General features: G+C 42.3%; 1 pseudogene across 1 annotated transcript; it reads right to left on the bottom strand.

Annotated features, from left to right (window-relative positions):
* Nucleotides 1–4,289: 4,289 nt before the first annotated feature.
* Nucleotides 4,290–85,703, bottom strand: LOC307049563 (ubiquitin-conjugating enzyme E2 R1-like; annotated as a pseudogene). The gene is made up of 4 exons: nt 85,493–85,703; nt 83,568–83,619; nt 82,716–82,869; nt 4,290–5,075 (listed from the first exon to the last, which is right to left on the bottom strand). The product of its transcript is annotated as a ubiquitin-conjugating enzyme E2 R1-like (transcript).
* Between the last annotated feature and the right edge of the window lie 58,476 nt (nt 85,704–144,179).

Raw genomic sequence — 144,179 nt, forward strand, 5'->3', positions numbered from 1 at the left:
CAGGATATCCTCCTCTCTCATGGCTTAATAATATTCCATTTTATATATATCTCACATCATTTTTTTTTTTTTTTTTTTTTTTTTGCGGTACGCAGGCCTCTCACTGCTGTAGCCTCTCCCGTTGCGGAGCACAGGCTCCGGACGTGCAGGCTCAGCAGCCATGGCTCACAGGCCTAGCTGCTCTGTGGCATGTGGGATCTTCCCGGACCGGGGCACGAACCCGTGTCCCCTGCATCGGCAGGCGGACTCTCAACCACTGTGCCACCAGGGAAGCCCAGAAGTATCTCTCTCTAATCATTACAATGGCATTATGAGGTAGGCACTATTATAATATTATCTCCATTTCACAGATAAGGAAATTGAGGCTGAGAGAGCTTAACTGACTTGCCTCAAGCCATATAACTCCTAGGTGATGGAGTCAAGATTTGAACCTCAGATGACTAGCCTCTAATACAAGCTTATGAGAGCACTTTGTGAAGGCAGGTACAGCAGTGCTTTCCTTCACCACTGTCTTCTCTTCTCTCTGACTCTCCTCTGGACTATTTCTTTCACTCTAGCTGCTCCTCATTTCCTGATTCCTTTGCTGGCTCTTCTTTCTTCTTCTCCTCAAACAAGATTGTCTCCAAGGTCCTGCCCTCATCTTCCTCTCTCCAGCTAATCCCACTTCCCAGAAGAGTTTTGACTCTCACCCTATGGGTTCACCTTCCAGACATTTATTTCCACTTGCTTGATGGACGTTTCCACCTGGACATCTTGCTGGACCCCAAGGGCCAGTATTTCCCAAACCATATATATCATCTTTCTGTTCACAATCTGATTCTTCTCCTTCTTATCCTTTTCTGAGAATACTATCCCCAACCCCGTCATTCCTTAAGCTCAAAACCTTAGAGAAGTCTTTGATTCTTTTTTTTCTCCTTGGCTTCCAGTTTCTAATAAGGAAAAAATTCTGCTGTTTTGACTTCGACTGCCTTCATATAACTCAGTCCTGCATTAAATCTTGCCTGGGGAGTGCTCTTTTACCTGACCATCCCATTTCCAGTTTTGTTCCTCTCCTAACTAGCTAACTATCTGACAAATGATCTTCCTATAGTATGACACCCAAAAGACCTATGTGAGGAAAACTTTCAAATGCTAATGAGAGACACACACACATAAAAAGACTTCATCAAAAGGAAATAGCTGTCCTTGGGAGAAGGAGGATGACAACCCATGGGCACCTCAAAACCATATTCACAAGAGTCTGGATTTGGAAAGAAAAGGACAATGTAAAATTTTACCTTCCTTTCTCAACCTGGTAATGCAGAGATCTTGGAGAGCTGACCCTAAAACATAGGTGTAGAGAGACCTTCAAGATGGCAGAGGAGTAAGACGTGGAGATCACCTTCCTCCCCAAAATACATCAGAAATACATCTACACGTGGAACAACTCCTACAGAACACCTACTGAATGCTGGCAGAAGACTTCAGACTTCCCAAAAGATACATTTTTTTCCTTTTTCTCTTTTTGTGAGTGTGTATGTGTATGCTTCTTTGTGTGATTTTGTCTGTATAGCTTTGCTTTTACCATTTGTCCTAGGGTTCTGTCTGTCCATATTTTTTGTTTGTTTTTTGTTTTAGTATAGTTTTTAGTGCTTGTTATCATTGGTGGATTTATTTTTTGGTTTGGTTGCTCTCTTCTTTCTTTTTTTAATTAATTTTTAATAATCTTTTTTTATTTTAATAACTTTCTTTTCTTTCTCTCTCTCTCTCTCTCTCTCTCTTTCTCTCTTTCTTTCTCCCTTTTCCTCTGAGCTGTGCGGCTGACAGGGTCTTGGTGCTCCGCCCGGGTGTCAGGCCTGAGCCTCTGAGGTGGGAGAGCTGAGTTCAGGACATAGGTCCACCAGAGACCTCCCGGCTCCATGTAATATCAAATGGCAAAAATCTCCCAGAGATCTCCATCTCAATGCTAAGACCCAGCTCCACTCAACGACCAGCAAGCTACAGTGCTGGACACCCTATGCCAAACAACTAGCAAGACAGGAACACAACCCCACCCATCAGCAGAGAGGCTGCCTAAAATCATAATAAGGTCACAGGTACCCCAAAACATACCACTGGGCACGGCCCTGCCCACCAGAAAGACAAGGTCCAGCCTCATCCACCAGAACACAGACACCAGTCCCCTCTACCAGGAAGCCTACACAACCCACTGAAGCAACCTTATCCACTGGGGGCAGACACCAAAAACAACGGGAGCTATGCGCCTGCAGCCTTCGAAAAGGAGACCCCAAACACAGTAAGTTAAGCAAAATGAGAAGACAGAGAAACACACAGCAGATGAAGGAGCAAGATAAAAACCCACCAGACCAAACAAATGTAGAGGAAATAAGCAGTCTACCTGAAAAAGAGTTCAGAGTAATGATAGTAAAGATGATCCAAAATCTTGGAAATGGAATGGAGAAAATACAAGAAATGTTTGACAAGGACCTAGAAGAACTAAAGAGCAAACAAATAATGATGAAAACACAATAAATGAAATTAAAAATTCTCTAGAAAGAATAACTAGCAGAATAACTGAGGCAGAAGAACGGATAAGTGACCTGGAATATAAAATAGTGGAAATAACAGAATAGAATCAGAAATTGACCCCAATGCTTTTATAAGAATTTAGGATACGATCAAGTTGCATATTTTAATCAGTGAGAAAAATTTACAATTAAATAAGTGGTATTGGGACAATCGGGTAACCATCTGGCAAATAATAAATCTGTATTTCTCCCAAGTTTTATGCCAAAATAAGTGCCAGATGGACCACCAACATGAAAATTAAACTACCAAGGTTCTAGGGAAAAATGGAAAAAAAATTAATAATCTTGGAATAGAGAAGAACTAAGCATGATAAAATTCAGGAGACATAAAAAATATTGATAAGTTTGACTCTAAAGATCAAACATTTCTGCAAGGTAGGAAACTCTACAAATCAAGTCAAAATACAAATCATAAACAGGGAAAAATATTTTAACAAACTTGTCAGATGAAGGGCTACATTTGTTAAAATATGAACTACAAATCTATAAGAAAAAGATCAACACTCTAATAAAAAAAACTGGCAAACAACATGAACAAATCTATCACAAAAGGAAATACAAATGATTCTAAGATAGTGGAAAAGATACCTAGGTTCCCTCACAATAAACAAATATAAGCAAAAACTGTATTTTTCACTTAATATCCAAAGTTTCTTAAAATGTATTTTTGACAACCTATTTTTGACAAGGTTGTAGGAGAACAGACATTTATACATTTTTGAGGTATGTAAATTGATACAACCTCTAAAGAGGGCAATCTCAGAATATTTATCAACATTTAAAATGTGCATATCCTTCCACACATCAACTCCATGTTTAGGAATTTCTCCTACAATTACATTTAAGCTTGTGGCTGGAGAAATATATAAGTATATTCACTGCAGCACTGAGCATAATAGCGTATTTTACCATCTCAAAAAAGAAATTAAAAAATAGTAAAGCATGGAGCCTGCCATGTTTACCGTCTACTTTAATCCCGTCATTGTTTTCCATCAGCTATTGAGATTCTTGTGATCTGGCTGCAGCCTACCTTTTCTCTCTTGTATCTTGCTTCTCTCTACACCCCTTACACTGGGCCAAATGAGCAAGCACATTGTTTGCCCTGCACACTCCCATCTCCGAACCTCTCTTTGGGCTGATCCTGTTTTCTGTTGCTTGACATGCACTGTTCCCAGCCTCTCCTCTCTTCCTCACCTATGTGAATCCTAATTATCCTTTATAGCCCCACTCACGTGCTACCTTTTCCTGAAGATGTCCTTGGACCTTGGATCCTCTACAATACCCTATCCTTAGTTGAAAATTTCTACCTGCTCTGACTTTTTAATTTATTTGGCTTCTCATAAAATCGCTTTATTTAGATTCCAAACAAACCAAAGCAGAGAGAAGAGGTGACCTCAAGTTAATCCGTCCACTCGCGAGCTAGGTCCCCAAGTCTCCGGCTCCAGCCAGCGGGAGCTGCAGACAGGGCCGGGGTCCGTGCCCCCAGGCACCGCCTCCACGCCGCGCCTGCGCCCAGCACGCTATGGGCCCGCAGGATGCGACGGCGGGCGGGGCGGGGCTTCCCTCCAAAGCAGAGAAAACCCAGGGCGGGACCTGGGGACCGGCCCAGGGCCGGCAGCGCACGCCTACCGGAGGTAGTCGAGGCGGCAGAGGCGCCCGAGAGCCCATACGTTCCAGCCGGCTGAGGTAAAATTTTGTAAGCTTGTTGGTGGGGACGCGCTGTCAGGACTCCTCGTGGCCCGAGTCGTCCTCATAGTCCCCGCCCCAGCTGCGGGCCTCGGCCTGGGCCTCGCCGCCCTGTAGTCATGCTGGCAGAAGAGGTCCGAGCCCTGGTCAGGCACCGGGCCTGGGTCTTCCCACAGCACTGGGCCAGCGCGGTGGGACCTTCCCGCCGTCCCGCTCCGCGTCCGCCTTGGTCCCCAGGACCTGCCTCCGGTTCACGCCCGCGTGCTCCCGGCCCTGCCTTCGCTCTCTTCCCGCTTTGTGTGCATCACGGAAGCGTCCACGTTGGCAGGTGGAAACAGTGTTGGGTTCGCTGAGGAGGGAGGTGATGCTCAGGAGGATGGTCCTAGTTCTGGGTGGCCTCCGCCGCTCTGAGGGCAGCTCCCCGCTCAGGGGGTAGGAGGTAGTCGAGCCGGGGATGGAGGATGGAGATGCACACGTCCGCAGCCTCGTAGACGTTGGGGCCCTGCATCTTGGTCAGGAACAGAAAGGCCGGCGGGAAGTAAGGGTAGTCGATGGCGATCTTGAGACGTGCCTTCAAGTAGCTGTCCTTGGAGTAGGTGTTGGGGGGCCCGAAGATGGCCACCTCCCAGTTCAGGTCGCCCTTGTCCACCAGGGTCATCCGAAGCCCTCCACCGGCTCCCCCAGCAGCAGCGCCTTGGGCGAGCTGGGCGCCAGCGGCAGGGGGGAGGGGCCACCTTCCTCCTCTGCGCCCCTGGGTGCTTCCCTGCTCTGACTTTTGACATGTGACCCTTTTGTCACAGCAAGTTGGGACCGGCTCTGGAACTGGATTGACAGTGATATTTTGACGTCCTCCCTTTGATGCAACTGTTTTAATCTGGGGATACTTTGATACAACCTATGTAAGACAATGAATGTACATCCTCCCCCTCAAATGAAAACATTTTCTGTTTCTGATTATATAACATGCATGTACAGTTGACCCTTGAACAACGTGGTTTGAACTGCGTGGGTCCACTTATACATGGATTTCTTTTTCAATAGCAACTACTACAGTACCACAGGAGTTGCAGTTGGTTGAATCTGAGAAATCAGAACCATGCATAGAGAGGAACCCTGGATAATGGAGGAGCCACGTATACAGAGTGCCCTACTGGGTTCTCTGTGCAGCGGGTCGGCACCCTTAACCCCCCGAATTGTTCAAGGGTCAACTGTACTTAGAAATGTGGAAAACCTTAGGACTCACTCCTGTGTGTGTGTGCTGTACATGTGTATAATGGAATAAAAGAAAAATAAATTTCCCGAAATAAATTACTGAGGCAAAGAATATACATGTTTAAAATGTTAACATATGTTGTCAAACTGATCTCCAGAAAGATTCATGATTCAGTCAACATTTATTGAGATCCTAGTGTGTGCCAAGTATTGTGTACTCTTTAGGGTACAACAGTGAGCAACACCAGCTGTGGTCCCCACCAAGTGTGGTCCCTGCCCTTGTGTACTCTGTGTAAGTATTACTAGGAGAAGACACATATACTGTTAGAAAGTACAGTCACGTGAATTCCTTCTAGTTGGGGAGTTCGAGGATGACTTCCTGGGGGAAGTGACATTTCAGATAAGGCCTGAAGCTTAAGTAGGAGATAACTAGACTAATAGGGGAGATAAGAGCGTTTTGGCCTCAGCCTGTGCAAATGTGGCTGCTGGGGGAGTTGAAGAAGGCTTGTTTGGCTGGAGTGGAAAGAGAGGGGAAGCACCGGGCAAAATGAGGCTGGAAAAATGGGTAGGGAGCATGCCACAGGTGGCTTCACAGGTCTTGTTAAAGATTTTATTGTTATTCCAACAGCAAGGAGAGATAAAAGCAATGATTGGGGATCCTCTGTGTTTTAAAAAGATAACTTTGGCTGAGTAGAAAGAACTGGTGAACAGAGGCAAGAATGAACAGAGGTTGATAAGTTAGGGGGCTATTATGGTTGTCCAAGTGACAAGTGGTAACACCTTAAACTAGTTTGAAGTATAGATAATAATAAGAAATCAAGGCAGAAATATAGGAAAATGGATGCTTTTATGATTTTTTACCAGTTAATACCACTATTAGACTGAATATCATTGATCATTTTTGTCTTTGCCAATCCAAGGGGTGTGTGTAGAGTATAAATTATATATAATATGGATTGTGGATACAATTTATAATATGGATTATGTATACAACTTTCCTTTGGAAAGTAAGGTTGGACTTCTTTTCCTTTTTCATTGGCCATATTCATTTTTATTCATTTCTTTTTTGAGTTATCTGAACATATACTTTGTCCATTTTCTTCTCCTGTTCCAGGATCCAGTCGAGAATCCCACATTGCACTTAGTTATCATTTCCCCCTTGTTTCCTCTGGTCAATGACAGTTTCTCAGGTGTATATTTTTATTAATCATTTGAATAAACCATTGTTACACTGATGCAGGGCAGATCTTGGTAAGAATTTAAGTGCATAATCAAGGCAAACTTAAACCAACTTAAAAGAAAGCAGATGACAATCTGTGATATATGTTGCGAATATTTTTCCAGTTTTTTTTAACTTGGTTTGTGTGTTTGTGTATATGTCTGTTTATGTGTGAAATCATAGTCAAATCAATCAATCTTTTCCTTTATTATTTCTGCCTTTGGTATAATGCTTAAAAGTCCCTCCATCCCAACAGATAGAACTATTTCTGTGAGTTATCTTCTGTTACTTTTACAACCATACATTGTCAAGTTATATCAAATAAGATGCAAAACATACATCCTAACCCTATTCCTTATTCTCTCCAGCCTCAACTTCACTAGATGGGGCAATAAAAATCAGTACTTAGGTGGCATTTATGATATAAAATCAGCAATGTCAAAATGAAGATGTCATAATGTCTTGCTCTGCTCTGAATTTCTTTGTTGCACCTAACTTGGGTCCTGGCCAAAGCCTTACCCATGTCAATTCTATTCTTTAATTGTCTTACCAGTCCTACCAGATCATGAGTTCCTTGAGGGCAGGAACCACATTTATCTCATTTTGTGTAATACATCTGTGATTGGGCCCTCCTTAGCAGACTCTACCAACATAGCATTTTAGTGCATCTATTTCCATGAAGAAAACAGAAACTCGAAACACATTGATGAAAATGTAGATTTTCTCAACAGTTTTGTGAGGTATTTATTGGAAGTAAGGTCCATCATAAATCATACAGCAGGACAATCAAATTTCTACACCAGGCAGTATTTCTCTCCCCTTGCTCTACAACTTCTCTCTAGTGAGAGTAAAAAGTCTAGTCAGGGGGCTTCCCTGGTGGCGCAGTGGTTGAGAGTCCGCCTGCCGATGCAGGGGACACGGGTTCGTGCCCCGGTCTGGGAGGATCCCGCGTGCCGTGGAGCGGCCGGGCCCATGAGCCATGGCCGCTGGGCCTGCGCGTCTGGAGCCTGTGCTCCGCAGCGGGAGAGGCCACAACAGTGAGAGGCCCGCGTACCGCAAAAAAAAAAAAAAAAAAAAAAAAAGTCTAGTCAGCAAAATAAAGCTCTCCAAGTTAGCCTAATAAGCACCACATATTTAACCAAATCTCTTGGTGATAATCTGACCTCTAGAAAAGTCATTTTGTCTCTCTTAGCCTCATTTTTCTCATCTGAAAAATATAAGGAAAATAATGAAAGATAATGTGGGTAGAGCAACCAGTACAGTACTGGGCACCTAGTAGGTGCCCCTGTTGTTCGTCTTAGGAGAAGCTAAGGCTGTTTCCAGCTGTCAGGACACCTGAGGCTTCACATTCTCTTAGGCCATTGGAGGGGGATGCCTCGAGCAGCAGGGACAGCAGGAGCCTCGCTTTTCCTGATTCTTTGCTGCATCAAAGTTCTCAGCACTTAGATTTCTTGCCTATTTTGATGCCCATATGATGGCTCCCTGGTATCTCTTTGAACGCCTCAGCCCATGAGTTATAGCGTCTGCTGACCTCTCTGCAGGGTAGGACAATGGGCTAGCGACAGCTGCGGGAACCACGGTAAAGAGCCAGCAGAATCAAAGCTGCAGCTGGGTTAATGACACTGTGGCATTGGGGTAGCTGTCTTGAGGACTGTCAAAATAGGAAGAAAAGGAAGAAAAGAAATCCAAGCCCCAGAACAAAGACAGATGTTGTGACTTAGGAAAAGAGCATAAAGGGATAACAGTTTAGAAATTTGTTTTCCTAACAGCAAGTAGATACTTAATTGTGTTAAAATAAATCGAAAGACCTTTTATATTTACATTGAAATTAACCAAAAAAGGCAGATAAATGAAAATCTAGTTTTTTCTACTCCTCCATTTCCCCTTTTCTTTCTTCATTTTCCTCTCTTCCTCCAATACAATAAAACGTTCCTCCTCTTAATTATTCCACAGGGCTCAGGTAGGCTGGAATCAGTGCTATGGTAGATGTAATCCGTAAATGGGAATCTTGGAAATTTCACCTCCCCCCAACTTCTGCTGCTAAGTGTACTTGAATCTGACTGAGGTAGAAACCTCTATCAATATAAATGTGAGTTTAGTGCGCTAAACTCACAGTTAGGAGCCCATTCTGTGGACAAGTTGGGTTTAAAATCCAGTCTCTGCTCCCCTTGCCAAGACTCTGCCTGCCCAGAGAGGGTGAATTGCTGAGGCCTTGGTAATGGGCCTGAACAAAGGCCCTCCTGGAATTGGGGCAGAGATGAAGAAAAAGGGAGACATTTTTGAGAGACTGGGACCTGAAAGCCCCATGATGTGACCATGCTTGCAGAATGGTCAAGAGTGCCCAAAAGACAGGAGAAGTCTGCAGTAGGCAATACAGTCTAGGAGAGTAGAGAGGAGGCTGAGAGTCTAGTGGGGAGAGGAATCCAGGGAGAAATCTTCAGGAGGCCGGGGAGGAGCCCTTCTCTGAATGTCAGGGTGACTTGGAGCGCAGCCTGTCCTCAATGCAATGATAAGACACAGAGAAGCTAGACAGGGAGGATGGTGCATCCCACCAGCCACACAGTGATGACAGATATTATGTTTTGGCTGGGGTGGAGTGGAGGGCCAGGCTCTGGGGCTGGGGACAGGGAACAGGTGGAAAGAGGGTGGGGATAATAGTAGAACACGAGAATGAAACAGACTCCAAGCCTATGCTTTTAGGTCCTGGATAGCTGTGATTTATCTACTTTTATGTAGTTGAATAGAGTTTGTCCTTTGAGAGTCTACACCCTGTAGTAAAGTGGACTTGCTTTGTGCCTCACTGAGCCTGACTGCCTGGCCTCAGGTTGTACTGCAAGGTCCTAAGGTGGAGAGATGCTGAAGAGAAGTGATGGGGAAAGTGGAAGGCCCAAGGTGGTGTTCAGAATAAGAAAGACCTTCTACTTGGAATACCCTAGACCTGCTTTGTCTTAGAGGGTGAGATGGATTATGGTCTGCAAGACTAGGGCAGGAAACATGAAAAAAAAATTTTTTTTAAGTGACAGCAGAGAGTGAGGCTGCAAAGAGATGGGTAAATCCTAGACTGACTTAGGTGTCTTCAAAAGGGGAGTAACTACGTTCCTGGATGTCCAAAGAGAAGGTTGGGGGCAAAGTAAAAAAGAAAGAAAGAAAGAAAAGAAACTGTTTCCCCAAATACATCAGATGTGTAGGACCTGGGAAAAGTGGGAGAGATTCTGTTTGAAGAATCCAGGGCAGCAGATGGGTAACTTAGGGTGAAAATACCATGGAGATGAGGTTTTTGACGTGGGAGTGGGAAGGAACATTGTCTGTAACGTTGTCTGTGCTCAGAGCTCAGCCAGAAAGGCATGCTTTAGTCACATGGGACACAAGGAGCAGCCAGCGAAGTAGGGTCACTCTACAAACTGACCTCCACACCTGGCTGAGCCAAGCATGATGTGGGACTTGGTGAAGCCCCTGTGTGGCTGTCAGTCCAGAGCCTGCACCCTGGACTCTCCCAACATGTGCTAAGGAGGTTTTCACGTGAGCTCTGTGATCTGAGGGCCCACGTGGGGCTTAAATTATCTGAGAAGGATGTAGAGCTGGACAGTAATCCTGTTTTACCACCTGGTTTGGAGGCTGAGGAAGACAAGGAGAAAGATGCAAGGAGTTTTGTCATGGAGTGAAAACACACTGGGTTGGATGGATGAGTCAGATGGTGGCTAGCCCTTCCACAGGCAGCTGATCTTGTTTACTCAATGGGCCCCTTGGTTTTGAAGCTTCTTTTCAGTTCTCTGAGACTGAGGCAGACCTCACCCTCACTCCCCTTTACTTAATACCCTCAGCCCAGTCTTCTTGAAGTGCCAGAGGCTTGTCCATATTAATGTCATCCCAACAGAGGTGCCCCAGTCACCCTGCATGGAAAGCCAGTCTCCAGACTTCAGGGCCTGATGCGCCAACCCTGTGTGTCAGCTCTACACGCCACAGGATGCCCCTTTGTCATGGCCACTGCTATCAGTGTTAGCACACACTACCCAGAATCATTTTCTTATTTAGCAGATGAGAAGTTCAGAGTTCAGGAAAGGTCAGTGGCCTGCCCAAGGTCATAGAGCTGGGGGTCAAACCAGACTGTGTTTTTCCTACTCTACCTTATTCCCCCCAATTAAGTCCTCCACACTCACTCCTTAAGTTGTTCTCATTTCCTCAAACTCCCCAATTGTCATTTCACAAAACAGCATTCTGTTCCTTGTAGCTAACTCTAATACCTCCACAGAAATACTGGTCACTGGAACAGACACACTCACAGAAACTCACCCTTGGGAAACATTGTCAAATGCAGATTTAGGCCAGAAAAGAAAATCAGACTAAATTATATTCTTATGTTTCTTTAATTCTACCGTAAAACCAAAAACCTCCAATGAACCAGAAAATCTCTCCACAAAAATCATTAAGTTAAAAATAAACTTTAAAAATTAAATGGCAGTCAACAAGAATAATAGAAAATGTAAAACCTTCAGACTACAGCAGTAATTATCTTATTGATTTGAAGGCTAAATGGGAAGAAAGGGAACTTGGGGATAGGCTATGACTAATGATTGCTGCCCTTTGGCTGGAAACTTCAAGGCATGATGGGTGATTAAGTTTTAGGATCCCAGGTGGAGGCTACTGTCTCCCCACCTCCACCATGAAGAAGTTTATTCAACAGACTGTACCCCCGAGCAGTTTTGCGAGCAGTTCTAATGTGGCTATACAATCAAATAACAGGTCTTTGTAAACTGTGATAAGCATTACAAAGGCAGGTGGTACCTTATAAGGTCCTGTAGTACCTTGGATCTGGACCACTGTTATATCCTCAGAGGGCCTGGACTTCTTAAACATTTGCTGAACAAATGAGTCAAATAGTCTACAGATAATACCTTTCTGATATTACTCCTTCTGATTATACGCAAAGATTTGGATGTGGGGTGGGGACAGGGAAGATACTCATTTACCATCTATTTGCAACCTAAAAACTGCCCTAATCAACGACTGTGGATTCTTACCCTGCTTGGAAGGATCCTATAGAAAAGGAGTCCTTTTACTGAGAAGGAGGTTGGAGAAGATGGCATTGCCAAGATTGTAGAATGTGGACTCATCAGGGTTCTCCTTGTGACACCACGTGATTTGCCCTTTACCTTGCTCATTGCCACCCTCCTCTGTAGCCTGGCTGGGCTCTCTCAGGACGTTCATTTCAGCCCCTGGAAACTCTGACATCACTTGATTTCTATGATCCAGTCCTTGGAGTTTTCCTTTCCAAAACATAAATAAATCCACAGAAAGTACACTGAAGAAGTTTTTTAGGTTTCTCTTGAGGATAAACTCCATTCACTCATTTATTCAATAGATATTATTGATGACTTACCAGGTGCCAGGCCCACTGCTATTACTGAAGATCCAGCCCTGAACAATACATACTAGTGCCTCTTCTTAGGGATCTTGAATGTTAGTGACTGAGAGAAGGGCCCCAGTGAAGTGGGCTCTGCCGTGACTGGGCTCCACCTCCCATCCCATCCCAGGGCAGGTTTTGCAATAGGAAAGGGAACAGTAGCATGTCTGCTAACTTTGGATAAGTAACAGAGGTGACATCAACAACCTCACTCTCAGCAAAGTTAGGCTAGTTCACCTTGTTTTTATATGGTCTTTAGGATTCTTTACATTCTGATTAGCCAGAGGACTGGGCTGCAGGTGCAGGTGGCCATGTAGGGTAGAAGGAGCTGCTCCCAGCCATGACCGCCTCCCAGCCTGTTCCTGCACCACCCTTGCACCTTTTCCCTGTCTCTTGGTAGGAGCTGTGCAGCATAAGTTGAGTCTGATATTCACTGAAACTGTTTGGGTTGAGACTAAGGGACAACATTTGCTATCTTGTCCTCAAACTGTGCTCTGGTGTGAACCTTTTCTTCTCTCTGTGGAGCCGAGTAGTATAAAACCTATTAAGCTCCAGGTCTCAGCTGTGCACTTGGGACTCTTTTTTTTTTTTTTTTTGCGATATGCGGGCCTCTCACTGTTGTGGCCTCTCCCGCTGCAGAGCACAGGCTCCGGACGCCCAGGCTCAGCAGCCATGGCCCACGGGCCCAGCCGCTTCACGGCATATGGGATCTTCCCGGACCGGGGCACGAACCCGTGTCCCCTGCATCGGCAGGCGGACTCTCAACCACTGCGCCACCAGGGAAGCCCTGCACTTGGGACTCTTAAGGACTCCTTCTAGGGTCATGGTAGAGCAAGGCTTTACTCTGCTCCAGGAGCTCTGTGAGGATGCTCGGCCTCATGGAGCAGTGAGCTCTTGTTACCCCTGCCTTGGGCTCCTGCAAAGAGCTTCTGGGGAAGGTGGGGCACACCCCCGCCCCGCCACCAAGGCTCCTTGCCTTCTTGGGCTGTAGGAATGTGTATAGTGAGGTACTACCCAACCCTCCAAAAAGCTCTGATGAAAGGAGCTGACAAGTCAGTGTTTGGGTTTCCCTCAGGGGTCTGTGTGATGGAGTATTTCACCCAAACCCTGGGATGACTCCAGCTAAGTTGTCAGTTTCATTTTTGGGAGTCCTTGAACAGTTCTGACCTGGTCATTAGAGCCTGTCTGGGAAGGTAGCTCCATATCCTATCTATTCCCAGGGAGCTTGAGTCATTTGTTCAAAGATTTGGGATTGTTTCCTCAACTGTTAAAATAAATTAACCACAGGAACTTCTTGAAGCTACCTAAATCCATTCTTGAACAAGGTGAGGTTATAAATACAGAAAATAATCAAAATAAAGAATTGGTGGTTGGTGGTAGGGGACCATGGAGAGAATGAAAAATTTCCACAAGACATGCCTTTGCCGTAACAAGAATTTACCTTGTAGGGCTCTGTCCATTTCACCCTGTTCTGTTGCCTGATGATGTACACAGCTCCTTCTCAATAGCTTGAATTCTGCCTTCCTCTTTCCCTTTTCCCACCCCTACCTTGAAGTGGGGAAGCAAACAACCAAAACACAAAAGGAACAATGCCCCAAACTACAAAATATTAATGGAATATTCACTCCAAATGAAATTTTAAAGAGGCACTTTAAATGCAGCAAAGACCTAAGCACTAACATCAATGTTCCTGTAAGCAGAAAATAAAATCTACAAATAAAGTTTCAGTGGAAGGTGTATCATTTTATTTCATTAATATTCATATTCCAAACTCGTATACTCAGTGACAGAGAATTTCATGAGATAATTTTGCTCCTAGGAAACAAACAACAGCCTCAGACCAGCCTAATAAACATTTAAAACATCATCCACACCAGGCACAGGTGTTCTCCAATTGCCGCCTGTACTGATGTTTAGTGGGCTAGAGCTCTAAGCAGCATCATAACTGGTGCTCTGGTTTTGCATCCCACATGCTGCTGGAATGAGATGGGCTGATTTGTCCTCCCTCTTTGTTGGAGGGTACAGGGTCTCCAGGATCTTCCTAGTAATATATGTATTCTGGCTTTCCATATTTGTGGTCAGAATGACACTTCTCCCAGCCTCCCCTGACTGATCAAGGACAGGCTAACTCTGAAGAAAGGTGCTTTTGAGAGTCTTCTGGCCTCTGACTCACGGCCAAGCCCTGCTGAGGTCTTTAAATCTGGACTCCAGTGACCTGCTTTGTGCAGGTGCAAGGTGGTGAGATAATGTACACACCACACCCAGAACCAGGAGAGTTTGATTTTTTGATAAACTGACCTGGCCTTAGAGAGGATCTACTGGACTATAGGAAATGATGGTCTTTGCTGCTTATAAAGAAGGGATATACTCACTGCGTTATTCAGCCTTCACAGTAGTGTTCCTGTTTTGCCCCCGAGGAATCCAGAAGTGACTTTTCCACTTTACAGGCTCTGAACACTGGACTTTTGTTCCCAAGTTCAGTGTTGTTCTCCTCATGCCAAAGCTGCTCTAAAAATAAACTGAGGAGCATTATGAATTCCCAAGGGAATTTCATCCACATTTAAATTCCTTGCAGTCATGTGGGAAGGAAGGCCAACAGAAGAGAACATTCAGATTAGAGACACAGGGAAGAAACCTGAGGGAAAACCAAGGACTTAAGCAGAATGCATTTGAATGGGAAGGGATCCTAAAGACACTCGGGGCGGGGCGGTGGTGGGGGAACCACCCAAATTGCAGCCGAGAAAACTGGAGAAGTGTCTGACCCAGATAAGTAAGGTTTGGTTTAATCTCTAGATTCTGGTTGCTTAATTCCCAGACTGTTTGCTGTCAGGTCTGCACAATTAATTGGCCTACGGAGATAAGGAACCTGTTTAGATGAACATCGGAAAGAAAAAAATAGCACATTCTCTGGTGGAAGTGTCAGTTTTTCTTAGCTGACAGGCAGGGTAGGTAGGACAAAGAGGAAATGCCTGAGGGTTCCACCACATTCCACGTAACTGGACAGATCCCTCTGACTTCCCGGAGCCTGGGTCCACTCACCTCTCCCCACTGGGTTGAGTGAGAGTAAGGAGGAGGTGAACTGAGGTGAAGAGAGAGCGCCATGAACCCAGAAGGCACTGCAAGGGGAGGGCATAACTTCCTTATAGGTCAGGGGACTCATCTTCACCCTCAAGGAGCAGAATGACAGAGTGCTTCAGAGCACAGGCATCTGAGACAGATTTTCTGGGGTCACATCTGCTGCTGCTGCTCTAACTTGGGCAAAGGCCTTAACCTCTCTGTGCCTCAGTTTCCTTTCCTGTAAAATGGGAATAATAAAGCTGATGTGCACGTGATCAAATGAGTAACCTTTGTTTACAGCAGTGCTTGGCACATAGTCAGTGTCATAGTTATTATTATGATTACAGCTACTGCTATATTTTCTGTGACAGCCTCCAGCCAGGTTTCATTTATCCAGACTCTTCTGTTTCAATAGCTCCTTGCTGTTTATGGTTCCTGGACCCAACTGCCAATCTACAGAATCAGAATCTCAGTGGTAGGAGACTAGGAATCTGTATTTTAATCAATGTCCCAGGAAAGTCTGGAAAATACTGGTCTGCTGAGCAAATGGCTCATCTGGGCCCTGGAGCCAATTTAGGATCAAGCTTCCATCACTTAGGCCCACCTTGCCTCTCCTCAGCTACTCTGCCCACTGGCTGCGTCTTCCTCTGGGACCATGAAGCGTTCTATTTTCTCATCCTCGTGTGAGGAATTGCTATTCTCCTCCAAGTACACATGGACGTTCCTGCATCCTGGCTGTGCTCAGCTATCCCCACTGCCTGAAAAACTCCCATTGCCACTCCTATTGCCAAGCCTTCCCCAGTTGTCACTTGCCAGTGTTAAGCATTTTTTCTTCTCTGCCTCTTCCCCTGGTCCAGCAGAAGTCCTCGTGCAGCAGAGCCAGCGGTGGTTGTCTCCTCCAGAGACCTGTCTCCCAGCTCATCTACAATCCCTTCTAAGCTGGAAATTGGATCATGAGAAACTAAGGAGCCGTGACCCTGTGTTACCAGCTGCTGGCTCTTCACCCAGTGATGGTGGGGTGCAGGTGAGATTCTCTTCTTCTCTCAGGAGTCAGATCCTGCACTTATTCTTACACTCGCTGGTACTGGGCCTGCATCACATGGCAAACCCTTGGTCCCTCCACACCCTGTTTAAGCCCTTTTCCTTGTGTTTGGCCCAGTTTCCCAGAACTGCTCTGTTGCCACTTTGCTCTGTCCACCATCACTGCCCACACAGGATGTGGGTGCCCTCCCCACTGCCTTTGCTCAGCCCAGTGTAACCACCACCTCGGTCTGGCCTGCCCTGATCTGGACTGCTGAGTGCAGCCCTCCTGTCCAGGCACTGTGGCCTCGCTGCCAGTGGGAGAGAATTCTGAGTCCTGGATTGTGACGCCCACCATGATAAGGAGGTCAGAGAGAGGGCTTGGGACTGCAGCCCAGCCCCAAATGGCAGACCTCCCTGGAGATACAGGAGCTATAGCCAAGGGGCAGCCGAGGGGCAGGCATTCCTGGTGTGTCAGCTGCTGCCTTTGCCACTCTCTGGAGCTTATCACATGCTCTTTTAGGTCTGTTGTTTGACCTGCTTTGTTATCAGATCCTGTTCCCCTCCTCCCAGCCCTCCCTTTACTCTGTCCTCAGACACAAAGGGGTGAGAGTGGAGAACCTGGCAGTGGGGTGGGGAGAGATGCACTTTGGGGTGGGTCTTCAGTACCCCATCATGGTGTAGGGAAGCCCTCAAGGCTTGGAGCCACAGCTGGGAAAGGTTCTCTATCTTCCCACATTGTCATTTCTCTGAGGGCAGTGAGAAGGTGCCAGTGGTGGTGCTATATCCCAGGACTATGTATTAACTCCTTTTTGTACAGATTCTATTCCTCCTCCAATAGTCAAAGCTGACTGTTTGCAAGAACAGATACATGACTTACCCTTTAATTTATTCTTTCATTCAGCAGATATTCACTGAGAACTCACTGCCTGGGTCCTTGGGGTAGAGGTGTGGGAAGAAGGCTTGTGCAGTAGGTGAGACAAGCCTGTGGCTGACACAGCGCCTGGGGTTGAGTAGCCTCGGAGAATGGCACTTAGATGGAATCAGGCAACCCTGATGAAGGTGCTATGAATAAAATATGAAAGGATCAGAAGATCTTTCTCAGCTGCAGTGTCTGGGGGAGGTGTCATGGTAGAAGTAGCACTTGGATTGGACTTGAAAGACAGTGGGTATGTGTAACCAGACAGGTGAGGTGAACACCCCAGGTGGATGAATCTGCCTGAGGAGATATATGGAGATTGAAAGGTTCTGGTATGCTTGGGAAGTGAATAATGTTTAGCTTGGCAAAAAACCTCGGGTTTCTTAAGGGAAATAGTGAGTGAAAAGTCTAGAAAAGTTGGCCAAATCAAGCCTATGGAAGACCTTAGAGCCAAGAGTAGGGGTTCTGACTTGATTTGGTCAGATATTCTCTCAGAGATAAATGAATGACAGTGACAATAAATTAGGCTTTAAGAAGCCGAGTCTTGCCTTCTAGACCAGGAAGACCATCAGCAAAACAGCTTGGGAGGAAAAGGGTGATGGCAATGTGAATAGAAAGGAGAAGAGATACTGAGAGTGGTCCTAAGGGAGACTGAGCAAGATTTGGCGGGGATCAAAGAGAGCTGAGGGACCAGGAAACCATGTGCTTCTATATAGATTCCAGTTGGCCAGAAAGCTTCTGAGATGAATATTCACAAACATTTTCTAGTGCTTACCACGTGTCTTGTGTGAGAATAAGCAATATAGGAACAATGAAGGTGAACAAAACATAGTCCTTACTCCAATTGAAAAGAGGACTTAGAGGAGAGGCCAGGTTGGCCTATACTGTTCTCTTTGGAAAGAAAGTCAGAGATGATTGAATGTTTTCTTTAGTATCTTCTGTGAAGTGTGGATGAGGGAAAAGGGATCCAGGTCCACTACTTCCCTATATAGTTCAGTGATTTTGTTTGGCTGTGTTTCATTCAGTAGCTATGTCCTTTGACTCTAACATGGGATCTATATTGAGTCACAATGTTGAGAACTCCCCTAGGGTCTCCTAGTTTTAGAGGATGATCAGAGGAGCACAAACAGAACTACAGGGCTGGAGTAAGGAAGAAGACACAAGCGATTAGTATGGGATTGAAAGGCAGGTCTTATGCCTCAGTTAGGGAAAGGAGCTGAGGGGAATCTTTGTGGGAGAAATGACATTTAAGCCAGACTTAGGATGGAGTAGGAATTCAATAGGCAGACATAGGGGAAGTGAGAGTGGCTTTCCTGGTGAGAGACTCATGGAGAACAAGGGCAGGGAGACAGAGAACATGGGGCATGTTTGGGGAATGTTACATTGTCTTGTTCAAAAAGCTTATAGGCTGAGCATAGCTTTGTTTATACTAGGATTTTGTTTTGTTTTGTTCTGATAATGAAGTCAAGAATAACAGTTGGAGATCCAAGTAAGTGGTTTAGAAGTTGTGGTTTAGTTGTTTCCAGTTATACAACGTGCTGGGCTTCTTGTTGCCCTAGAAGACATCCTTGTTTGTTAGCCAGCTGTCAAGAGTTCTTTGATTAGGTGATTTCTCCATTCCAGCCCGGAGGTATGTCTGTGGAGCTTTTATTTTTGGAATTAATGTATCTTTGAGAAGGAGACTCTGATTACTCACTATCCAAGGGGTGGAAATCATGCTGCTTTCAAGTCTGTTTAGTGTGGGTAACAGGACATATATGGAAATCACCAAGTTGCGTAAACATATTCAGGGAAACTGAAATGCTCAAGGCCAGGACCAGGCTGAAATTGGTCTTTAATACTCTCTTATTTCATCATTCTGGATCTTCCTTCTCTCTCTGAGTTGTTGATTCATCAAAGAGCAACTAGAAATATTATGACAACGGTATCTTTCTCATTCTAAGTAAGAGGACAAGAAGGACCACCCAAGGGTAAGAGGCATAATTAACCAACTTAATAATCAGCAACAAATTGTCAATAATTCTTAACTATGTTCTTTTGGTAACATTATGTGCTAGTATGACTAAAGTAAACACAAGAGTAGATTTTTTGTCTTTTTGGCAGGGCCTGGTAGGGGGATGGTGTTTGGAGTTGGGGAGCTGCTTGCCAAAACAGAAAGGATTCTAATAAATCCATTAGAACCAAATCCTAGACATGTCTTCAAGCATGAAAAATTGAACCTGGTACCTGATTGTATTGCTTTCCTAGGGCAATGGGAAACAATACAATGTTTTGATGTACCCAAAACAACAGAAATACAATGTTTTGATGTACCCAAAACAACAACCTGGTACCTGATTGTATTGCTTTCCTAGGGCAATGGGAAACAATACAATGTTTTGATGTACCCAAAACAACAGAAATGAATATTCTCACAGTTTTGGAGATCAAAAGTTTGAAACCAAGGTGTTTCCAGGGCTGCATTCCCTCTGAAGTCTCTCAGGGAGCACCCTTCCTTGCCTCTTCCAGCTTCTGGTGGCTCCAGGTGTTGCATAGCTTGATGCTGCAAACTCTAATCTCTGCCTCCAGCTTCACATGGCTTTCTTCTCTGTATGTCTCTTTGTCTGAAATCTCACTCTGTGTTTCTCTTATAAGGCCATCTATCATTGGATTTGGGGCCCACCCTAAGTCTAGGATGATCTCTGAGATACTTAGCTTAATTCCACCTGCAAAGACCATTTCCCAAATAAGGCCGCATTCACAGGTTCCAGGGATTAAGAAATAGACATATCTCTTTGGGGGCCATCATTCATCCTATGACACTGAAAATGCATTCTCTGCTGGCACAAGAATGTGCCCCTGGATGTTCAACAAATCCTTGTTGATGGCTGTGGTTAGGACAGCCGAGCAGGGTTGGACTGGATTCAGTGCAAGAAGAATTGAAGTTGTAGCCAGTCTAAGTAAACTGCACTTGGAACAAAAGGAGTCATGTGATTTACGTATGGACAGATATTATAAATTCATTTTACTAACCGAGTGTATTCTGGAACCATATCAACTTTCCTGATAGACTCCAAGGCTGAGAATTAGAGATCTTCCAAAGAAAGTCATTTACATGGTACATTTTGTCATTCAGAAGATATTTTGTTGTTTCTTGATTTTTTCTTCTCTTTTAAAAATAGAAAACTTTGAGTTGATCCAGTTGGACATCTGAAACTCTGAGAGCTCTGAAACACTGAAATGTTATGGAATAAAAAAGTACATTTTAAAGAAAGTCTCCCTTAAATAAATGGAAGGCAGCCCAGTAATTGTACACATCTAAGAAATTTTCAAGTGTAATTAATGATACCCGATAAGGATCAGAGTTCCTTGTTTTTCGTATGGACGTACTAAGATGTAGAGAAGCCAGGGCCATAAATGCAAAGTCAGCTCCCTAAACAATAACTGCAAAGTTCCTTTTCTCTTCTACTAGCTGAGAAACATAACCACATACATATGCCTGCCACTGTCCCCCAGTGCTTTGCGAAGGTACTGGAAAATTGCTGGGAGAGCACTGACTCACTGGAAAGGTTCTCCTTTCTAAAGTAAACAGCAAGAATGAAATCATGTCAGCAACATTTACCAATTTAATTTTTAATTGGTTAATATGCCTTTGATCACTGAAGGGGAATAAGTGAATGAGGGCTAGCTTAAGCCTAAGGACCAGCAATATTGCCTTGTATGTTCCTTTAGATCATTTCCCACCATCCACCTGAGATGCAGTTATTTATTAGCATAATATGGATATGATCTATCCGCAGGGCTTAAAGATGGAAATTGAAACTCTGTGATGATTTAGCTGAAAGTTACTGGAGCATTCATAAAGCTGTCAGAATTACAAGAGAAACCACATTAAGAAAATGCCAGCAATAGTTGCTGCTATTAAATGGATATTCAGGGCCTCCCTGGTGGCGCAGTGGTTGGGAGTCCGCCTGCCGATGCAGGGGATACGGGTTCGTGCCCCGGTCTGGGAGGATCCCATATGCCGCGGAGCGGCTGGGCCCGTGAGCCATGGCTGCTGAGCCTGCGCATCCGGAGCCTGTGCTCCGCAGCGGGAGAGGCCACAACAGTGAGAGGCCCGCGTACCACAAAAAAAAAAAAAAAAAAAAAAAAAAATGGATATTCAAATATCATCAGCACTGTTAGCCATAGCGGGCTGGCCTAATTTATATTTATCTCCTGTACAAGGGGATAATGGTAGCTGCAGGTTCAAAGGAAAGTGGATCATAGGAATGATATAAGGCAGTGATAGCATATTTTAACACATAAATCGGGACATAGGACCAAAGACTTTTCCCTGATTTGTTAATTTATTTACATTTTTAAAAGGTATTCTCAGTAATAAATTACATTTATAGAAAACAATAAAATCAACTGAAAAGGCACAAACTCAACTTTTATTCATTCAGCAAATACTTATTGAGTGCCATTTGTATGCTGGGCACAGTTTTAGGTGCTGGATATGATGTAGACTAAACAGACAAAATACTGTATTCAGTCATTCTGTCCACAAACGTTTATTGAGTGGCTGCTGCATGCCAGGCATGTGCTACGGCTTATGTTCTGTCAATTCACAATCCTATACATTTGTGATCATATATACTTGGGAAATGAAGTGCTACTGATTCTCTGACCCTGAGAATTCCTGGGAGTACCTAGGTGTCTCCTGTGAGTCGGCTGAGTACTCTTGACCATTGCCTACTAGCCAAGCTAGAGCTCTGTGGACTTGGGCCTCAATGAACAGAGTAGCTGTTGTGAGCCGAAATTTTACTCCCATTTATGTGGCTGCCTTCATGTCTGTAGCCTCAGTCATGGTGGAGCTGGAAGTCTGGGTGTGATGTTGGTAGCCCTGGAAGAGAGCCATGTGCCCCGGTGATCTTGTCATGGCTGTGAATGTGCTCCTCTCCAGCACACTGAGCTCAGGTTGCTTGCGCCCCCATTGTTACCGTGTTTAGCCAGGCAGTTCTTTCAATGATCTTTCCCAAGCAGAGACTCCACTGCAATCTTGCATCCCACCTGTCACGTCTATACCCATTTCCTCAGCCCCATGGAAATCGAGGATGTTAGTGTCTCTATGGAGCATTGGAGGTACCTCCTCCACTCATTGTGAGCCCCTGAAACCTGGACCCCACCAGGCCAAGACATCCTGTTACACTCACATGCATCTTTGAAAACAAGGTGGCTGGAAAAAATCTTGGGCAGGTGGATTTAAGGAATAGAGAGCCACAAGGCCAAAACTGAATACCACAAAGTTCATGGTAGAAAAGCTAGTATTCTATGGAAATAAACAGTTAGGAAGATGAACCAGGAATCAATTACTAAGGCAGTAAACACATTTAGGTATGAGCCCCATACCCAGAATCGAGGTTGAAATTAGGGTGCAATAATTAGAAACATGGGAATTTGCACTTATGATTAAATTAAATTAGCAAAAACTTAATGAACTACACTTGGATCTTCACAAGGGGAAATTATTACTTACATTTATTCTGCCATTCAAGATATGGATACTGAGCTCTCCTCTGATGCAGACTCTGCACTAGGTGATGGGGAGTTAAGGATGAGTCCTTTCCTTGCCTTTAAGCAGCTTAGAGTCTAAGACAAGAGTCAGAAAAGTATGGCCCTTGGGACAAATCCAGTGAACTTCCTGTTTTTGTATAGCCTGCAAACTAACAATGGATTTACATTTTTATATGGTCAGGAAAAAAAATCAAAAGAGTAATATTCCTGACACATGAAAACTATAAGAATTCCAATTTCAATGTATATAAAGTGTTACTGGAACACAGTCATGCTCGCTTGTTCATGTATTGTCTGTGGCTGCTTTCCTGCTACAGCGGCAGAGTTGAGAACTTGCCACAGAGACCTTAGGAGTCATGAAGCCTGAAATATTTACCCACCCCTGATCTGACAGAGGGCGTTGCACAGACAAAAGTGCATGACTTAAGGGAGAGTATGGGGGTAAAGATGTATCCAAGGATACTCTTAGAGTCCTGAGGAGGGGATTAGAAAGAGGCACAATTTTCAGTTTCTTTAAGGTCACTAGAACAAATGTATACCCAATCAAAGAGAATTTTAGATTTTTTTTTCCTGGTACTTAAGGAGCCAAAGGAATAACAACAAAAAAAAATTATTATATTTCCAGCTTAACTATTCTTGTTTTTTACTTACTTTATTATTAGTAGTAACAATATTTCAGCTTTGTCTTAATACCAGTTTATACACACAGGTATAAATTTTGCTTTATTACCAGTTGTCTTATATGTATTATTAAAACATTATTTGTTCAAGACATGCTGCATAGAATGGAGTTTAAAAAATAAAGATTCTTGGGGCTTCCCTGGTGGCGCAGTGGTTGAGAGTCCGCCTGCCGATGCAGGGGACACGGGTTCGTGCCCCGGTCCGGGAAGATCCCACATGCCGTGGAGCGGCTGGGCCCGTGAGCCATGGCCGCTGAGCCTGCGCGTCTGGAGCCTGTGCTCCGCAACAGGAGAGGCCACAACAGTGAGAGGCCCGCGTACTGCAAAAAAAAAAAAAAAAGATTCTTTAATTTTTAAGTAGTCTGAAAGCAGTGGTCTGGAGCAGCTTGGCAGAGCTGGTTCTCTGCACAAGGTTCAAATGGCAAGTCTCCCAGTTCGGCCTGAGACAGGGGTGCCCTCTGAGTGATGCCTTTAGAATGGATTGGTCTTCCTAGGATTGGGAGGGGTGAACCTTCAAGCTAGCAGGACAGGGGTATGCCAACCGTGGCAGTTAGCATGGCTGCCTCAGAGGCATTTTTAAATAAGACCTTATCCATACTTGTCCCAGGAGAGCTGAGGAGAAAAAAAGAAGATCTGGGGCTTTTGATTCCCATTTTACTCTCTCACTTTTGGCTTCCTCTAGTGACAGTAGAAGCTCATGCTCTAATGGCAAGTGGTCAAGGACACAGGCCAATAGTCCACACTGCCTTATACTGAGGGGCAACATAGCACTGGTTGTGGGGTTTGGATGCCTGGATTTGAATCCTAGCTCTGCCATTTGGCAGCTTTGTGGCTTTGAGAAATTCACTTAGCTTCTATGCTTCAGTGCTTTCTAAATGAGGAAAATAATAGCAGCTATCTCCTAGGATTATTGAGGATTAAATAAACTCATCCATGAAAACCATTTAGAACAATGCCTAGCACATGGGTGAGTCCTTAACGTTTGCCATGATGATGATGATGATGATGATGATGATTACTATTACTTTACTCTCTTGGATATACCCATTCAGAGTTAACCCTTAACACTATTTTTGGCTCTGGAAATTTTTCCTGGCACTCCATCTTCACAGGGGGAATCTTTGTCTTTTTCTGTTGCTCTCCTTTTCTCCAGAGGTCCTCCCCCTGGATTCTGACCTCTTCCATTGTCTATTCTCTTTTTGTCTTACTTCAATCTTGTTAATCCTGACTATAGCAATCTAGCATATATGCCCAGGCACTAAATTTTATTATCCATGTGAGGGGGAGCCCAGTGGAGTGATAAAATACTCTAGAGCAATACCATTGATCATCCGTTTTCGGTTTTAAAGCATCAGTCATTTCCTTCGCAGCAGAGGTGACCAGTATATATTTGTTGGACCAAACTGAATTCTATTCTTGCTCTGACAGTGATGAAGATCCCATTCTCAAAAATTTATTGCTGCTTTAAATTAGCCTAGAGCTTGAGAACTGGACAGGTATCCATTTATTTACATTTAACTACCTGGTATCTTCTGCCTGAATGGTTTGCTCTGGAAAGCAGAGTTTGGAATCTCTGGCTCCTGATTTATTCAGGGTATGTGTTATGATCCTTTAGGCAGGCGATCCTTACCCACAATTTCCTGGGTGTCTTGCTTTAATTGTATGCTTACTAGGCTCCTTATCTGTTTCCAACTAGTTTGCTACTGAGTCAGCTTCCTCCCTTTCCTTGCACTTAGCTGCTCATCTCCGATTTTCAGAGATGCTTGCCAAGGGCTGATTTAAGATTGTAACAGAGGATGAGTGAGTGTTTTAGTTATCTATTTCTATGTAAAAAATTACCTCCAAACTTAGTAGCTTGAAACAACAAACATTTATTATCTCACAGTTTCAGTGGGCCAGGAAGCTAGGAGTGGCTTGGTTGGGTTTTATGGCTCAGGATCACTCATAATGCTGCAGTCAAGGTGTCAGCCAGGACCTGACTGGGTTGGAGGATCTACTTCCAAGATCATGAATGTGGCTACTGGCTGGGGGCTTCATTTCTTTGCCATGTTGTCCTCTCCACAAAGCTGCTCATACAGAATAAAAACTGGCTTCCTCCAGAGGAAGTGAGCCACATGAATGAGCAAAAGAATACCTCAGATAGAAGCCATGGCTTTTATAACCTAATATTGGAGGTGGCATATTAATTGTTTTCTGTTCAGCATTGCACATACAGATCAACGCTGGTATAATGTAGGAGGGTCTACACAAGAGTCTTAATAGCAGAACATGGGTTCCTTGGGGGCCATCGGAGAGGTTGACCACCATATTCTGAACCTCTGGCCCCTAATGATGCACATGATTCTCCCATGAATACATTCATTCCTGCACAAGGTCCCCCCATGTATCTCTTTAAAGCACCAGCTTGAAATCCAAAATCTTGTTATTGAAATCAGGTCCAGGAGAAGAAAAGTCTCCTCAGGTGTAGTTCCTTAAATGCAACTCCTCAAGTTCAGTTCCTCTTTTTTTTTTTTTTTTTAACATCTTTATTGGAGTATAATTGCTTTACAATCGTGTGTTAGTTTCTGCTTTATAACAAAGTGAATCAGTTATACATATACATATGTCCCCATATCTCTTCCCTCTTGCATCTCCCTCCCTCCCACCCTTCTAGGTGGTCACAGAGCACAGAGCTATGCTATAGGGAGCTATGCTCTCTATGCTATGCAGCTGCTTCCCACTAGCTATCTATTTTACATTTGGTAGTGTATATATGTCCATTCCACTCTCTCATTTTGTCCCAGCTTACCCTTCCCCCTCCCCGTATGCTCAAGTCCATTCTGTAGTAGGTCTGCATCTTTATTCCCATCTTGCCCCTAGGTTCTTCATGACCATTTTTTTTTCTTTTAGATTCCATATATATGTGTTAGCATACGGCATTTGTTTTTCTCTTTCTGACTTACTTTACTCTGTATGACAGACTCTAGGTCTATCCACCTCATTACAAATAGCTCAGTTTCGTTTCTTTTTATGGCTGAGTAATATTCCATTGTATATATGTGCCACATCTTCTTTATCCATTCATCTGATGATGGACACTTAGGTTGTTTCCAGCTCCGGGCTATTGTGAATAGAGCTGCAATGAACATTTTGGTACATGTCTCTTTTTGAATTATGGTTTTCTCAGGGTATATGCCTAGTAGTGGGATTGCTGGGTCATATGGTAGTTCTATTTTTAGTTTTTTAAGGAACCTCCATACTGTTCGCCATAGTGGCTGTACCAATTCACATTCCCACCAGCAGTGCAAGAGTGTTCCCTTTTCTCCACATCCTCTCCAGCATTTATTGTTTCTAGATTTTTTGATGATGGCCATTCTGACTGGTGTGAGATGATATCTCATTGTAGTTTTGATTTGCATTTCTCTAATGATTAATGATGTTGAGCATTCTTTCATGTGTTTGTTGGCAGTCTGTATATCTTCTTTGGAGAAATGCCTATTTAAGTCTTCTGCCCATTTTTTGGATTGGGTTGTTTGTTTTTTTGCTATTGAGCTGCATGAGCCGTTTATAAATTTTGGAGATTAATCCTTTGTCAGTTGCTTCATTTGCAAATATTTTCTCCCATTCTGAGGGTTGTCTTTTGGTCTTGTTTATGGTTTCCTTTGCTGTGCAAAAGCTTTGAAGTTTCATTAGGTCCCATTTGTTTATCTTTGTTTTTATTTCCATTTCTCTAGGAGGTGGGTCAAAAAGGATGTTGCTGTGATTTGTGTCATAGAGTGTTCTGCCTATGTTTTCCTCTAGTTCCGTAAAAAATGCCTTTGGTAATTTGATAGGGATTGCATTGAATCTGTAGATTGCTTTGGGTAGTATAGTCATTTTCACAATATTGATTCTTCCAATCCAAGAACATGGTATATCTCTCCATCTGTTTGTATCATCTTAATTTCTTTCATCAGTGTCTTATAGTTTTCTGCATACAGGTCTTTTGTCTCACTAGGTAGGTTTATTCCTAGGTATTTTATTCTTTTTGTTGCAGTGGTAAATGGGAGTGTTTCCATAATTTCTCTTTCAGATTTTTCATCGTTACTGTATAGGAATGCAAGAGATTTCTGTGCATTAATTTTGTATCTTGCAACTTTACCAAATTCATTGATTAGCTCTAGTAGTTTTCTCGTGGCATCTTTAGGATTCTCTATGTATAGTATCATGTCATCTGCAAACAGTGACAGTTTTACTTCTTCTTTTCCAATTTGTATTCCTTTTATTTCTTTTTCTTCTCTGATTGCCATGGCTAGGACTTCCAAAACTATCTTGAATAACAGAAGTAAGAGTGGACATCCTTGTCTTGTTCCTGATCTTAGAGGAAATGCTTTCAGTTTCTCACCATTGAGAATGATGTTTGTTATGGGCTTGTTGTATATGGCCTTTATTATGTTCAGGTAGGTTCCCTCTACCCACTTTCTGGAGAGTTTTTATCATAAATGGGTGTTGAATTTTGTCAAAAGCTTTTTCTGCATTTGTTAAGATGATCATATGGTTTTTATTCTTCAATTTGTTAATATGGTGTATCACATTGACTGATTTGCATATATTGAAGAATCCCTGCATCCCTGGGATAAATCCCACTTGATTGTGGTGTATGATCCTGTTAATGTGTTGTTGGATTCTATTTGCTAGTATTTTGTTGAGGATTTTTGCATCTATATTCATCAGTGATATTGGTTTGTAATTTTCTTTTTTGTAGTATCTTTGTCTGGTTTTGGTATCAGGGTGATGGTGGCCTCATAGAATGAGTTTGGGAGTGTTCCTTCCTCTGCAATTTTTTGGAAGAATTTGAGAAGGATAGGTGTTAGCCCTTCTCTAAATGTTTGATATAATTCACCTCTGAAGCCATCTGGTCCTGGACTTTTGTTTGTTGCAAGATTTTTAATCACAGTTCCAACTTCATTACTTGTGATTGGTCTGTTCCTATTTTCTGTTTCTTCCTGGTTCAGTCTTGGAAGGTTATACCTTTCTAAGAATTTGTCCATTTCTTCCAGTTTGTCCATTTTATTGGCATAGAGTTGCTTGTAGTAGTCTCTTAGGATTTGTTGTATTTCTGCGGTGTCTGTTGTAACTTTTCCTTTTTCATTTCTAATTTTATTGATTTGAGTCCTCTCCCTCTTTTTCTTGATGAGTCTGGCTAATGGTTTATCAATTTTGTTTATCTTCTCAAAGAACAAGCTTTTAGTTTTATTGATCTTTGCTATTGTTTTCTTTGTTTCTATTTCATTTATTTCTGATGTGATCTTTATGATTTCTTTCCTTCAGCTAACTTTGGGTTTTGTTTGTTCTTGTTTCTCTAGTTCCTTTAGGTATAAGTTTACATTGTTTATTTGAGATTTTTCTTGTTTCTTGAAGTAGGCTTGTATAGCTATAAACTTCCCTCTTAGAACTGCTTTTGCTGCATCCCGTAGGTTTTGGATCATTGTGTTTTCATTGTCATTTGTCTCTAGGTATTTTTTGATTTCCTCTTTGATTTCTTCAGTGATCTCTTGGTTATTTAATAACATATTGTTTACCCTCATGTGTTTGTGTTTTTTACGTTTTTTTCCCTGTAATTCATTTCTAATCTCATAGAGTTGTGGTCAGAAAAGATGCTTGATATGATTTCAATTTTCTTAAATTTACTGAGGCTTGATTTGTGACCCAAGATGTGGTCTATCCTGGAGAATGTTCCATGTGCACTTGAGAAGAAAGTGTAATGTGCTGTTTTTGGATGGAATGTCCTATAAATATCAATTAAATCAATCTGGTCTCTTGTGTTATTTAAAGCTCTGTTACCTTATTAATTTTCTGTTTGGATGATCTGTCCATTGGTGTAAGTGAGGTTTTGAAGTCCCCCACTATTATTGTGTTACTGTCAATTTCCTATTTTATAGCTGTTAGCAGTTGCCTTATGTATTGGGGTGCTCCTATGTTGGGTGCATATATATTTAAAATTGTTATGTCTTCTTTTTGGATTGATCCCTTGATCATTATGTAATGTCCTTCTTTGTCTCTTGTAAGAGTCTTTGTTTTAAAGTCTATTTTATCTGAGTATAGCTACTCCCGCTTTCTTTTGATTTCCATTTGCATGGAATATCTTTTTCCATCCCCTCACTTTCCATCTGTATGTGTCCCTAGGTCTGAAGTGGGTCTCTTGCAGACAGCATATATATGGGTCTTGTTTTTGTATCCATTCAACAAGCCTGAGTCTTGTGGTTGGAGCATTTAATCCATTCACGTTTAAGGTAATTATCAATATGTATGTTCCTATGACCATTTTTTAAATTGTTTTGGGTTTTTTTTTGTAGGTCCTTTTCTTCTCTTGTGTTTACCACTTAGAGAATTTCCTTTAGCATTTGCTGTAGAGCTGTTTTGGTGGTGCTGAATTCTCTTAGCTTTTGCTTGTCTGTAAAGCTTTTGATTTCTTCATCGAATCTGAATGAGATCCTTACTGGATAGAGTAATCTTGGTTGAAGTTCTTCCCTTTCATCACTTTAAGTATATCGTGCCACTCCTTTGTGGCTTGTAGAGTTTCTTCTGAGACATTAGATGTTAACCTTATGGGAGTTCCCTTGTATGTTATTTGTTATTTTTCCCTTGCTGCTTTCAATAATTTTTCTTTGTCTTTAATTTTTGCCAATTGATTACTATGTGTCTCGGCATGTTTCTTCATGGGTTTATCCTGTATGGGACTTGCTGCACTTCCTGGACTTGGGTGGCTATTTCCTTTCCCATGTTAGGGAAGTTTTCGACTATAATCTCTTCAAATATTTTCTCGGGTCCTTTCTCTCTCTCTTCTTCTGGGACCCCTATAATACGAATGTTGTTGCGTTTAATGTTGTCCCAGAGGTCTCTTAGGCTGTCTTCATTTCTTTTCATTCTTTATTTTTTAGTCTGTTCCACAGCAGTGAATTCCCCCATTCTGTCTTCCAGGTCACTTATCTGTTCTTCTGCCTCAGTTATTCTGCTATTGATTCCTTCTACTGTAGTTTTCATTTCCGTTATTGTATTGTTCATCTCTGTTTGTTTGTTCTTTAATTCTTGTAGGTCTTTGTTAAACATTTCTTGCATCTTCTCGATCTTTGCCTCCATTCTTTTTCCGAGGTCCTGGATCATCTTCATTATCATTATCCTGAATTCTTTTTCTGGAAGGTTGCCTATCTCCACTTCATGTAGTTGTTTTTCTGGGGTTTTATCTTGTTCCTTCATCTGGTATATAGCCCTCTGCCTTTTCATCTTGTCTATCTTTCTGTGAATGTTGTTTTTTTCCACAGGCTGCAGGATTGTAGTTCTTCTTGCTTCTGCTGTCTGCCCTTTTGTGGATGAGGCTATCTAAGAGGCTTGATGGGAGGGGCTGGTGGTGGGTAGAGCTGACTGTTGCTCTGGTGGGCAGAGCTCAGTAAAACTTTAATCCACTTGATTGTTGATGGGTAGGGCTGGGTTCCCTCCCTGTTGGTTGTTTGGCCTGAGGCAACCCAACACTGGAGCCTACCTGGGCTCTTTGGTGGGGCTAATGACAGGTTCTGGGAGGGCTCACACCAAGGAATACTTTCCAGAACTTCTGCTGCCAGTGTCCTTGTCCCCACAGTGAAACAGAGCCACACCCCGCCTCTGCAGGAGACCCTCCAACACTAGCAGGTGGGTCTGGTTCAGTCTCCCCTGGGGTCACTGCTCCTTCCCCTGGGTCCTGATGCACACACTACTTTGTGTGTTCCCTCCAAGAGTGGGGTCTCTGTTTCCCCCAGTGCTGTCGAAGTCCTGCAACCAATTCCCACTAGCCTTCAGAGTTTGATTCTTTAGGAATTCCTCCTCCCATTGCCAGACCCCCAGGTTGGGAAGCCTGACGAGGGGCTCAGAACCTTCACTCCAGTGGATGGACTTCTGTGGTATAAGTGTTCGCCAGTCTGTGAGTCACCCACCCACCAGTTATGGGATTTGATTTTACTGTGATTGCGCCCCTCCTACCATCTCAATGTGGCTTCAGCCTTTGTCTTTTCACATGGGGTATCTTTTTGGTGAGTTCCAGTGTCTTCCTGTTGATGATTGTCCAGCAGCTAGTTGTGATTCTGGTGTTCTTGCAAGAAGGAGTGAGAGCACGTCCTTCTACTCTGCTATCTTGGTTCCTCCTCCCCTGTAGATGTATTTCTGATGTATTTGTGGTGAGGAAAGTGATCTCCGCGTCTTAGTCTTCCACCATCTTGAAGCTCTCCTCCCCTCTTTTTTTTTTTTTCATTCATTGGTTTATTTGGCTGCGCCAGGTTTTAGTTGTGGCACGTGGGATCTTTAGGTGCATCATGCAGGATCTTTAGAGCCTGCATGCCGCAACTAAAAGATCCAGCATTCCGCAACTAAAGCCTCAACTGAAGTTCAGTTCCTCTTCGCTTATGAAACTAAAGAAACAAGTTGTCTGCTTCCCACAGCCAACATACAATGGGGAGACAGGCACAGGGTGACTGCTATGGATGTTCCTGCCCAAAAAGGGGGGAATTGGATGGCACAAAAAGTCACTGGTATTTCACAAATAGCAATTCTGGAATCCAGCTGGTCAAATGTCAGCTATTTCTTGATTCAGTATAAAGGCCTGGGAATAACTCTCCATGGCTCTTAGGTCTGCTGTCTGGGCTTTTAGGTTCCTTTTTTTTGAGTCATCCTTCCTTTTTTTTTTCTTTTTTTAAAATAAACTTTTAATTTTAGAATAGTTCCAGATTTACAGAAATTTGGGCCGGGTACTCATCCTCTCCAGGCCTCAGTTTCATTATCTTGCTTACTTCATTTGGAATGTCCTCTAATATTTTTCACCCACTTGCTTTTCCAAACTAGAAAACTCTTAATTAATTTTCCAGTCATTTTTTTCCAGGGCACATTCCTTGCTCAAATCATGCTCAGTGTGGAGTTACAGTCTCCTGCCACACGTTCCCTCAGCCTCCTGTCATCCAAATGAACACAGTGTATTGGAATTATTTATGTTCCAGTCTCTTGTCTGTTGTTTTTTAGCACCTTGAGGGCTGGAATCCAAATCAGTGTCTGAAAGAGAGAAGGCATTTAAATATTTCCTGAATAAATTGAATACATTAAAAATTAATTTTTAAATGAATATATGGTAAATGTATACACTCATGTAACTATCGTCATAATCAGGATCCAAAACAGTTTCACTATCCCATCAAATTTCTTTGTGCTAGCCCTTCCTCCACCCCCAAACCCTGGCAACCACCAATCTATTCTCTATCCCTACAGTTTTGCCTTTTCCTGATGTCATATAAGTGGGATGGTACACTGTGTGGCCTTTTGAGACTGATTTCTTTTGCTCAGTATAGTGCCTTTAAGATTCATCAGAATTACTGTGTACTTCAATAGTTCATGACATTTTATTGCTGAGTAATATTCCATTATATCGATATACCCCTGTTTGTTTATCCATTCACCCATTGGAAGGCACTGGGTTAATTTGTTGGAGGAGGTAATCGAGAGGATGTGACCACTAGTTAACCCAAGAGCTGGACCTGGGTAATCAGCAGCTCCTCACCCCCTCTCCTGTCCTTGGAATGTATGTTCTGCCAACCGTTCCCACAGTGGGAGCTGTTGAGACCATCTGGACAGTATGTGTGACTGAATCCAATTAAGGCCTCTATATAAAGTTTTAAGATGCTGGCAGGTGGGTGTGGAGATCTACTTGTCTTGTGGCCACCCAAGACAAGCCTTGTATTTGAGTTTCCTTGATTATTAGGCCTCTCACCTACCAATTTGGAGTGATCTGCCTCTTTCTTCGGTCTCTACCTGCCCTCTGTATATAAGGCCAGTTTGCAAACCAACATAAAACTACTTTTCAGTGATTATGAATAGAACTGTGATAAAAATTCATTTAAACAGGTTTTTGGGTGAGCATAAGTTTTCATTTCTGTAGGCTAAATACCTTAGAGTGGTATTTCTGCATTATATGGTATATATATGTTTAACTTTATAAAGAACAGCAAATTGTTTTCCAAAGTACCATATCATTTTATGTTCCCACAGTAATACATCAGAAGTTTAATTTCCTGTGAATTTTTTCCAACACTTGGTATTGTCAGTATTTTTTTGGAATCATTTTAATAGATGTGTAATGGTATCTCATATGGTTTTAATTTGTTTTTCCCTAATGGTTAATGATATTGAACATGTTTTCAATTGCTTATTTGTTTTCCATATGTTCTCTTTGTTGAAGTGTCTATTTATTTTATTTTTTGGCTGTGATGGGTCTTCCCTGCTGCATGCAGGCTTTCTCTAGTTGTAGTGAGCTGGGGCTACTCTTTGTTGCCATGTGTGGGCTTCTCATTGCGGTGGCTTCTCTTGTTGCAGAGCATGGGCTCTAGAGTGCAGGCTCAGTAGTTGTGGCATGTGGGATCTTTCTGGACCAGGGCTTGAACCCGTGTCCCCTGCATTGGCAGGCGGATTCTTAACAACTGTGCCACCAGGGAAGCCCTGCCCATTTTAAAATTGTGTTGTTTATATTATTACTCTTGAGTTTTGAGAGTTTTTTATTCATTCTGGGTACAAGTCCTTTGATGTTATATATTACAAATATTTCCTCCAGTCTACAACTTGTCTTTCCATTATCTTAACTGTGTCTTTTGTAGAGCAAAATTTTACAATTTTGATAAAGCCCAATTTATCTTTTTTTCCGAATGGATAGTGCTTTTGGAGTAATATCCATGAATTTTTTGCCTAAAGATTTTTTCCTATGTTTCCTTCTAAAGGCTATATAGTTTTACATTTGTATCTTTGATCTATTTTGAGTTATTTTTGTATAAGGTGTGAGGGATAGGTCAAAATCCAATTGTTCTGGCCTTTGAAGTCATACAAAATAAATGTAATTTCTTCTATAAGAGTGTCTGCAATTGCAAATTCATTTCCTACTACAAAGAAGAAAAAAATCTAAGTCTCACGAATATCAGTGGCAAATACAAAAAAACCATAGGAATAAACTTCAAAAGAAATTCCAAGACCTGTGTGAAGAAAACTTCAAACCATATTTTGAGAATATAAGAAAAATGGAAACAAATGGAGAAGTATACAATGAGAAGACAAGATTGTAAAAATGTTAATTCTGTCAAATTAATCATGAGATGTAATGTCATTCTCATTCAAACCCCAGTAATTTTACATTTCACAGGGGATGTTTTGCAGATTGGGCTTTCCAGGAAGCTGACTGAGCCTGAGGTTAGCATGCAGGGCATTTGTTTGGGAGTGCTTGTGGACTCTGGAAAGATGGGGGGGAGAAGCAGGGCTGGACAGGGGGAGAAGTTGGTCTGCAGAGCAGTCCCAAAGAAGGTTTCCCCTGTCGCCATGGGGAGCCCTGGCACTAGCTTGAATCCTCAGTTATACCAAGTTGGGACTAGGCGGCTGGTGTTTATAGTGCACTTCTCACCCCCAGTCAGTCAGTCATCAAATGCAGGCTACTTCTGGAAGGAGGCCTCATCAAAGGTGTGACAATTTTCTTCAGCTCAGGGCTCACAGCTGAGGGCCATCTTCTGGCAGCCCTCCCAGAAGCTGGAAGAATAAGTATTTCTGAAGGAGGATCTGGGTGGCTCGTTACAGCATCCACCACATGGAGGAAATTGGACAAAACTCCTGTCTGTAAAGTTTATCTGAAATAATAAATGTGATAGAAGACTTCATACAGTTTTAACAAAGAAGAGTTATGTGGGAAGTCTTGCCCCTTAAGATACAGTACACAGTACTATGAAGCAACCTACAATGGTGAAAAGAGCAAATTATTAGCATAGGCGTAGATAGATTAGTCAGTGGAACAAAAATACAAGACCAGAACCAGACCTTTTGTTCATAAAATGTGGCTTCTCGCTCTATTAGGAATGAATGATTACTCAGTAAATGGTATTGGGACAAAAATGAAGTTAGATTCCCTAACTCATACCTTACACTAAAGTTAATGTTAAATGGATTCAAGTCCATCTCAATGTGAAAAAGAAAACTTAATAGTACTAGAAAAAAATGTAATAGTGAAAGTGAAGAAGGACTTTCTAAGCATGATCTCAAAGGCAGAATCTATAAAAGAAAAATATGAACTCCAAATAAGATTAACATTTCATGGTAATAAACCTACTATAATTCACAAATCTAGTATTGACTGAAAGCTTATTATGTGCCAGTTACTGTTATCAGGACTTGATATGAATTGCCATCTAGCCCTATTATAGGGCACTATTATGTCCCCTGTTTTATAGATGAGGAAACTGAGAACTAGAAAAGTCAAGAAATGTACCCAAGTTCACAAAATGAGGACACAAAAAAGCCAAGATTTGAACCCAACCCAGTGTGTTCAAACTCGCTGTGCTATAAACAAATGTAAAAAACAATGACAACCTAGGAAAAACATCTGTGTCATCAAAGGCAAAAGGTGACTATCCCTACTTTAAAAAGGTTTGTTATGAATCAATATTGAATATGTGAATACTCCAATGGAACATTCAAGAGTCCAAGGTAAAGATGAAGAAGAATGACTAATAAACATATGAGAAGAGCTTCAACTTCACAATCTCACAAGTGAGGAAAAAACAGAATTCAAACAAGGAGAAAACATTTTTCTTTTTACCCTTAAGCCAAGAGTAAGAAGGCTGCTGTCCTGGAATGGTGAGAGTGAGGACATGGCCACTGTCATACAGCTAGTGAGAGGGTTGAGAAGCACAAATTTTTCAAGGTGCTATTTGGCAATATTTATCAAAAGCTTTGACCCAATAATGCTATTGATAGCAATTTATCTTTAGAAAACATGAAAAAAAAATGATATATATACTTTTTTACTCTGGTGCTGTAAGTATAATAAGAGTTTATAAAAATACATATATATATATATATATATATATATATATATATTTCAACTACTATACTATACTGTCATTAATGATGAAAATGCATATCTAAATTAGCCTAGAAAGTTGTTAAGGTTTTTTATTGAGTGAAAAAAGGTAAGTATAGTGTCACATTTTTGTAAATATAGCTATAGATATAATAATCTGGATAGATAAATCTAGAATGTTAGCAATACTTATTTTTAGGTGGTAGGATCATGGAAGTTTTTCTCTGTTTCTTTATCTTTATATTCTTATTTTTCTACTATAAATGTGTATGTCTTGTGTAATATAAATTTTGGTACTTGATGTCAAAGTTTTGAATAGATTTTCTTAAGTCTGAAGTCTTGAAAATAGAAAACAGCAGTCACATTCCTTGCTGGACATTTAAAATTCTATGTTTCAACTTGCTTCATTTTTTTGGTTTCAGTTTGGTTCATTTAAAAAATTTCAAGTTGGATCATTTTTTGCATGGGTCCTTTGTGTTTGTTTGCTCCCTGTACCTAGAAAACTTGCCCTTTCATTTGGTAAGTAAAGCAGTCAGAGAACAAAGTTACCAATGTAATTTGAGTAGGTGTGGATCAGAATGAATTAAGCTACAGGACATTGTTTGGGACTGTTTTTCAAAATCCTTACTTTTTTTTTTTTAGTCTTTTGTACTCAGAGAAGATTGAAAGCCTAAGTGGGAGAGGAAGGCTTTCAGGTTCTCAGGTTTTTTAAAATGCAGGTCTCGAAGGCCTGAGATTGAGTTTCCTCAGCATGACAGGAACAGAATTTGGTGGAAAAAGCAAGCAAATCACGTTGGCTGAGATATTATCCCTGTGGTCCCTCCATCTCCCCAAGTGTCCTGGGTTTTCTGTGCTCTTCTCTGTCAAACACCCCTCTGCCTTTTCTCTACTTCTTTTTCCTCCAAGCCCTCTAAACTGCCAGTGTCCTTGAATTTGAACATCTTCCCGAAGAAAGTAGAATTGCCTAGGGAAGTAAGGAGAGAAAATGAGAATTTATTTTCCAGTTTTCAGGGGCATTTTTAGTGAGACAGATAGCTCAAGGCCTGTGGCAAGTTTCTCTGTGTGTGTGTGTGTATATGTGGTGCTTTGTTTTGTTTTTGTGCATACATGCACTGCCCTGATGCCATATCTCTTTTATATTTGTCACCTACCACCCCACTGCCAAACTGGCTACACACTCTTCTCATCCTGAGAAGATTCCTAATTGGATAGCAGTCATAACAAAGAGGAGGGAAGAATGAGATACAGGCAGTAGTGCTGTCATGAACACTGGGTGCAAAAGAATATCTATGTTCTGTTGGGATGTCAAGATACCTATAGATATTCCTGTTCTCTTCTGATTCATTCATTCATTCTTTCTTTCATTTATTCATCCATTCCCTAAACATGAATGTAGTTCCTATATATGTCAGACACTCTACCAGGCCAATGGGATAGATGGATAAGCCTACTTCCAGCCCTCAAGTAATGCACAGTCTAGAGCCAAGATTCCCAAATCTGTATGCTCAAAATCACTTGAAGACTTTTGGAAGAATACAGATTTCTGGGCCCCATCTCAGACCTTCTGAATCTAACTTCCCAAGGGAAAGGTTCCGAAATTGGTGTTTTAACCAACTTTCCCAGATAATTCTGTTCTATTAGCACTGGCTTGAGGACCAAAGTTAGGAAACCACTAGTAAGGGTTCATTTCATTTTTCAAGAAAGAGAAAAAAATTAAGAACTGAATTGCAGTGTAATTGTCAGGCCAGCCAGTTCTTCCTCTATCCTCTCCTTCCTACCATTTCTCCTCCTGTGAGCATCCAAGTCAAGGATGGCTTTTTGGTTTTCTGTTGCTGTGTAACAAGCTGTCCCCCCAAACTTGGTGCCTTACAACAACAACAATTTCTTATTTTTCACAATTCTTTGGGTTGACTGAGATCAGCTGGGTGGTTCTTCTGTTCCACAGGGTGTAGCTGAGGTGACTCAGGGGGCTGCATTTAGCTGGGAGCTCCACTGAGGCCATAATGTCCAGGATGGTGTATCATCCTCTGAGAGTCCCTCTCCACATGCTCTCTCATGATTCAGTAATCTAGCCCAGGCCTCTTTACCACTTTTGCAGCTGACTTCCAAAAGAGAGAAGCTGATGCTGACAGTTCTTTGAAGGCCTGGGCTCAGAAGTTTCAGAGCATTACTTCTGCATCATTCCATGCATTCTACTGTCAAAGCAAGACACAGGGCCAGTGCAGGTTCAAGGAGAGAGAAGTAGACTCACCTTTCATTGAGAAGAGCAGGGGAAAATTTGTGGTCATCTTTCATCCACCATAGATTAAAAAAATCCATGGGAATTTTTATGCTGATTTATAAGGCCTATACGCCCATTGACTGCACAGATGACTTCAGGCTAGGTATTTCGGATGCAGTTTTAGAAATCAGTCAGCTTAGACCAAGACCTTGGCTAGTTGTACAGTGGCCATAAATGAATAATAACATTTAATAGGGACAGGCTATAAATACAAGATGGGTCACTCCATTGTGACTACATAAAAAAAAAAAAGAGCTAAAGATAAATAATGGACAAACAAGGGATGGGAATGTAATCTAACCAAATCTCTTTGTCAAAAAAGGCTAGCATGATATTGGGTATATCTAGAAATTCTAAAGCATGGTTAAACCTTGACTAGAATATCACCTTCAGTTTTGGCCCTTATGATGAAGAGTCGGAGTTGTTCAGGCTAGGAATAGAAATGATTCTTTTCTTTCTCCATCATGTCCTGGGGCCTGGACTTGATTAGGGAATCCAGGCTATCCTGTACTCTGGGCAATGAGAAGTTTGGATGAGAGGAGAAAGGGACAGTGGAGTGCCAGGCCATCAGCCACCATTGACACTGTGCATCCAGAACTTAGGATGTAAATTAGGCCATGTGCCTTCTCTGTTCCACCTTCCTTTGGCTACTCTGGTTATTCAGAGTAAAGCCAGAGTCCTTGCAAGAGCCTACAAGTTTCCTCCTAGTCTGGCCTCCACACCTGACTTCATCTTCTACAGATATTCTCCTTTCTCATTCCACTCCCATCAGAGTAGCCTTTGTGCTCTTTCTCGGAAATGCCGACACACACTCGCCTCTAGGCCTTTGCACTCAATCTTCCCTCTGCCTGGGACACCCCTCCTGCAGATCCCTGCATAGCTCATAGCCTCCCTTCTCTCAGGTCCTGCCTATATTTAGGCCATTACCCTGCATGAGGCAGCCAGTTCCCCCATCCCCTCCATACTCCCTATCCACGCTACCATGCTTTGCTTTCCTCCCTGTACTTATGGGCATATGACATGCATTTATTTCATTGTTTATATGTTTGTTGTCTTACTTCCCCCATTAGCATGTTAACTTCAGGAAAGCAGCAGCCCTGTTTTGTCTCCTGTGATATCTTCAGTGGCCCTAACATCTTCTAGCTACTCAGAAAGGGTTTTTTAAATAAATGAATGAATCTCCTTGTGAGCTTTAGGGAACTGAATGCAAGGCCTGGGTCATAGTGGCCCTTCCATGAACACTTATTGAATAGACTTGTTTGCCAGTTAAACCCAAGAGACCTAAGTTTAAGTCCTTGTTTTTCTTTGTGACTTTGGGCAAGTGTTTAGCCTCTTCATGTCTATATATCATCAGACATCTCCTCTATAAAACTCAAAATTTAAAAGAATCCTAGATGAGGAAGTGTTCTGTAAGGAAAATTACCAATGGTCCTGTATTATTCATTGAGGGTCTTGCCTGCTGCTCAAGGCAAGAGAATTGCAGCCACTCTCTCAATTCAATTCTTTGTGTCCTGCTGGTGGGAAGGGGTAATATCAACCCAGCTCATTGTTAATGCATGAGGAGGTAAGGGCAATGCTGGGATTCTCAGAGGGGAGGGAAAGATGGGTAAGTAGAGATGACAATGTCCCAGGCACAGGGAGATGTGGGTTTTATCACTGTCAGAGTGGGTTAAAACACAAGTCAGGAATTCTTGGGCAGGAGGGATTTATTAGGGTTTTGAATCTCTCTTCTGGTAGAAATGGTGGTTATTTTCTAAAATGCTCATGAATATAGCAGGAGCATGGGCTTAGGTGTCAAATTACCTAGGTTTGAATTTCATTTCACCACTTTTCACCACAGGCAAATCACTTAATCTTTTAAAATCCCAGTTTCACTTCTGTACTATCTGCTTTGCTGGGCCATTATGAAGAGTAGATGAAATATTTCAGGCAAAGTGGCTGGAACATATACATGTTTATTAGTATTGTCACATCAGGAATAGCAGTAGAATAGTAATAATATTCTCATATCTACCACTTGGTAACTTAAATCCTCTGAGTCTCATTTTCCATTCAATAAAATGGGATGGTAATCCACATTACATGGCTGTTATTGCACCTTCCTTTGGAAATCAGATGATGGTGTATGTCAAAGAAATTTGTAAATGTGTAAGCTTTATCCAGATGTTAGTTATTACTGAATGTTATGATTCATCTACTGTCACCAGCCCCAGGGACCCAGCTCCATCTCCCCTCCCCCATGGAACACATACGATGTTTCCTTAGACCTGGTTTTGGCCTCACAGTCTCCAGGCCTTCCAGTTGCAGTCAGATAATCCTCTGGACCTGAGAGGACCAAGAACCTCAGTCCCAGATGAAGGATAAATACAGGCCTTTCTCTTATCAAGTTTCCATGAGGGACCCTAGAGGCCATGATGGAGGGACATACTTTAAGAGCTACCACTGCAGACCTATCTGAGGGTTGTCAAAACTGTCAATAAAGAAGGTTGTCAAGATTCTCTCCCTGAGGTTTTTAAATATAAGAGTCATGCCTGAGGATGGAGTCTGAATTATATGACCTCTCAAGATCACATCTCATTAATATTCCATGTCACTTCCCAAGTTTGTATAGGCTCTCTTTTGGAAAGTAAGGCCCTTCAGTAATTAAACATCTGAAGGAACTGAGCATTCATTATCTGAGCATTAATTCTGAAGGCAGATCAGGGGATTCTGCAATTTCAAATCATTTTGGTAAATGGTCATTTGATTATTATCCAACTGATGGAATTATAAAGAAATCTTTGAACTCCATCTTTGTTTACATCCCTGTTCTTAGGGTTTCTGTGTATAAAGGTCTTTGATTAACTTGCTGTAAGGATGCTCTGTTGAATTTTCTTTGTAGACATGTCTGTTCCCCCTGTGATATAGAGAGCTCCTATAGGCTAGAAACCTGTCTTGTCCTTGTGTGTCTCTCACTGCCTGTCACTACACAGGGTATCAGTAGTACAAAGTAAATGTTTTGTTTTCTTTTTAATAAACAAATGAATAAAACTGCAGAGGAACTAGTGAATTGACTGTGGCCAAATTTGGGATTGCTACTAAAAAATTTCAACATACTTCTTGGATTTGCTTTGTGGTTATCTGTTATCTGAAAACAAAATAATTGACAAACATTTTCAAGCAGACTTTTCTTATCATTCTGAATTAATTTTAATGACATTAAGTACACTTCTGAAGTTTTCAGAAGTCATTTCAACATGTGGGTTTTATCCAAAGAGAATACACTAAGACTCTCTTTCCATACCATTCAGAAAATGGGACAGAAGAGGGTCCCTAGTCATGTTAGCAATGAAAGTACAGATAAATTCATGTTCCAGACCTATGACCTGTGCTTCTTCATCTGGTTAAAATGAACATATCTGGCAAAAAATTGACTCGATAAGTATAGTTCCAGTTTTCTTAGTTTCTTGAAAGGCGGTGGTAGATTGAAGTCACAAGATTTGAATTTTGATTCTGATTTTAATGCCGTGGACCTCAGTTTCTGTGTGGGTATAATTCGGGTGGAGTGGAGAGGAGAAGCTCTAATGTTTTATGACTCCGTGCCTGGTTTCTGGTAACCCACCCACCAGAGAGTGGAAATAGCAGGAACTTTATGGCTCTGACTGAATTCCTTGAGACCAGAGTGCCTCACAGCACCTAACGTGTGAGAAATGGCAAGGGGTGTTTATTGCTTCGTGGGTGCCTGGCTGAGAGTCATGGTGGTTCGGGCACTGACTTTGAGGACAGGCTGAACTGGGTTCTTTCCTCAGACCCGTTGCCCATTAGCCTTATCACTCTATGTATGTGAACAGTTCTAAGACATCGTAAAATCTTAATATTTTCGTTTCATTGAAAAATGGGAATAAAAATAGCGCCTCTGGTACAGGGTTGTTGAAAGGACTGAAATGATGAGGTATGTAAGATTATGTAAGAAGCACCTGACACACAGCAAGGGCTAAAAAGATAATAGTTGTTCATGTGGTGGTGATGGATGGAGATGATGACAACCGTGATGGTTAACTGAAAGAAACAGGGATGTCAGTTTCCTTATCGGCCTCTTAGACTGTGGAGAGGATTAAGTGAGTTAATGTGTGTGAAGGAGTTAGCAGAATACCTGGTACACTGTAATTGCTATTAAAGTGTTCATGTTTTTTTTTTTTCTTTTGCGTTACGCGGGCCTCTCACTGTTGTGGCCTCTCCCGTTGCGGAGCACAGGCTCCGGACGCGCAGGCCCAGAGGCCATGGCTCACGAGCCCAGCCGCTCCGTGGCATGTGGGATCCTCCCAGACCGGGGCACGAACCCGTGTCCCCTGCATCAGCAGGTGGACTCTCAACCACTGCGCCACCAGGGAAGCCCCAGTGTTCATGTTTTAAAGAGAAATACATAAGTTTCCCACACTCTCCAATACAGATCAAACTTCCACTGCGTGAAGCTGGCAGAGAAGGAAGGCGTTTGCTGCCATTGAGACATTTTCTGGGCAACGTTGTTCAGTTTCATGATTAAGAAGGAATGATTCATTCCCTCCTGGATGTGCTATTGCCTGTAAAGACAACAGGTGCTCTGCCAGAGTATCCCAAACACTTTTTTCTTCTCCTTTTTCCTCACGCTCCCCCCTCCTTTTGTGTTCTTTTTTTTCCTCTTTTTGGTTCATAGTCAAGTAACTTTCCGTCTGCTGTGATCTTCCCCCTCACATCTGCTCTTATCCCTCCTTTGCTGCTAAGCCACGTGAGTCATGAGGACTGCTCCGACAGAGGTGCAACTGTTCTTTGGCAATCAAAGGGCTTCTCATGCCCTGCTCCGAGTCACACGGCAATGCTGCAAATGCCAGCTCAAATGCTAGCGCAAAGCCGGACCCCCTTTCATCTCTCTCTTTTGAAGAGCTTCTTTGTGGGGGGTCTCCTCATGAATACTATCGTGAGATAGAGTGCATTTTCACCCATTTGTTTTGCTTTTCTTTCTCATTCCTTATGGAAGGAGTGGGAAGTTGGACTCTGAGAGAAAACTCCTGGTACAGCTGAGGGAGCCTCCCATGAAACTGCACCACTAAGTTGGGTTAGAAATGAGGTGATTTCCCTGAAGGGCAGGTTTGTCACACCCGTTGTCTTTTTCAGAAGACCTCATCTGTTCAGATTTCATTCGCACCTTATAGGTAACTCATGTGACCCCCCCTCAAAGATTATGGACTTGTCTTTAAAATCTATGGATTTTCTTATGTGATATTTGTGAATCTGAATTAGGTTTATCGCATCATATTTTTGTGTTTTAAATGTTTTAAACTGGCTTACTGTGAACCACAATAATACCCCAGGCTCAAACTTATTTAGAGAGCATGTTGGATTCTGGGAATAATCCCAGCAGCCAGTCCTTCTGTCAGAGCTTTTGTAAAGAGCTTTTTTTCCTCACATAGGTAAACATTGGAAAGTGAGATTAAGATTCCTTCTAAGCCCCAGCATTTAACTCATCATTTTTAGTTACTTGTTTATACTCAGTCTAAAAGGTCTAACATAAATGCAGTAATGTGGGAGAAATTAACTGTCTTCATTCCAGAACTGAGCTGATACCTTCTCAAGATGAGATGCTCTTGAAATGTTCTCAGGGTAAGTGGGAAGAGCCTGAAGGATGGTCAATTTGGCCTTTAGCGTATCCTAGTTATAACAAGCATCATTCCTTGTCCAGGTGCAGGTGTGTCAGCAACCATTGAAGGAGCAATAGACCATTTCTGCTTCTCTACATCTGACCCCTAACCTGGACTGAGAGCTGGTATTGAGCATCTACTGCATGTACGCACATAGCATACACTACCTCTAACCTTGCTGAGAATTCTGTGAAGTGTTACTATCCTGAGTTTGCAGGTAAAGAAACGGAGGCTCAAAAGAATCAAGTAACCTAACCAAGTACGGCAGATTGTAGTTTCAAAATATGGCTACAGCAGTATTTCCTTATCTAGAAATGGCCTGTCCAGAATCTTGCCACTCCCCAATCCAGAAAGGTCCATCTTCTCTCCCCTTTAAATTTTTAAGCCTTTGTGATTGCCTCAACAAGTAGAATGTTGTAGAAATGATGCTGCATGACTTCTTAGGTTCGGCCAACGCAAGGTGACATTTTTCTGTCTAGCTCTTTCTCTCTCTTTAGGAATAGTTACCATCGGAACCCAGCTATCATGTTGTGAGAAAGCTCAGGCCACATGGAGAGGCCACATGTAGATGTTCCAGCAAATAGCTTTGGCTAAGGTCCCAGCTGACAACCAGCACCAATTGCCAAGCCTTCTAATGATTCCAGCCCCCAGCCTCAAGCCATCCCAGCTTATGCCTAATGGAGCAGAGATAAGCTGACCCTGCCAAGTCCTGCCCCTATTGCAGACTCATAAGCAAAATAAACATTGTTGTACTAAGATACTAAGTTTCAGCAAGTGGCACTTCTAAATACACATTGCTTTGTCACAGCTACCTGTCTACCTCATTTTTTCTTCAAGCAAAAGAAACTGAACAGAAAGTTAATTGTGAAGATAGAAAATCTAAATCATTTTATCAGAACAATCTAAATTAATTAATGGACCCCAAAGTCAAATGTTCTTGGTGATCAAGGATACAAGGTGATCAAGCCACAGGTTCTTAAAGTCTATGCCAGTGGTACCATCTCAGAGCAACTGCTTTACCCTGGGACTTTACCTGTAAGTGAGGAGGTTGGACTAAAGATCCTCTGCAATTCTTCCTTGTGTAGTCACTGATGCTGTGTTAGCCTTACCCAATCCCGTCCAATTGTTTGTGTTTCTCTCTCGTCTGTTGTTAAGGCAGAAAGATTTCCCCAACCTCTTATGCTGTCTGTCCATTGGCTCCCCTGAGTCCTTATGGAGAGATACCCGAAATAAATTTTGGATCACACATCTATTCACACACATTACAAACAATTAACAGTGAAACCAAGAGTTCTCATTTGAGAGAACAGCTGATGTGGCTAAGATAAAAGCAAGGCTGAACCTTGGATTCCAAAGTCTGGCGAGTGTCAGAAATTTTAGGAAACATACAATTATCTAGTCTGTCTCATGGCTGAGGAGCCCTATTGGTGTGATGGCTAAATTAGTTTTATGATATTATTTCTGGCTTCAGTTCAGCTGAATCTAGGGACCCCAGGAGGCACACAAACTCTCTGCCATCTCTCTATTTTGGGGGCCTATCCTTGCTATGTGGAAACAAATGTAATATCAACATGAAATATAAATTGAAAAGCTTCCCTTGGCTCTTGGTGTACTGCCTGGCTTTTTAGATCAGTTACTTGATTTCTATCACTTGTCTGCCATGCTCTTGAAGTCTTTGCTGTCTCAGTGTGCTATTTAGATGCTTAATGTCTCCTCTGTTGAAGCCTGTTCCCTTGGAGCTGGTGTTAATGAGGTCCCAAGAAGTAGCACTACATTTTGCAGCACAATTTCAGTTGCCCAGAGAGATGAATGGTATGAAACAGGCAAAAGAGATCCCTCAAGTTGGCTTGGAGAACAGGACCACCAGGACCCCTGAGTGGAATTCAATCAGGTGGTGCTGTGGAGTAGGGGAGTGGAGAGTGATCCCTTCGACAGGAAAACAAATTGAAAGGGAAATAAAATCAGACAGATGCCACTTTTCAAAAGGGGAGCTGGGAATAGAGGGGCACTACCTTTGATCAAACTGAGGCTCCACACTGCAATGGTTTTTTAATATTCTGGAGGAGATTTCCTTCTGACTTTGGACAGTGCCCTGATTTTAAGGTATCTCCTGAGGAAAGAAAGTTCCCTCTGTAGATTTGGGTGCCAGGATTAATCTCAGTTCTTATGATAGCCCTATTTGGGTGGTTAAAAAAATGCATAGATAGCTGATGATTATGCCTCCTTCCCTCGCCTGTCAGCTTGCATTACACGGCAGCTCTTTGCAGATAAAATTTTGGGAATAGTATTTCACTGTGTGTGCATGCACGCATAAACACACACAAAGAGAAATCTGAGCACTGGAGGAAGTTTTAGATGAGGTGTCCTTAAAAGTAGAAATTGTACCATCTAAAAGACGCAGAGCACGTCTGAGGGCTCTTTGAAACATGTTGCCTCTCTGCCTCTGTGTTCTTTGTATTTCTAAGCAGAGACTTTAGGCAACTGTAGGAAAAAGGAAAACCTACCACAGCCTTTTAGGTTTTAGCCAGTGAAGTGACATTCTTCTCCTTGGGCAGTTCGGAAATCAGTGATTCCCCATTTGATTCAAGTACAGCCTAATGATTAAGGAATTTAGACAAACTGGTGTAAATTCTGGCTGCTGCATTTACTCAGCACTTGGGACCTTAGGTCTTTTTTTTTTTTTTTTATGTTGGGGATAGGAGTCTAGTAATTTATTTATTTTTGCTGTGTTGGGTCTTCGTTTCTGTGCGAGGGCTTTCTCTAGTTGTGGCAAGCGGGGGCCACTCTTCATCGCGGTGCGCGGGCCTCTCACTATGGCGGCCTCTCTTGTTGCGGAGCACAGGCTCCAGGCGCGCAGGCTCAGTAGCTGTGGCTCACGGGCCTAGTTGCTCCGTGGCATGTGGGATCTTCCCAGACCAGGGCTCGAACCCGTGTCCCCTGCATTAGCAGGCAGATTCTCAACCACTGTGCCACCAGGGAAGCCCCGACCTTAGGTCTTTTAATTAACATTTTGGAGGTTCAGTCTCTGCAACATTGAACATTGTTGTGATGGTGTTTTAAGGACTAATGAGATAACATATATAACTGTGTCGCATAGTGCTTGCCGGGTAACAAGTGCTCAATAATTTTTACCAATTTATAACAACAAAAACAACATCGACAGCCTGAAGTATTGGCCGTGGTGGCACACATGAGAAAGCAGTTTGGGAGATAAAACCTGGGATTATGTACTATTAGCAAGAAAAGGGCATTAAAGAATGAGCTTCACCCAAAGCAACTTGATTTGGAATATAAGGCTAAGTTCTTATGGAACAGTATTTCACAGATGGGTTTACATTAATGCACTTAACTTTTATAATATACAATGTAACCGATTGTATTCCATAACTTATCTTTTCAAAATGCCTATAAAGGGAAGGCGGACAGTGGATGGGGTGGGAATTATTGTTTCTTTATTGTAAATGAGGACCTGAGAGAGAGAAGGTACGTCCTGCACATGGCTCTTGGACCTGAAGCAGAACTGTGTGTACCAAAGTGGGGATGGCACAGTACACCCAGCCTCCCCTGCTATTGGCATCCCACACAGAGTGGTACATTTGTAACAACAGATATACCTACATTGACAACATCATTATCATCCAGAGTCCATAGTTTATCCTAGGGTTCACTGTCAGTATTTTGCATTCTAGGGGTTTGGGCATATGATGCCCAAATATGATGACATGGATCCACTTTCATAGAATCATGCAGAATAGTTTCACTGCCCTAATAATCTTCTGTGCTCTGTCTATTCATCCCTCCTTTCACCCTAACCCCTGGAAACCACTGATCTTTTTATAGTTTCTGTAGTTTTGCCTTTCCAGAAAGTTATATAGTTAGAATCGTACAGTATGTAACCCTTTCACATTGGCTTCTTTCACTTAGAAATATGCATTTAAGGTTCCTCCATGTCTTTTTATGTTTTGATAGCTCATTTCTTTTTAGCGCTGAATAATATCCCATTGTCTGGATGTACCACAGTTTATCCGTTTGAAGGACCTCTTGGTAGCTTCCAAATTTTGGCAATTATAAATAAAGCTGCTATGAACAATTGTGTGTAGGTTTTTGTGTGCACATAAGTTTTCAACTCATTTAGGTAAATACCAAGAAGCACGATTGCTGTATCATATGGTAAAAATATGCTTAGTTTTGTATGAAATTGCCAAACTGTCTTCCACAGTGGTTGTACCTTTTTGCCTTCCCATAAGCAATGAATGAGAGTTCCTGTTGGTCCACATCCTTGCCAGTATTTAGTGTCATCAGTGTTCTGGATTTTGGTGTGTAGTGGCATCTTGTTGTTGTTTTAATTTGCATTTCCCTGATGACATATGACATGGAACATCTTTTCATATGCTTATTTGCCATCTGTATATCTTCTTTGGGGAAGTGTCTATTCAGGACTTTAGCCTATTTTTAAATTGGATTGTTTGTTTTCTTATTGTTCAGTTTTAAGAGTTCTTTTTATTTTTTAGATAACAGTCCTTTATCAGATGTATCTTTTGCAAATATTTTCTCCCAATCTGTGGCTTGTCTTCTCATTCTCTTGACAGTGTCTGGTGCAGAGCAGAAGTTTTTAATTTTAATGAAGTCCAGCTTATCAATTATTTCTTTCACAGATTGTGCTTTTGGTGTTGTACCTAAAAAGTCATCACCATACCCAAGGTTGTCTAGATTTTTTCCTATGTCTTCTAGGAGTTTTACAGTTTTGCATTTTACATTTAGGTCTGTGGTCTGTTTTGAGTTAATTTTTGTGAATGATGTAAGGTCTGTGTCTAGATTCATTTTTTTTGCATGGATGTTTACATCTTACTTTTGGTATGAATATTTTTCATTAAAAAAGACAAATGTAGAGGTTTACGAAGGTTCTTCACTGTTTCATTTTGCAATGTTTACTTTTATTGCTTATCAAACCAACCAATAACCACACTTGTTTCAAACTACTGTAAAAATCTGAGGTTTGAAACCAGGTGGGTATTAGTTCTACACAGAAGCAATTTCTCCCCATCGAAGAGGCCAAATCACTGGATTGCCCAGCCCAAACCTTTGCTTTGTATAGATGAGTCTCTCTGATAGGAAAAAAAATCCTTTAATAAATATGCTTAACAATTTGCAGAATTCTTGAGAAACTTAAAGAAATGAAGAAGACAACAATTTTCTGCTTGGGAAGGAAAATCACATCCAAATATAGCTGTGCTTTCATCGATATTGAAATTGTATGGGGATGATTTTAATATGGTTATCAACACCCTAAATAGACAGTATGTGACTGGGAACAGAATGATAAGAGAAGGGGAAAAGCCTATTTCTCTGAGAGCCTCATAGCACACTCATTCGCACAGCTATCTCTAACCAGTGGTGAGTCCAGGGCTCAATGTCTCCTTGCATGTGAAAGATAAGGAGTGGCTCATAGTTGCTTTGACTCATCTCTCTGAGCCCGGGATGGGGGAAGGGAACCCACCTCTAATCCTTCATGCTCTCATGCCTTTGCTATTCAGCTGAAGGAAAAATCAATATCTAACCCAGAGAACAAATCTAGCAGAACCCAAGAGGCAGTGTTTCCCTCATGCCTGACTAAAGAAGATATCTCTTACAGGCTCTGGCTGAGAGCTGTAATGACTGCCACCAGCTTGTGGATTTTCTATGCAGAGGGGATTATTATTATTATTATTGTTATTTTTTGCGGTACGCAGGCCTCTCACTGCTGTGGCCTCTCCCGCTGCGGAGCACAGGCTCCGGACGCACAGGCTCAGCAGCCATGGCTCACGGGCCCAGCAGCTCCGTGGCATGTGGGATCTTCCCGGACCGGGGCACGACCCCGTGTCCCCTGCATCGGCAGGCGGACTCTCAACCACTGTGCCACCAGGGAAGCCCCAGAGGGGATTATTTTTGCAGTAGGGTCCATACTAGGTACTCCCTCTTTCCTCCTCCCCTCTTGTCATGCTCCCACCTTTTTCTTGAACCAGAACCCCTTCCCAGTGGATCACCTTAGAACTCATTCCAAATCAGCCTAGAGATCCAGGTTGAAGCCCAGAGTGGGGGCAGGCCTCCCATGTTTTAAAAGCCAACATTCCCTCTTGGCTCTCATGTTATGGTGAATCTAGGTCACAGACACCCAAGATAGGCTGCTCAAGGTGTGGTGGGAAGTGATATATTTTGTCTTGAGGTTTTAAGGCACTTATTTCTAACAGAAGCTTAGAAAGTTCTCTGAGCAAGAAAGCAGTGTGAAAGTTAGCAGGAGCTACAACGAGCAATAACCACCAAAAAAGCTGCTGCTTCCCCGGGCAACTACTCTTCTCTTTGCTGTGTTAATCAATGATTCCCTTTCCATTTAAAAAATTTTTTTAAAATGACTTTGAGCTTTCCATATTGATTAAAACATAATGTCACACATATACATTAAGTTTCAAACTTAACTAGGAAAGGAGGTTTCATAGCATTGCATAGTATTCAATGAAATGATCACTTTAAAGGATTTGTCAGTGAACGTTTAAGCACTTTTCCCCTTAGGACTAATAATAATGATAGTAATCAAAATCATACTAGGTATGGTATTAAAAACAACAATCATCACTTGTTGAGTATATTCTACATCTAGGTGCAGTGCTTAGTGCTTTATGCGCTTTTTATTATTTCATTCTTACAATTCTGAGTAAGAGTTTTCTACAGGTGTCAGAAAATACAAACAAAAAACAAAACAATAAGGCCTTAAATTTACCACGTGCTTTTGTTTTGTTTTTTAGCCATTTCCTTTATTAGAATGTGCTAGCCAATGCTTTTGGAACATGGCATAGGGTCTGTAGTTATGAAATCAACCTGAAGATGGTTTGCCTACTTAAAATGGCATTTGTAGGTTTTATTATAAAGGTTAATATTAACAAGAACTATAATAAATAACAAGAGGAACCTTCTATTGAGCACCTAAAGTTCACCAGGCACTGTTTTGACTGCATGGCATAGGTTAGTTCAGTTCAGCCCTTTGAGATGGACATTTTTGTGTCCATTTGTAGGTGAGGAAACTGAGGTTTAGAAAGGATAGATGGCTGGCTTGATTGAGGCAGGAGATAGATGGGCTCCAGGCTAGGCATTTACAACTGGCCTCCTGTTTACATTTCTTGGGGTGAGAAAAAGTGGGCTTCAGGCCAGACACTTAAAACTAGCCTACTGTTTGCATTTCCTGAGACAGGAGATAGGTGGGCTCCAGGTTAGGCATTTACAATCAGCCTCCTGTTTGTTCTCCAGAATGGAAGTAACAACAGAAACAGGGTAAATAGCCAGGCTTTGTCTCTTGTGGATGCCTTAAAATAACAGTCATGGCAGGAATGAAGAGGAGCTAAACCTTGTTTGAGTAAAGGATCAAGAGATCACATATCCCCCCTCTTGGGGCAAGGGAGGCACTACACATACACAGGAAGGCTCCTTGGGGGTCAAAAGTCAGGGGACACCAGGCCATAGTAAGTCTTGCTTCTTTCCTCCCAGATGCCTTTGCTTTGAAATCCATCTTGGCTGAGGGGTGCATGTGCACCTAGGGGAGGGTGCTGAGACAAATTAGCCAGGGGGACAAAACAAGATGATTGGCCAGAGGGAAGACAAAGACCCGGAAAACTGCCCCCTTATAAAGGAATTAAACTTCCCAAAGGCACGACTCTCAAGACTCTCTCGCAGAGTTCGCCCGAGTGTCTTTCCCCACGTACTCTGCTTTTCCAGTAAATGTTTTACTTTTCTCTTTACCTTCCGCCTCCTTGTCAGAATTCTTTCTTGTCAAGGCAGGGAAGGACTGGGGATTTAGGCCCTAGCCACTGGCCTGTGTGGTCTAACATTTGGGACTCCTGGTCAGGGAATGAAGGTCTTGCTTCCAGCTACTGTTCACGGCTGCTGCTTACTGCAAGCTACCGATCACTGCTGTGTGCGTCCGAAATCATGATGACCCTCAGCTGGTAAGTGATGAAACCAGTGTCAGAAGCAGATTGGGGACTTCCCTGGCAGTCCATTGGTTAAGACTTTGCCTTCCAATGTGGGAGGTATGGGTTTGATCTCTGGTCGGGGAGCTAAGATTCCACATGCCTCTCAGCCAAAAAAAAAAAAAAGCCAAAACATAAAACAGAAGTGATATTGTAACAAATTCAATCAAGACTTTAAAAATGGTCCACATCAAAAAAATCTTTAAAAAAATAAGGAAATACAAATACAAATAAACTATGGATTTTAGTTAATGGTAATACATCAATATTGGTTCATAATTGTGACAAATGTGCAAATGTTAATAGTAGGGGAAAGTGGGTATAGGGTATACCAGAACTCTCTATACTATGTGTGTAATTCTTCTGTAAGCATAAAATAATTCTAAAATAAAAGGCAATTAAAAAAAAAAAAAAGAAAAAAAGCAGATTGGCCCGACCTCAAAGTGCTGTGCAGCTTAGGCTGTCTACAAAGGGCTGTGTGTAGCAGGGTGTGAGCCTGTCAAGGAATAACTGCACTCTAAGCATGCGGGCAGCTGACAGAGTTGGGGAAGGGGGCAAGGATACTTTGATGGAGCAGTAGTGACTGGACTGGGGCTGAAGTCTTCCTCTCCTGGATCAAGCCTCCTGCGTCCGCTGGTAGCAATGGCCTCTATGCCATTGTAAGTATAACGTGGGGAAGGAGCTCTATCTGCCGGGAGGAAAAGTTGAAATACAAAAGTTGGTTGGAGGCCAACCTAGTTTTACACACTGATAGAGCTGTTTGCTTAGTTTCTGCTTTTTTTTTTAAGTAAGTGTTAAAAGATGCTGCACCCACTTTTGTGGCAAGCTGTCTTTTTTTAAGCATTTTTAAAAATTGAAATATAGTTAATTTACAATGTTGTCTTAGTTTCAGATGTACAGCAAAGTGATTCAGTTTATGTGTGTGTGTATATATATATATATATATATATATATATACACACACACATATATATGTATGTTCTTTTTAAGATTCTTTCTGGAAACTCTCTCTTTACTCTGCTGGCTCCCATATAACCAGGTTATATGAAGTGGTCTTGATCTGCTGGTCACAGCTGATTAGTCCAGGGTTGGGCCCCTTAGACAACCTGGGTTGGTCATGGTTCCTTCTCTGAAAATTTGTAATTGGGACTCAGAGCTTCCAGCCTTAGCAGGAGCTGTAGGTGACCTGGGAAGCTAAGAAAGCTGGCCGGCAGTGAGAAAGAGTGATGTGGACATATTTAAAAGCACGGAGAGGAAAGACTCAGAGAAGCAGCCACAAAGGCATTCCAGTTACAAGTTTTGTTCTATTCCTGAGGCCCTGCTGTGTCCCTGCCCTGGGGTTCAGTGAGACCATGTATGAACAATGAAACACAATATGGCAAATTTCTATTTTTGTTTAATTAAGTGGATTTCTGTCATTGGCAGAATAAGGGGTCTTAGTTTGGAGTGTTTAAGGCTCAGCCCCAGGTTAGAGGACGCCCTGAATCAGTAGGGGAGGAGGTGTGGTGGGAGGATGGCTGTGATAAACAAGAAGCCAAGGAAAACAACTGCATCCCTAGAGTCTCTGTCAAATCCTGAAAAACTGAGGATGCAGGGCAGTGGTATTTACAGTCCAGTAATGGAATTCCCCATTGGTGGAGAGAGAAAAGCTCACCCATTGCCCCCTCCACAGTGCCTGCTGCAGCAGAATGGAAGAGGGGGTGGCGATGGGCAGGAGGCCCAGAGTAGCAGTGGAGCAGTAGCCGATGCTGCCTGGGAGCCCACAGTTGGAACCGTGGGGGAGATGGTTGGCCCCAGGAGGGCCATACCCTATGAGAAACCTGCAGGGAGGGATTTGGGGTTTCTTTGATCTGTGGGAGGGCCTGTGGAGGATGTGCTATGATGTTACTGTTGTTGAGATGCTACAGCACTCCCAGGGCTGATGTGGTGTGAAGCAGTGAACCTTACACAAGCTGGGAAGGGCAGGAATGAACCTGGGCTCAAAGGGAGGATAACTAGCAAAGCCATCTAACTTACCAGACTCAAATTTGGCAGAGATGGCTTTCTGAATGTAGAGCATTGTCTTTCTGCTTGTAGCTTCTCTCTACTGAAGCCAGAGCCGTGAGACCAAGGAAAATAACTATGGCCCATGCTGAAACAGACACACCCCTGTCCTTTCTAAATGTCCCTCCACGCTCCTTCCAGGCCAAGTCACCTCGATACTCTCTGAGTCAGCCCCTGTGGCCACATACTTCTTCTCTGCTGCATGAATTCTAACTCTATAATTGAAGTAAACAAAAATCCAGGAACCGAATGAGGTGGACTTCTTACAAGTTGTCACTCTGTTTTACTACATTACTTTCCTTCTTTAAAAAAAAGAAATGTATTATCTTTGCAAGCAGAAGTGCCTGAGAAACGCTATGCTAGACTGACAGAAGGGGAAAATCTTAGGTGTTTTTCTAAATAAGAATATTTAGATGCTTCTTATTCTTTTCTTCTTCCTTGGAACTCCTTGGTCTTTCTAATAAAAAGTCCTGTGATCTGTGAGCAGAATATCTCCCACCTTTGTGGTACCAGGTCATCTTGGTGATGATATGATTTTTTTTTTTTTTTTTTTTTTTTTGCGGTACGCGGGCCTCTCACTGTTGTGGCCTCTCCCGCTGCGGAGCACAGGCTCCAGACGCTCAGCGGCCATGGCTCACAGGCCCAGCCACTCCGCGGCATGTGGGATCCTCCCAGACTGGGGCATGAACCCGTGTCCCCTGCATCGGCAGGCAGACTCCCAAGCACTGCGCCACCAGGGAAGCCCGATGATATGATTTTGATTGTGTTCATGAGAAATTTGTCATTTATAAGTCACTGCACACATTTTATACCTGAATAAAAGAGAAATATGCATGGATGTCATTGTGCTTGATTGAATCCTTATGCATGACGATCTGAAAGTGCTTATGTGAGGCATTACGAACAATTAATGATTTACTCATATCTGAGTTCAGCATTGTGTCGTGTATATTACCTGGGGCTGATGAAAGGCACCATATAAGTGCAAAATATTATTAGTTTTTAGGGAAGGGATGATAAGATTTGAAGCATAACCTAGCCCTAGTGAAATACTCATTCTCAGGTAAGCTGCTTGCAGTTCAAATTGCAGTAGCAAAGAGGCTTTTGGTCCCCACACACATTCATCTTTTAAGCAGAAGTGATGCCTAGAAACTCATACATCTCCAAATGGAGGGGGTTCCTGGCATGTATACTGCAGGCATCTTAAGAATCACAGTGGGGCTCTGGAGATGCACCCACCGGCTTCTCTGGGGGATCTTTTGCTCAGGGGCTGAGTGTGGTGGGTGGAGGATGGAGTGAGGCTGGGCGGAAGGCTTTGTTTGGTTCCAGGAGGCACCTCATCAGGAAAGGATGAGACATGCGTCTCTGACTGATGAGCTGTTAGAGGTTTAAAATGTTTGCCTTGGGTGAACTTGGGCAAAACACCATCCTTTCTGGCTTAATGTGAATTAAATTTTTCGATTACTCCAGAGGAAGGAAAGGCAGCGGCTCCAAGCATGCTTATTTGTGGAAAGTAAAATGAAATTAAACACTCTAGCAGAAGGAATCTTAGCAGCTCACTGATCCCGGGCCATTGCCCCTTGCCACTCAACGGCAGTGAAAATTTGATTTGAGGGTAACGGATATTTTAAATGGAGTATCCTGAATCCATCTAAACACATTTTTATTCCGAGAGAATAACGATACTAATTTGTATATCCTGGGGAAGAAATGAAGCATTTTAATGTTTTTTCTCCCTTCAAGGAGAGTGTTATAGGTCTCTTGAGTAATGGAAGGAGAATCAATATAGGGATGCGTGGTCCTCCTGGCAGCTGGCGTTTTGTGGTTTGCCATATACCTGCATGTAGAGAATCCCCTTTTGGTCATGGGATGCTCAGATAAAAAAGTGGGAATCTTGCAAATGGAAGAATGTCTTGATGTTTTCATAAAAGTGAAAACCTGGGTGACCCTTTCCTTCTGTTTGAAAGAGGACAAGAGGAAAAGCGTCTCTCTCTGTGTGTGCGTGTGTGTTTGTGTTTCATTAGAATATGGGGAAGCACTCTTGATTATATATCAGGAAGCCCATGATTGTATGCATGTAGGTATATTTAAAGTCTGGAAAAAAGAGTTGTAAAATTATCATATCATCATCCTTGGGGGTTCCTATGAATATGCCAGATCGCTCTGAGTTTGGAGTGATTAGACTTAGTTATTCTTGGTCAGAGCAGAAGAATGTAGTGTCTCTGTGTGTGTGTGGGGGGGTGGTTAGGCATGACTTTTGTGCTTATGAGTATTCCTCATAGCCTTAGTTTGGGGATTGAATGAAGAAGCAAACTAAAAGGATGAGGGAAGGCAGGAAAAACAAAAAGATATTTCATAATACCTTGATTTTTTAAAGTGTGCTAATGATAGAGACAAAAGTTTCCATTTCTGGTTAAGATTTGAGCAGGCAGGGGTGATCTGCTCAGGTGGGCAAACTTGAATTTTCAGTTACGAAGTAAGACTTTCCAAAAAAGAGGAGAAGGTGTAAACAACCCTCCAGGCCATGTGCCACGTATACAGCCAGGCACCATCTTACATCTCTGTGACTTCCTCTGAGGCTGCTGGACCATACACACCACTAATAACGGATAATAGTTGTTCTGAAAAAAGAAAACTTAGAATGTAGAGGAATCATGTTACTACTGACATGTTTTTAAGATTATAACTAGGTGATGGGGAAGAAGAAAGAATGAAGAAAGGAAAAGGAAGAGGAAGAGAAGGAAAACAAGGAGAGGAGAAGATGACGAGGAGGAGGAGAAGAGGAAAATGACAATGATGTCATATTCGGGACGTACTTACACTAAAAAGTTATTCATTGTTCGTCAGAAATTCAAATATAACTGGGTACCCTGTATTTTATAAGGCAATCCCAACCATGTTCCAGGCAAAAGGCTAAGCATTTCCATGTATAATCTCATTTAAACTGCACAAAACTCCTATCAAATAAGGACTAATGTCCTTTGTAGTTTTAGATTAGAAGCTGAGACTCAAAGAGGTGAAAAGACTTCCCCAGGGTCCCATAGCTGGTGAGTGATGGAGCCAGGCTAAGAACCCAGGCAGAGCCTACACACTGGAGCCCTAGAAGAAGAAAAACAATGAAGCAAGGGAAGCAATTCCACCTTGGGACCTTTTGAAACAATTTAGTGGAAGCTGTAGTACAAGGAAAGAGAAGGCAATTAGCAAGACTCATGGTTTCTGAAGATTGTCGGGCAACTACTTCATTGTTGGCAACTAACTTCCTTTAGGGAGCTCCGTGTAAATTGTAATCCTAGATCTATGACAAAGGAGACACCCTATCTATCCCCTGTTGGTGGCATAAATTAAAAATCATCCTATATTCTGAATAGAGAAATGAAACCTTTGTGGTAAATCTCATAAAAATGTGCCCTGGAGATGAAAAATTGCATTCAAACCTCAGCCATCTATATTAATGATGAGAAAGGACAGTGTGAATAGGGAAAGATATGAATTATGAAATATTTCTAGGTGCTGCATGTTAAGAGAGACACTGTTAAACCAGAATGTATCTGAGGTTGTGTGACCAGGCTGCTGGCAAAGTGCCGCTGCTGGCGGTGGGAAGAGGGTGTGCTTAACGTGGGCTGGAGGTCCCTAAAAATAATTTGAGAGAAATAAGGGACTGGAAGGGGTTAGCCTGGAAATAGACTACCAACAGGAGCTACAATAGCTACCTGAATTATGCAAAAGGCATAATTCTAATTTCTAGTGGCTAGAATTCTGTTACGACAAAAGATAGAACTAGACCAACATGTAAAATTTTATAGAGGTAGGTTTCTACTCATCATAGAAGATCACTTTCTAGAAACCAGAGTGGTCTGATGGTAGGATGGCTGACTTCTGGAAATAGTTGTATCATCTTATACTACAGGCCTTTACATTGTACCTGAATGCCAGGCCATTTGGGATGCTGTAGGGAGGATTTCTGAATCAAGTGAACGGCTTGGTCAGGCACATGCATGTGCACACACACACACACACACACACACACACGTATATTTAAGCAATTGTACTTCGATTACAAATGAAACTTGGAAAGATAAAGTGTCTCTCAAGCCTGTCAGTTCAGTCTGTCCCCACTGCTGCCCTATGCCTGGGCCCCTCCTCTCTTCCCTGGATTACTGTCCAAACCTCCTCGTTGGTCTTCCTGATTCCAACCTCTCCTCTGCATAATCTAGTTTTCACAGAACTTCTAGTGTACTCTTTTCTCAATTCAAGTATATTAATTTTATTCCCTTGCTTAAAAACCTCTTCCTACCTTGATAAATGTTCCCTCATCACGACAATACCAAATACATGTAAAGCTCTGTGTTTTTAATGACTGAAAGTCAGCAAAATACCAAAGATGACTGAATTCAATTATTAATGCACATGTCTGAGAGCTCTCTTGATGAGTTGGTGACATTTGCATGAGAATAAAATGAAGACATACATAATTCATGAAGTACCATATATTTATTCCATTAAATTTATTCTCTTCCCTTAAGTTCAGCAAAAATCACTAATTATGTGATTTTCACATAATTTGCGTTCTATTCATACTGATCATCTAAAGGATGAAAACTGTCATTGTATTCAAGATATACAAAATTTAAATATATTTTCATAAAAAGATAAATTAACTCCAAAGTCAAAATATAAAATTAAAATTATTTTTCACATATGTTTTCAAAAATTTAAAATAATATCACTTAAATAAAGCTAACATTTTTAAATTTAATTTTTGAAAAGATAACCTTATTAGGTGTTTTGTAAAATAAAACTATTTGCATTTCTAGCATTCAATATCCAAGTGCTAATGTAAAAGCTCAGTATCATACTTCATGCATGATATATATATGTGCATATATATATATTTAAGTGCAATATGAGTTATTTAATGTTGCAAAATATTCCTTAATTGTCACATGCACCTGTTGTGAATACCTTGGTAATTCACAAGTCCATGTAGAACTACAAACAGGAATACAAGGAAAAGCAGGAAAGAGGACTCTCGGTGCTACTGGGAAATAGTCCTTCATTATGCACATTCCACTGAATTCCTGCCACCTTAGAGAGAGGATTTGACATGTTAGTTAGTCTTTTCTCTTACCTAAGCACAAACCCTTACACCCCCAGAATCTGTGTTGGACAAGTGGCAAAATTCTCAAACCTTCATGGCATTCAGGTACAGTTGCCTTCTGTTTTTGTGTTTGTATATATTTGACATGTATAATTGACATCTAACATTAATTTCAAGTGTGCAACATAGTGATTTGATATTTGCACATTGATGTTGCAAAATGATCACCACGGTAAGTCTAGTTATCATTCAGTTGCCCTTTGTTTTGAGGACTTAGGGCAAGAGATGCAAAGCGGTGTTGGTCTGGGACCTGAACAGTGTTAGTTACCAGGGCAGATGTTTAAAGTTCTGGATCAGGCTGTGTCAGTGCTAAGAGCCAGATCTTGAGTGACAAGGGTGCCCACGTGTGCTTTAACATATTACTATTATTACTATTGTTTGCATGTTCTCTAATCCATACAGGGCCCTCTATAAAGTAGAGCACAGGCCTCTTTGCCTCAGCCTAAGGGGTGTACTGATAAAATCTGTCGTTTCTGTGGATACCTTTAAAATAGTTTGATTTCTTTCATATTTAAAATATTATTTGCACACGTGTTACTTCAGATTCATAGCCCAGAGTTCTAAAGGCGTGATAGTAAGAGCACTGATGTAGAGATAAAGAGATCTGGCTTTGAATCCTAGCTTTGGCCCTAATTTACTCTATGAATTTGGGCAAATCTGAATCTGTTTTCTCATCAGAAAAAAAATGGGAAAATGTGGGTAGTTGTTAGGATTGAACAAGGTAAAGTAGCTGGAATTTCTTTGTAACTAAGAAGCAGTTCATAAATTAAGGGATTCATTTGATATAGCCTTGTGTTCATTTTGTAGGCCTACCATAACATATACCATGGACAAACAACAGAAATTTATTTCCTCATGATCTGGAGGCTGAAAGCCCAAGGTCAAGGTGTCCACAGGGTTGGTTTCTTCTGAGGCCCCTCTTCTTGGCTTGTAGATGGCTGTCTTCTTCAAGTGTCTTCACATGGTCTTCCCTCTGTGTCTGTCTGTGCCCTCATCTCCTCTTCTTATAAGGATGGATGCCAATCACAAAGGATTGGGGCTCATCCTAATGACCCCATTTAACCTTAATTACCTCTTTAAAGTCCCTATCTTCAAATACAGTCACATTCTGAGGTACCGAGGGTTAGAATTTCAACATTTCAGCCCATAACAAGATTTATCTCCTTTTTTAAAGTGAATTTCAGATTTTATCTGAATTATCCGAATTCCATGGTAATAATCCCACTTAATGGCAAATTACTACACTTATTTAGAAGATAATTCCAGTTGAAGATGGTTATAGGAAATCCTAGAAAGATGTGCACTGCACTTCACCATAACATCAGTTTATTTGAACGCAATAAACCCCTTCCTGTAGTAAATAAGCTGGCTGACCGTGACAGAATGTTAGACCGGATGGGATTTGCAATGTGCTCCCCTTGTTTCTGAGGAGCTCAGGATGTGTCAGGGGAAGAGCTTTGGATCCTGACAGTGAGGAGAGGTTGTGGGCAAGGTCTTCCTGTTCTGCAGCCAGAGGGAGTTGTGGATTAAGTGCTCGGGGCCTCAGAGCCCTGGAGGGGTTGGTGCCAGTCTGGGCAAAGTGGCTTTGGGAGCGGCGGGCACGGCCTGCTCTGTGGTCCTCTGTACCCAGTTCTCCCATGCCACTTTCAAAGCAGTGAAGGAAAGTCTTAGAGTCAGCAGAGTTCTTGGCTACTGGGGAATAATTTTACTTTTCAGCTGATTTTAAATCAGATCTGTGGAAAACCTAGGAGTAAACTGAGAATATCACCCTTTGGTGCCTGAGAATCTAGGGGTGTATACAGGGATGCTTTTCTACTTTTTATGGACACGAAAGGAAAATAGGAAATATTCTAGTGTAACATTTCTCAACCTTGTGCAAAAGGAAAAAATTTCCAGTGTTCCTAGTATTATGAACATAAATTATTATGTTTCAATGTAAAGTTAAGTAGAAATCCTGTGCCTCCATACCTTTTTTATAGCTATGAAATAAAAAAAAATTTTACAAATTGAATTCAAACGTATCTATAAAACCCGCCACATGAACATAATTTAATATGAATAAAATGTTTTACTATGATAAAAAAGATGATGGGGCTTCCCTGGTGGCGCAGTGGTTGAGAGTCCGCCTGCCGATGCAGGGGACACGGGTTTGTGCCCCAGTCCGGGAAGATCCCACATGCCACGGAGTGAGCCATGGCCGCTGAGCCTGCGGGTCTGGAGCCTGTGCTCCGCAACGGGAGAGGCCACAACAGTGAGGCCTGCGTACTGCAAAAAAAAAAAAAAGATGAAATGTGTATCTAATATTTCATGAATTGACCTTGATTTTGAGGATGAGGATATTCTCATTTGAGTCATGATCATGATAATTTTTAACAATGACTGAACTTTATTCATGTGTTTGATGGACCAATCAATTTAATAGTGCCCCTCAAAGTAAAATTTAAAAATACACCTTTTACAAAAAAAACTTATCACCTGCATTTTATGGTTTACTCCATTAATGGCTCCCAAAGTATTACACAGCCAAGACATGAGTGTGCACTTTACAAGTGTGAACAGTGAGTGCAGCTCCGAGCAGGCACTTTGGGTTGGGTGTGCTCGTACCACCATGTGCCTTGTGACGGCTGACAGCTCTCCTTCCTCTTTGTCGCCTTGCTGTGAAAGCTTTGTTTCTGCAGCATGAGGAGACATCATTATGCCACAGATGCAGGTACTTAAATTATGGGGCAGCACTTAGTTATGGGCAACTGCCTGATTCACTGTGGGCTTTAAATTTTGTTTAGCATTTCATCAAATGAGGATACCAACTTAAAATAAATTCTTGAAGAACTCTCGAGCCCCTTGAGAGCATTTTCCGCAGATCCCCAGTAGAGAATGAGACTTCTAAAGGCAGTTTTAAAAAGATCTGTTGTAACACATTTTTTCCCTAAAACCCAATATATTTTGACAACTTTATTGAAATATAATTCATATACCATACAAATCATCCACTTAAAGTGTACCATTCAATAGTTCACAGACTTCTGCAACCACCGCAGTCTAATTTTGGAACATTTTTATTACCCCAAGAAGAAACCTTATACCCATTAACTGTCACTCCCCATACCTCCATCCTCATACCCCTCTTACTGTAAGGAAACCCCTAGTCTGTTTTCTGTCTCTATGGATTTGCCTATTCTGGACATTTCATATAATGGTATCATATAATATGTGGTCTTTTATGTCTGGATTCTTTCACTTAGTGTAATGTTTTCGAGGTTCATCCACGTTGTAGCATACATCAGCACTTCATTCCTGTGGCTGAGGAATAGTCCATCGTATGAATATACCACACTTATTTAGCCACTCATTTACTGATGGATATTTAGGTTGTCTCCAAGTTGGGCTATAAGGAATAATATTGCTATGAGAAATCGTGTACAAGTTTTTGTGTGAAATCATGTTTTCATTTCTCTTGTGTATACACCTAGGCACGGAATTGCTGGGTCACATGGAATCTCCGTTTCAAATTTTGAGGAACTGCCAAACTGTTTCAGAAAGCAGCTGCATAATTTTACATTCCCACCAGAAAGGAACGAGGGTCCCAATTTCTCCACATCCTTTTCAACACTTGTTATTGTGTGTCTTTTTTGATTATAGCCATCCCAGTGGTGTGAAGTTGTATTTCATAGTGGTTTTGATTTGCATTTCCCCGGTGACTGATGATGTTGGGCATATTTACAAAGTGCTTATTGGCCATTTGTTTATATTCCTTGGAGAAATGTTTATTCAGAGTCTTCTACATTTAAAACTTTGTTATTCAAACTCCATGTATTTTTAAATGAGTGTTTGTGAAAATGAGAGAGTGAGATGGCAATGTAATAGGTTTCTAAGAGCTCAGGCTCTGACTTATCAGCTCTGCATCTTAGATAAAGTTTTAACATCTCTGAGCTTCTGCTTCCTCGCATATAGGGTGGGATTAATATCTGCTAGAGCTGTGGTGGGGATTAACTAAGGTAACATGCAGACAGCTCTTGGCATAGAACCTGGCACATGGTGAGTGCTCAATAAACAGCAGTAACTACGACCTCCACAGTTCTTCCTGGCATTGAAACCCAAATGGGCTTGTCCTCTTCTTTGTTAGTTTATTGTCTCTCTGGGTACATTGTAGACTTCCTAAGGGCAGGGGTGGTGTTCTAACACTTTTCTTAATATTCCCACAGTATTTCATAGTCTGAGTGGACTTGGGGTATGAGAGTGAATTGGGAAATGTCTCGTGATGCCAATTGCATGAGAGCAGGGCTGTAAAGACCAGGTGGTTTTGAACATGCAGATATCAGGGGAAGAATACTTTGGGTAGAGAGAATGAAATGAGTAAAGGCGCAGAAATAGGAAGGCTCAGTCCACAGCTTGGTGGAGCTTGTTCTGCTTCTTGGTGAGCCTGCTGCACCATTGGGGGCAAGATATTAGTGAAGGGTCTTTACAGGCTCTCCTGGAGGAGCGACTAGAAGGACATATGGAAGCTGAAGAAAGACGCATTGCAGGGCCTGGTCTCTCACGGCCCTCAAATAAGTCTGAAGATGCAGCCTCCTGCCTGTGGTCTCCAGACATAGCCATCACTCGCACGGGTGTTCTAGGCCCATGGCTAAGGGCAAGGACAGACTTTCCTCATTATTGTTTCCGCTGTCTTAAATAGCTGGAGAGTTGCTGCTTTTCTCTTTGCTCAGATAGGACAAGCAGCCCTCCAGCTCCAGTTTACGGCATGACTTGCTTCACTCTCTCCTTGTCGTAGGTATTTGCGACATTTTCCATCACAAACCAAGACTCAGAGCAGTTACCTTACCCATCCGATATCACTCAGAAAGTCAGCAGGGACACGGGGAACTAATTCACCCATTCATTCTCCAAGCCTGTGCTTTTTTCAAAAGACAAACTGACCTCTCTTCTATTATAGAGAATTAGTAGGCACTAACTTATCGTCACTTTATTTCCCATCAAATGAGTATTAGAAGTAATAAAAGGCCTAGATAAAGGCTATCCAGAAACTCCTAAATTGGAGTTATCTGTGACCAATTGTCTTCAGACTTTTAAATCCCATTCAGCAGCTGGTAACCATGCCCTTGCATGGTGTTAGATGCACCCAAATCTCCCTGTGCTTACTGAGCATTGCAAAAAAAATACATGGTTTTTGGACTTCCCTGGTGGCACAGTGGTTAAGAATCGGCCTGCCAATGCAGGGGACACAGGTTCGAGCCCTGGTCCGGAAAGATCCCACGTGCCGCGGAGCAACTAAGCCCGTGCACCACAGCTACTGAGCCTGCGCTCTAGAGCCCGCGAGCCACAACTACTGAAGCCTGGGCACCTAGAGCCTGTGCTCTGCAACAAGAGAAGCCACTGCAATGAGAAGCCCGCGCACCGCAACGGAGAGTAGCCCCCGCTCGCCGCAACTAGAGAAAAGCCCACGTGCAGCAACGAAGACCCAACGCAGCCAAAAATAAATAAATAAATAAATAAATTTTAAAAATATATATATGGTTTTCAAAAAGGTAAGGGAAAAGGTGCCGTGTAGTAGACTTGCAGAGAGTGTGTGAACACACAGGGTGGAGATGTGAGAGAATTCCCTGTGTAGCCTTCCAGCCTCTGCTCTCCCCGCTCACCGCGGGGCTCCATCGCTTAGGGCACAGTGTGTCCTCTGAAAAGTCACGCAGCTGTTGGCAGTGGGAGGTGCTCTCCCGGCAGTGTGGGCTCCTCCCTTGCTCCTCCAGCCTGGCTCACTTCGCTCGCAGAGTCCTTGGGCCTTGAGGACAAGGACAGGAAAGCACTAATGAGGAAGAACACGCTGGAGGGGAATTATACTCAGCAAGGCTTAGAGACACTGACTCCAACAGACAAGATCGCAGGCAATGCCTTTGGTCGGACGCTGAAAACCTGTCAAGGGTCCCTTTTGCTCACTGTTTCTGTTTTCACTTGTTTCCCGTGTCTGTAGGTGCTTGTGTTCAGGCAAACATCTTGCTGCTTCTGCATCAGGAGGCCACTGGAAAGGAGAGTTAGGGTTTGGAAAAGTTTCTTGAGAAGGTGAGGAAGGACGTATGGAGGGCATACAAGGTGGAAGTCTATAGCTTGGATTGAGGACTAAAGGGATTGAAAAATATTAAAGAAAAGTAATGTGTGTAACTGAAAAAGGAAGCAGAAAGAGTGGTGCAAGAGAGTTAGGATAGGTCAGGCACCTATAGATTTGGTCAATGACAGACGGAAGGAGAGGGGTGAGAAATTTAATCCATGGTTGACTTCATGGATACTGCTCAGGAGGCAGCCGGAAGGAACCCTAGGCTCAGGATCTAATCCTGCTTCTTGCTCTGATATTTCCTAGTCATGTAAACATGGGCAAGTCGTGTAGCACCCTTGAACTTCAATTGCCTCAAGTATAAGCATTCACTAATAATAATATCCAACAATGATATTATTGCAGGGATCAAAGGAGGTGTGCATGTGAAAGCACTTTGTAAACCGTAAGCACTATCTGATGTAAGATATTGCATACCACTGACTCTCATTATTCACATGGAGCAGACCAGAGGCTGGTCGGCAACCACAGTGTCGTTAAAGTAGTGCACTTTAATGACTTCCCACTTCCTAGTAACTTGGACTATGTCAACAAGCTGGCTTAGTGGAAGACCTTGGGGTCTCCTGTTGTGAGGTGGTGGTAGATATTGGAGGGCTTAGTTTAAAAAAATGCAAATCTTCATGCTTTATGAATTCTTATGATGCTTCCTAACCTAGTCCATGGTCTGTACAGGGTAGAGGTATGACTATTCTGGTAACCATTCAGGAAGGAGTCCTAGTTACCACCCTACCAATTCACTCTACCTGGAAAAATTGGTTTCACCCTTAGTCATCCTTGTTTTTGGAGAATGGAGGTCATGCAGGTGGAGATACACTTCTGTACTCTGTGGCTTTGAGAAGGTAATAAATGAAGTAGTGCAATGAAAAGGGCTTGTGAGTTATAAAGTGCTAAAGACAAGTGCTGTGCGTGCCTTATTATTGTAGTTCACAGAGGCAGCTTGTGGTAGTCGAAACAAAAGGAATCTTAAGTAAGAAGAGCTGAGCCCAAGTCCTGACTCTGTCACTATTTGTTGGAAAGTCTCCACCTCACCACTGCCCAGGATGTGGGGAAGACAGAATGCATGACAATGGAGCTGAGAGTGCTGAATGGATGCTCCTGTCTGAGTATAAAGCATGTGAGCCACCTGTTTTCTCTCCTGTTGTCCACACCTGTCCCTGAGGAGAAGTCTGACTGGTCTTTCTGCACAAGGTCTGCATCTAGGTTATATGCGTACAACCCCCTTCTGAGTTCTGCTTGCTGATTCAATAGTCATAAACTTTCAAATCTGCAATGGCTTTTTAGACCAAGTGACTGTGAAGAGACAAGAAGTGTGATATCCCATGATGGAGCCCAAGGTCTATGCTGTACTTCTCATGAAGGTGATCCCTTGTTATCTTTGGTTTTGAATACCTCCATTGTGCGCTTTCCATCATTTTTATGATGAGAAAGATGTCATCTGTGTAGCATCTGCAGGGCTATGGTTGAGAAGTGAGTTGATTTAAAGCATTTCATTTCAGATTACTCATAAAGATTTCCAGGGCACTTTTCCTTCATCCCACCTGGTAGTCAATTTTCTTCACGGCCACAATAGCATGAGTGTCATCTTTTGAGCCTAAATACTGCAGTTTAAAAGTCCCCTGAACCCAAACAAAAACATTTGTTTTCTTTAAAGTGTGATCTTTTCTCCAGCCTCGCCTAAATTCCTTTTATGTCTGCTTTGAAATGCAGCTTCTGTTAGCCAGTCACAAGATATGCTTCTTCTCCCTCTGCTTCTTCCTTAGGACCCAACATGGTTCATTATTAGTTCAAGTACACAAGGCAGGTGCAGGCTCTATTTGACCAGCATTTTAAGTGAGATGGAGTTGGCATTTAGTGTGGTGTCTCGCTATCTGGAGAAAATCTGTCCTTATATGGCCAGGAGTTTTCACTCACCTGGGGAACACTGATAACTTTCAATACTTATGATGCATTGCCAACATGTTTTCTTCTCTTTTGGGTAGTGCCAGCTGGCAAACATTGCAGCAGGTGGGACATAACTCATGTTTTTGCTTTGCAGGAGAGTAGCTACTGTGTGAGACGCATGGATGTTATTTTTCTTAATACTAACATTTTAGGGTGTTGGTTACAAATATACAAATCAGGTCTTAATTTAATAATATTAACGAGATGAATATGGTTCTCTCCTGCTGAGAAACAGTGTTGTAGTAAGAGCCCCAGTTCTGGAATGAGAAGATCTGGGCTTGAATCCTGGCTATTCTACTAATTAGCTAGATGACCTTGGGTAAAACCCTGAACCTTTGTAAGTCTTAATTTCTTGCTTTGTGAAGGGGGGGATAATAAAGATTCTTGAGATTTCAAATGTGCTAATACACATGATTATAGAGTGATACGTAAGTGGAAGATTATCATCACTGAATCTTTATCCTTATAACTGCTGAGAGTTGGAAGGTACATTTTGATTTTCTTGGGTTTGGCCTATAGATTTCATATGATTCCTGCTCTTGTAATTTCAGAGGATGGTGCAAATGATCAGTGCTTCACACTAACTTTTTCAATGGTGCCATTGTTTGATAAGGAAGAGGAGGAAGAGAAGTGTTCCTTGAGGAAGAAATTTACACTCAGCTGGATAAAGCCTTTCTAAAATTCCTCCAATCCTAAAGTCTTGTTATGATAATATTCTAGCTCTAACAGTTGTAATAAGTCTAAGAAACTCATGGAACTTAGACATTGTCTTGCTCATTCACATCACAGAGAGAGAGAACAGTTAGGAAACAGATGACACCATGCCAAGGGCTTGACAAATAACAGTTGCTTGGTTGTTTCAGTTGGCTGAGGATCATTTCATCCTCTCCTTAGGTCTTTTGTGTCAATCTAGCTGAACAGATACTGAGATAAGTAGAAGCCCAGGTGCTATGCAAGATACAAAAATTATAGAACTCATCCATCTGTGTCCTCAGGAGTTAGCAGTCTTGTTAGTCCCTTCTTTGGTGCTGCCTCTCTGTTCTCTACATCTATCTATGTCTAAATCGGTATCCTGTTTAAGCCCACACTGGAAGGGGATTGTGTCTGTGAGCTCCTTCAAGACAGAGTTCCACTGCTTCCAGCATCTGAGCCACCAGGAAGCAGGTCTGGCTACCCAAAGGCTGGACCTACAAAGGATTGAGATCTGTAGTTGGTATATTCAGGACAAATGATAAAATTTACTGGGTTCATTGGCTTGGGGGCGATTGGTGGAAAGCAGGACAGTTTTGGGATCAGTGATCACTCTTGTGTGAAGGTCTATGTAGTCATGGGTTCTAGCCTCAACAGCTGCTTGCAGACTGGGGACTCCTCTCCTTCATCATGGCCTCTGACACCACCATTTATGGAAACGTCAGACTCAGCTCCCGATGAGGCTGTAGTAATAGCTGCTATTGCCATGGGCCCATGGATGCTTTCAGCTTGCTCATTCAATCATTCACTCGTTCATTCATTCAATAAATGTTTATTGAATGTCTACTATGGGACTGTTCAAAATACTGGTGGCAAAATGGTGAGCAAGACTGCACATCTTTATTTTCATGGAGTTTACAGTTTGTGAAAGAAATACATGGATGAAAGTTATCCCTGCAGCGAGCATATACACCTGTGATAAGTGCTATGAAGGAGAGAAACTAGGCCTAGAAGGAGAGATCAGGGAAGAGCTAAAGGAGGAGTGGAGGGTAACAAGCAAAATGGGCCTGGGAGAGCTTTCCGAACAGAGGGAATACTACACGCCATGGCCTCCCTCTCTGGAGATGTGAAAGCAGCCAGTGTCTGGAATACTGAGAGTGAAGAGAAGCAAAGGTGAGATATGATTAAGGAGGGAAGGAAGGGCCTTTGTAGGTAGGGTCAGGGTTTTAGATGTTAAACCTGTCAGTGAGGAAAAGACAAAAGGGTTTTGGGCAAGCAGATGACAGGGTCGGATTTGCTTTTTTTTTTTGCGGTACGCCGGCCTCTCACTGTTGTGGCCTCTCCCGTTGCGGAGCACAGGCTCTGGACGCGCAGGCTCAGCGGCCATGGCTCACGGGCCCAGGCGCTCCGCGGCATATGGGATCCTCCCGGACCGGGGCACGAACCCGTGTCCCCTGCATCGGCAGGTGGACTCTCAACCACTGCGCCACCAGGGAAGCCCAGATTTGCATTTTGAAGCCTACTCTTGCTGCTTGTTGGTGAAGGATTGCAGGGGGACCTGAGATTAGGTGCAGGGACTCCAGGTGGGCTGTTGTCTTCATCTAGGAGAGAGCGGATAGCAGCCTTGGACTAGGGTGGTGGCCATGGAGGCTGGGAGGTGGAGGTACTGAGAGACGTTGAGGGGTCAAGGCCTTGGAAAAGGTTTGCTCGCGAGGGGAGAGAGAAAGAAGGCAAGTCATCAAGCAGAGGGGTGCTCAGGTGGGCCAGGAAGGCCAGAAATGAAAGCAAGAGTCAGGGTTGGGGAGGCAGAGTTGGGAGGTGGCAGGGAGAGAGTGGCAGGAAGGCTTCTGTTTAGTTTTCTTCCTTCTGCTTATCAGCGCTGCTCTAAGCCTGATTTGTCCAATTTGGTTTCAGCTTTAAGCAATTTTGCTTTGGAGGTTAACTGTGAGGGGTCATTCAAGTCCTGGGTTCAGTTTTCGGTTTGTTTCTCAGGTCTGCATGTTTATGAGTGCGAGTCGGGGCGTGACAGGGGACACGGGTATTTGGTCCTTCAGCTCTGCGTCCCCCTCCCCCCCGCTTCTGGAATGTGGCTTTCCTGGCCCTATGCAGTCTCCACCCCCCATTCCCCCTTTCTCCTCGCTAACTTTCACTGATGACCGAGCAAGTTTAGTTAGCCTGAGTTTGCTTAAAGCTTTTCTGGTTCTTGTTTTCAGCTCAGTGGTCATTCTCCCCTCAGGCAGTGTTCCTGGCTGAATGGTCTCACCTGACCCTGCAGGTGCTTCAGGGATTGTGAGGGTGGGGAATGGACTGAAGGCAGCTTTCATTTTTTTTTTTTCTCTTAATCCAGCTGATGTGTGACTGCGTCCCACCCCCATCCCAGGAAGTTTCAGATTGTCATTTAGTGCCAAGTTGCCTACAATGACAGTACATATTACTCTCCTTGTATTACAGAGAGGTTGGTATTAGAGGGATAAAGATATCTGGACATTTGGTATAAAGAAACGTATTTTTTTTAAATAAACTTCTCTGCTCCTAAGTTGTATGTCCATTTGTCTATCCAGTTAACCAACAAATACAAATTTATTGGGCCATTTCTGCGGTGCCAGAAGTAGTGATGAGAAATGGGGGAATGTTTGTGATGAATACAATCAGTCCCGGCAGTGCTTCTCAAACTTTTCCTTGAAGTATTCCGATGGTCAAGGAGACTGCAGGAGAACAGAGACATCAGTCTTGGATTGGGACACTGCTGCTGGTGGTTGGGACAGCATAACTTGAATCGTCTTGCCATAATCTCCCTTGAAATTTGTTTGAGGGCTTTAGTTTTAGTTTGAAATTTTGTGCTCATATTGCATTTGGCTCTATAATGTATCCATGTTTGTTTAATATTAAAAATGTCTCACAACCTAAAAAGAAAACTGTTGCCCCAGTCTTGTGCATCCTGCCTATCCCAAGCCCCTTGACATATACCTGCGCACCCCCAGACCTGAGTATGACAAGAAAGATGAGTGAGAGAGCTCCGTGTCCGCTGTCACACATACAAATGATGACGGTACAATGGAGAAGACAGGCAATCATGGAAGCAGGCATTAAAACCATTAAAACATTGTCTTGAAGAAAGGATTATGTATTTTGAGGGGTGGGGCCTGCATTCTAGGAAATAAGAGTTGCTCATGCAAGTGTGGGGAGATTTGAAATAAAACGACTTGTTTAGGGAATAAATTGCAAGAGCACAGTTTGTCGAGAAGGAAGGAGCTAGGAGAGTAGATTGAAAAGGACGCTGAATGTCCCACCAAGAGTCTGAACCAAATCCAGAGCCGTTGATTCCACAGGCAAGGGGAAGTATCTTAAGTTTTCCTCAGGTGGGTTGCTGACCTAGGAATATCACGGAGTAAGACTCAGCCGTGCATGGACTGTTAGAGGGGAGGGCGGTTCAGAGGGCATGGATCCCAGGATTCCCCTCTCTCTCCAACCACCTGAGACATGGGGTGGGTGTGGGGCAGCCCACCCACTTCTAATTCTGATTAGGCCTGGGGTGTGGCCTGGCCATCTGTATGTGCAAATATTTCATTTCAGATCTGAAAGTGCTTAGCCAGGTTTGAGACTGGCTGATCTTCTGCCATCCTATCGTGGGGCACAGGGAAGAGACGGAGGCCTAGAGAGGTGAAGCCATTTCCTCAATGTCACCCGCTAATTATTGGCAGAACTGTGTCAAACACAGTCCTTCTGCTCCCCAGTCACGAGCTGCCCCACCAGCCCAGGCTGGGAGTTTTGACCTACGTCAGGGCTTCTCTGTTCCTCTCTCCCTTGTGTATTTCTCCATAACTGAAGGCATGTGGGAGGCCAGAGTTGTTTTGCAGGGCTCTGGAAGTCTTGTGTCCCAGCCAAGGTCAATTTAGCATTCTTATTAACATGCTGAAGATAATGGATGTCTAAAAGTGTGAGGACATAAATATTTTAATGTAGCCATACCGTGTCACTGTTTCTTTCAGACCTGCACTTCAATTTTTATTTACTTTTACATGTTGCTGGCTTAGGGCCACAAGGTTTTCCATCAACAGAAATGGCTGCAGACTGAAGCAATTTTCTTTCTCCCCCAGTGCCGAAGAGAGACCCATTCTCCAAAGCAGGTGTTTCTAGATCAAGATGGGCTATTGGATGACACAGTGGGGAATACACTTAGTAAAGCACTGTCATAAATTGGGCTGGTGTCGGCTTCCTGATTTAATGCTTTGCTCTGTTTGGTCATGAATTATATATTCTTTTTCAGACTGATCATTTATCCCACTGATAACAGGACAGGGTTCTACCCAGTGGGTTTGGCCCCTGACCTAAGAAATATACTGATGCATCAACATTCCCTGAGCTAACAGCTGGGATGAACTCTGGAAACTGTAAATCTGCAAAGGCAGGGAGGGGGCAGGCAGGCCTGCGTGCTACAACTCTCCCCTCACTTAGTGTGCATCGACTACCAGGATGGCTAAGCAATTCCTTGTCTTCTTTTTACCCAATGTAATTTGCGAATCGATTGTTCTTCCTTAGAAGGCTTTCTTAATTAAATAGTAACTGCAGTTATTACCCTCTGACAAAGGGGATATGTTAGTGTCTTGGCAGAGGATCTCCTTAGCTCAGTGGATTATCTTTTGTTGAAGTGCCCACTGTGGACTATTGTGTGCAGAACTCTACTGGATGTGTCCTTCTTGAAGAATGAGATGGCCACTGAGAGCTAGAATCAGGTGAGTTAATAATAATGCCCTGTAACAAAATGTGTGTGGAATGTCTTTGCTTTTCAATGCACTTATTTCAAACCATTCCATCCCACTTTCACACGAAGTATGGCAAACTCACTCCATTTGTCAGATGAGAAAACCGAGGGAGAGAGAACTTAGGGGTTTGCCCAAACTCGTAGAGAAAAGTAAGAAACAGGACTAGAATATAGGTGAGCTGCCTCATGTGCTAACCTGTCTGCTCCCCGTGTTCAGTTATGCCCAAATGTGTTCATTCAACAACTATTTTAATGTGCCAACTATGATTGGGCCCTCTGGGGACGGATAGAATAGCCGTGAGTGAACAGGTGTCTTCAATGCACATCAGCCTTCCAACCACAGCAGTGGTTCTGAATTCTTGATAGGTATCAGAAACATCTGGGAAGCTCATTTAAAAGCACAGTTGCCTGGGCCACAGCCTGGGGTTTTCCTAAGTCTGGGATATGCCCCAGCATATACATTTTCAAAAGTTTTTGAGGTGAATCAGATGACCAGTCAGAGTGTAAGCCAGAGAACTAGGCTTTTATCTCACCCCGGATTGCACACACACACACACACACACACACACACACACACACACACACACACACACACACACACACACACACACACACGGAAAGGTGAAGTAGAACTAGGAGACCCAGCATTGGAACCCAATCAGCCTGGAGATTTGTAGAGGTACAAGTGTCAGCAGGAGTGCCTCAGAGCCCATATAGAGGCAGGCACAGTCTCTGCTCTAAGGAAACATACCAGTGTGTCCTGGATGAAACTCTCCTGGCTTAAGCCAGGTCAGCGTAACAGGCTGGAAAAAGAAAGCCTACCCCCTTTGCCCACACTGGATCTTTCTCTCCTACTTTTCTCCTCTTCATTGCTTCCTCGCTTCCTTATCCATACTCAAAATTCCCTTCCTCCATCAAAACCGTACTCATCCTTCAAGGCCCATCTCACCTGCAACCTTTCCCCTGACATCTTTGATTTCCCCTCTCAAAGGGACTCTCTCCTTCCTCTATGCCCTTCAGCACTTTGTACCTCTGTGGTTTTTACTTAGCCATTGTATACAAGGGCATATTTCTGCCTCGGGGATTGATTCTCTGTTCATCTTTGTCCCTCCTAGTAGCCAACACAGAGCCTGGCACATTGGAGGTGACCAGTGTTTGTTGGTTGAGTTAAATTGACTTACTGAACTGTAACTACTTCTGAGCCTACTCAAAAGTAATTAATGAATGTATCAGTTCAAACTTAGAACACATATCCCCACCAACAACTTCTATACTTTGACAGTTTAAAACAATTTTTTAAAAAAAGAAAAGCAAAACACATTTAACTCAGAATACTTGGAGAATAATTGCTGGTTTCAATGATGAATCTGCCTTGGCCACTAACTAAAGCTAACTCGGATCACGGATGTAATGAGATGTTAGAGTTATCTGTGGATCATTTATTGTGCCACACAGCCACCCTGTTACTGCTAAGGCAGCCCTGCATGCTACTCTCCCTGTACCCTAGGGCTGACCTTGGCCCAGCCTCCTCCCCATCAGGAGGAAAAACCTATTCCTGATGGTCTCCTCCCCTACCTGGCCCCTTCTTGTCCTTCTCTCTTGTCCTGGAGCCTGCAGAGGCTGGCCCTGGACAGGAAAGGGGTTGACAAAGTATTTGGCAGAAATGCGGCCTGGAGGTGGTTGGTCTAGGTGGGTGGGCACCCTGGCTTGGAAAGGCTGGAGGTCAGGTCTGGTGTTAGGAGAGAGCCCTCCCTTCTCTCTTTTGTCTCTCCCTCCTCCTTCCTGCCTCCAGAGTCAGGTTTGAAGACCTGCATCTGGCTGGCTAACTCTTCCTGCATAACTTTTCTAGCCAAGTTTTTCAGACCAGGGCCAGGAACACTCAAGGTCAACTCTAGCCAGGGTTCATCTTCCATACAAGCATGACAAACTTTATGTACCTACAGAGCTGATTCCTTCCACCCAGAAAAACACCCATAGGGAATAGCCTCGTGATCTTGTCTGCACCTCCGGAAGTGGTGATGGGCCCACATGTCTCCCTGTCCATCATCTCACACTTAGTGGGATGCCTTGGCTTTCAGCATGGCCCTGAATCTGGAGGATAGGCAAACAAGATGTATTTGGGATTGGGAGAGTCACAAAGCTCTCTGCTGGAGAAACACTGAAGGATTTAGAGAAGAGAAAATCAGCAAGGCCAACACAGCTGTCCTTAGACTCTTGGAGGGTCTTCCTGAGGAAGGAAGACTGAACTTGCCCTATGAGATCCTGATGGGTAGAACCAGGCTGGGTCATAAATCCAATCCCTAAATCACCTTCCTTGTCTAGGCTCTGGCCATGCTAAATGGCCTCTGGTTTTATATGCATGCAGTTCCCTTTGGTGCAACAATCTCCCTGGATAACCGTGACTCCTCCTTTGGGAAACAGCTTAAACTTCATCTTTCCAGAGCAAGGGGCCTCCCTTAAATCCTCTAGATCAGGTTTCTCTAAGTGACCCTGTTTGGGGCAGGATAATTCTTTGTTGTGGGGCCTGCCCTGTGCATTGTTAGGATGTTTAGCAGCATCCCTGGCCTCCACCCACTGGATGCTGGTAGTATCCTTTCAGTTGAGACAATCAAAAATGTCGCCAGTTGTCCCTCGGGGGTTAAAATCATCCCCTCCTCCCCCAATCCAGTTGAGAACCAGCACTCTAGGCCAATGTGCCCATAGCACCCTGTACTTTCACTCTTGGAGCACCCATCACATTGCTCGCACTTCCAGAGTTCTCCATGCTTGTTTGACATCTGTCTCCTCCTAGGTCAGCTCCCTGGTGGCAGGGATGGATTCTGATGTTCTTTGCTGGTCCTAATTTTTCAGTTATAAAAAATGAGTGAAGAGGTGAATGATTTAAACAAGAACTTTGCAGCTCTCAGAGCTGTCCACAGCATAGTTTCCTGCCAAGTTTATTTAATTTCCTATCACTGGGTGAGTCCAAACAAGGCAAACGGCCACTTGTTGAGGATGTTGTAGAGGAGATGTAAGCTCTGAATGGGTGATCTTGAAGTTTCCTTCCAGTTACAACATTGTATGGAATGTGGGCTTTCGGCCAACCACCCTCTGGGTAACTAATTAAATCACAAGGAAGAGGCCAACCACTCCTTCAGGAGTCAGGTGCTAAATGTTCCTAGGAAGGGGTGATGCAGCTTGCGGAGTGACCTTTAAGTGGGTCAGGAGTCACATGAATATGGAATGCCTTTCCCTTCCCTTTCTCCTCTCCTCAGAGGTCATTTGACCCATATCCTCGGGGGTAGGATCATGCTTGAGAGGTTTAGAAAACATCCTTTCCCCCCTAAGTCCCACTCTTCGGCAAGCAGAGCTGGGCAGGCTTCTGGGGTGTGAGGTGGGTGAGACAGGAAGACCAGCACGTTTCCCTGGATGGTGCACCAGTTGCCTGGGGCAGTGTTCTTTAGACTTTGAAGGTTACAGCATGTATGATTTATTGCTGTACTTTTCTTTCCCTATAACCCCCTTTCCAATGGGGCAAAGAACTGTAAGCAGAGACAAATGGTTGCCCTCTGAGCACACATTTGATTTCAAGGGCTGTGGGAGAATAAGCTTCGGCTGCCATTGACTACCTGCCCGTGTGCCTGGCCCTGTGCTGGGCTCTTTCACATACACGATCTCCTTTAATCTTTTTTTTTTTTTGCGGTACGCGGGCCTCTCACTGTTGTGGCCTCTCCCGTTGCGGAGCACAGGCTCCGGACGCGCAGGCTCAGCGGCCATGGCTCACGGGCCCAGCCGCTCCGCGGCATGTGGGATCTTCCTGGACCGGGGCACGAACCCGCGTCCCCTGCATCGGCAGGCAGACTCTCAACCACTGCGCCACCAGGGAAGCCCTCCTGTAATCTTCATAACCCAACGAGGGAGGTGCAATCACATCTGTTTTTCCAAAGAAGCACCTGAAGGGGTCAGCGACTAGGCCATCACAGAGCTAGTTAGGAGCCTGTGCTTGGGGCAGAATCTGTCCATACCTGCTATGCCCCCTGCATGTCCTGTCACTAGCAGAATGTGAAAGCCTTCTACCCCAAGCTCCTGTTTTAAAAAGTCCCTGTGAGTTGGCATTGTCATGATGAAAACTATCCTTGAACTCACATTCCTACTGCTTTTGTGGCTGCTGCTTAAGATCTTGCTGTGATTGACTTGATTATGTTTTTGCAAATCTCTCCTTACATACCTGCAGCTGAGCTGCCTTAAATCATTGTACTTCTGACTTAATACGGCGAATTGCACAAACATGTTTATTTCTCTTTAAAAACAAAAGCAGAGGAATAAAGAAGGATAAATCTACAAGGACAAAGAAAAGGAGAGTGAGGATCTCAACCAAAATTTGGAAGATGGAAACTAGATGGATGGACAGTAAATGTCCTGGAATACCAGAGAAATCTGAGACCCAAATGTCTGGGGGTGGGGTAGGGTGGGGTGGGAGTAGAGTGGGGTGCAGGGCTGGCAGAGGAAGATGTGAGACCACCTAGATCCTTTCTACCTCCCAGCTCAGCTGTATGACCTCTCCTCTCTGACCTCAGCAGACTGAGTACAGTATACTCTGAAGCGCTCTGGATTCAGACATGCCAGGTAGAGTCAGAGCCTGGGGAGAGACACTAGTGGAATCAGGGGCTTAAATTAAAGTTTGCACACTGAATGAGATTCCACCAACCCCATTCTCCTGATTGGCTCCTGGATTTCTGGAAGCCAGGCCTCTGCCCAACACCCCAGGTAGGAGATTGAAAATTTTTTCTCGAGGGAAACTAAGAGAAAAGGCCTAAATATTTGGATATCTTGGCCATTTTCCAGTGGAAGCCTGTGATACATAAGCACTACCCATGCACACAGACCATCCATTCAGTGGTAAAGCACCTCACTTTAGAAAGCATTAAGCTGTGGTATTGCTGAAACTGGATCTTTCTTCGTTATCAAACAAGCAACTTGATTGCTATTGAGACATCACTGCAAACTTAATATTTGAATTTGATGACCTTCTAATTGCAAATGCCTTAGTCCTTATTCCTTTAAAAATTTTGGCCTCCTCCTTTACAAAGCTGGCCCTCTTCCTCCATACCCCACCCCACTCTCCACCCAGTCTTCCAAGTGTGGGGTTGGTTCGTTCAATTTTATTCTGACATAGATTGAAGCTTGGATCTGCTTCATGGGGGCTGACAGAGCTAATTCCCATTGTATATTGTTTGATGCTAGTTTAGCTATTTTACTGGTTATTTTTACTGTGTTGGTGTTTTTTGTGTTTCTTGTGTTTTATGCCATTTTTCTCCACCTTACTCTTTGACTGCTCTGAACCTGATCCTGGTTTCCTGGGAATAAATAACAAGTGCTTTAAAGCTTTTGTACTCTTGCCAGGTGCCATTATCTAGAAATATGTTGGCATCTGATATAAACATACGTTTAGATTTCTATAACTAAACGTATCCTTATGTATGACTTACTATTGTAATGGAATTCATCTATAAAGATATACCTTTATTTACAGGTGAGATCTATTAAGCTTCTATATTTCTATTCAGTTGGTACTTGTGCCCAACAAAGAATGTGTTATTTTTCCTTAGGAATAAAATCACATTATTTGTAAAGACTTAGTAGAGCTTAAATGAGTATAAGCAGTATTTACCTTAACTAGATACTTTCAACATTTATCATTTAAAAGTCCCATGTTCAGGGATGACGTGCTGAGACACTTCAAGGTGACCTGTAGCTCTAGAGCCAAAACAAATGAGAAAATGTGGTAAAGCACTGCTATTTGTGGATATTTTGCAAAGGAAAGCAGAGTGGTAGAGTGGAAATGACAGGAGGTTGGAAGCCAGAGACCTAGCAGGCTCAAGCTCTCCATTTATTGACTGTATGATCTTGGGGGAGCCACTTTACCTGGCTGTGGGACCTAGATGAAATGGGAATCATTTTCATCACCTCACAGTTTATTATGAGTTGAGTTAATGTGTATGAAAGCATGACTGTAAATCGTTAGGTGTATTTAAATGGCTGTATACCCAAGCCTGTTTTTTCACCCTGTTGCTCACAGTGCCTTGGGCAGAGTACTCATTCAATCAGCATTTGTTGAATAACAAATTAATGAATGAATTTGTGAGTCTGGGTTTTCAAAATGTTTTTGCACCCCTCTGAGTCATTTATAGACATTTATAAAATCGAGAATTTATAAGCTGTTCCTGGATAATCAGATCTCTTGATTCAGAGGTAAAAGATAACTTGTCGGATTTTCAAGGTTTTCTTGCATATGGGACAGTAACTGGCAGGGCTGATGATGAGAAATTGTCTTCATCCTGCTCGAATATAAGATCACGGATTGGGAGGAACTTAGAGATAACCACTTTCTTCTCAAATATGAGGAAACTGAAGCCCAGAGACTCTTTGAAGTCGGTGACTTTATATAACTTTTCCCTTCTGTAGCTCTAGGGCTATTGTAGATAGATGTACAACAAATACATTTTTTAAATGTATTTTTCAAGGACTGAGCTAAGCGCTGGGGAAATAAACATTAACAAGATAATCCCCACCCCCGCCCCTGCTCCATCTCCCCCCTCCTCCCGCCTTTGAGGAACTCAGTCTAGACAGATATGGAAACCAGTAGGTATGCTATTAGTCATACTCACGCTGTGGGGGGATTATAGAGGCAGAAGGGAACTGCCGAGGGAAGCACTGAAAGGAGATGGTGTTTACGCTCTCTCTTAGCTTGGGTTCCTCAGAAGGAGACACTGAGGTGACTGGGCAAGTGATTCGTTAAGGAAGTTCTCCTGGAAAAACCTAGAGAGGGAGGACAGACAGGAAGAGAGGGTCAGGAGAAGACAAAAGCAAGGATGAGATTACTGGTCAGGTCCCATGGAGAGTAGGTTAGCCGCATCCTGTGGGAGGACTCTGGGAAATAATGTGCTCCTCTGAGTTTGCTCTTGGCTTCCAGACAAAGGAACTGGGCCTTCATAGTCTCACATTAGTTGGTCAGTGGCTAAGGGTCATGATGGATGGGGCTGGGAAAATATGTTGACCCCCAGAGTTGACTTTTGGACTTTTGGTCCTAAGACTCCAGTAGCCAGAGGGTGGGCCTCTGAAGGTTGTTGAAGGTGCAGGTCATTAGAAACAAAAGTACACAGAAGTCTGAGGTCAGGTGTGTAGAAAAATAATAGGAATCTAGGTAAAGCACCAGCAGTGTCCACTCCACCTGAGATCTATGAGGACGATTTGAAGTAGGTAGGAAGGTCATTGCTGGCATAAATTATAACCTGAGCAAAGACTCTGAAGCATGATGACATAGGATGTGTTTAGAGATGAGAAGGTGGTGTGGCTGTATTGCCTTATATCTGGTAAGAAGTAAGAAGCTGAGAGATAGGCTCAGAAAGGTGGGCTGGAGTCAGATTATGAACTTAAAAAAAATTGGTTGTGAGAAAAAGAGATCCACTTGGGGTATTTCAAATTTAAAATGGCTTATTGTAAGGATACCTGTGCTCAGGAACCTAGGAAAAGCCTGGCCCCAGGAAGAGCAGATCTCAAGAAACTAGAACTCCAGAACAAGCAGGGATCTTTGCCCTGGTGCTCAGTCAAAGCCATGGCTTCATGTGCTGCTCTGATCTACCCTACTCCCAACACTGATGCACACTATGTACCTTTTTTCCTATCTTGCTTTCTGCTAACTCATGTTTCTACCTCCTTGTTTTTCTAACTTGCCTTAGCTCTCATGGCCTTTTCTATAACCCAAGCTTTTCTCTATCTTCTCTTTTAACTTCTGCTTCCATTTCTACCCACCTCCTTCTCTCAGCATGTCTGATTTCAGATTCTCAGGATGAGCTGAATGGACCAAAAGATGTGTCCTGATGGGCCGTAGCATCATAGACTGGATTGCTGTCCAATATACGAATTGAATTGCTGTTCTAGACTGAGGTACACACTACTGGTTTGATTGGCTATGCCCTGGGGAAGGAGCAGAGTCACAGGATAATATAATCACAGTAGCTAAGGTTATTCAGCACTTCTTTGAGCATTTCTCATATATCATTTCATTTGATTATCACTTTCATTTAATCAATGTTCATTTAATTCACATTCGCATGCATTTAATGAACCCATGAATTTGTTCTAGGATTGCCTTCAGCTTACAGATGAAGAAACTAAGTCTTAGAGGTTCACACAACTAGTATGTGGTGAACTTCCTCCCACCAAAAGCTGAGTTGCTCAGCTTTCCTTAGCAGATATAGACAGGGCAGAACCCAGGACTGACAATAGCCTTGCTTCTGCATGAAGGAATTTGGAACGTATCTGATGATAGACATTAAGCTACATGTCAGTAAAGGCGGAATGAAATCTTAGGTGTGATCTGGTGTCAGGTTTGGGGTAAAGAATGATTAAATACTCTAGTGCTAAAAAATATCCCAAGAATATTATATTTGTTTCATTCCTGCATAATTTTCTCTACCAGCATCAGTTTCAACATATTAAACTATTTGGGGTGAGAAGCAAGTTTTTCCAGTAGCTGAGCAGCAAACTCAGGAAGTCCACAAATAGTGGCAATGGTTTCCATGAACAAAGTATCTATTTTCACAGAAGTCTCTCCCTGTTTCCAGGCTGACTGATGTGCGGGTCTGCCCTGATCACAAGGGGCAGGCCCACTGGATGCATGAAGCTGAAGGTACCATGGGCTCCTACAGGTGAAACAAAAGGTTTAAGAGACTCTGAAGGCATGGTCAGCCTGCTTCACCTTGGCAACCTGGAAACAGGGAGGCAGGTGGTTATCTGCCTAGGCTTTTCCTTAAAAGGATGGAATTGAATGCCATTATGTCTTGTGAAGAGGAGGAACCACAGGGAGAGGAGACTGTTTTTACCTAATTTCCCCCATGCGCTCAGGCTTACACTGGCTGGTGCAGCATTAAAAGGACTGGAGAGGGCTTCCCTGGTGGCACGGTGGTTGGGAGTCCACCTGCCGATGCAGGGGACACGGGTTCGTGCCCCGGTCCGGGAGGATCCCGCGTGCCATGGAGCGGCTGGGCCCGTGGTCCATGGCCGCTGAGCCTGCGCGTCCGGAGCCTGTGCTCTGCAATGGGAGAGGCCGCGTCAGTGAGAGGCCCGCGTACCGCAAAAAAAAAAAAAAAAAAAAAAGCCTGACCTCCCACTGTGCTTCCTTGTTGGTGACTCAATGAAGATGGCTTTCCTGCCAGACACTGATAGTCCATGAACACCTGAGTCTAGGACCAAGCTAACTGTCCACCATCAGACCTTACTTTCCACTACATCACAGGGAAAAGGATAAGATATGTTCAGTGAAGAGAAAAAAACCCATCCTGAGAACGGAGGGGAGAGTTTGTTAAAATTCCACCTTGTTTTACAGCCTCCCCGGGATTGAACGGCAGCGATTTGTTGGGAAACAGCCCTGGGCTGAAGGACCTGGCTTCTTCTCATCTCATGTCCGACTGTGTCACAGCTCTGTGTCTCAGTTTCCTTGTCTGCAAAATGAGGCTTCTGGTCTCAATCTCCAAGGTTCGTTAACAGCCCTCATACCTGGTGCTTACAGAGGGCCTGGGCAACACTGATGCCCCAAAGACAAATTCAGGGCCCATCAAGGAAGGAAAACACTGTTAAGGTTAAGTCTAGCATCAGATATATTGAAATTTAGACTTTGGGTGGTTATTGCAGAAAGTTTTTGAAATTAAAAAAAAAAATTCTGTGGCTTTGTCACTTCCTATTGGAACTGCCATGGAGCCTGTCTCAGGGTTACACCCAGGCCACCTTTTCAGACCACACTGGTTCCCAGCACCCTCCTTCCTTTCTCATAGAATGTTCTAGTATGTACATACATCCATACACACATAGTGTTGATACCTCCAAGTCTGGCTGAAGCATGGGAGGCCATTTCTTATCTGGAGAGGAGAGAAAAGAGCAAACTTACAGAGGTCCTTTCAAGGTTCTTGTAGTCACTGTTCTGGAGTCTCTGGCTTCTTCCTGAGATGTAATTGGAAACACAGTTGGCCTCTGTCTTCTGTTCACTGATCCTCTTCTCCATCCAGCCTCTGCTTAGCCAAAGGGCATGTGGTCCCTTCCTCCTGGAGGAGAGAGAAGACAATTCAGGCAAATCAACATATGCCTTTATGTGACCTCCATTTGACTGGGGTTTTTCCTGAGGCAGGACTTTTCTTACACTTTCTCTCCTCATTATTTTTTTGACCTGTGGCTATTTCTCTTTTATAACCATCTGACAAGAGGGCTTATGTGCTTTCTTCAGAAAGGTGGGAGAGACAGAAAAACTGTGTAGAGTTGCTTGTTCCATGGTAAACCAAAGAGTAAGAAAACTCTGAGGTGAGGAGGGAAAAGAGCAAAGGATGTGGGTGAATGGTTGGTCCAATCCCCAAGTCCTCCAAGGGAACCATCCTTGAGTCATCTCCAGGGTCTAGACGTGGTTCCCAGTAAGTATGCAGAATCAGGAGGCTTCCTTTGGAGTTTCTTAGCAACATTAGCTTCTTTCCCTCATTGTGAACATTCCCTGAGGAATATTCTACCCCTAGTTCATTTTCTTCACATACAAACACAAAGAAGGGAAGACAGTGAGGCACATGACCATTGCCTTTTGCTCTGGCTCTCCTCTCCTGAGGTCTGAAGTGCTCCTGGAATTGAGCTGGAAGAGGCAAATGTTAATTTACACAGCCTTCTCACCTGCCACTCTAGGATGTCATTAAACTAGAGAATAAATTAGGGCGTCCTGGAAGGGTGGCGTGTGCTCATGGGGATGTAAAGACAACCTTACCTAAGGTACATTTTACCGGTGATCACTAGCATTTCCAGTTCTCCTCTCCTTTCTGAAGATTATGAACATGGAATATTGTTTTATGACTCCCTCTGTAGGCAAGTTCCCTTCTTCCAACACACTGAATCCTTCTTCAAACCTCATGTTGAAAGGAAGGTGCCGCAAGATCAGTACAGCTTGGATCACTGAGCCACCACATGGAACTACCCCCTGGAGAGTTACTCATTCCCACAGCAGTTGGTGTGAGTGAGATTTTAACTTTTCTTTCATTGTGCTTGCATTAAGTCAGTGAGATTGTGGTATGGTTTGTTTCTGCAGCGCGACTAGCGCATTTTGACTGATACATAGATTCAGTCTTATGTGTGTGTCAGAACCACCTTAAGTGCTTTACAACTCATCCCAAAGTTTCTGATCATGTAGATCAGAGGTGGGGCCCAGGAATCTGCACTTTAATTGTATATTAAATCACCCACAGACATTCTTGTTCAATATATCTGTGAATCTGCTATTTCCTGAGGGCCACACATGGAGAAACACTTGAAGACCAGCTGAAGACATTAATTTGGATTGCTTGCTGTTTAAATTGTGTTTTTCTCTCATTTTAAAGGCCTCAGTTACTTTCTTAGCCATCAGAAGAACAGACGAGCAGGAGGTGGGTTTACCAGCAAAGAAGTGCTCATGCTAACCAAGATCACAGACACAGGAGGGACGCTTACCTCATAAGCTTCTTCTGGGGGTTCAGGGAGATAATTCAACAGGATAAATCATTTTAGTTCCTTGTCTGGAACAAGGAAGGTGGTCAGTAAATGTAGTTTCTTTAAAAAGGAGAAAGAAAAACTATGGTTCAGGAATGGTTTCATTTCAGTAAAAACAATTACAGATTACCTCATAGTTCCAAGCCCAGTTAGAGACAGGGAGCTACACCTGTCGCAGCTATCGGAATGGGGTCTGGTAGGGGACTGAGCTGTGTGTGTGCTGTGTGTGTGCCACAGCACAGAGCTCTGCCTGATACGGGCTGTGAGAATTGTAAACCCAAAGTACTGAGGGAGTTCAGAGAAGGGAGAGATTTCAATTTTCTTTGACTATTGACTTGCTACTGCATAGTAACCGTAATATCTTCTAAGAATGACAGGCATTTCTCACAAGGGCTAATGAATCACTCCATTTAGCTGTGACAACAGCAAGGCAAAGAAATATCTTCAAGGGCCCAGATGTTATTTTTCCAGCCTTGTCCTGGGGATATAACGTGCCTAGAAGTTATGACAAATTAGCTGCTTGTGGCAAAGCTACATGGACCCTTTTATAAAAAATGGAAGTTTGGGCCTGAGTTAATGGGTTATTATTGGCAAGGGAAATCAAGTTGGATAAGGAGGGTGGGTCCTGGCTAGGAAGGACTTTGAAAAGCAGCAGAAGAGGTTAGACTTGACTCAGGAAGCTCAGGGATGAGTAACAGTGCCAAAGGCATGGACCAAACCTCCATTTAGTCACAGGTCATTGCTGTACTTCAATGTCCCAACAGTTAGTTTACACAGGAAAGCTGAGGGTAGAGACACCAGACCATCGTACAGGGTGATGGAGAGGAAGTAAAAGAGAAGTAATTAGAAAAAAGCAAAATGAAACTATAGATGTGAGGAGAATGCCATTCTATGCTATTTTTCTACCGTGCTAACTTTTTTTCTTACCATTACCGTTTTCCTAGGAGTGAGCATCTCTTAATTTCACACTGCCATGTTTATGCTTCCAGGTGCCTGAGCTACATTCAGAAAGACCAGCCTCTGGGTGCTTTCTGTGCTTTGGGGGGAAGAAGCCATCCTTGAAGTCAGGGTGCTTAAGAAGCAGAGCCTTGTGTTGGCAGAAATGTGTGTCCATATGTTCAGGGAGGCTGTTCTGGTCAAAAGAACATAGCTGACTTCAAGCGACCTCACGTCCTGGGTGCTGTGTGGTCAGATGCCGGGCTCTGGGGACCGCAGGAGAGCAAGCAGCCTGGCGGAGGAGGAGCAGGACGGGGAGGCCTCCAGCGTAAGGTGGCCACGGGCCCCACTGCAGTTCTGGGGTGCTCACTCTAGCTGCCCCCGTCAACAGGCCCCCTCGGCCTCCCAAGTGCTTCCTTGCTCCTCTCTCCACCGCGTACCCCATCGACCCTAAGGCTTTGCATGCTCAGGGTTCCTGCCTCCTCATGATTTGGCATCCTTGTGGCCCATAATGGCCCCTGCTCCTGTCTTTCAATATGGCTTTGTTTTTTATTGCAAATTGCCTGCTTATATCTGTTTTATTTATTTTTTCCAACTTCAGCTCCCGAAAGAGAAAAATCTGACTCCACCAGCTCATTTTATTTTGTACCATGTCATTTTCATTAAAAAAACAAAACTCAGCTTCAGTGAGGTATAATGGATACACAAAGAATTTACACATAGTTAATGGAGACAATGTGATGAGTTTGGGCATATGCAAACACCCAAGATATCATCAGCACAATAAAAGTGTGGGCCACTGGTGACTCAGTGGATGGCACCTTTGGGTTGCATGCCTCCGAATCACAGCTGTGGCCCCTCTGAGAGAGGTGAGGGGTCTCGGGCCCGTGTAGTTAGCAGGGGCTGTGGCAGAGCAAGCTTCTGAGTGGCACATTCCTCCAGGTTCTTGCACTCATTAGTTTCCCCAGGCTCTCTGCTGGGTGCGAGTGTGGGGCCTCTGGGGGTCCCAGTACTGGAGGTGGTGATCATGGGAGGCCCTGGTATCTTCCTGCCCATCCTGCAGTAGTCATAGCATATGCCTGTGCCAGAGTCCACAAGGGTAGCCTGTTCTAGGTCAGGGCATGACAACTCCATGTAAATGAACATGTCACTGAAAATGACAAAGCAAAAGAGAAGTCAAGGTTTGTCTCTCACAGGCCTCCCTCTGTTGTTCCACTTCTGAGGTGTGAGTGCTGTAGGAAGCAGTGGCTACCCCTCCCATTGATGAGGCGAGGAGTTTAAAGCAGGTAGTATGCTTAGTAGCAAAGCCAAAACCCATCTCTGGCTGACCTAGTGCCGAAAAAGGTATGATCAGACAGTCACAGGAACTTCTGAGATTCTCCTGGGGGGTTTGGAAGCTGTGCCACCAGATAAAACCTGCTTGGTCATTGAAGACACCTCTCTTACTATCACTGGGCACCCGGGCTCAGCTTGCTCCGTGGCACCACAGTCCTGGACTCTGCTGCTAAAACTGCAGCCACCCTTGCTTCTGGAAAGCAGGCAGAGCTACCACTAGCCTTTGACAGAATGAGCTCTCCAAGGCCCAGGCTTTTTCCAATTTAAAATTTGGGGTGCTGTTGTCTGAGGGTGAGTCCTAGGTTATACACCGAGGCCCTAGCTGCAAGGAAGGCTAGTGATGCAACTTTCAACTGTGGGCTCTGCTTATTAAGGGAGAGGATTCCCCAAGCATGGAAATGGAGTTCAGATACTGAGTGGTAAAATAAATGACAAGGGTCCTCTTCTGAGGCTTTGTCCATTCTTAGAACAAGGGAACAATGTGAGGAAAACAGTGTGCTATGAACTACATGTTTGTGTCCTACCCCAAATTCATATATTGAAACTCTTGTCCCCAATATGATGGTATTTGGAGATGGGGCCTTTTTGAGGTGATAGGCCATAAGGGTGGAGCCCTCACAATGGGATTAGTGCCCTTATAAGAAGAGACATGAGAGTTTGCTTCTCTCTCTGCTCTCCATATGAGGACACAAGCAGAAGACAGCCATCTGCAAGCCAGCAAGCGAGCCCTCACCAAAAACTGAATCTGCCACACCTTGGTCTTGTATTTCCCAGCCTCTATGTGAGAAATAAATGTCTGTTGTTTAAACCACCCAATCTGTGGCATCTTGTTACAATAGCCTGAACTGACAAAGATGTGTTTTAGGGAAGTTGGTTTGGCAGTTTAAGGATAGATTTTATGAGAGAGACTTAAACCATAGGCAATCCCTGGTGAGTGGTGTAGAAATACTATGCTGATCTCACATGCTTAGAGCAGTAGATCTGATTACCTTATCATCACGTCTCATGAAAGGAAGAAAATTCTAATATAGAAAATAATTTCTAAGCACCTCCATTTGGGGAGGAGAATAAGCTGAGATAGGTAGACCAATAAGCACATGGACAGATGCACAGACAGACAGATGCATCCAGAGCACAGGAGGTGGTATTGTCTAGTTGTGGAAGAGTGTGCCTGCATTCTACTACTAGATTACTTGCTAAGTATGGAAGCTTAGGTAGGTTAATTCACCTCTAAGCGTCAAACTAGTCACCTGTAAAAAGGGGGAAATGATAACACCCACAGTATACAGTGAGTTAATGCATAAGAAACTCTCAGCAGAGTGCTCTCCAAACCAGGTCGCCACTAAACACTAGGAATTAATAGTGATATTCCGACATGAGGTCGTGAGGGCTGGGCTGTTTAGTAGGCATGGAAGTGAGGGAGGGAGAGTGAATTTGAGAAAGATGTGAAAGGCAGGGCGACAGGACATTGTGACAGGGTAAAGGGGACGGGAGAATGAAGGGTCAAAGAAGACTCCATAAATTATTGATAAATCATCTTTCTCATTTGGTTCTTGGCATTGGGTTATTTTGGTTTGAGCCGGTGTTTTTTCAGATAAGATAACAGAAAGAGAAGAATTGAGAATTTGATCTGATACAATGAATTTTCCGAGAAGCAAAAGAATGGCTGAGAGCATGCACACAGGGAAGCCGGGAAAAATTCAGCTTACACACACACACACACACACACACACACACACACCCTCCACTCCTTCTTCTTTATAAAAAGAGGACAACTGAAAACATAGGGGACAATTTTACACTGACTTTACTGGTCAGATAGCCTGATCCTTAATCACATCTCCTTGCTTTAAATCTATTTTAGAAGGAGATAGGATATAAATTGCAAATAAATAAATAATCAGGTCAACTCATCCACCTTAGGGATTGACTCTATCCTCAGCAAATGGAGGTCAGAGCCGTACAAGGAGAAAGATGAGAACTGGCCCTAACTCCAAAATTTCACCTCAGTGGCCAGTCCCTGGACTGGAAGTCCCTACTGTGTCATTCCCTGAGGGGACCTCCGAAATCCTACACATTCTAGCACGTTATAACCGGGAGAGGAAGTAGTTGTTAAGTTCACATGCTAACAGTAGTAGATATAATTTTCCATTAGCCTCTAGTCTCCCCTAGCAGAAGGGTAACTAGGGAATGAAAGATAAGATTTATAGATAATCTTAATAAGCCTCAACTTATTTCATGCCTTGCTGCCAAGAGCATAGTCTGGAAACCAGAAGTATCAGCATCCCTTGGGAGCTTGGTAGAAATGCAGAGTATCAGGCTTCACTAACTCAGACCTCCTAAATCAGAATCTGCATTTTAATAAGATCCCCAGGTAATTTGGGTGAGCCTTACATTTTGAGAAGTACTGGCTGAAGACAGGAGAGGGAGAGAGAGAGAGACAGAGATCAGTTTTATGGGCGGGAGAAAGCTGAGGCACTGAGAAGGTGGGAGAATAATGGAGGCCTAACATAATTTTACCTAAAGCTGGCTTTTGAGTGGTGTTGAGAAAGTGACTCATGACAGAATCCCTTGCAAGGTAGAGGCAACGGTAACAGTCTTCACAAAGTTCTCTGAAGCCCGTAAGTGTCATGTCAGCTCAGCTCCAGGTGCAGAGCTGCCTGTCGATGACAGGTTTATTGAGCTCAGCGTGTGCAGAGCACTTGTCCTCTTCCTTTAAATTGGAAACAGATTGAAGCGCCGCAGGCAGTGTCATTGAGAAGGTGGCAACCGTCTTGTTCCATCTCCAAAGTCACCCGGAGTGAAAGTGGACTCTAACAACCCCAGGCCACTCCAGTTGGACTTTCAGTCCCTCATAGAGTAACTTCCTAAATAAGTCCTCCGCTTCAGTTTTTTTTTTAATTCCCTATGTTAGTGGTTCTCAAAGTGTGATGCCCAGACCAGTAGCCTCAGTATCTGGGAACTTGTTAGAAATGTAAATTTCTCAGGTCCCACCCCAGACCTGCTGAATCAGAAACTAAGGGGGTGGGGCCCAGCGATCAGAAACAAGCCCCCAGGAGTTTCTGATGCCAGCTACGTTTGAGACTCAATGCCCTATGTCTTTTAAAAAACGTAAATGGAAATGAAACAAAGCTCCTTTGGCCAACTTTCTAGGGGATAGAAATGTAGATTTTCTTCTTGGACCACTCTTGTATTTCTGTACTATGGCCACTAAGGAAAAAAAAGTCAAGTGCTTTTAAAAAGTACTTTTGCAAGTAGTGTTCCCTGTACACACACACACACACACACACACACACACACACACACACACACACACACACACACACCTCTTTGTGAAGCAGATAGGGCAGATGTCCAACCCGCATTCTCTGTCTTAACAGACAAGGAAACTGTCCCCAACCAGTCAGATGTTTGATTCCCAGGAGCCAGGTCGATTTGGGTTTTGTGTTTTCAGGAAACATTCAATGCAGAAATTCTGTAAAGTCTCCTCAAGGAAGAGATACCTCCCCATCAATGAGACTATTTTTCTCTCATGCCATCTGAAGTTCTATGGTCTTTTTGGAGGCCCTTTGGAATGACTGAAGGTGTGGGAAATCTTTGACTAGTTTTTGCTTTATTTGTAAAGTTCCTTTCTAACAGGGCTCAGTAGAGCTAGTGCATCTCCAGTTCCTTCCAAAGAAAGGGGCTCAGCAACCTGAATCTGCCTTCTCATTTGCCTTTGATTGAAATTTGAGAGGCTCCACGAGCCACTGGGGTTTGGGGTTAGGGGCTGGGAGCTCTACTTTAAGAGGAGGACTACCAGCCCTTTGAGGACATTGGAGTGTCTTGGCTACTGCCATGGTAGTCCAGACCAGTAGCCCAGTATCCTGCCAAGGTAATGTCCTGCCCCCATTTCCAGAGCCCTGAGAGCGTCCTGTGATAAGTGCATATTTGACCAGGAACAGAGAGCAGGCGTGACTGAGAATGGGCAGGAAGGTGCAGCCACCCTCACCAGACTGTGGGACCATGTGGCTTCTGGTTCTGGGTTATATCTGAGAGGCAGGCTCTGATTAGCTGCCTTGTGGTGGAGGATGAATCTTTAACTAGGATGCAAAGATAAAGGTTTCTGGTCCCAGATCTCCTGATTCATTTGCCACATAAGTTTGGGCAAGTCACTGAAGCTCTTGGACTTTATTCTCCTCATCTATTAAATGGAAGTATTAATACCTGCCCTGCATGTTTCCTGGAGGTGTTGCAAGACTTACATGAGGTCTCCCTCTGAAAGTAGCCTGTAACCTGGGAAGTGCTGTGCAAAGGTGGAGGCTGGGCATTCCGCATGATTCCTCCAACTGTGTGGTCCCCACTGCTTGTCCCCTCGGGGAGAAATCTACTGCTCCCCTCCCACATGGGAGCACAGAGAATGTCTTTCAGGGGGACCACATAAGCTTCTCGCAACAGGGCAGTGATTCTTTAGCAATGCTTTTGTACGCCTGGACTCCGAGCCACCCAGAGGAGCCATGAGAGGGTGCCTCACCCCTCTGCGCCCACGAGGCTCTGCTGCCAGTGCCCTCTTCTGCCCAAAGCATAGGATCCAAACCCATGAAGACAGTCTCTGTTCTGCCCTCCACGAAGCTGAATAGAGTCCATTCTACTTCTTCTGCACCTTTTATCTCAAAGCATTCCCAAGCACACAATACACTTCACAGCCTGGTCCTCTGCCACAAGACAATAAAGGGTCTTTCACTAACTGGCCCTGTTGAAATGCCACCACCTCCACTGTGCAGCTGCCAGATAGCTGTTCTGGGCTGAGCAGAAAACATCTCTCAATTCCAGGTCATTTAGAATGTCATACGCTGATGAGAGTTCAGGAGGATAGCACTGCGACCTGCAAGTTATAGAGAAAATCTGGATTTTTGTAAAATGCACACAACAAACCCAAACCAATCCAAATCTCCCAACCAATCCTAAGAAAACTAGACTGACTCTATCAGAACAATGTTGGTTTGCTTTGCAATGAAGATCCAAACTTTGACCCTGTCCATTTTTGTCCCATTCAAAGTGGCCTCTTTACTATAAACAATTAGGCCTCTTAAAATGGGAGTTGTATGAATAAAATTTGAGAGTGGTAGAATAAACTTTATTTGGTCTTGTCCCCAAATAACTATGGATATATTAGTCTGTCTTTGCCTAATTCAATGTAACAAAGGGTTTGTTACGTGACAGAGCTGGGTTAGGAGCTGGGAGGCTAACATGAATTGGACAGTTTCTGGCCTCAGTGTCAGGCACATTCAGATGTTCACATACCCTGCATAAAAGGAAAAGGCTTGGGGTAATTTCAGACCCCTGACTCTTTTTTCTTCACAACATGTGGGCCTCTCTTAGCAGAGCACCCAACTAGAACAGCTCTAACAGCCAAAGGCCATCTCATCTTGTCCTCAGTTTCCTTCTTACTATTGAAAGGAAACCCAGAACAAATTCATGGAGGTTTTTAGTAATTATTTGCATAAATGACCTTATAGTCACAATACCAGAAATTATTGCTGGTATTTGGGTTTCTTTTCAAGGGCTAACTAAATCTAAGCACAACTTTCATTAAGTTCTCTTCAGACGGTTGATTTAACTTTTTATTCAGTATGGTTTAGATTTTATTTTTCTAACTGCCCAAGTAAATGCCCCGTAACAGAGGAAGTTTGAGTTGTGTTTATTCCATTGATCTGTACATGTGGGTCTAAGGCAATGCCTAGAAACCCTCACCCTTTAATTTCAGCTGCTTTTGGTGGGTTTTAGCTATTTTTGAAGTCAACATGACCCTTTTGCAGAATTCTTCATGAGCACAATGAAGGAAGGAGGGGGAAAATTGTGGTGGCTTAAAATCTATTCACAGACTCAAATCTGTATTTTCAGAGAACCGTATAAAACCCATCACCAACAATTTGTTAAACACCAATTTGTGCCAGAGCTATGCTGGGAACTTGCCAGAAGCATAGGGATAAGTATATGAGCCATATAAGCAAAAATCCTTGGGGAGATCTGGGCAGCAAGATGAGGTAATAATGAGAAACAATTTGAGAATTCTCCAGGATGGTAGGTCGTTAAGTACTAAAGTTTCTGCTACAGACTTCAGGGGTCAAAGGGATTCAGGGTAATTGAAAAATATGGATGTATTGATGTTCTCAGAAGGCTTTGTGAAGGAGGAAAGAAAACCTGGGTCTTGAAGGATTATATTTGATAGTTGGAGTTCAGCCAGGGGAGAGGTATTAATTTAGACCAAGTCAGGCAGAGCAGAGGGATGCCTGGTACATTTTTGTGTTGATGAACTAGGGTGAAAAACGTTTTAGTTTTTACACTTCCAGTTGACCATTGAGATGGTGCATCGATGGTCACATGTCCACTTGGCAGAGTGTGGTGAACCTGCTTCTTCAGTTCCAGCTTTTCCTCAATTGCCCTCTCCTCCCCCAGGGTCAATTTTCCCAGGGATTCAGCTCCTCCACAGACAGGTGTTTGAACTGCAGGTGATATCACTCTTGTGATGTGGAATAGCATATTTACTGGATATTTCTAGATCATCTAACCCAGCGATTCTCCCATTTTTATGTATATTACAATCACTTGGAGGGCTTGTTAAATCCCAGATTGCTGGGTCCTGCCCACAGGGTTTTCAGTTCGATAAGTCTGGGGTCTGGGACAGGGCCAGAGAAACTTTCATATTTAACAAATCCCCAGTGAGGTTGGTGATGCTGGTCCAGGGACCACACTTTGAAACCCCCCAATTTAATCCATTATCTCAGTTTACAAACGAAGAAACTGGGGCCCAGAAAGCTCTGAGTTTAAAGAGTGCTTAAGAAGGCAATTACCCACTACCCCTTGACTACTCACCCCGTGCCAAGTCCAGCCTAATTCCCAATTCCTACAGGGCAAGTCTGACTTAGATTTTAATTGTCTGAGAGCTGAGCTTCTTTAATCTCAGTGAAAATTCCTGTATATTTAGGAACAGATCTGCCCAAAGGCAGGAGGATAAACCAGCTAACTTTGAGGCTTTTGGGGCTATGAAAATGTTACATTAATAAAATAACTTTTTTCCTACAAATTAAATATTAATTTATTATGTCCCTGATTTTACAACCTGTAGGTGGCAGTGCCTTCCTTCTCTAGACACAGCTAGAGGCCTGAGCTGGTTCATTTTCTGAGGAGCTGGGAAGGCTGCAGTATATACAGTATTAGAGATTAGGCCATCTACCCCGGCCCCAGCCCAGGACAGCTCTGCCAGGGACGGCAGAATCAGATAACAGGGTTTAGCATTCTGAGAACTGAACTGTCCCTGATTAACATGTGAGGTTTTATTAATTTCTAATGTTTTAATCTCATCATTTTCTTGTTTAACTAGTTACATTCTTATTCTTGCCCAAGGTTCTAAAACTTAAGACTTGTGAAAAGCCAGAAACCAGAGACATAGCGAAGTGGACCTATTAAAATGCCATGAATTTACTGTAAGAGGTCATTCTTCGCTGGAGAGGTTTATCGCTGCCAAAGCACTGGTGAAAGTCGCGGGCAGAAAAGAAGAAAAAGAAAAGTATGATTCTAGGAACCACATTGCAGAAATGCCAAAGGGAGGTTCAAACAAGTAAGTGAGTGTTCATTAGCTCCTGTCAATGATTAAACATGAATTCTCCATTTACATATGACCCAGGGCTTGCAGATGCTAGTACCTGATTTCCATTTCTTCAGCAGTCACTGACATAAAATTCACTCTACGTTCAATCTTAAGACGAAATGGTATTGTAAAAGGCTGAGGGGTGCACTTGCAAACATCCAGCACTGATACATACTTGTTCACTCTGCCTCCCAAAGACCCCAAGGCTCGTTCCCTTTCCCAATTTCACTTCCCCTTGAAAAGCCACTGAACTGTCTCAGCAGCCACCAGGGCAGAGAAAAGTTCTGATCTTATGCCTTTTGACCATTCCCTCCCTTCTCTCTCCACAGAGAGAACTATGATTTCCTGATGCTGTCTTCTCTCTTTAAAGTGATGCAAAGATCAATTAATTCCATCTCAGTTAATTTCATTGGTTGTTCCAACATTTTATTACCAGTTGAAGCTACTGTCTCCAAGTCACCTACGGAATTGAGTTTAAACTCTCTTTGCATTCAAGGATGTAGTGTTAGTTTCCACCTTAATTCTTCAGCCTCAACTCTCTCCGTTTCCTATTCTCCTCCCTGCACTTAACTCTGAACATCACATCATTTCCAAAATGATTTTATGCCTGTGCTTTTGTACATTCTGTTCCTTCTAAAAAATTCTTATTCATTTTTGAAGATTAACTGTCATTTAGGGGAAGCATCTCCAGACTCCCACAAACAGCAGCTTGATCCTCTTTTAAAACAGCTTTTAGCACATTATGGTGTAATTTATATGTTTATGTGTCAGTTCTTACTCCTAGGCCCCCTGCCTTATTTTGTTCTACCACCCACTGCAACAGGTTGGTGCCAAAATGGTAGCAACTGTCTTATTCTTCTTTGTTATATCCCTAAGACCTAGCATAGAGCTGGGCAGAGAGTGGATGCTGAATAAACATATGTGGGTTTTTAATCAGTGCATCCTATTCTAGATGCTTCTTTCTTTTGTTTACTCAGGAAAGCCCCTCTTTTCTCAGTTTCAACCTTTTGCCTTTCAATTCTCTATTATTTCATTGCGAACTAACCAATAACTTGAGTTCTACAAGTGGTAGGGTTGTATCAATGAAAAGACAGAAATGTTGAAGTGAAAAGCTTGCATAATGATGACAATTCTTCTTGTCTTCCTCCCCTCCCTCTTTTGCTGCTTCTTCTTCTTCTTCCCCTCCTCCTCCTTCTTCTTCTTTTCCTTCTTCTTCTCCTTCTTCTTCTTCTTCCACTACTACTACTGCTACTAAAAAGCAGCCTCGTTAGTATCTGCAAATCTTTGAAAGTTGCCTGAATCCTCCTTCAGAATATTCACAGAAGTTTTCATCTACCTCTTTGTCTGCTAGATGAATTAACCTTTCATCAACCACCTGAATTCAAATAAATAAAAATGATTTATTTGCAACTGTTGGGCATTATATTTTATTATCAGTTGTGAAACAATGTTGTGTTCTGCTTATTTTCACTGCAATAGTATGCTATTTCTTAAACTTTTTTAGATAGAGTATTGGGGCCAAGTCTGTGGTCAGCACCAACAGTGCAAACATTGTTTTTTAGAAGAAAATGAATGTCACATTTCAGCAACTGACCTAAAAATGAACTTTTTGAACATGCCCTATGTTTTAATGTGAGAAATTTGGCTCTGCATTTACATTTGGCATCAATTTGTAAGAGTGGTCAATTCTTTCATTATATAACACAAACAGGGCAGAACATGGGGCTGAAAACATGTAGACCTGAGATTATGCTGGAAAATCTCTTACAATCCCCAGAAGCACATCCTTGATAATCCCCAGTGACATGTCCTTGTGTTTTCTGTGGTAATGGGGACAAAATGGGAGAAAACTGGAGTAAACAGGAGGCAGTCCTTTAGGAAAGGGCTGTCCAGCTCCATGTCAGGAAAGCTGGAAAGCTGTCAAATATGGGTGAGGCTTGGTAATCCAATTTACAGAATCAGTGACAATGACTGACAGAGCCTGACATGCCCTCTCACTGTGGTTAGTGCACCTGGACACATAGAAATAAGTAGTGTAAAAGCAAAAGATTATCTTTAAAGAAGGAGCCCATTGCTCTGGTATTTAGCATGCAAGCAGAGATTCCACTTGTTTGGGAAATCAGGAGATTAATTCCTCCTAAAATTTCCAGATGGAGATTGTAAGGGAGCAGCGAACACCACAAGGCAGCCTGCAGGACTTGTTAGGCTGGAAAATGAGCCTTCAGACTAGAGAGAGAGGGCAGGAGGAGATCTCAACAGTGATTCAAGGAGAGACCCTGGACCCATGCACATGACTTTTCCCAGTAAGATCCATTTGGAGTAGGAATTAAAATATTAAATAGCACAAGCCCTGTGAGAAAGCAAGTGGACAGATTTTATCCACAGCTGCTGCAGCCAGGTGGTATATTTGATAGTGCTACACAAGAAGTCACTATGAAGAACTTCAGGGCTTCCCTGGTGGCGCAGTGGTTGAGAATCTGCCTGCCAATGCAGGGGACACGGGTTCGGGCCCTGGTCTGGGAGGATCCCACATGCCGCGGAGCAGCTAGGCCTGTGATCCACAACTACCGAGCCTGCGTGTCTGGAGCCTGTGCTCCGCAACAAGAGAGGCCGCGACAGTGAGAGGCCCGCGCACCACGATGAAGAGTGGCCCCCGCTTGCCGCAACTAGAGAAAGCCCTTGCACAGAAACGAAGACCCAACACAGCCAAAAATAAATAAATTAATTAATTTAAAAAAAAAAAGAAATTCAGAGTGTGCAGGAAGACCTTTCCAGATAGCACTCATGTGAGAAATTATTTTCTTTTCATCCACAAGTTAAGATAATTTATAACACCTTCCCACCATAGCAAGGCAGAAGAGAAGGCATTTTAGAGCAGTTATTTTGCAGAAGCATTTTCACGTTGGAGTAAAATAAACCTAGAGAATTTCAGCTTTGCATATCTATGAAGTAGCAAATAGTAACCAAAATATCTAGAGCAAGAGAAACACATTAAAAACAAACAAATAGATAAACCCTACTTTCTGTGAAGGCTGACCTCAAAGCATTGGTAACTGCACTGACAAATATTTGTGTATTATATATATATATATAATACATATTATATATATATATATATATTCCCATTTATTTTTATTAAACATAACAATGCAAAATTATATATATATATGTATTAATTAAAATTATGTGTAAAGTTTAAAGAGTAATAATGAAATGAACACCAATGGACTCACCAACAAGCTTAAGATACATCTAAGGCCCCTGTGTGTTTACCCTGCTCTGATCCCTCAGCCTACCTCCTAGAGTTAGAATTATTTTTCTTATTCTCTTGCTTTTCTTTAGTGTTTACCAAATTTATATCCCTAAATTGTTTACTTTTAAACTTTATACAAGTGGAAGATAATACCGTGTATATTCTTCTGGAACTTTCCCCCCTCTCATCTTTGTGCTTTGAGAATTCTGTTTTACTGCTGTGTGGTATCTCTTGTAAGAATACACCACAGTTTATTTATCCAGATTTTTGTCAATAGACATTTAGGCTCTTTCTAGGTATTACAGTTCCCCAAAATGCTTATATGTAAGAATGCTTACATTCTTGTCCATGTTTTCTGGAGCGCATGTGCAAGTGTCTCCCAAGATCCAAATAGTGATGTAGTAGGAACACACAACTTCTACTTGATTAGGTAATGACAAATTGTTTTCCTACCAGTGTGGTTTACTCTCAGCCAGCAGTATATAGGAATTCTGATTGTTCTATATACATTCTCTTCAACACTTGCTATTGCCAGACTTCTACATTTTTGCCAGTCTGGTGGGAGCAAAATACTTGTGGTTTTAATTTATATTCTCCCTTTCAATGAGGTTGAACATATTTTTATATGCTTTCTGGCCATAAGTCTATTTTCTTCATGAAATACCCAATTTTTATGGGATTGTTTGTTAATTTTGTAGAGTATTTAAATATCCAGTATCCAATCCTTTGTCAATTATAATGTGTGGCAAGTGTCTTCTACTGGTTGTAAGTAAAACTTTAATTTCTCCATAAAATTATGGTAATATTTTCACCATTTGTTACATGTATATGCAGAGTTAGCTCTATGTGCATAGAAAAAGTAAATTTCCATTGCAGTATAATAAAGCTGTTTTATATCCTAATATCTGGCTTGTAGTAACAGTGTTTTACACATTTGGTTATAATAGAATCTGAATGGCTAAGGCTTTGTCTTCATCATGCATGTCCGTCCTGCCTAAAGGAAACTCTTGGTACTATTGATTGTCCTGAAAGAGGAGAAGAGAAAGCAAGCCACTGGCCATTCTCATTTTGCTGGTGAGTAGCAGTTCTCTCTCAACTCTTGACTCTTTTTTTTTTTTTTTAAATTTATTTATTTTATTTTTGGCTGCATTGGGTCTTTGTTGCTGCGTGGTGCGTGGGCTTTTCGTTGCAGTGGCTTCTCTTGCTGCGGAGCACGGGCTCAGTTTTTCCACGGCATGTGGGATCTTCCCGGACCAGGACCTGAACCGTGTCCCCTGCTTTGGCAGGCAGATTCCTAACCACTGCGCCACCAGGGAAGCCCTCTTGACTCTTTTTGTGTCCACTTCAACATCCTTACATTCTCCCAAAGACAGAGAAAATAAAAGATAGAGACCTAGTATCTGCAAGATTGAAACAAATGATGATGATTAATACATTCATATGTACTATTACACTTAACAGCCTATAGTTCTCCTTGACTTCACTTACCACATTAAACACAGCACTTACCATTATTCCAAAGTATAAATTGTTTGTTTAATGTCTGTTTCCCCCACTCCACCCCAGACTGTAATCCCATGATACAGGGGTTTGTCTTCATTTGTTGTAGTGCCCTCAGCACCTAGCACAGTGCCTAGCACCCAGTCGTCCTCAAAAAAAGCACTTGTTACATAGATGAAAGAGCACATTTATTTTACTCAGCCTGCTTCTTTCTGTTCTCTGTGTTTGTTATCTGTTTTTTGCTGTTTGAAAAGATGATGCTTCTCTACATTATCTCAGATAATCACCTCTACTTTTTCAGTTTAAAGAAAAATTTGTCATCTCTATGGTTGAGATATCTGTGCTTTGATTTTATGTTATGTTCAACTTGTTTACAAAAAAATCAATGGCTTGGACAATAGTATTGATAACATCCTGATCAAAGACGCCCACACATAAAGCTTGGAGGGATGGGGATTATGATTGGCTGAATCTATCAATACGGGATCTAATAAACATAAATGCAAAATGCTTAAGCTGGGTACAAAAAAGAAACAACTGTGCAAAATGTAGAGAAAAAAATTGTGCTTCAATGGCTAACTGTGCATTATTTAGGACACACTATTCAGAGTTATGGAATTCTGATTCTATGGAGATTCTGCATCTTTCATTGCCTTTGAGCTATTTTAGTTATGTGAATTGTAGGTAACCTATAGCAGTTTGAAATAATTCTTGTCTATAGACTTACAAATAAATTTTGTCTAGTAGAATTTCAGTTGATGCTGTGGATTTGCCAGTTTTGTATCTATTTGCGAATTTTTTTGTTTCAATATTCCTAATCTATCAATGTGTCTGTTCTTTGGATCCTCCTTTGAATGAAATGTGACATCTGCTTGGTTCCCTCATTAGATAATGAGTTAAATAAAATCTTTAACATGTGTTCATTTTATATTTATATGAGAATCATGATTTTACCTTATTCTGAAAGTTATTCTTTAACAAAATAGAGAATGGGAAAAAACTTGGGTAGATAATACAATATGTGCAAAAGATTTAAAGTCTTAGTTGACAATAAATTCAATATAAGTCATTAGTGTACTATGGCTATTGCTTTGGTTATTTGGATATTAAGTACTTAGTTTAGAATCACTGTTCTGAGATTCTAAACACTGATTAACTTTTCTTATTTTTAAGCCAATAACTGCTTGTTTTGATAATTGTTGCTATAAATCATGTTTTAAAATCTGGTATAGCAAGCCATTGTAATTATTCTTTTTAAAAGAACACTTCAATATTCTTGATAGTTTATTCTTCTAGACGAATTACACTGTGAGTTTGTCAGAGTTTATAAAGTATTCATTTGGGATCTTAGTTTTGCATAAAATCTATAAATATTTGCTTAGGACTTAATTGTCATTACTACTGTATTTGGTCTTTCCAGTAAGGAACAGTATATATCTCTCCAATTATTCCTTTCATCTTTTATTTCCCCCACTGTGAGTTTTAATTTTTATTTGAATAATTAAATCATTTATGTCTTGAATTAAATAAAGATGCATTTAATGGTTTCAGTTGTAATATAATCTTTTTTTATTTTGTCTCTAGCTATTTGTAATGGGTCTAAAAGAATGTATTTCATTGTTATGTTTATTTTTTCCAAAAAATTATTATCAACATTTTGAGAAATTTTATTGTATTTTTCTCAAGTATCACCAGCATTTCTAGTGCTATGTTTTAAAAAGTAGGTTAAAAAAAAGACATCCTTGTTTTGAAAATAGTCTCCATTCATCCTGGAAAAAAATAAAATGAGAAAAATATTAGGTTTTCCTTTTCCTTCCTAAACAATGTCTTGAATAAAAGATGTTTTACTTTTTAGGTAAGGTTATTTTGGGGCAAGGCAGTTAGAAACACCAACAAAGTTTATAAGTTTTTCTAGTCCATGCTTGACCAAAAATAATTTGGATATGCCATGAGTGTTTGTGTGCATAGTCCAGGGCCCAGGAGTTTGTCTACTAAAGGTATATTAGGAGATTCCACACCAACTCTTCAGCATTCTTTTTTTTTTTTTTTTTTTTTTTTTTTTTTGCAGTATGCGGGCCTCTCACTGTTGTGGCCTCTCCCATTGCGGAGCACAGGCTCCGGACGACGCGTAGGCTCAGCGGCCATGGCTCAGCGGCCCAGCCGCTCCGCAGCATGTGGGATCTTCCCGGACTGGGGCACGAACCCGTGTCCCCTGCATCCGCAGGCGGACTCTCAACCACTGCGCCACCAGGGAAGCCCTCTTCAGCATTCTTTTGAGTGTGAGTATCATGCAAAGGAGATTAAAAATTTGAAATTAAGATTAAACTTTACTCAATTTCTTTTTTGAAAGTCCTTGGTATTTCCTAAATTTCAGTTGTTTGACCTTAAGAAATTCTGAAGCCCTTCTTAGCCTCCATTTCCTTATTTATAAAATGGAATGAAAAATTGTTTTGCCTGTCTCCGTGGGTGGTTGTTTGAATCAGATAAAATGGTGAGGGCACCTTTTCCTTTGTAAGAGTGGTTGGCCATTGAGGACTGTTTCAACTAAATTCAATAAGAATATGTTCAATGTATTTCATGGCTGCCATGATTCCATGTAGTTATGGAGGGATGGGAATACAAATGAAATACAGAATAAGGTCCCCGTCTCCTAGAGAAATGCCTCTCAAACATTAATGTGCACACAAATCTCCCAGGGTCTTGTTAGTTAAATGACAATTTCTGATTCACTTTGTCTGGGGTGAAGCCTGGGATTCTGCTTTTCTTTTAATTTAGCATTATAGCACTTGTTTATTGAAATTACTTCTCTGTTTGAAGTTGTCATTAATTAGATATCCAGGTCTTTGAGGAGGAAAAACACACAACCTCTGTTAATTAGATTACCTACAGAAATCCAGACTTGGTAAACCATCAGAACACTTGGAATCAAGAGGATTCAAGTCCACTACCAACCAGGAGCACCATGAAAATGTGGTCATTTGGGGTTTGGTCAGGGGAACAGGGCTACTGAAAGCCAGAGGGGAATATAGGGCATAGGTTAGGAACTGGAACGTCCATGGGCATGGAGGAGAGTTAAGACTGGAACACTGCAGTGGGCAGATCAGAGCACTGGAGCACTGGAACAGGAAGAGGAAATGAATCTTGGGCAAAAGGACACAAAGACCTTTCCAAGGAAGACATTGTGCATTTCTAACACCCCCCTAAGTGATGCTGATGCTACAGGTGACAAGATCCTTACAGAAAAGTCATACACATTAGAGGCAGAGATCAGGAAAAACTAGATATCATTAAGTATCAAATATATGGAAAATTGGAAAGATCAGTGTGAGCCAGAGCATGGGAGAAGTTTTCGTGGCCATGAAAGATGGACAGGATTCACCTTGATATTCCTTTCTACTGTTGGTAAGGAGACAAAGCAGGCTCAGGCATGCCATAGTCTCTCACTGGAGAAAAAAAAGTGGTTTGAGTTTTGAAACTTCTGTGGATTCATGCATGTTAAGATGCTTGAAATGGCTTCTGAAAAAAATGTATGAAGGTGCTTAACCAACAAACAGTGGTTTTAAGTTGCTGTTGGAGCTCAATATTACGTATGCACATACATTTGGAAGTTGAGGTCGCTCCTGCATCCATGGAACATGTATGTGCACATGCCCTCTTACATATGATCTTATTACCAACCAGGATATTTTCTGTGCTTCTTTGTAGACAAGTCACATGTTTTGTGTTTGTAGTATCGTTAAAGGCAGCATTTAGGCTTCACTAAGAACCAATTAGGCTTCCAAGACAGTTAAGCAATTCCTTCCTCCATGCTGATCAGCTTGCTCTGGAATGAATGAGTTACTGGATTCTCATCCCCAGGAGTGGTCTGCAGCAAAGCTACAAAATTGCATAAGTTTATCTTCAGCGCTCACTGACTCATTTGGTGCCCCATCCCTTGGGGACTCAGTGCCCATATGCTTCTCCCTAATGGTCCTGATCACCCTCACTCTAGTTTCCATGCTCACACCCCTTCCTGCTATCAAATGTGTTTCATTCTGCATCTATCCCTTCAGAATGGAGCTATTACAATAAACTCATCTCCCACATAGGCCCTACTTGTACCCCAGACTTCAGCCAGAGGTGTTTATTCATCGTTCCCTGACCACAGCTTCTACTTTCTGCTCTACGCGTTAGCTTTCTCCTGGACTGCCCCTTCTCTTCCATTCTTTTTAGCCAGGCAGGTCCTCCCCATCTTGAGCTCAGCTCAAATCCTGCAGACTTTGTAAAGCCTTCCAAAACTTCACTAACATAATCCCTTAGTAGATTGTTGTTTCTACTATGCATTGACAATTAATCATTTGCTGCTTTATTACTGTTTTTCTATTGCTGTCTTCCATCATCATTTAGAACTTATATTCAGCTCTTTAAAACTTGACATCCTGGCTCCTCTGCTACAAAAACTCCTTGAATTTAGAGTTTGAATCTTATATATTTTTGTATATTATACAGAGAGTCTCACACAAGTAAAATGTCTTTTAAAAGTTCTTTTTATTTGATGAACTAATTCTAAAATTTTCAGGATGATCATAGTGAATATAGAAGGCCATTCAGGGGCTTCCATTGGCTTAACTGAAGAGAAACATAACAAAAAAACCTGGATAGGGTCAATGGAAGTCTTTCTGATTCCCTCCCAAATGTACTCCAAAGCTCTGGAGCCAGCCCCTTCTGTTGGACTGGCCCTGTTGCCATGGGAACTCTCCCCTCAGTTGCAGTCCAGCTTTCAAGCTGCCAAATAAGAAAGGATGGAGGGGAGGACATTTCTTATGGCTCCTTGGCTGGCCTCATTTCAGTCCTGTTCTCCACCCAAGTAGGAGTGTGGTATCTCTCCAAGGAGGAGCACATGCTGAAGCTGGGAAATAAAGTGCACCTGAAAACACAGGTGAAAACCCTGCATAGGCACTGGAAGAGGTGCTCTTCTGTCTGTGATGCATCCAGCACGCACACCCAGCCTCCGTCTTCAGAATCTTCTGGCCTGTGACAGAACGCGATGTCGGGCTCTGTCTCCCACCCTTCTTTGCTGATCCTGGTCTGCATGGCAACTCTAGTCAGACGTGCCTGGTTCTCTGTTTCCCTGAGAGAGTGAGTACCAATCACTCTGTAGGGGTGAGGTAGGGCAGGGCAGGCCCCTGGCCTGGAGAGGCAGCCAAGTTTCTGCACACATGGGCTCCCTCCTAGGCAGCAAGTAAGGACTTCAGCTTCAGGGGTCCAGCTCTGGCTTGGGGTCATTCTTTTTCCCTTCCCTCCACCCCAAACCTTTCTATCATACCCCAAACCTACTTACATCACTGTGAAAGGCAGTGCTTTCAGTAGCTACCTCAGAGCATTGATGTCTGAGAAATCACAACTGCCACCCAGGAAAATGACTGGGGAGAAGCCAGCTTTCCCTCTGCTTTGTTCTCTGCTGGCAGCCACAAGACCAGCAGCGGCCATCTTGCCCCGATGAGGTCAGAGCTGGGCTTTCATCCTTGCAGCCACATCCTGGCTACTCGACCCATGAGCTTAGCTGTTCTTTCCTCTGCCCACTCTCTCATCTGAGCCTTGGAGGCTATTCCTAGAAAGAGAAACACTCGTAAATGCACCTCCTTCTTCCAGATGGAGGGAGGGTATCAGGAACTGGACTCAAAGGAACCAAGAAAGTGCAAGGAATTGAGACAAGAGATTGAGGCAGTTGGGTCTGGAGCCAAGGAGTAGTGTTTGGGTTTGGTTGCCAGTTCCCTGATCCCTCCACTAGTCAAGAGGGCAAACCAGGGGGATAGAAGACTAGGTAAGAGGAGCTGGAGGGTGGAAATAGAAGAGGAAATTTCTGTCTTTGGAGAGCTTACACTCTTATGGACGCAGGATATAGTTGTCTATTTATTATGTATTTATTCAGGATCCACACGTGCTTTCCTGAACCAAACCGGCATCCTCTAGACCCTCTCTGTAGAGTTTTTACTTTAAGGTATCACAGCTCATGTCTCATTCTCCTTCATGAAGCTTGATCTTAAATGCAATAATGATGAAGTGATTGTCCAACCTCAGTAACCTTATTTAGAGCTTCCCTGGGATGATCTGAGAGATGCTGAGAAATTTTCCCTGACCCTTCCTTCCATACCCTTCAAAACATGAAATCTAACCCACCACTATTTCACCCACCACAATTTCAGAACCTGAAATTGCATGTTAGGTCTTTTGAAGGTATCTCAAAGATATCTTGTTTCCTGAAGTCTTTAGTTAAAAGGTAGTGTCATATACACAAGACAAAAAAAAAAAAAAAGATTATTTAGATATTTGGAAAATAATATAATTCTCCCTTAGTAACTCCATAAACCAAAAAAACCAACGTAATTCCCACTTTAGTGTAATACTTAAATGTAAAAAGAAAAAAAACACAAATCCTTAAAATGCAAGAAGGATATAAATAAATGTTTACTTATTCCAGGCCAGAAAGGCCTCTCTAAAGCAATGGAAGAAAATATGAAGGAAAAAAAGTAGATTTGATTACATAATAATTTAAGAATTCAGTTTGTCAGAATAGATTATAAACACTATTACTGATAAATGTCAAATTGGGGGAACTTGCAATAAATATGGCAAGAAACTGATATCATAAATGTATAAAGAGCTTTTCCAAATCAATATAAAGATCTCTAAGACCTCCGTTTGAAAATTGTTTAAAAAATGAAGATAATGCACATATGAATAAATATTCAATTTCACTAGCAATCAAAGAAATGCAAAATAAAATGATAAGAAAATACTATTTTCATGTAAGAAATTGACATTAAAAAAAACAGCCAAATGGAACTGAGGTGACAGTGAAACCTCCAACCTGATGTCCCCTCCCTCCCAACAGAAGCTCCTGATTGGCTCCTCTCTCTACCCCCTCAGGGACCGAATATGTCCTTCTGCATTTCTGGGTTTTCCACTCCCCTGAATGCTCTTGTCTTTCTTTCAGTGTTTCTCTGTGTCCAGGGTAGTGCTGAGAAGGAGGGGACAGAGCACAGGTGAGAAGGAAGTCTGGAATAACTATGTCATATTTCTAGAGATGTTCTTTTACTCAGAATATCTCACACCTACTGCAGGCCAAATAACCTTTTGGTTCTCACTGCCAAATTTAATAGACACTCAGTAGAGAATGACTTATACTATAGCTTGAAAGCCATTAACTCTAGCCTTAATAAGTGGATAAAGATTACTCTCTGGGTCCATAATTTGTCCATTAGCCCCTGCCTAGCTTCCCTTGATTCCTTGCCTGGCTGGGCCTCCATATTTGACATCTTTAATCTTGTCCTCATCACTAATCTAGAATCTTGTCATCTTAACTTTCTATTCTGTCACTTTGCTTTGCCTCCCACCTCCAGGGACAAATTCCTACTTTCTCTGCTCCTTGCTTCTATTCCCTGCTTGCTGAAGAAGGACACAGGACCACACTGGCTATGCCCACTGCAACTCATGTGTTACACAAAATCAATATCCTGTTGATTTTCCTGACCACTTCCCATAACGGCTGGTCCAAACGTGTTCGAAAATCCACAAAGTTCCTCCTCCTCTGATAATAATAATAACAACAACATCAACAATAACAGTAATAAAAGCAATAATAACAGCAAATACTACTATAGTACCTATTCTATTTTGGGCTATTCTATAAGTGTTTAACAATTATTAAGTCATTGAATACTCCTAGTAACTCTATAAAAGAGGTAGGTATTATTATATTTCCCATTTTACAGATGAGAAAACTGAGGCACAAGGAGTTTAAGGAACTTTTCCGGGACCATCCAGGGGGTCAGTGATGGTGCCAGAATTTGACCATGGGTGGTCTAGAGTTTTTCTTGACCACTTTGCTGGATCACATCTTTATATTCCCATCCCTCTCTCTCAGGAGACAATTTTGTTTCCTACATCACTGAGAAAGTCCACCTTTTCTCCTTTTATATTATGTTGTTGTTGTTGTTTGTTTGTTTAAACAATAGAAATTAATTTCCTCACAGATCTGGAGGTGAGAAGTCTGAGGTAAGAGTCTTGGCATAGTTGGAGTCTGGTAAGGACTCTTTTTGTGGCTTGCAGATGGCCATCGTCTCACTGTGTGCTCACATGACCTATTTTTTGTGCATGCATAGGGAGAGGGGGCAAGCTCTCTGTAGTCTCTTCTTAGAAGGGCACTAATCCTATCAGACCAGGATCCCACCCTCATGACCTCATCTAATCATAATTACCTCCCAAAGACCTTGTTTCCAAATACCATCTCTTTGGGGGTTAGAGCTTCAACATATGAATTTTGGGGAGGCACATTCAGTCCATAACACTTGGTATTCAGTTGTGCATATTATGTTTCTTGTGGTCTCCAAAGCCATTCTCTCCCTCTTATTTCAGACTCAGGAAATAGCATTTACCTATCACAGGAGGCAGGCCCCCCTGCTGTGTTCTTGGCCCCACCTCTTATTTATTTATTTATTTATTTATTTATTTATTCTTTCGGCTGCATTGGGTCTTTGTTGCTGCGCATGGGCTTTCTCTAGGGGCAAGCAGGGGCTACACTTCATTGTGGCATGAGGGCTTCTCATTGCAGTAGCTTCTTTTGTTGTAGAGCACAGGCTCTGGGCTTCAGTAGTTGTAGCATGTGGGCTCAGTAATTGCAGCACATGGGCCATAGAGTGTGCGGGCTTCAGTAGTTGTGCCATGTGGGCTCAGTAATTGCAGTGTGTGGGCTCCAGAGTGCAGGCTTAGTAGTTGTGGCGCACAGGCTTAGTTGTTCCACGGCATGTGGGATCTTCCTGGACTTCCCGGACCAGGGATTGAACCTGTGTCCCCTGCATTGGCAGGCGGATTCTTAACCACTGCACCACCAGGGAAGTCCCCCCCCCCCACCTCTTTCTAAGAGGTTCTTTTCTTTCAGGTTTTGCTCTCCTCCATTCACAGCTTATTGCCAAGATCTTCGAATCCTCCTCCCCAGTACATCTTTCCTTCCAAAGCCTTCAAATATGCTCTGGTCTCCCTCATCCTGAGAGAGCTCTGAGCCCTCCTGTATAGTGGGCCTAGAAGGCTTTACCTGCTTGTCTACTTCTTAAAATCGTGTCTTTTCTTTGGGTGCCATTGGGACCTCCTCAGGTGCCGTCTCTGAGCTCCATAGCTTGTCTTGCATTTCATGACTCTGGGCTCCCATGGCCCATGTGCTGAACTCAGTCCTATTGGCATTCAGGACCTACTGTCTCAGCATGCTGATTACTTATTCCTGCCTCATCTTCTAGAGATTATGGCCCCTTAGAAACAGAGCCCATTCATCTCTCCATCGATTAATTAGCTAATTAATGGTTTCATTAAAGCTGTTTATTGAGTGTCTACTGTGTGTCAGGCACTGTGAATTAAGAATAAAAAACAGGGCTTCCCTGGTGGCGCAGTGGTTCAGAGTCCGCCTGCCGATGCAGGGGACATGGGTTTGTGACCCGGTCTGGGAAGATCTCATATGCCGCAGAGCGGCTAGGCCCGTGAGCCATGGCCGCTGAGCCTGGGCGTCCGGAGCCTGTGCTCTGCAACAGGAGAGGCCACAACAGTGAGAGGCCCGCATACCATAAAAAAAAAAAAAAAAAAAAAAAAAGAATACAAAACAAATATGGCAGCCCTGGAAACTGAGACTTGCACAGATGAAAAGTAGAAGGCCACTAATTGTAATATAGTAAGTAATATTTTGGTGGAACACCCATGTGTAATAGGCACTGTGCAAAACCCATTCTTATATCATTTAAACTTCATGTGAAGGAGCCATTATTCACAATTTAAAGATGAGGCAACTGAAGCATAGAGAGTGGGTAGGTAACTCTCTGAAGATTATACAGCTAAATGCAAGAACAGAAGCTCCAAGTCCATTTTCCTTTTTAATTCTGCTATGCTAACTACTGTAGACATCTCTCTAAGATGAAATGGGAACCCAGAGGCCAGAGGAACCAAATCTCTGGGAGGTGAGAGCTGTTTTGCAAAGGCTTCGCAATGATGCTAACACTTGATCTGTGTCTTGGAGGAGAAATAGACGTTTGTCCAGTGGACTGGAGGGTGAGCAGAAACAGCAGGACATAAAACAGTGAAAATAAAAATGATTAGATTAAGAACTGCAAAAATACGGGACTTCCCTGGTGGTGCAGTGGTTAAGAATCCACCTGCCAATGCAGGGGACACAGGTTCGATCCCTGGTCTGGGAAGATCCAACATGCTGCGGAGCAACTAAGCCTGTGCACCACAACTACTGAAGCCCACGCGCTCTAGGGCCCATGCTCCGCAACAAGAGAAGCCACCGCAAAAAGAAGCCCGTGCATTTCAACGAAGAGCAGCCCCTGCTCCCCGCAACTAGAGAAAGCCCTCAGGCAGCAACGAAAACCCAATGAAGCCAAAAAAAAAAAAAAAAAAGAACTGCAAAAATACTTCTAAGCCTGGACTGTAGGCTATACGGAGGGACACCTGGAGATGTGGTTCGAAGCTCCTTAGACAGTGGCTATATCGTAAAGAGTCTTCTATGATAAATGAAAAAGTTTTAATTTTACATTTTAAGATCCCAATAGTGTCTAGCAAAATGATTACACTTCTGAGATGTCCAAACACTCTTTCTCGAACTGAAACTACTTTACAAGTATACAGAATGTGAGTCAGGAAATTCCTGAATCCGTGCCTTTCTGATGAGCTCACTGTTTTAGCAGCCAAAGTATTTTAGCACCTTTCTTGACCTATTATTACATAGTTTCTGTGCCTTCCAATTCTTCAGAAAACAATTCTGCCATTTCTTGTCTAGCTTGAGCCTTTTCCTCCCTGTACAAGGAGAAGATGACGTAATTCAAGTAACTGCTTGTTCTGTTTGGAAATAATGCCAGAGACACCAACGTCTCAAATAATTCTTTCTCTCTTGATTTCTTGTGCATCCAAATGGGTGTGTGCTTAATGGCTTTGAAGAGCTAAATAGTTATCATCGGGTGGGGAGAGGGCAGCATGAAGCCAGGGGCCCATGCACTGACCCTGGAGCTCTGTGCTCAGCATTCCCTGTGTTGCTCACTGAACAGTGGACCTGACGGCTTTGGCAGGTTCAGCCTTGGGCTACAAAACCCTTCAGGCTGAGGGTGAAAATAAAGGCTCCCTGCTCTAGGAGTTGTTGCTGGTTTGTTCCCTCCCTGTAAGCAGTGACTTACCCAGTCCCATCTCTGTCCTCAGCACACAGATCATGGAAAAGTTCTGCCTTTCTTCACCTTGAACTGGTCATCAGTACAAAATATCAGCCAGATCTTTCCAAAAAGTTTTAGGAAATGCTGCTCACTGCTATTATGGCATCCAGTAACAAGACATTTATTTACTTAGCATTCACGAGAATGAGCTATTGAACAGCTATGAATTTTCTGGATAACTGAAAATCAACTCTCTTTTTTTGTTTGTTTTGTTTTTCTTTTTAAAATCTTCCCCTTTTTAAACTGAGGTATAGTTGCTGTATAATATATGTTACAGGTGTACAATAGAGTGATTCACAATTTTTAAAGGTTATACTCCATTTATAGTTATTATAAAATATTAGCTATATTCCCCATGTGGTACAAAATATCTTTGTAGCTTATTTTATACCTAATAGCTTGTACCTCTTAAGCCCCTACCCCTTCCTCGTCCCTCCCTGCTTCCCTCTCCCTACTGGTAACCACTGTTTTGTTCTCTATATCTGTGAGTCTACTTTTTTGTTATATTCACTAGTTTGTTGTACTTCTCATATATATATATATTTCTCATATATAAGATTTCTCATATAAGTGAGATCATAGAGTATTTGCTTTCTCTGTCTGACTTATTTCACTAAGTTTAATGCCATCCAAGTCCATCCACGTCGCTGCAAATGGCAAAATTTCGTTCTTCTTCATGGCTGTTAACTGTGTTTTGAATATCATTTGGGCAGCGGTATTTCTGGAACATATTACATACGTGATGGGATAACATTTTGAGATATTCACTATGTTTTTCCCTCTCTGCCTTTCTCTTTTTTCCTTTCCCCCATCCAAGCAGGGTCAGCTTTCTTTGGTTCATTGTCTCAGAGAAGGAGTATGATGGGGCAGAAGGCAGAAGCAGACTGCACATCTATCTGGCTTTTATGTTTCAAAGGCCCAGGTTCTTAGAACAATTTAGTGGATTCGCAGAGGGGGTGAAAGAGAGAGGACTTGGGGTGTGGAAACATGCATGAAGAAGGATAATCCTCCAGACAAAAAATAAATGCACCCCGGGGCAGAAGGAGGAGAAGGGAGAACCACAGAGAAGGGGAGGGGGTGAGGAGAATGGGGGGAGTGGCAGGAGAGACAGAGATGCAGACCTCCAGAGCCTAGACAGGACTGCCTGAGTGGTGACTCCAGGAAGAAGAGCCAGGCAGAGCTTTGCAGGAAGATCTTTACTCTCCAGGACTGGATGAGAAGCAGCAGTGAGCCAAGGCTGGGTGAGGAATAGGAGTGCTGAGGGCAACAACGAGCTCACCTGTGTGTGCAGGTGACTCAGGGACCCAGTGCCCAGCTCACCAGTGTTTCAACATTATTGGAATCTCTTGGAACCTTTGACATAACCTCAGAGTTACGGAGGTTAGGAGTGGAGAGGTGCTATGAAACCGTGAAGTTTGAATTCCTAAACCACTCAGTGGAATAGGGGCTCTCAATAGAAATGATTGTGAACTAAAGAACGTTCAATTTCTTGCAAACCTTGCTTTTGTGAAGCATCAGGCAATCTTCTCCATGGTTGGGACTGGCTCACAGTCAAGGTCCTGAGTGTCTGTTGAGAAGGGAACACTTTTACCCGCCTGCCAGTGTTGCAGGCTGTGGTGATTTTTCAGTTTTTCTTTCTGCTTTTTATATAGCTCCCCTGTCCCCACCCCAGCTTTCGCTTCTTGATACTTATCATGGATATACATAGCTCTCACTGCTTTTTCCTTTCCAAATTTGCTCTCCTTAATGTGCCTTGGCCAGGAAGCCAGATAACGAACCTTAGAATTATATATAAAGGGAGAGGAAATCAGATCTTAGAGTCAGCTCATTTTCCTCATCTACAAAATGAGGGAGCTGTAAGAGATCACTGCTAAAGTCCAGTCCAGCTCTAACATTTTATGATTCCTCCGAATAAAGTATGTGAGCTTTTATGCACCGTTTTTGGAACGTATACTTTTCCCATTTCCTGATTCTCAGCCATGTTCTCAAGGGATGAGGCTGCTCTGTTTGTGACATCTTGAAAAGTGACATTATTTAACTTGGCATTTATTGCTCAATTTACAATTCATCCATTCATTGAAAAAATTATCGAGCATCTACTGTGTGCCCAGTGCTGTAGTGTATGGTTGGAATACAACGATTAATACACAATGCCTCCCTCAAGGTATTCACAGACTAGAAAATTGATTCTCCATCTCTTCTGCAGTCTTGGAACCCTTTGGGAATCTGATAAAAGCCCATTATATTAGAAGCTATTATTTATTGAGCACTTACTACATGCCAGGTTCTGTTCCAAATGCTTCAAAAGTAGCATATTTTATCTTCAAATATCTATGAAGTAGTTATTATTATCTGCACATACAGATGATAAAATAGAGATGCAAGCACAAGGACACACAGCTAATAAGTGGTGAGAACCAGAATTTACTCCCAGGCAGTGAAAGTCTAGAGTCCATGTGCCTCATCTGAGACTGCTGTGTTACTGAAATCAACCACAACAGAACAACATGATAACAACAGCAACAGTTTTTGAGAATCAGTGCCATGCACCAGGCAATGTATCAGGCTCTCTACATTATCTCATTTAGGACTAATCCCAATGTCATGAGTGGATACTTTCATTATCTATATATTTCAGTGGAGAACCTCTTGGCTTAAAATGGTTAAATAATTTGCCCCAAGGTACACATCTAATAGTGAGGGGAGATGAGGTACAAAGTGCATTTTTGATACAGTTTTAGATGGTTCATGAACTTCTTGTCCTCTGACCAAGAGGAAGAGACAGATAAAAATTTTACTGAGGGCTTCCCTGGTGGTGCAGTGGTTGAGAGTCCGCCTGCTGATGCAGGAGACACGGGTTCGTGCCCCGGTCCAGGAAGATCCCACATGCCGCGGAGCGGCTGGGCCCGTGAGCCATGGCCACTGAGCCTGCGCGTCCGGAGCCTATGCTCTGCAACGGGAGAGGCCACAGCAGTGAGAGGCCCGCGTACCGCAAAGAAAAAGAAAAAAAAAAAAAGTGTACTGATTTGTGGTAAGTGCAGTGAGAAGTTCTGTGGGAACAGCATATATCGTTCTGCAGGATCAGGGAAAGCTTCCCAGAAGAAGTCATACTTGAGCAGAGTTTAAAGGATAAATAGGAGCACAGACAACAGCAGTGGGGAGAAGGGCATCAAGGGTAGAGGGAAGAGTATGTGCCAAGGCAGGAACCAGAGACAGTAGCACGATCTGGTGAACCACAGAGTTGAGTGTCACTGGGATTCGCTGTGCGTGAGGACGAGGCAGCAGAGAATGAGGCTGAGAAGTCAGGCAGGAGTCAGGTCACCTAGGCCCCTGGGTGTGAAGGAAAGGCATTCGAACTCTACCTGCTCTGTGAAGAGCCACTGGGGGCTTTTAAGTGTGGGAATGTGCACTGTAGAAAGTAAGGTGCAGGGAAAGCTAGAAGGGGGGCCCCCTGGACCAGAACAAAGAGGAAAGTGAGTTAGGCTATTGTTGTGATGAAAGCCTGAGTTAAAACACTGGAGGTAGAGATTGATTTGAGAGATATTTAAGGGATAAAATCAAAGAATGGGAGGAGTGAATAGGAGAGTCTAGGAGACTCCTGGGCAAAGCCTGGGGCCTGGCTTGTCAGCTGCCTGGGATCCAATCTAGAAAGGTCAGTAAAACAACCCAGAAAATGAAATGAGGTAGTAAAAATGATATTGCCCAGTTTTACTTAGGGAGATTCCTGACTGTAGCTGATGGTTCATGATCTCCATATACTACATGAGGTAGTTGAAGTGGGCCTGGGAGGTTAAGATTCCCAAGTAACCAACACCAAGTATTGTGGGTTGAATTGTGTCCCCCTAAAATTCATTTGTTGAAGTCCTAATCCCCAGTACTTCAGAATGTGACCTAATTTGGAAATAGGGTCATTGCAGATGTAATTAGTTAAGTTAGGATGCGGTCATACTGGAGTAGGGTGGGCTTTTATTCCAGCATGAGTGGTGTCCTTCTATAAAGGGAAAATTTGGACACAGACGCATGCACAGGGACAAAACCACGTGAAGATGAAGGCAGGAATCAGGGTGTTGTCTCTACAAGCTGAAGAATTCCAAAGATTGCAGCAAACCACCAGAAGCTATGGGAGAGATATGGAACAGATTCTTTCTCACAGCCCCCAGAAGGAACCAAACCTGCCAACATCTTGACTTTGGACTCCCAGTCTCCAGAACTATAAAACAATAAATTTCTGTTGTAGAAGCCACCCAGTTGATGGTACTTTGTTACAGCAGCCCAAGGAAGCTAGTGCAGCAAGTAACCACAGATGGTCTCTAAACTGCCTTCTAAGGAGAGAGAGAGAGAGAGAGAGCAACCAACTGTCCATATTTGCTCAGGACCAGGGGTTTCCAAAGAATGGGATTTTCAATGATAAAATCAAGGAATTACTGGGTAGATTGGGATGAATTGGTCATCCTACGGGAGTGGGTCTGCTTAACTGCAGCTTGTAGGTGTGAGGCCAGAGCTGAGTTACTTAGGACAGGAGGGCGCAGTGAGCACAGCCACCAGTGGGGCTCAGTCTTCCCACAGGCAGCTCATACGGACTCCTGTAAACATGTCAGATCCATATTTCACAAATGCTTCTTTGGAGGGCCATCGGTGTTGGCCTGTCTCGGTCACTCTAGTTCTCTGGGTGGCTGGTGGTACCATTCTCTGAGATGGAAAATGCTAGGTGTGGAGAAGGCCTGGCAGAAAATATGGTTCTGTTTAAGCTGTGTTGAGTTTAAGGGAACTGGTAAATCCAGGGTGGAATGTTTGTCATAACAGCCAGATGGAAGCAAAAAGGAAGTACATCTGTAAGTATACATGGGTCTTCAAAGGGAGAGAAGCTGGAAGAAGCTGCTGTAGTTCCAGGAGAATGGCGCCTAGGATACAGGGTCCAGGACCACTCCAAGGCATTGATAATGAAGAAACTGTAGTGAGAAGGAAAGTAGCGGCGGGGTGGAAGAAAGTCTGGACAGGCAGGAGGAAAGTGAGAGGTAACACGACTTATCCAATAAGATGAAAGAGTCGGGCATATGGAGTGCCTCTGTGTATTCAGACAAACACATGGATGCTATTATGCTGTCCTACTGTGAATGACATTCATTCTCACTGCCTCTTGCAGCCCATGAAATAGCTCCCCTGGTCATATTAAATTGTACCTGGCTACCCCCGAGCTTCAGGTCATGGGAGCTGCCATGTGATACTAGCATTAGGTTTGCAGATCCATCTTAATGTTTTCCTCTTTCCTCCATTTCCTGGCCCAGGAGAGAGTCTTAGTTTATTGACTTATAATTCAAGGATGAATGAATGAAAAAAAAAGTCCCTTTTCAGATGGAGTGGGTTTAGGGCAGAGTTAAAGCCTGTCTGTCATTTCTTGGTGAGCTCGTGGTTGTTCACTTCTGGTAGAAACATATGTATTAAATAATAATAACAACAAGGTAACATCTTACATTTACAGAGGGCTTTATACTTTATCAAATGTTTTCACATGCATTATCTCATATGATTCTTGTACACTATTGATGTGAATTCTGGCATGAATTTATACAATTCCATCACTGCCATAGGTGAGAAGTTAATTTATTGACTTAGTAATATTTGAAGATTCCATCCCGTGATCTTCACAGACACTCTTTGCAGGCCCAATAGGAGCTTTTATTCTCACACAATAGGAAAAAAACCTTCAGGAAATTAAGAGAGAATTATTTATCCTATAATTAGAGCAAAACATTGGACTAAGCATTATGGGAAGATGCAATGAGACATTAGATGGAGCTTCTGCCTTCAAAGAGCTGAAGATTTGGTTAAGAAGACAAGACACGCAAACAAAAAACGATGACTCGGTAAAAGGATCTTATAGGCCGAATGTGTACAACAGACACAAATTGGAAGGAGGGTGGTGGCTTTGAAATGTTCAACGGAAGGTTTCATTGAGGAGATAGGGCTGAAAGGCCCTACTAGTGTGGGAGGAGAATGGAAGCTTCCAGAAGGGGATGCACTGCTCATCCAGAGACTTTGATGATGCAACCTGTTAAACTTTGGTTTGCTTGTTGCAAAGAGCAGAAGAGTTGCTGCCAGCTGGTACATGTGTGTGTGCCTGAGAACACAGGAGTGACATTTCCTTGTACAGCTTCAGAAGATACTTTTTGGCAGAGCCCGGATGTGTCTTGGAGAAGGTGAAATACTAGGTGTGAGCAGTGGTTTACTGCATGGGAAATGGGAAGATTTTCCAAACAAATGGTTAGGAAACCATGGCTGACTTAGGGGTCAGCCTCATTAAACAAACAAACAAACAAACAAGCCACTCCAACTTAATTAGCTATTTTTGATCTAGAGTGAGTCTCCAGTTCATGAATTGAGTTTGGTCCAAAATTTTGCTACTCAAAGTATGGTCCATGGCCTGGTCCAATCAGTATCACCTGGGAGCTTGTAGAAATGCAGAATCTCTGACCCCACTCAGATCTACTGAAATGAAATCCGTCTTTTAATAACATCCCCAGTAGGCACATTAAAGAAAAGCATTTACTAGGAACTCAGAGCCTGTCCTTACACCCAAACAACAGGGTTGAAAAGGTTATTCAACACATGATGGTTCTAGTCATCACAGTGCAAACCTAAACGTCAGTTTATATCATTATTTCTGTGCATGAATATGTTCTTAGGTGCAACTTACAACCCTAGGAAGAGCCATTCTTCCCCATTCACCATCCTCTACAGGACAGCAGATGCCCAGTCCTCAGATCCTGGGTTAGGTTCTGGGGAAAGTGTTATGGATTCTGCTGAGTAGGGGATGGGCATCAGGTGCGCAGAGGAAAAGGCATGGGCTTTGTGGACAGATGTGGATTCAAATTTAACTTACTTCTCAGAACCCATATCCTTCTTTATAAAGTAGGGCCATAAAAAGGTGAGATTCTCTACCATACACATTTGTGAAGTTAAAAAAGATAGACTATAAGGGCTTCCCTGGTGGCGCAGTGGTTGAGAATCCGCCTGCCGATGCAGGGGACACGGGTTTGTGCCCTGGTCCGGGAGGATCCCACATGCCACGGAGCGGCTGGGCCCGTGAGCCATGGCCGCTGAGCTTGCAAGTCCGAAGCCTGTGCTCCGCAACGGGAGAGGCCACAATGGTGAGAGGCCCACGTACCGCAAAAAAAAAAAAAAAGATAGATTATGCAAAGCATCTAGACAAATGCCTGGCATTTTGAGAGTATTCCCCTCCAAAAGCAAAAGTAATGTAAATTTCTACCCTTCCTCCCCACAAGTAGTTTGCTGTTTAACCTTCAGTATATCACTCAACCTCTCTGAGACTCAGCTTTCACTTCTATATAATGAATCAGGTGCTAGATGACCCCTAAGATCTTTCCAGGGTGTGACTGTTAAATACCCTAGCATGCAAGCAGAGTGCACATAGGAATGGCTGCTGCCTCACTGCACTCACTCTCACTCCATCCCACCCCCATGATTCTCAGACCACTACCCATAGCCCTCTGCCACATCTCTCTAAAACCAAGGCCTGGCAACCAATTTCTGCCAGGCAGTTGACAAGCTGAGTGAATTCCATAGCCATTAGAAATACTAACACACCCAGGATGCCAGATCTGAGGAGAGGGCTCCACTGGGCAAGCTTGGCTGCTAATATAGAGAACCCGGCTAGGCTACACCCCTTTCCCGAGACATTATAATCCTACACAGAGACGATGTAGGGAGCCAAGGGCTTGTGTTGCACAAATAGGTGTTCAGCAACAAGTCTTTCTTCATACAGCAAGTGAAGCGAAGACTTTTAGTCACCAGGCCCAAATGAAGTCGTGGTAACTTGCAAATTATCAAATTAGGAGGTGTAGAAAAATTGTGTTAAGTTCCAGTTGGCAAAGTTAGCTAAGCAATTTTGGTTTTGGCTGGGATTTCTCGAAACAAGAGAGGGTGCTTGCTCTGTGGTTGGGAGCAGCTGAGGCAAAGACCACCACGGTGGTTAATCTGGGTTTTGTCTTTCCTGTTGACATAAAGCTTTCACCTGAGCCACTGTATTTTCATAGTCCTTTCCAAGGCACAAAAGCAAAACAAAAAGAAAGCCCCAAGTAAACAAAAACCAACTGTTTATTTCTTGAAGATTTGAGTTTGGAGGGAAAACAAGACTCGCCCGTTGCTTTGCTTGAGTGCATTTGCTTCTCCTGAGACTTGTGTCTCTGAGCTCTGAGCTCTGCTCTGCCCATTTATTTTCTGTCACACATGTCTCACCATGCCTCCTATTCCACCCCTCCAAAGTTTCTTCTTCCCTGAACCGTGTTCTCATTCTCATCACCATTTCATTGATGAGGGAGCCATCATACGGTAGCCAACCAGAACCCTTCTCTAGCAGGATGCTTCTCCAGTGCCCAAAAGGCCATTATTGTCCTTTCACTTCCTCCTAAAAGATTTGGTTCCAGCTCCCTGTAGCTGCTCTGAAGTTTGAAGAAACAATGAATCAGTTTGTCAATAAATATTTATCAAACGTTTACTCTCTTCCATCCTGTCATGGGAGTGTAAGAGCAGAGCTTCTCAAACATGAACACAAGGACCCTAAAAGCAGAGGAGTGTGGACTTAGACTCAGGAAGATTTTGGTGCAAGTTTGGGGGAGGGAGCAGGTGTTGGCATAACCTGACAGGCCTGCCGTGAAGATGAAATTTCATTCAAATCAAGTTTTATCTTAGAGAATAGTGTAAATTTCCCACTCTACTTTTAAAAAGATCTGTTTGTGTTCATGTATAAATAATGTTTAGATTATTTACCGTGGAATAAAACCAATGCTCCTAGAAGATTTTTTTTTCTATGTATTTATTTAAAAGAGTTTACCTTCAGAGCAAAATGAAGAGGAAGATAAGGAGGTTTCTCATATACTCCTGTTCCCACACCTGCAGAGCCTCCCTCATTATCAATTTCCTTCACCAAGGTGGTACATTTGTTACAATTCATGAATCTGCATTGACACAACATCATCACCCAAAGTCTAGAGTTTACCTTAGGGCTCACTCTTGGTCATTCTATGGGTGTGGACAAATGTATAATGATATGTTTTGTAAGAAAGAGCCAAATTATCTTCCAAAGTGGCTGTACCATTTTGCATTCCCACCAGCAATGAATGAGAATTCCTGTTGCTTCACATCCTGGCTAGCATTTGGTATTATCAGTGTTCCAGATTTTGATGAGTAATGGTATCTTTTTTTATTTTTCGGTACGCGGGCCTCTCTCTGTTGTGGCCTCTCCCATTGCGGAGCACAGGCTCCGGACGCACAGGCTCAGTGGCCATGGCTCACGGGCCCAGCCGCTCCGCGGCATGTGAGATCTTCCCGGACTGGGGCATGAACCCGTGTCCCCTGCATCAGCAGGCGGACTCTCAACCACTGCACCACCAGGGAAGCCCAATGGTATCTTTTTGTTGCTTTAATTTGCATTTCCATGATCAAATAGGATGTAGAGCATCTTTTTATATGATTATTTATCATCTTTAAATAATCTGTTAAGGTGTGGTGTCTGTTAAGGTCTTTGGCCCATTTTTTATTTGGGTTGTTTGTTTTCTTACTGTTGCATTTTTAAGGTTTTTTATATATTTTGGATAACAGTCCTTTATCAGATATATGTTTTTTTTGTTTGTTTTTTGTTTTTTTGTTTTTTCATCTTTTTGTTTCTTTTTTTTTTTTAATTTTTTTTTATTAGTTTCTGCTTTATAACAAAGTGAATCAGTCATACATATACATCCGTTCCCACATCCCTTCCCTCATGCATCTCCCTCCCTCCCACCCTCCCCATCCCACCCCTCCAGGCGGTCACAAAGCACTGAGCTGATCTCCCCGTGCTCTGCGGCTGCTTCCCACTATCTATCTACCTCACGTTTGGTAGTGTATACATGTCCATGCCTCTCTTTCACTTTGTCACAGCTTACACTTCCCCCTCCCCATATCCTCAAGTCCATTCTCAAGTAGGTCTGTGTCTTTATTCCCGTTTTACCCCTAGGTTCTTCATGACATTTTTTTTTTAAATTCCATATATATGTGTTAGCATACGGTATTTGTCTTTCTCTTTCTGACTTACTTCACTCTGTATGACAGACTCTAGGTCTATCCACCTCATTACAAATAGCTCAGTTTCGTTTCTCTTTATGGCTGAGTAATATTCCATTGTATATATGTGCCACATCTTCTTTATCCATTCATCCGACGATGGACATTTAGGTTGTTTCCAGCTCCGGGCTATTGTGAATAGAGCTGCAATGAACATTTTGGTACATGTCTCTTTTTGAATTATGGTTTTCTCAGGGTATATGCCTAGTAGTGGGATTACTGGGTCATATGGTAGTTCTATTTTTAGTTTTTTAAGGAACCTCCATACTGTTCTCCATAGTGGCTGTACCAATTCACATTCCCACCAGCAGTGCAAGAGTGTTCCCTTTTCTCCACACCCTCTCCAGCATTTATTGTTTCTAGATTTCTTGATGATGGCCATTCTGACTGGTGTGAGATGATATCTCATTGTAGTTTTGATTTGCATTTCTCTAATGATTAATGATGTTGAGCATTCTTTCATGTGTTTGTTGGCAGTCTGTATATCTTCTTTGGAGAAATGCCTATTTAAGTCTTCTGCCCATTTTTGGATTGGGTTGTTTGTTTTTTTGCTATTGAGCTGCATGAGCTGTTTATAAATTTTGGAGATTAATCCTTTGTCAGTTGCTTCATTTGCAAATATTTTCTCCCATTCTGAGGGTTGTCTTTTGGTCTTGTTTATGGTTTCCTTTGCTGTGCAAAAGCTTTGAAGTTTCATTAGGTCCCATTTGTTTATCTTTGTTTTTATTTCCATTTCTCTAGGAGGTGGGTCCAAAAGGATCTTGCTGTGATTTATGTCATAGAGTGTTCTGCCTATGTTTTTCTCTAAGAGTTTGATAGTTTCTGGCCTTACATTTAGGTCTTTAATCCATTTTGAGCTTATTTTTGTGTATGGTGTTAGGGAGTGATCTAATCTCATACTTTTACATGTCCCTGTCCAGTTTTCCCAGCACCACTTATTGAAGAGGCTGTCCTTTCTCCACTGTACATTCCTGCCTCCTTTATCAAAGATAAGTTGACCATATGTGCGTGGGTTTATCTCTGGGCTTTCTATCCTGTTCCATTGATCTATCTTTCTGTTTTTATGCCAGTACCACACTGTCTTGATTACTGTAGCTTTGTAGTATAGTCTGAAGTCAGGGAGCCTGATTCCTCCAGCTCCATTTTTCGTTCTCAAGATTGCTTTGGCTATTCGGGGTCTTTTGTTTTTCCAAACAAATTTTGAAATTTTTTGTTCTAGTTCTGTGAAAAATGCCAGTGGTAGTTTGATAGGGATTGCATTGAATCAGATATATGTTTTGCAAATATTTTCTACCAGTTTGTGGCTTGTCTTCTCATTTTCTTCATAGTGCTTTTTGCAGAGCAGATGTTTTTAATTTTAATGAAGTACAGCTAATCAATTGTTTCTTGCATGGATTATCTCTTTGGTGTTATATCTAAAATGTCATTGCCATAACCAAGGTTATCTAGGTTTTCTCCTGTGTTATTATCTTCTGAGAGGTTTATAGTTTTGCATTTTACATTTAGGTTTATGATACATTTTGCGTTAATTTTTGTGAAGAGTTGATTTTGTCTGTGTCTAGATTCATTTTTTTGCATATGGATGTCCAATTATTCCAACACCGCTTGTTAAAAAGACTATCTTTGCTTCATTTGTTGCCTTTGCTCCTTTGCCAAAGATCAGTTAATTGATTATATTTATGTAAGTCTATTTCTGAGTTCTCTATTCACTTTCACTGATCTTTCTGTTTTTTCACCAATACCACACTGTCTTGATTATTATAGCTTTATAGTGAGTCTTAACATCAAGTAGTGTCAGCCCTCCAATTTTGTTCTTCTCTCTTGAATATTGTGTTGGTTATTCGAGGTCTATTGCCTTTCCACATATTTTCTTCTCTCTTGAATATTGTGTTGGTTATTTGAGGTCTATTGCCTTTCCACTTTGTCAATATCCTCAAAATAACTTGCTGAGATTTTTTTTTTTTTTTTTTTTTAATTATTTTTATTATTAATTAATTAATTTTATTTTGGGTTGCATTGGGTCTTCGTTACTGCACGGGGGCTTTCTCAAGTTGCGGTGAGCGGGCTTCTCACTGCGGTGGCTTCTCGTTGCAGAGCACGGGCTCTGGGCACGCAGGCTCTAGAGCGCAGGCTCAGTGGTTGTGGCGCACAGGCTTAGCTGCTCCGCAGCATGTGGGATCTTCCCAGACCAGGGCTCGAACCCGTGTCCCCTGCATTGGCAGGCAGATTCTTAACCACTGCGCCACCAGGGAAGTCCCACTTGCTGAGATTTTGATTAGGATTGCACTGAATCTATAGATCAAGTTGGAAAGAACTGACATTGTGACAACATTGTCTTCTTATCCATGAAGATGAAATATCTCTCCATTTATTTAGTTCTCCTTTAATTTTGTTCATCAAAGTTTTGTAGCTTCCCTCATATAGATCTTCTACATATCAGATTTATACCTAAGTATTTAATTTGGGGTTACCAATGTAAATGGTATTGTGGTTTGAATTCCAAACTTTACTTGTCCCTTTCTGGTATATAAGAAAATGATTATATCAGTTGATTAATACTGTTGTTCATTTCAACTACGTGCTTACTGATTTTCTGCCTGCTGGATTTGTCCATTTCTGATAGAGGGGTGTTGAAGTCTCCAACCACGATAGTAGATTTGTCCATTTCTTCTTGCAGTTTTAGCAGTTTTTGCCTCATATAGTTTGATGCTCTGTTGTTAGGTACATACATGTTTAGGATTGTTATGTCTTCTTAGAGAATTGACCCCTTTATGATTATGTAATGCCCTTCTTTATCCCTGATAACTTTCTTTGCTTTGACGTCTGCTGTGTCTGAAATGAATGTAGCTACTCCCACTTTCTTTTGATTAACAAGTTAGCATGGTATATTTTTCTCTATACCTTTATTTTTTATTTTTTTAACATCTTTATTGGAATATAATTGCTTTACAATGGTGTGTTAGTTTCTGCTTTATAACAAAGTGAATCAGCTATACATATACATATATCCCCATATCTCCTCCCTCTTGTATTTCCCTCCCACCCTCCCTATCCCACCCCTCTGGGTGGTCACGAAGCACCGAGCTGTTCTCCCTGTGCTATGTGGCTACTTCCCACTAGCTATCTATTTTACATTTGGTAGTGTATATATGTCCATGCCACTTTAAACTGGGTTTCCTGTAGACAATGTACAGCTGGATCTTGCTTTTTGATCCATCCTGACAAACTCTGTCTTTTCATTGGTGCGTTTAGACCATTGACAATTCACAATGATTATTGATATAGTTGGATTATATCTACCATATTTGTTACTGTTTTCTACTTGTTACCCTTGTTCTTTATTCCTATTTTTGTCTTCCACTATTTTTCTGCCTTTTGTGGTTTTAATTGTGGCTTGATTTAATTTTATATGATTCCACTTTCCCCCTTAGCATATTACTTATAGTTTTTGTTTTGTTTTGTTTTTACTTTTTTAAGTAGTTGCCCTAGAATTTGCAATACCCATTTACAGCTAATCCATGTCCACTTTCAAATAATACTATACCACTTTATATGGAGTGTGAGTACCTTCTAATAACCAAATAATCCTAATTCCTCCCATCCCTTGTATCATTGCTGTCATGCAGTTCACCTATATATAAGCATACATAAGTATATACATATATAGGCAGAATAGGTTTCTATTGATATATCCTCAAGGTAAGAGATTCTTTCTGCAGCTGTGTCTAGTCTACTATAAGCCCATCAAAGGCATTCTTCATTTGTGGTACAATGTTTTTGATCTCTAGCATTTCTCTTTGGTTCTTTCTTAGGATTTCCAGCTCTCCACCTATATTGCCCATCTGTTCTCGCATGCTGTCTACTTTAGCCATTCACAGCCCTTAGCATATTAATCACAGTTGTTTATAGTCCCAGTTTGATAATTCCAACATCCCTGCCATGTCTGGTTCTATGTTTGCCTCTGTCTCTTCAAACTGTGTTTATTGCCTTTTAGTATGCCTTGTAATTTCTTATTGATAGCCAGACATGATGTACCCATCAAAGAAACTGCTGTACACAGACCTTCAATAATGTGGTGGTCAGTGGGAGAAGAGAGGGGAAAAGTTCTATTGTCTATGATTAGGTCTAATTCTTTTAGTGAGCCTTTGGACTGTGAACTTCACAGAGCATTTCTCAGTTTCTTTTTTCTCCTCCCTTAGGTGGGACAGGATGGCTAGAGTGGACCACAGTTGATTATTTCACTTTTCTCACATGGAAGGCTAGCTCACTGGAGTTAGGTACTTTCCTCCCACCAGGTCAGTCAAGCTCTGATAACACTCCAGCAAGTTAGGCTCTAGTTAACTAGTTTCTCCTGAGGGCAGGCCTTGTTAAGAACAGTGTGCTCTAGCGTATTTCAAAATCATTCTGTTTCCTCTTGCCCTTTCTGAAACATGAGGGAGTTTTTCTCCAATATTTATTGTGAGAAATTGCTTGGGCTCCTGGCCGTAAAACCCACAAAACACTGGGTCTCTATGGAGTTTTTAACTCTCAGTGTTGTTCACACTGAGCTTCCAGCAATTGGTCAATTACAATTCAGATTTTTCCCACCCCGGCCCTGGCTCCTGTGGTTGTTTCTGCTCACGAGTCTCTGCTCTGGTAAACTTGGGCTCCTTGTATTTTCCTGTCTGTCACTCCAATCTTGGGGGCAGTGGTTTACCCTGTGTCCTCCTCTCTGCTACAGATTCAAGAGGAGTTGTTAATTTTTCGGTCTGTTCATGCTGTTACTTGTTGTTAGAATGGATTGGTGACTTCTAAGCTCCTTATGGGTGGAACTGGAACTAGAAATTCATGGAGATATTTTTTTACATGCTTTGCATCCTGCCAGCAGGCCATTATAGGCCCCGACAGTGTGCCGGCTCCAGTGTGAGAATATGACCCCAGGAAACATGAGCATGGTGACCACATGGATGTTCAGAGACATCCTAAATTTAGAATATTCTGTCCTATTATTCTCAGACATGAACTTGTACTTGTAGACCCATATGAGCTGAATTTTAATTTAGGAAATAAGATTCCCATCAGCTTTTGTGACTTATAGGGTATTTGTCCTGCCTTTGCAGAGTTACTAATCTGGAGAAATGAGATTATCACATATGAAACAAAGGACAATATGAAACATTAAGTAATACCCTGAATTATTCCCCAAAAGGATTTGAGATGATGAATAAGGCCATTTTAAATTGTTTATTAGTGAGTAGTGGATTATGAATGCTGAAGCGGCTCAGGAAAAAGAAAGATCAGGGCAGAGTAGAGACCAAGGAACAGGGGGCTGTGCTTGAGCGCAGGGGAGAAGAGAGCTGGTTTTGGCTTTCAGAATTGCTATGACAATGATACTTGCCAATGAAGAAGCTGAAGGTTTGAGAAGAAGTGCTTTTTATCTCTTCCCAGAAGTCTTGGCCCCTGGGAGCAGAGAGGTTTGGAGTCAGTAGGTTCCTGCCTGTGGTTTGTTACAAGCTCAAGGGTTCCCTGAGTGGGCCATTCACCAAAGAAAGGAGGCTTCCACATGATTCGTGGAGTAGCTGTATTCTATCCTATTCCACCTCCATTTAGTCTCACAAAGGCCTCTTCTTCCTACATTGTTAGCACCCTTTTTTTTTTTTTTTTAATTTAATTTTTATTTATTTATTTATTTATTTTTATTAGTTTCTGCTTTATAACAAAGTGAATCAGTCATACATATACATCTGTTCCCACATCCCCTCCCTCATGCATCTCCCTCCCTCCCACCCTCCCCATCCCACCCCTCCAGGCGGTCACAAAGCACCGAGCTGATCTCCCTGTGTTAGCACCCTTTTGACTTTCTGAAATGGTTCCTGCTCTTATCCTGGAGAACACCCTCAAGAGCTCCATCCAGCTCAGTTGGCCTTCATTTATTTTATGGGTCAGTTTTGTGAGGTTCCGGGGAATCTCTGTATTAGTTGCTACCCCTACTTTAGGGAGAAAGTCACTTTATGGGAGTGGAGTCACTCTCAAGTAATAGATGGCCACTTAGATTACTCTGAACCAAAGGTAAATGTGAAGAAGAAAGGACCCGCCAGTAACAAAATGGAATATCTACAGTAATATTAGGCAAACACTTAGATTATCTACCTCTTAGTGGGTTTTACAGGTAGAGCTGCTTCTAAGCAAAACAGGGAAGTAGGTGACTTCCTACTTCCTTCTGTGATCTCCTATCTGGGTGTTTCCCCCACTAAGGGGCTTTCTTCCACCTACCACATAAGTACGCCTTGCCTGAGCAGCTCTATCACAGAATAATTTTTCTCACAGAAAATTCACATGTAAATTATTATCACAACCTCAAGAGTGAATTTCGTGGGATACCTTGCATTTTAATACAAATCAAAATCTTGCAGAAGGAAGGGAAGGATGAGGTTCCTGTCTTCAGTATGTCAGCCTGGCCATAATTCCAAGCAAGAAAAGGGTCAAGGACAGCTCTGGGCTCCTGGAAAAGAAGTCCTAATTAGATTTGGTACCCGGCACAAGCACAAAGAGGAGGGAGGGTGTTCCTCCTTTCAGTATATGGATTTCTTGGTCCCGCTCACTTGGGCAGCCCTGCTAGAGAATACTTACTTCTCCTTTTTAATCCTCTCCTCAGTATCTACGCCCTTGGCAGAGGAGGCCATCGTTCCCAGCACTTGGATAACAGAATAAACCTAATGGAAGCAGAAAGGACCTCCCTCAGAACAGTCAGTGAGGCCTGGAAACGCCCTGGTGCCCAGTCCCCGTTCAAAGCTGTTTGTAGCCACAGGGAGAAGGCCTTGTCCTTGTCAAGTGTCACATTGACATGAGGCCTGAAGTGACACAAGAACCCAACCTACATACCTATACTTGACCATCCTCTTTGAGGAACCCCAGAAATGACTGTGGCCACTTGCATGTTCAGATAAACCAGCTCAAAAATACTACACTGCGGGGGGCAACCCTTGTCAACATCCGGTCTGCATCAGAATGCCTGAGTTGCGATATGTATCTTGTTTTGTGTATTTATTTCCCTCTCCCCACTGCTGTAAAGTCTTTTAGGGCAGGAGCAAGGTAGACTATACTTCCTGTCTTATCCATAATGCCTAACACCTTGTCTTGTACATAAAAAGAGTAAGTATCTGTTGGACAGATGAATGAATTGATAGAGCATCTTGTTTTAGAACCATTATGTTTTTATGAAAGAGCAATATTCAAAAAATGCAATTCTTCTATGACATAACACAATCTCTGAACAAGTTATGGACAGGTACTCTTGAAGTTTGTGAAAGAAAGGTCTGCATAGAATTACGTAAGATTTGTCTACCTTATGAGATACTGTGGATTTTCTTGTTTGAGAGAAAAAAATTGCTCCCCACTTTATCTTTAAACTTCCTGCCGATATTAACATCTTTGACTCTAAGTGATGATGTGGTCTGTGAGAACATTACTGTGGGTTGGTGTCTTGGGTGAAGCTAAAAGGCGTTGGCAATAATCCAGGGCTCTTTTCCAAGAAATATACTATGAACTTGAGGGAGAAAGAACAGAGGGATGGAGAGGGCCCTCGAGTAACCCACAAGTCACGCGAATGCCTAAGCAGTCATGGACCACAATTCCTGTGACCTCCCCTCCCACACATACACATACATACACACATAGGCCTGGCCCCTCACCCCTACTTGCTACTTATTGGAGCATGATAGAAAAGAATGATTCAATGACAGAAAAGTGAAAAAAAAAAAAAGAAGAAGAAAGATTAGAATGTGTGGAACTTAAGAGTTAATGGACACTTGCTGAATTAAGACAGGAGAGAGTAGAGGGTCACAGCTGGCCGAGACTTGACTACGAAGGTAGGAGAGATAGGAGTGGCAAAGGAAGCTGGAGATGGGGCACAGGTGAGCAAGAAGCAGAGCATACCTGGGAAGTGGGGTGTGGGGCAGAGAGCCAGAACTGATGACGCCACCATGATAGATGAAGACCACTAAAAAATGTAGAGGGGAGCCCTTGTCCCCCAATAATGAAAGTTTAGGTCTAATCAGCACAGAGCAACCCTGTGAAGTGAGGGCATTGAGTTGAGAGTTCCAAGATGAAGACAAATCACACGGAGCATATCCTAACCAGCCATTCTAACAGCAAAAAGACTATAGATAATACAAAGCAAGGAATTATCCGAAGGACATTTTAAAATAATTTTACAAATTTTATCCCATAAATATATATTCCCATTCCATTATGAACAAAAATCCCTAATGTATCTTTATTATCTTCCTTTTTTCAATTTAGAATAGTAAACATATCTTTAAGAGTTAGATAAAAGGTTAAGACTCTGGGCTTTGGGAATTACTGAGCTCTAAAAAATTAAGTTTCTATCTCTGCCACGTTTTAGTGGTATGATTTTGGGCAAATTACTTAATGCCTATCTCTAAGCTCTAATTTCCTTATCTATAAAATGGGGACAATAATATATACCTCCTATGATAGTAAGAAATAACATGAAAATGTACTCAGTGTATCACAGAGGGCTTGATCTCCAGAAAGGACTCAGGCTCAATCAATGGTAGCTTTTACTACCCACAGTCAGTGTCACTGATCCAGTAGGTTGATGCTGGTAAACGTTTTGTCAGAGACTGAGGAAGGAGGTGGCAGGAAGATATAGCTTCCCATTAACTTTGTCACTGATTGTTGGATAACTTTGGACCAAATGCTATTCTTTAATGAATGGAGGTGCAAAACATATTATGATTAATGACTGTCACAGCTGGTAGCCAGATGTTTACATAATTCCCTCTGTTTTAAAGCAAACATATCAGAGGAAAGGGGTTGAATGATAGAATTAGGCAAATTAAGTACAGTATTTTGGGGATCTATTTTGATTAGGCTAATATTAAAAATTAACATCCGTAAACCAGTAATCTAAATGAGGCAGTTTTTGGACACAGTGACTGGCAGAGGGAACCCGGCATAGGAGTGCATGTTTCCAGCAAAACCTTCGTCAATTAAATCCTCCCCTGCAGAGTAGAGAGAGTTAAATGTGTCTTTATTAGCCTCTAGTATAAAACGGCAAATCATTTCTTTTAATTGAGAAAGAATAAAATGTTTTTGCTCTACACATGTATCTATGTTCTATTTTAGCATCATAATTATTTTTGCAGCTGTCAGAATTTCACACAACCTAACAGGAAAATAAATCTTGAGTCCAGACTGGCTCAATACTTTCCAGAGGAGCCCAGTAAATAAAAACTTCACAGTGACTGACTGACCTCATTCAAGTCAGACCTCCCAAGCCCAAACTCTAGAGTGAATGGGAAAGAGGTTAATTAGTTGGAAAAAAATTCATGGGATTTTTTTTTTTTTTAAGGAAACACCCTGAATCGAGGTGATTAAAACAACACCAAACGGATAAAGGGTAGAACTGAGAGAGGACAGGTTTTGCATAATTGAGTATCTTGATTATGTGGGGAAAATGGGAAAGAAATCTTGCTATTCTGGTCTTGAACTACTAAATCCTGAAAAGGCCAAGAGGGAGAGTCACCAAAGTCATAAGTGAAGCTGGAAGTACGGCTGAGCTGTATGGAGTGCATGGTCTCTGAAGGGTTTTTATCAGTCTTGTGGGTGGGAGGTGAGGTTCTCTAGTAATTACATTTATTTTTAGGATTTAAGGTTAAGTCAGGAAGCTGAATTCATTCATTTGGCACATATCTTTTTATAGACACCTGTTGGTACTGCACGTGCCCTCAGTGAGCTGCTAACCCAAAGCTGCAAAGGGGTGATCAAATAGGGAAGCTGTGGTAGATAGAATAATGGCCCCTCCGCATCCACCTACATCTTACTCCCCAGAACCTACATATATATGTTATGTCGCATGGCAAGGGGGAGATTATGATCTGCAAATGGAACTTAGGTCGCTGATCAGGTGATCTTAAAATAAGCATATTATCCTAGATTAGCTGTGTGGGCTCAAGGTAATCACAACGCTTCCTAAAAGATGGAAAAGTGAGGCAGAAGAGCCAATGTCAGAGTGTTGCCAAATGAGAAAGACTCAACTTTCCGCTGCTGGCTTTGAAGATGGAAGAGGGCACGAGCCAAAGAATACAAGTGACCTCTAGAACCCAGAAAAGGCAAAGAAACAGATTCTCCCATAGATCCTCTAGAAGGACTACAGTTCTCTTGACACCTTGATTTTAGCCCAGTGAGATCCATGCTGGACTTCTGACCTCCAGAACTGCAAGATAATACATTTGTGTTATTTTGAGCCACTGAGTTTGTAGCAATATATTATGGCAGCCATAGGAAACTAATACAGATACCAAGGCAGTGGGACAGGAAGGCACCCCAAAATCACAGCAATAAGAGGAACAGAAAATGTCCTAGGAAAAGCCAATGTTTCTTCTGAAAAGGAAAGTTCACCGGCAACTCCTATTTGAATTTCTTAAGAAAATTTTCTTCACTCGTTGTCATCAATCCTAAGGTGACAGATTCTAGAACTGATTGCTTATATACCCTTTCCTTTTATAAAGGGGCTAAGGTCATTTTCTTGACACTGATTTAAGGGGTAAGATTGTGCGTAGGGAACAACTTAAAGTGGGGAAGGACAATTGTTTCCGTACATAACCCAGTCACATTGCCTCCAAACTTGCTTATCTTTCTGTTCTTTCCAAACCAGACCTTTCATACCTACAGACTTCATGGGGGTTAGGCCAGAACAAGAGTTGTGCTACACACTACTGTTCCTATTATCATATCGTGTCCCACTGAGCGCTCCCTGCTTCGCCACTGTGCAGGACCACCCTCTGGGCAGATCCTCTACCACCCAACAGGAAATCCCCAATGCCCATCTTGGAGGTGAAGTGCGGCCAACACTGATTGTCTGTGGGAATGCCACTTCTTCCCTGCCCTTTCAATATTCTTATGCCACTCCTGCGCTCACTGCCAATCTGCAGAAAATTACAGGATAAATTTTTGTGAAGGACTGAATTTGCATAACTTGTTTTTTGTTGTTTGTTGTTGTGGGGGGAGGGATTCTGACTTTTATAAGCAATTCGTATGCATTTTATTGGAGGGTACTGAGTTAGATCCATCCCACTCACTCACTATCCTGGCATTGCTATGCATGTGCTGTCGGGGCTTAGCATTAAACGATTTTCTTTGTTCAGATTTGGATTGCTGTCTCTGCTTGCAAATTATTTTTCACCAAGAATCCTCTCCCCTCCCCTCCTCTCCCCTCCTCTCCCCTCCCCTCCCCTCTCTTCCCCTCCCCTCCCCTCTCTTCCCCTCCCCTCCCCTCTCCTCCTCTCCCCTCCCCTCCTCTCCCCTCCCCTCCCCTCCTCTCCCCTCCTCTCCCCTCCCCTCTCTTCCCCTCCCCTCTCTTCCCCTCCCCTCCCCTCCTCTCCCCTCCCCTCCCCTCCTCTCCCCTCCCCTCCCCACCCCTCCCATCCTTTCCCTTCCCCTCATCTTCTCTCTCTCTCTCTCTCTCTCTCTCTGTCACACACACACACACACATACACACAGAGAGATGAGATTAAACACATTTTTCCATTGCAAAGTTCAGGACCCATTAATACCTTTTCCAAGTTCAGGGCTCTTGGAAAGTTCAGGGATAAGTCTTCTTCATTTTGGTTCCTGATCATCACCTAGCCATTGTGTTCTGCTAAACAAAATAAATTACTGGAGGAGGAGCCCAGGTCTGTGTTTTAATAGAGCCTGATTTCTCCAATTTAGTTCTATTGACATTTTGGGCTGAGTAATTATTTGTTCTGTGGGGGCTGTCCTGGGCTTTGTAGGATATTTAGCAGCGTTCCCAGCCTCTACCCTCTAGATGACAGCAGCAACACCACCCCAAGTAATGGCAATAAAAAATGTGTTCAGATACTGCCAAACATTCCCTGATGGGCAAAAATCACTCCAGGGTGAGAACCAATTGGAGTAGAGAGATCAACACACCCAACTTCAAGCAACTTGTTAAGACAGCCTCAAAAATAGTGAACAGGCTCAGCTGTTCACCCAGCTGTGTGGCCCACCTGTGGCCAATTACTTTGACGAGATTATTGAGTTACAAGCTTCAGCATGTGGCCTCAGCTCCAGGCAACTGTATGCGCTCTGTGGGTTGGCGCCACTGGTGGCATTGGGTTACACACAGTCCACTTCACTCTGCTCTTCAGCTGCTGGAAGGCAGCTCAGTTACTTGCTAACTGACGGTGATGACAGTTCAAACCAACCGTATGACCCCAACACAGTTGAATGTGCTACGTAGAAATAACCATAGTCACTTTCTGCGCAAACTATTATTGCTGGTGGCGCTGGTGGTGTTATTATTTATAAAAGAAAAAAGTTCCCAAACTCGGGAAATGACATAGATTTCACTGACTTCTTTAACAACTATAGATCTACCTTTTCACTGGCTGCTGTGTGTCCTGACGGCATGTTCAATAAGACATGTTCAAATCCAAGTTCATCATCATTCACCTCCCACACAGCAGTTTTTAAATCTTTCCAATTTTTATTAGTTCTTTCTGTTACCTCGACTTGCAATAGCACACACATGAGGTGCCTAATTCAATTATCTTCCTTCAAATCTTCCAACATACAATTACCAAACTACTCTTCCTAAATCAAAGGTTGGATTAAAAATTCTATTGAAAAACATGAAATGGCTTCACTAACTATTGATTTCAAATTTTGTAGCTCAGCGTTTAGGGTTTTCCAATATTCACCTTCATAGCCTGTATTTTTCCCTCTTTCTTTGTCCTTCCTTCCTTCCCCCTATTTCTCCAGTGTTATCTCCTAACCAAGTATTTCTCAAAATGTGGTCCATGGTTCACCTGAAAAAGAATCAACAAAGATACCTTTTAAAATGCAGATTTCTAGGCCTAGCCCCAGATTTCTAGGGATAGGAACTGATTATCTCAAAAAAGTGAAATATCTTAAGATCCAGCTCAAACGAACATGTCTCTTTAAAATACTTAGTGCTTTTCTTCTGGTACTTATCCTAACTTGGAGGAGGAGGAAGGAGATGAGGGAGGAGGGTAGCTACAATTTTTGTGACAGGGACTGTGCTAGGTACTTTACATTGACTATTTCATTAAATCTTTGCAATATCATTATTCATTTTATAGATGTGGAAACTGTGACTCAGAAAGGTTTATTTATTTGCCAATGATTACATTTACAGCATAGGGGAGCTTTTCACTCCAAATTCACAGAGTCAATGCTGACCTTGCTCAGACTTCATTCTGCTCTTTCTACACTTGTCTTATGTCTTTTACTTTAAACTTTTGTGTATAAGGCTTTGATAAAATGGCTCTGTGGGGCTTCCCTGGTGGTGCAGTGGTTGAGAGTCTGCCTGCCGATGCAGGGGACGCAGGTTCGTGCCCCGGTCCGGGAAGATCCCACATGCCGTGGAGCGGCTGGGCCCGTGAGCCATGGCCGCTGAGCCTGCGTGAGCCATGGCCGCTGAGCCTGCGCGTCCGGAGCCTGTGCCCCGCAACAGGAGAGGCCACAGCAGTGAGAGGCCCACGTACCACAAAGGAAAAAGAAGAAAAAAAAAAAAAAAGGCTCTGTGGAAAGAGCATTGGAATTAGATTCAAACTGGTATCTGCTTGAATCCTGGCCTTGGCATTTTGGGGTTTCTTCTAGTTGTCCCTAAGGTATGGCCATCTGCCCCTTGTTCAGAGCACAGCCAGACAATGAAGGAGGGATGGAGCTGAAAGGTGCACAGGGCAAGTCCCTGCTGTCTTTTAAGGAAGACACCTGGAAGTTTCCACGTATGACCACGTTTACTTGTAGGAGTCACAAATATGAAAAAATAGGCCAGATAGCCAGAGATGTTTTTCAGAGCTCCTCTTAAGACCTTGAAAAGAAACCAGATAGGAAAGATCTCCCCAGTTCCAGTCAGGCTGCATCCATATGTGAGAGTAGAACCATTCCCAAATAGTTTCCAACTAAAATTTTATTTTCACTGATCATCTGTTGCCTGCCTTCCTGGTGATGAAATACAGTGAGGGCACCATTTCAGTGTCACCAGATGGTGTCATCATGTAGATGGACAGTTCCTGCTTAGGTCCTCTGAAAGGGACAGGGGAAACATTTCTGCAACATGTCCTTCAGTAGAGAAAAATATGAAATTAATTCAAGCATTTGTTTACTTATACCCATTTTGCTTCCAAAACAGATTTGAGTAAGCTTTCAATAAAAGGCACAAGTGCAATAGATCTGTTAGAACCAAGATAAAGGAACAAGTGCCATAGAATGAAGGGTGATTATATCTATTAATTACAAACATTTTAGATAATAGCTACATTTATGGAAGTGTATCATGCATGTGGTTAAGTGCACAGTTCTTAGCACTTGTGTCATTTCATTTAATTCTCACAACTCTATGATGGTAGCTCTTGGTACTATTTGCAGTTTATGGTAAGGAACTGAGTACAAAGAGATTTAGTGACCAGCTCGTAGTCATACATCAGTAATACATACACACAGCATAGCTGAGCCAGGATTTGAACCAGACAGTCTAATCCAGGACATGGGTTAGGCAGAGAAGTCCATCAGACAAGGTTGGAATCCCTGCTCTTCCATTTACTAGCCAATGACCTCGACAAGTCACTTCACTTTGTTAAGCCTCAGTCTATTCATCTGTAAAATGGGGATAATGATATTTGCCTGTTGGTTTGTGGTGAAGACTAAAAGAGACAATGTGTAAAGATGTGTAGTAACGTGACTAGCACAATGTAAGTGTGAGAGACACTATGCTACATTCTACGTGCAACCCTTTGTTATCTCCTTTGAATAACACTCTAATAATGTTCCAATAATCTAATAGTAAGAAAATGTTAGATTACTAGCTATGGAACTATGAATTTTTTTCTTCTTTCCAATGTCATTTGCAAAGGACATCATCTGTCTCTCACCATTTCGTTCTGGCAACATAGTGCTAGGGTTGTATCCTTGTAGGAATGACAAAACTTTAAAAATTAAGAGGACTATTCCAGAGGTTCAAACTGGACAAAAGAGAGGCAGTGATAGGATGTGAAATAATAACATGGAGCAGACTGAGTGTCTGTCAGTTTTCCTGACTGAGTATGCAAATCCTCAATAAAGCTCATCAAACACAAAAGTAGGATTTAGCTGGTACAGCCCAGTGCCTCTTCACTGTGTGCTTTTGAAATGAACTCTTCTTTTTGTTAAGCCAATAAATAACAAACACTCCGAGTGTCCTCAGAACGGTAAGAAAGAGTGACATTGTCATTCAGGGCTGCCAAGAGTGACATTGTCATTCAGTGCTGCCAACACAAAGAAAGGAAGGGGCACAAAAGCCAACCAGCCATTGATTATGTGGAGGGTTGGTCCTGTTACAGAAATCATTGAGCAGATGTCACCACTGGCCTGAAAACACTGGTATGTTATTGTGCTACAAAAGACACAATGATGTGTAACAAGCCTCTGCTTAATTATTTGAAAAGCCTTAAATCCAAGCATTTTGTGTGTGTGTATGTATGTGTGGGTGCGTGTGCATGTACACATGTTCATGTGGTTAAATTAAATAAAACTCAGTGGGCAAAAAATATCATACACCTTCCAGATTAAATTCTGTTTCTGCAAACATGGGTTGTGAGCTGTCCACTTGGTGCTGTTCTGAGAGTTGCTGAACAGGTCAAGGGTCAAACAGGAGCAGATGGGCTCAGGATACAGAGCGCCCTTCGCCTTACTTGTTGGGAACTAGATCTTAATTAGACTAGTCCAGGAAGGCCCCAAGCTCAAATTACTAGTTAATCTAATAGAGTGCTTTCTCTTAGGGAAAAAGTAAACATAATGTGCAGTGAAATCCTTGACCTGATGCTTCTACCCAAGGGAAGAGGCAGTGTCACAGGGAGCCTCCTTGAGCCTTGCAGGAACTTGCTCAGTTCAGGGTGTTAAATGGATGCTTCACTTCCTGTTCTCCTCTCCTGCGTCTCTCATCTCCCTTTTTCCCTCTTTCAGACTTTCCTTTCTTCATTTCATCTTTGCCTTCTATCTCTTTTTTCCTTCTCTTCTTTTTCCTTCCTTCCTTTTTCTATTCCATTTTTTCCCTTTCTCTCTTTCCTCACTTTTGAAGGATTCCCTAATTTGTACTATGTATCCAGGGGAAGCAACTAAGAAGTTGGGGGCATAACCCAAGTGCTATGATCTGAATGTTTGTGTCCCTCCCCCAAAGTTCATATGTTGAAAACCTAATGCCCAAAGTAATGGGGTTAGGAGGTGGCACCTTTGGGGAGGGGATTAGGTCATGAGAGTAGAGCCCTCATGAATGGGATTAGTGTTCTTACAAAAGAGGCTCCAGAGAGCTGGCTTACCCCTCTTCCCTCATGTAAGGATATGGCAAATAAGAAGTCTGCAACCCAGAAGAGGGCTCTTACCCAACTGGCACCCTGATCTTGAACTTCTAGCCCTCAGAAGTCTGAGAAATAAATTTATGTCGTTTCTAAGCTACCCAGTTTGTGGTATTTTTTAATAGTAGCCTGAATGGACTAGGACATCAAGCCAACTTGAGATCCAGGCCATTCTAACCATTTATCGGGTTTGCATTAAAAACAGTCTATTCAAGTTAATTCCATTACTTAGGCACATCATGCTGTGTCCCTCCAGGTCAGCATTCATTGTGACAAAATAAAACACATTGTGGTATGATTTTATTACATCTGGTGACACACATGAATAACTCGGAGAAAACCAAAGAGCTCTTCTTTCTTTAAAAGCTTCCCAGTTCCTAGAATTAATACAAATGTATTATAGCTGGTGTGCGGGACTCTGTGGTTTTACAGTTCCTATAATTCAGAACATCTACAGTGTGTTTGTTAGCAGAGGTAGGCTTAATGGTGAGCCGAAGGCAGAAAAATCATGTCAAAAATTATGTTTCAGTAAAAGGCCTGGGTGTAACTTGCCGTGTGGTCTCAATTCACACACACACACACACACACACAAAGTTATAGGAAGAACATGGTGCTTTCACAAGCTGTAATCACTCTAAAAATCTACCCAGTTCTCCCAGATATCACGGGACTCTGCTTCAGGCCTGACATGGTTTTGTTAGTAAGAGGTAGTCCCCTGGGACTGCCTACAGCTGAGTGAGTGATGATTTTTCCCTCCAGCATGGCAAGCTACTGGAAAGGGCTGCTTAGCTACTGTGCGGGTTTGGAGTGGTATTTGGGGAGAAAGCAAAGTTTTAAAAGGATTGAGTAGTCTTCTGAGATTGCAGTCTTTCCTGGCTGCCAGGAAAGCTATACCATTTCATCTGTTAAGGGGGGTCATCAAGAAGACGTGACTGCCCCCTGGTTTGACCCGAAAGCTGGACCGGGGCATTTGAAGGCTCCTTACCCTTTCCCCTGTTTTTGGAATGTGCCTTCACTTGCCTTCCCTGCTCTTTGCTCCCAGAAGCTTCCCAAGGACACAGCCTTGAGTGAATAATGTGGTGATGAGACTATCTGGACTGTGTACCTGACTGAACCCAATTAAGGCTTCTATATAGATTTTTAAGGCTCTGGCAGGCAGGCATGGAAATCTACTTGTCTGGCGGCCACAAAAGACAAGACTCTAAGTTCCCTTGCTTCTTAAACCTTCCACCTACCAATCTGAAGTAATCTGCCTCTTTCTTAAATCTCACCCTGCCCTCCACCTACTGGTTGGGGGCTGGGTTTCAGATTACACCCGGGAGGTTCCGGAGGAAGTTTGAGAACTAACGTCATCTTAAAAATACTATTTTGATCCCAGACCATACCATGTTTCTGGCTAAATGTTACACTTGACAAGCTTTACCCAAATTACCATACACAGTCACATACTGTTTGCAGCTGATTCCATTTTTAGCAATGTCAAAGGGAAGGAGGAATCTCTGGACGGTGAGTACATTCGATACGCCTAATACTGCTCTCAGAAGGTCAGCTCCACGCATGCCCTTCCCACAGATCAGCATTCCCCAGAGCTCTTCAAATAGCTCCCTCCTGCATGAAAACCCTCTAGGCTCTGCCAAGTTTCCCCTCCCAGTGCCTGAGCCCTCTCCTCCTTCAGGTCTAGAAGGAAATAGAGATGGTCAGCATTTTAGCAGGCTTTGTTCACTGCGGTGCCCTCTTCCGTCCATGACAGAGGGCTGCTAATTTGCCAGTCTCAGCACTGGAGCTAGAGAAGGGGAAAGATGTGTGACAACTGTGGCTGCAATCTGTGTGTGTGTGTCTCTCTGTGGACATATGTAAGTTGTGTGTGTTCCCAGCCACAGGCTTTATGGAATTACTTTTGCATAAAGCCGCAGGGTTGGATGAATTCTAGGCTTGGGGAAGAAATAGAGCCTGAGCATCAAAGGTCATAGCTTATACTGGAAATCTTTTATATGCTAACTGGAAACTTCACATTTTTCTTTCGTTGTTTGCAGTTTTACTATGAAATATTACGTACAAAAGAATAAATATAATGAATATAAATATGTGAATGAACATAACAGATATATATACATATATAATATGTATGTGTGTCTATATATATGTGTGTCCATATGTATATAATATATAGCAAAAAGAAAAATATACAGCACATTTCTTCTTTTTTTTCGGGGGCGGTATGCGGGCCTCTCACTGTTGTGGCCTCTCCCGATGCGGAGCACAGGCTCCGGATGTGCAGGCTCCGCGGCCATGGCTCATGGGCCCAGCCGCTCCGCGGCATGTGGGATCTTGCCGGACCGGGGCACGAACCCATGTCCCCTGCATCAGCAGGCGGACTCTCAACCATTGCGCCACCAGGGAAGCCCCACAGCACATATCTTAATAAATAAAAGAAAAAAAGAGAAAAGGTTCTCTATTGACATGGCCCCAGTTGAATTCTTCTCCTTTCTTTCTACTGTTTATAATTCTCTTTCATTTTGTTGGACTTTATTACATATGTATCCCTAAACAAGAATTATTACATTTATGGTTTCAGAATTTCCCTGAATAGGATATATAATGTGGTTGTCTACAACTTGCTTTTTCCACTCAATCTGAATTTTGAGCTTCATCCATGGTAATCTATGTAGTATGTGTTGTGAATGCAGTTGAATGCAGTATGAATGAATGAATGTTGTTCATTCATTCTAGGCACTGTAGGGAATTTTATGTTATGACTAAATCCCAATATATGACCCATTCTGCTCACTATGGGCATCGTGCTCTTTCTGGTTCATTTTGCTAACAGGAGCAGCGCTTCTGGGAACATTCTCCTGCCTGACTCCTGGTGTACACATGCAAAAGTTTCTTCTCTAGGGCACAAAATATGTGTAAAAGAACAAGGTCACGGGGTAGGTTCACCATCAGTTTTACTGCCTAATGCCAGATTGCTCTGGCTTTGTACAAATGTACATTCCCACCAGGCAAATATGAAAGCTCAGGCTGTCCTACATCGTCACCAACATTCGGTGTTGTCAGACTTTAGAATATGTGCCAGTCTGATGTGTATGAACTGGTACATCATTAGAATTTTAATTTAGGCTTCTCTGAATACTAAGGAGCCTGAACACCTTTTCATATGTTTATCGGTCATTCATACTTCCTATTTTGAATTCATGTCTTTTTGGCTGTTTTTCTTCTGGGTTTCTTTTTTTTTGGTCTTGTTGAAATATAATACTTAAAAAAAAAACACCTATATTCCAGATACTAACACTTTGTTTTTACATGTGATAAATGCTCTTTTACTTTCTTTATGAAGCCCTTTGATAAACAGGAGTTCTAAATTTTAACACAGTCAAAATTACCAATATTTTGTTATAGTTACCTTTTTCATCTTCTTTAAGGAATCATGTCTGACATCAAGATCATAAAGATATGTTCTATTTTGTCCCTAAATAGAATATCTTCAAGTTTTGTTTTCATACTTGTCTTTAATACACGTAACTGGTTTTTATACTTGGCATGGGAAAGAATCCATTTTCTTTTTTCAGATGGATAACCAAGTGCCTCACCACGTTACTGTTTATTGCATAGTCTATATACCATCCTCCTATCATCTATCAGCTTTCCATATATTATATGTGGGGTTCTATATTATAGTCCATGGGTCTGTCTGCTACACTTGCCAAGATCATGTTCTTTACTCTTAAAGCTTTGCAATAAGTCTTGATTTTTGTAGTCTCCTTGTCTTGTTATTCTTCCTGAGGAGTATAGTAACCATTCTTAACCTTTTGTTCTTCTACCTAAATTTTAGAATCAACTTGTCAAATTTCACTTAGAACCCTATAGGAATTTATATTAGAATTTTATTGAATTTATAAATCAGTTTGGAGAGAATAGATGTATTTACAATATTCAGTATTTAGATCCTTGAACATCCTTCCTTCCTCTGTCCCTCCCTTCCTCTCTCCTTTCCTCCCTTCCTCCCTCCCCCATTCTCCCCATCATAGGCAAACATTCTAATTTGTTTTATGTGAATCTTATGGTCTGCATGTTTGTAAGATATGCTTTTGTGTGTATTTTCATTTCTGTAAATGCTATTGTGTAATATCATTTATGACTCTTTTTTTCTCAGTCCTGTTTTTCAGATACATTTAAGTGCTTATATTCCTATCTAGATAGTTCTTGCTAATGGCTGCATAGTATGCCTTCATGTGAAGCTACCTTATTTTACCTATCCACTCCCCCAGTTATGGGCACCCAGATTAACTTCAACTCATCCCGCCCTTCTTACATACACACAAATAATAGTTCCATGAACAACCTGGTATAGGTGTGTGTAGTTAAATTTCTTTGGGGCTAGAAAAATGCTGTGTCATAGAGGATGCATACACTTAACATGACTATGTCTTGACAGATTTCTCTCCAGAATGGCTGCAGTGTGTATTTCCCAGTCCCTGCCTTCCTGCTGCATTATCTAACTCTCTAATCTTATAGGTATAAGGGAATATAACTTTATTTAACATTTATTTTCCTGACTTTGAGAGTCTCTTGACATGATTTTTTGCCTTTTGGATTTCCTTTTCTGTCATTTTCCTGTGATGAGATGTGATGAACATTTTCCTATTAGGACTGCTGCATTTTTTCTTATTGATTTAAGAGACATTCTTATATATTCTAGATATTAATCCCTTGTCTGTTTTAGACACTGCCAATATCTTCTTTTATATCTTATATCTATTATCATTTTCTACAGTATCTCTTGCTGAACAGAAGTTCTTTTTTTAAAAACATTTATTTATTATTTTCTAGTTTTATTGAAATATAATGGATATAAAACATTCTATTAGTTTAAGATGTACGACAAAATGATTTAACATATGTATATGTTGTGAAATGCTCACAAGCTTAGTTAACGCTCACAAGCTTAGTTAACATTCATCACCTCACATAATTACAAATTTTTTTTCTTATGGTGAGAACTTTTAAAATCTACTCTCCTAGTAACTTCCAAGTATACAATACAGTATTGTCGACTCTAGTCACCATGCGATACATTATATTCTCAGAACCTATTTATCTTAAACTGGAAGTGTGTACCCTTTGACCACCTTCACCCTTTTCTCCCAGCCCCCATCCCCCACCTCTGACAACCACCAATCTATTCTCTGTTTCTATGAGTTCAGTTTTCCTAGATTCCACATTATAAGTGAGACCACTCAGTATTTGTCTTTGTCTGACTTATTTCACTTAGCATAATGTCCTCAAGATCCATCCAAGTTCTTGAAAATGGCAGGATTTTCTTCTTTATTATAGCGGAATAATATTTCATTAAAGAATATTACATTTTCTTTACCCATTCATCCATCAATGGACAGTTAAGTTGTTTTCATGTTTTGGCTATTGTGAATAATGCTTCGTGAACACAGGGTGAAGATATCTCTTTGAGATAATGCTTTTGCTACTTTCAAATATATATTCAGAAGTAGAATTGCTGGACCATATGACAGTTCTATTTTTAATTTTTTGAGGAACCTCCATCCATACTCTTTTCCGTAGTGGCTGCACCAATTTACATTTCTACCAACCAGGTACTAGGTTCCTTTTTTCCCCACATTCTCACCAACACTTGTTATTTGTTGTCTTTTTGATGATAACTATTCTAACAAGTGTGAAATGGTATCTCCTGTTGTTCCAATTTGCATTTCCCTGATGATTAGTGAGTTGAGCCCTTTTCATGTACCTGTTGGCCATTTGTATATCCTCTTTGGAAAAATGTCTATTTAATTCCTCTGCCCAATTTTTAATTGAACTTCTTTTATATATTGAGTTGTATGCATTCTTAGTATATTTTAGATATTAACCATGTTAAAAATAAAAAACAAATGGAGACCAACCTTGAAAATTCCCTGAGTAGACAAAACCAGTTTAGTCATACAAGCAAAGTTTAATTTAGCTCCCTTTGCAAGACTAACTTGACCTGGGTCATTTCTGGCTTATGCCTCTGGAAATCAGAAGCAATACGTAAACTGTTTCCCAAGACTGATATGAGATAACCACTAACCAGTTCCCTATCACTTAAGAAAATTCTAATATAATGACCAATCACTGTGAAGAATAAAATCCACTGCTTTTTCACTATATAACTGCTTTATATCAATATACCTCCAAACCTCATTCCATGTTTTGGTTTGAGTGCTCCTGGTTTGCAAACTGTATTTTTAGTGTGTGCATAATAAACTTTTACTAATTAGTACCTCAGCAATTAATTGGTTTTACTTCTGTCATTTTTGAACTTTTGACAGCTCACCAGATACAGAATTTGAAAATATTTGTTCCCATTACATGGACTGTCTTTTAATTTTGTTGATTGTTTCCTTTGCTGTACAGAAGTTGCTAGTCTGATATAGTCCCACTTGTTTATTTTTGCTTTTGTTGACTTTGCATTCAATGTCAAATCCAAAAAATCCTTGACAGGAGCTTACCTCCTATGTTTTCTTTTAGGAGTTTTATGATTTCAGGTCTTAAGTTCAAGCCTTTAATTCATTTTGAGTTGATTTTTGTGTATGATGTAAAATAGTGGTCTAATTTCATTCTTTTGCATGTGGCTATCCAGTTTTCCCAGCAACATTTATTAAAGAGACTATTCTCTCTCCATTGTATATTCTTGGCTCCCATGTAAAAAACTAATTGACTATATATGTGTGGGTTTATTCTGTTCTATTGGTCTAAGTGTCTGCCTTATATGAATACCATACTGTTTTGATTACTATAGTTTTGTAATATAGTTTACAATCAGGAAGTGTGAAATGTCTAGCTTCTTTCTCAAGATTGCTGTAGCTATTTGGAGTCTTTTGAGTTGTGTTTCATACAAATTTTAAGATTATTTGTTCTATTTCTGTGAAAAATGCCATCAGAATTTTGATATGGACTTTATTGAATCTATAGATCACTTTGGGTAGTATGGACATTTTAACAATATTAATTCTTCCAAGCCATGAGCGTGGAATATCTTTCCACTTATTTGTGTCTTCTGCAGTTACTTTCAGAAGTTCTTTATTTTGATGTAATTCAATCAATCTTTTTTTTTTTTTTTTCCTTATGGCTTGACTTTTTGAAATATTTCCCAGGACATTCTTTCCTGTTCCTAAGTATGGTAGACAGAATAATGGCCCCCAAAGACATCTGTACCCTAATCCCTGGAATATATGAATATATAACCTTACATAGAAAAAGAGACTTTGTAGGTATGATTAAGTTAAGGATCTTGAGATGGGAAGATTATCCTTGATTATCTGGGAGGGCCCAATGGAATCATGAGGGTACTTATAAGGAAAGCCGGAAGCAAGAGAGTGAAAGAAGCAGAGGTCAGAAAGAGACAGAGATTTGAAGATGCTGTACTGCTGGCTTTGATGATGGAAGAAGGGGACACAGGCCAAGGGATGCAGGTGGCCTCTAGAAGCTGGGAAAGGTAAGAAAAGG

Source organism: Hyperoodon ampullatus (genome assembly GCF_949752795.1).
Source record: "Hyperoodon ampullatus genome assembly, chromosome: 3".
Taxonomy (NCBI): Eukaryota; Metazoa; Chordata; class Mammalia; order Artiodactyla; family Ziphiidae; genus Hyperoodon; species Hyperoodon ampullatus.